At 43.3% G+C, this 121,896-nt stretch overlaps 1 long non-coding RNA gene and 1 other non-coding gene across 2 annotated transcripts; one reads left to right on the forward strand and one right to left on the reverse strand.

The window, feature by feature from the left end:
- Window positions 1-33,701: 33,701 nt before the first annotated feature.
- On the reverse strand, window positions 33,702-121,361 carry LOC103170782. The gene is made up of 4 exons (XR_486396.4): window positions 121,182-121,361; window positions 41,052-41,119; window positions 34,617-34,691; window positions 33,702-33,971 (listed from the first exon to the last, which is right to left on the reverse strand). It is a non-coding gene; the product is annotated as an uncharacterized LOC103170782 (long non-coding RNA).
- LOC114816762 lies at window positions 42,099-42,236 on the forward strand. Its single transcript, XR_003764570.1, has one exon. It is a non-coding gene; the product is annotated as a small nucleolar RNA SNORA7 (small nucleolar RNA).
- Window positions 121,362-121,896: the final 535 nt, after the last annotated feature.

Raw genomic sequence — 121,896 nt, forward strand, 5'->3', positions numbered from 1 at the left:
ACTCAATAAATACAATTAACTGACTGACTGCCAAGGCACACATCTCGGGCAGTCCTATGCCATAGATACACATCTTCTGCCCTTACTTCCTGTCCTTGAATATGAGCGTGGTCACAGCTGGCTCCCTAACACACCATCCCCAGAGCCCCAGGGACCCTTATTCTGCCCCTCCCCCAATCAGGGGGCAGCCAGTTCTGGGAGAGTCCGGTGATGTGTTTGGCATTTTTGTTCTTAAATCTAAAGGGAATGCTTGGGGATTCCCCTAGAAAAGAAGAACCATCCCCAGTGGGAAAATCCCTAAACACTAACTTTAAATATAGTAAAGAATTAGGAAGCTGTGGCTTTTACCGTTCTCTCCCTTTATTCGTCCTTCCAGCCAGTTCCCAGCCCCGAAGTTTTTCGCTGTCACTGGTGGAGAGGAGGGTGGATAGGTCATTGCTCCTCGAGCAACAACCCTGCGAACCCAATCACCATCAGCGTAATGGAGTTACCACCACCACCATCATCATCATCACCAGCTGATGGCTGAAGAATCCACAATATTCCAGGTCCCATTGTATACTCATAGACCTCATCACTCCCGCTACCAGAGGGAAGGGGTAGAGTCCCAGGCTGTAGGCTGCAGCGTGGAGTGTGGCCTAGTACATACACAACACAGGCCTGGGAGTCGGAAGGAGCTGGGTTCTAATCCCGGCTCCGCCACTTCTCTGCTGTATAACCTTGGGCAAGTCATTTAACTTCTCTGTGCCTCGGTTACCTCATCTGTAAAATGGGAATGAAGACTGTGAGCCCCACGTGGGACAAGCTGATTACCTTGTATCTACCCCAGTGCTTAGAACAGTGGTTGACGCATAGAAAGTGCTTAACAAATACCATCATCGTCATCATTATTATTATTATTATAATCCCCATTTTACTGATGAGGGAATTGAGGCACAGAGATGTTAAGTTTTTGCCCCATGTCATACAGTAGACAAGAGGTAGAGCTTGGATTAGAACCCAGGTCCCTGGCTCCCAACCCCACGTTCTTTCCACCGGACCATGCAGTTTCTTGATAGATTGGGCAGTCCGAGGGATGGTGTCTGTTTATCATAATGTTGTACTCTCCCAAGTGCTCAGTACAGTACTCTGCACACAGGAAGTGCTCAATAAATATGATTGAATGAATGGAGCCAGAGGCGGGAGCTGCTGCTTCGGGCAGGACCCGCCAACTCAGTCACAGGCGTCGCTTACTCTGCAGTCTGAGAGGGGACTGTGGACGGGACGCTCTGCTGCCCAGGGCAGGAGTCAGGTAGGGGTGGAAAAGCCAACTGAGTCAGAAAATCACTGCTTCATCATGAGGCGGAAGAGACAGGGACTGTGTCCAACCTCATAACCTTGTATCTTCCCCAGTGCTTACCACAAAGTAAGCATTTAAAAAGTGCCATAAAAAAAGACTTTGGATCACTCTTTAATAGCTGTTTTAGCTGTCAGTCAGGAGACAATTCCCATATAACTGTTCTACCATCACCAAACGAGCCCCCAGAATAGTTATCTTAACAGGATTTGAGGTCTCCTTTGAGGTTATCTAAATAATGGACACAGATTGGTCTGAGCAAAACTTTCCAAGGCAGTTCGGGATTCTCACACATGACTTCGTTCTTGGTCGGAATGCTCTGTTATGGCGGAGGAAGGAATTACTTCTACTTAATGGACCGCGCTTGAACCTTTCTTTCAAATCGCTCCAATTCATAAAGAAATGACTTTTGGTACACCACAGCTTAGATTGGATTATCTTGGTCCTACTCATTCACTGAGAGAATAAAAAAAGAAAAGAAACCTGGGAAAATGAAATCAATTCCTATTTTACTCACATGCTGCCACATATCAGAGAGACGGATAGTTTATCTGTTGACTCCTTTATCTCCTACCCTATCCACATAGGGATTCTCAGTCCTTAAAATAAAACGGGACACATGTTTTACTTTCTTTGTCACCAGGACTTACGTCTCCTAAATTTGGAACAAAGATTAGGAATATCCTGGAATAGTCTCATGTTCTAGAAAATGTATCTGTTTCCAAAATAAGGTAGGCCTTGCTTTTGACAGTCTTGATGATGGGAAATGGGATGTGGAACGAGATCTAAAATTTTAAAGGAACTTAAAGGAGCTTGATTTGGTTGGACTCATTGGTCACCTAATGTAATTTTGCAGAAACTCAGAATGTCTCTATTGTTTTAATAGAAAATGACACTTGGAATCAAGTTTAGGGAAATGCCAGGGTGTAGTTAAAAGTTCAGAGAACGCAAAGCCTAACAAACACTTTCAGTTACAGAATGCAGGAAATACCCTGCTGAACAAAAAATAAATTTTACCCACTTCTCCACCTTTCTCACCGTGCTTTGCTTGGAAATGAGATATCGGAAGTGTCACCTCTAGCTCGTGCACCTTCATCCTCCTCTCAGTGGCTAAAGATGGGGCAGGGGAGAAAAGCAGGGGCCCAAGTTCTAATTCTGGGGAATGTGAACTAAAAAGTCCCAGAATTTGAGCCCAGATGTGAAGCCATTAGAGTCAGTATAAGGCAGGCCGTTCATTTAAGTCAGAGCAGACTAATAATAATGATGGCATTTGTTAAGCGCTTACTGTGTGCAAAGCACTGTTCTAAGCGCTGGAGAGGATACAAGGTGATCAGGTTGTCCCACATGGGGATCACAGTCTTAATCCCCCATTTTAAAGATGAGGTAACTGAGGCCCAGAGAAGTCAAGTGATTTGCGTAAAGTCACACAGCTGACAGGCAGAGGAGCCTGGATTTGAACCCATGACCTCTGACTCCCAAGCCCGGGCTCTTTCCACTGAGCCTCGCTGCTTTTAATTGTCCAAGGCGGTCTGCAGAAAGTCAAGATCATCCCAGCTAACCTGAGATGCGTGGTCAGACAACTTACATAGCAGGTGCAACAAAGCATACTCATTTCCCTCTACTGCACCAAAACAATAAGAACAGCCGTTCTGACATACTGTCTGTATTTCATCTGTGGATACAGACCACTTTACTGTCTGTTATCAGTTTGTATTTCTTTACCCCTCTTTCACGGCTAGATCTGTCCTTCCTTGGCATTCCTTAACTGCCGGCACAGAGTCTCAGTGAAGGAAGGCAGTAGACTTCTATTCAGAATTACTGAATGGCATTACAGACTAATAAATTCTGCAGATTTTAAAATGATAGTTCACAATTCCGGGCACCAGCCTTTCTCCACTTAGAACTATCAACTGCTGGAAGCGGAGAATAAAGCTCATTTTGCGTCTATCCTATTTTGAAAGAGAAGCAACATGGCTTAGTGGAAATAGTACTGGCCTGAGAGTCAGAGGACCTGCGTTCTAACCCCAGCTCTGCCAGTTGCCTGCTGTGTGATCTTGGGCAAGTCACTCAAAGTCTCTCCGCCTCAGTTTTCTCATCCGTAAAATGGGGATTCAATGCCCATTCCCCCCCGTATTTAGACTGTGAGCCCGATACGGAACAGAGATTATGTCCAACCTGATGAACTTGAATCTACTTCAGCATTTAGAAAGGTACTGGGCACATAGTAAGCATTAAATACATTATTATTAATAATAAAGTAATAGAATATTTAAAGCACTGACCCTTAAAAGAGAAACTCTGACTCTTTCTTCGGGTTCTTTTAGCCTTTTGCAATAGTTAACCTTGGGCTATGATATACTTTACTGGTCTTCCCTCTACTTGCTAGTGCACTCTAGTCCAGCTAACTAACTTTACACACCTTGGTTGGCTTCCTCTTCTCGCCCCTTTTTTTCAAATGTCCAGTCATATCCCATCTCTTCACTTCACAACAACTTCCCCGTTCTTTAAAGCCCATGTGAAAGTTTCATCCCTCAGCAACAATTGCTACCCAAAAAGAGGTCACAGCCAGACCCAAGATGATGGGTGTTCCTCCCCTACTGCCATGCAGAAGGAGAATTTTTCTCTCATCTGAAAGAGATGATAAATGTTTAAATCTATTCTCGAGCTACCAGCCCTCACTCTGTAGCTAACCAGTCCTGTGTAGTGGTCTTGAGCTGGTCTAGCTATCACCCCGCATAGAAGAGTAAGAACAACAAAAATAATTACTGGAATTTGTATGACACATTTTTCCCAAGTGTCTTATCTCACACACTGTCCTTCCAACAGCCATGCAAAGTGAGAGGGATCATGGTTATCGTCACTAATTTTGAGCTGAGGAAACTGAGAGAGAAAGGTTAAGTGACATGCTCACACAACAAACCAGGGCCGAGCCAGGAGGTGAATGAGCGCAAACAATTTTTTAAAGTCTCTTCTAACTATGGGATCCTACACTGCACTAACCCTGGAAAGTGGTTGATGGTGGTTAAATTGCATTTTAATGTAACTGATCAACTATCCCAAACCTGTTGACACAACGCCATTATTGATTTTAAGTCACTTTTTTTTTTTTCCAGGAAAAGGGTTACTACCTACAACATCTTTGTTTAAAAGAGAAGCCAAATTCTTGATATTAGAGTCCAAAATCCCCATGGTCAGAGTGATTAGACATTCACCTCCAGCATTGCTAAAATGTTTACATTCTTTTCCCTACTGATTGCCTGCCAGACTTTTCTTCCTTATGCTGCAATTAAGTGACAACATTCCTCTGTTGGTAGTGTCCTATCTCCATATCTAGCTAGTCATGGCAGATATTGTTATTCTTTATTATCTGGAACCAGTTCTTCTAACCAAAAGTGATTTCAGAGAAATGCTTCGAGGGGGAACAGTTTCTAGATAATTTTACTCCTCTCATTCTTAAGTTTGATTAGACTGGTTTGCACTTAACACATTCCTGGGAATTTTCTATTGCATAAAAGCCCTCATTTCAGGCAAGGGAATTTCCCTTCCTCTTCTTCCTCTTTCGCTTCAAAAAAAGGACTTGGGTTACAAGGCAACCACAATGAGATGTTGTTGCATTTTGCATTGCCTAGATTCTTATTTTTCCCTATGATCCCTAAATTCAGTTCTGGTTATTCATCGTACATAAGAAAGGCCGTTCCCACATACGCTTCAGTTCCTAGATGTGTTCAAAAGTGTGAAATCTTCTTGTAGAATGTAGTCTTCCCACCCACGAAGGACCTCCTGCTCAGAATCAGGAGAAAGAAGAAAGAACAGGACTCTAGGAAATAAGAAGCAGTGGGCCCTAGTGGGGGACTCAAAAGATCTGGATTCTAATTCCACTTTACCCCTAACCTGCTGTGTGAGCTTGGGCAAGGCGCTTCACTTCTCTGGGCCTCAGTTTCCTCATCTGGAAAACGAGGGTTGAATACCTGTTTTCTCTCTTAGACTGTGAGTCTCATGGGGACAGTGTCCGACATTATCTGGCATCAACCCCAGTGTTTAGTATAATGCTTGGGGCATATAAAATGCTTAACAAATACTACAATTCTTAGAAATAGAATTCCTGTCTGAGCAGATATGGGATAGGACCATCAAACCCCAGAATAATTTTGCTGGGGAAGTTTACTGCCTGATATTAGGAACCCGTCTGAGCTCTCTGGCTACTTTTCTAAAAGACACTCAGAGCTGAAGTTATCTCCATTGCTCTATTGTTCAGGGAATCTCAAATTTAAAAAAACAATACCCATCCCACCTTGAAGAATTTGACAGAGGGTAATGGAAATTTATGCTTGAGCCAACTATATACTCCCGGATATCTTTCTACAGAAATATTCAGGGCATGTTATCCCCCTCCTCGAAAAATATCAAATGGTTGCCTATCAACCTCCGTATTAAACAAAAATTCCTCACTATTGGCTTCAAAGCTATTCATCACCTTGCCCCTTCTTACTTCACCTCCCTTCTCTCCTTCTACATCCCAGCCCACACACTCCACTCCCCTGGTGCTAACCTTCTCACTGTTCCTTGATCTCGCCTCTCCCGCCATTGACCCTAGCCCACATCCTACCTCTGGCCTGGAACCCCCTCCCTTCTTAAATCTGCCAATCAGTCTTCCCCCCCTACAAGGCCAACTAAAGGCTCATCTCCTCCAAGAGGCCTTCCCAGGCTAAGCCCCCTTTTACCTCGATTTCTTATTTATTTATATTGTTGCCTGTTTACTTGCTTTGATGTCCGTCTTTCCCCTTCTAGACTTAATCCGATATGGGCAGGGATTGGCTCTCTTTATTGCTTAATTGGGGGAGGGGGAGGAACAGGGGGCCTGAGGAGAGAATTAAAGGTCCGGAACAATTGGCGGGGGTGACAGGCATGGGTATCGATGAGGGAAGAAAAGAAGTTTTGCCTGGTGTACGAGAGGGTAGAGTTAAGGCAGGAAAGGATAAATTTCAAATGGATAAGCTCGACTTGGTGCTTGGACCTTCACCAGCAGCGCTCAGCGGCTCGAGCGTAGGAGGCGGACAGAGGCAGTGACCCAGGGCTGTGGGTTAGTGGAGCGAGAGCGGCGGAGGGAAAGGGGGGCGAGAGGGTTGAGATGAGTAGAGAGGGTGGAGTTGAAAGCGGTAACCTGATCATCGAGAGTGGGAAGAGAGGATGGGGGCAAGGTGGGGAGAGACGCTTTTGGAGAGATGGATGGGATAAGAGAGGAGAGGTCTCTGTGGGGGAGTAGTACAGATTTGCAGGGGAAGAGAGTGTGAGAGAGGAGGCAGGTGAGAAGGTAATGGTCTGAGAGAGAGATTTCAGAGTCGGTGAGGGAGGAGATAGTGCAGCGGCAGGAGATGATGAGATCGAGGGTGTGACCGAGTCGGTGAGTGGGCGAGGTATGGTGGAGCAGGAGGTCGGCAGAGTCGAGGAGCGATAGCAGGCGGGCGGCAGAGGAGTCGCCGGGTAGATCCATGTGGATTTTGAAGTTTCCGAGGATCAGAGTGGGGAGAGAGAAGGAGAGAAGGAAGGTGAGAAAGGGGTCAAGGTGGTTGAAGAAGTCAGTGGTGGGACCGGGAGGGCGGAAGATGACGGCTACAAGTATCCGGAGGGGATGGTAGAGGCGAATGATGTGGGTTTCAAAGGAGGGGAAGGAGAGATAAGGAAGAGGAGGGATAGTGCAGAAGCGGCATCGGGGTGAGAGGAGGAAGCCGACGCCTCCTCCCTTTCCATTGAGTCTGGGGGAGTGGGAGAAGGAGAGGTCTCCACTGGAGAGAGCAGCGGTGGAGACCGTGTCCTCGGGAGTGAGCCAGCTCTCCATAAGGGCGAGGAGGAGGAGAGAGCGAGAGAGGAAAAGGTCAAGGGTGAAAGGTAGTTTACCTGTAATGGAGCGGGGTTTCAGAGGCCACACTTGAAAGTAGCTGTGGGTGCAGGGTTGGGGGGGGAGAGCGGGAGGAAGGGAGCGTTTGGATGAGAATGAGGTGGCGGGGCCCTGGACGGGGAGAGGGGGAGGAGGAGTGGCGGTGGGACAGGAGGACTGGGATGGGGCGTGGGTGGGGAAGAGGGAAGGGGGGAGGGCGGGAGGAGGGGGTTTGGTGGCGGGGGAGCGTAGGGGGAGGGGGAAGAGGGGTGGCGCTGGTAAAGTGGGGTTCTAGAGCCGGGGAGAGGAGGTGGGGAGGAGGCAGAGGAGAGAGCTGGAAAGAGCTGGGCAAGAGATGGGAAGGGAAAGGAGAGGACTGGGAGGGGCAGTTGGGAGGAGGGGGTGGTGGAAGGACATGATGAGGCCAGAGAAGTAGGTGGCCGCACTGACAATTAACGATAACATGCGAAAGCGGTAATATAGTAACATGATACAATGAAATATTATTAATAAGCAGGTGATGACCAGGGTCGGGTGTTGACTTGACTAAGGGTCGACCTGACCGAAATCAAAGTCAAAAGGCCAGCGGCAAGGAGAGTCCCACGGCTCACGTCCAAATGTCTCTGAGGCGGCGGCGGGAGCCCTGAGGGTGTCCGGGGTAGGTTGCGGGCGTGGGTGGCGGCTGAGGTGAGGTAACACAGTGAGAACAAGGACATCACTGCCCGGGGCGGGGGAGATCGATCACCTCACGGGGGAAGAGGGAATGAGGGCTTCCCAAAATGACCGCCTCCGGGCAGAGTGGAGGGAGGGCGTTGGGGAGCACAATGTCCCCAGGCCCGAGCAGGGAAGCACAATGTCCCCAGGCCCGAGCGGGGGAGCACAATGTCCCCGGGCCCGAGCGGGGGAGCACAGTGTCCCCGGGCCGGAGCGGGGGAGCACAGTGTCCCCAAGGTCGAGCGGGGGAGCAGAATGGGAGCTGGTGGCTGGGGGGCTGCGGGGGCTGGGGGGAAAGGGAGGGAGATCTTCAGAGTCGGAGTCCTTGAGCAGGGGTGCAGAGGTCCGGGTTGCTGAGCTGACTCTAAGGGCAGGGGCAGGTCATGGAGGACTGAGAGCGCGGCTCCAAGGCAGCGGAGGGCTCCAGTCGACGTGGCGGCAGCGACTGTGTCCGTCCGTCCGTCCGCTTTAGGCTCGGGGTCAGGCCGGCGGCAGAGCGGTGCTGCGGGCGGGCTCGGCACGGCCCGGCCCTGCCCGGCTCGGCACAGTACGGCACGGCTAGGTACAGCACAGTCTCAATCCCCATTTTACAGATGAGGGAACTGAGGCACAGTGAATTTAAGTGACTTGTCCAAGGTCACCCAGCAGACAAGTGGCAGAGTCAGAATTAAAACCCAAGTCCTTCAGACTCTCCGGCCTGTGCCCTACCCAATAAACCATGCTGCTTCTTATTAGGTAAGTGAATTTCCCAAGAACAGACAGCCAACAGTGGAAGAGTCAGGACTGGATCCTTATCTTCTGACTTCTAGCCTGTGCTCTTTCCACTAAGCCACACTGCCGGGAAGGACAGATTTTTTAATTGTCACAAAATAAAAGGACTCTTCTTGGGTGAATTTGATCCACGCCAAATGAACAAATGTGACCATGTATTTTGGGAGTGGCCGTATGACTGAAAGTGAGCTGCCGAGAAGTGCTGCAGTAAACGCAAAACTATCCCATTGTGTAGAACAGAGATGAGATATAGAACTCCGGGCATAAATCTTCACATTTGCTTTTAATAGTCAGTTGGAGCCATTATGATAGGAGGAAAAAAAATCTACCGACTCAATCTTATTTTGGTATTGTGAAAAGGTTGCATCTCATACAGTAATTTGGTTTATAATCCCACTGGACAAGGACTGCATAGAAGAATGGTATTCAGTTCAGTAATGTTTTTCACATCAGTGTTGATAATGATCACCAACATCGCTAGCCAGAGAGGAAGTTTCATCTCAGCAACATACTATATCTTATAAACACCCATCCAAAAAGGACATCATCTAGGCCAAAAAGGAAGTTGAGGGATCTCTTTCTAAAATCTCCAGGGAAGACAAATCCATAACTTCACTTGGTAATACAGTTCAGTGACTCACATCCCACATGGTCAGAAATTTCTTTTTTTTATGGTATTTGTTAAGCACTTACTATGTGTCAAACGCCATCCTGAGGACTGGTATAGACACAAGTTAATCAGGGTGGATAGAGTTCCTATCCCACATGGGCCTCACAGACTAAGAGAGAGAACAGGTAATGAATCCCCATTTTCAGTGAAGCAGAGACGTGAAGTGACCTGCCCAAGGTCACACATCATGCAGGTGGCATTGCTGGGTTTAGAATCCAGGTCCTCTGGCCCCCAGGTCCATGCTTTATCCACTAGGCCACCCTGCTTCGCTAATAACCCACTGAAACTCGCTTGCTTCGAAGTTTGCGAGTTCTCCAGTGTGATAATTGTGGAAAAGGACTGTTCACTGTCACTATTCTAGAGCCCTTTTAATTTGCACAAAAATATAAAACCAAAATTCCCCACTTCCTCGATTCATAATAAAAATGTCATACCAACAGTAGAAGTTTTTTGAGAATAATATAGGTCACCTACCCAACCGCGACCTGCACCTCTGTTAAGTGGCAAAATTAGACAGTTCTCATTTGACACTTTCTCCATCACTAATCCAGTGGAGAAGAGATACTCTGTAGCAGGCTGAGTTTAATTCAATCTATTCTATGCAGACATGTTTGAAGACACGACAAGGAATCAATAAATCTAGACTCAGAATATGCTTCTACTCAATAGGCTGGGAATACTGATTCAACCAGTAGCTCCTCTACACTGCTGGCTGTGCTCTGGAAACACAAAATTTATGACCTGCTTCTTTCTCGGGAAGCAGCATTTATCCCATCGTATTTATTGAACGCTTACTGTGTGCAGAGCATTGTACTGAGCTCTCGGAGATTACGATTCAGCGATAGAGAGAGAAAAACCCTGCCCACACCGGGCTTGGCACAGTTGAATAAAGCACGGGCCTGGGAGTCAGAAGATCAAGGATTCTAATCCCCGCTCTGCCACTTGTCTGCTGTGTGGGCTTGGGCAAGTCACTTCACTTCTCTGTGCCTCAGTTACCTCATCTGTAAAATGGGGATTAAGACTGTGAGGCCTATGCGGAACAGGGACTATGTCCAATTCGACTTGCCTGGATCCACCCCAGTACTTAGCACGGTGCCTGGTACACATTAAGTGCTTAGCAAATGCAATAATTATTATTATCATTATTTCTCAGAGTCAGGCAAGTGCTGTGGAGCGACCAGTAGTCTGAAGAAGGCTGAGGTTATGTTTCAGCCTTCACCTGTCAGTCAGTCAGTCAATCGCATTTATTGAGCACTTACTCTGTGCTGAGCACTGTACTGAGCACTTGGGAGAGTACGATATAATGATAAAACAGACTCCCAGTTAAAGTGCCCCACTGAAAATACCAACCTGAATGAAGACTTTCACCAAACTTTGCCACTTAGGTATCATCCAAGGATGGACAAAGGACTTAACAAAATTCATGTGGCATTACGATTCAAACCAAACTGAAGGTCTTTTGAGCAAATGCGCTTGTGAGATTTGGACCTCCCATAGATGGAAATTTTAAGCAGTTCCTCAGAGGCCAATTATGGCCATATACAACACCAAATGGTAAATCAGGATGAGAAACAATCAAGTCCTGGATGGCAATAAGAGGACCAACCTAGAAGAAATGTTCATTAATGATAATAATAACGTTGGTATTTGTTAAGTGCTTACTATGTGCCGAGCACTGTTCTACATTGCACTTCCAATGAGCAGATTGTTTGAGGAGCATGGATGACATCAGATACCCAAACAATTGTCTTATGGTAACCTGAACAGGGGAACTGTAGAACAGGGAGGATAGAAGAAACACTTTAAAAACACAAGGAAGTAAAATTTCCCATGTATTATAGCTGTGGACAGGTGGAAGACAGCAATGGTAGAGACATCAGCCTAATAGACCATAATTTAAAATAAAATAACTATCATAAATCAAAGAGTCTGTAAAGGTCATGACATCAAGAAGGAGGAATAAAATAGTACCAGGCACATAGGGTAACAAATTCAGTGCTGCAGCAAGGATCACTTTTTTCCATACATTGCAAAAGGAGTATATGTTTATTTTATTAGCCCACCGCCCCTCCCCCCACTCCCACACACCCACACATACACAAAGATAAAAGTTTCCCTGTCAGTAGAATCAATTCCAAAATCAAAATGATTGAATATATTTTAATGAATAGGTATATGTCCTCTCATAACAGAATATAACATGAGAAAGTAGGCAAGGCAAACATTAGACATGATAACACAACAAAGAACAGACATTAGTGTGCACAATGTAGCTGGGATTATGGGTCTCACACTGGACTTTTTGACACACCCACACACGCACACCCTTAGGTGAATTTCATTTTCAATGTGTCTTTAAAAATGAAGGATTGCTCTCTCTCTCTCTTGCTCTCTCTCTCTCATATGTATGTAGATACACGTACATAACGGTACATGTGTATAGCATAATATAAATTGATATATATTGGGGGAAGGTATTATTATTACTATATGGGGCTCAAGGTCGGGGCAGGGGATGTTGAACCTGTATCTTATCCCCGTTTTTATAGATGAGGAAACTGAGGCCCAGAGAAATTAAGTGACTTGCCCAAGGTCACATAACATGCCAGTGGCAGAGCTGAGATTAGAACCCAGGTCTGTAATCTTTCCACTGCTCCACTGTGTTCCTCAATCTACTGGGGCAGGTAGGCACTAAAAGAATTTACAGATAAGAGGATGTAAGAAAATAAGATACATACAAAATTGCTACCGGATTTCTCCTATCTATATTCTGATTTCTGTTTTTGCAAAACAGGTCACTGTTGCTTATCTGAGTAATGAAGGGAGGAAGTACGCCCCAGTGATGAGAACAATGAACCCAGAATCCCATGTTCTATTTTAGCCCTCACAGTTGACTTACTATAGAGCCTGAGGCATGTCAGCATCTGAATTATATTTTTAAGTTCCTTCAAGCGCATGGTACAATGATAGGTCCTACAAAGAAAGAAAACTAGACAAATATAAGAGCTGAACCATTTATTCTTTGCAATTTTCTTTTCTGGCTGTGGTGCCACCTGATTAATCTTTAAAGTGGAATACAGACACCGTACTGACACGTGACCCCTCTTTGTGGAAAATCGATCCATCATTGGTATTTACTGAGCACTTACTATGTGCAGAGCAGTATTCTAAGTGCTTGGGGGGTGGGGGTGTACAAGGCAACAGAGTTAGCAGAAACATGCCCTGCCCACAATGAGTTTACAGTCTAGAGGACCACCCAGTTTCTATATATTTATCTAGTTTCTATTATAAAACAAACACCTCTCTATTTCCTTTCCACAGAATCTTGTATTTATATAGTGAATTTCATCCTTAAATCTTGAAAGATTTTATAAAGACTCTTTCATTTATCTTTGTGAAGATCGATTCCCTTCCTAATATCTAAATAACTATAAATTGATGCATTGTACTCTCCCAAGTGCTTAGTACAGTGTTCTGCGCATGGTAAGTGCTCAATAAATACAAATGGCTGTCTGAATAATAGCGTAGCGGCAGCAGAGAGGAAGAAGAGACATTCGGAAATTATCTGTGCAGTCTCTTCCCCAGCAGAGGGTAGTAACCGAAACTTTGCCTCGCCCCAAGCAGCTACTTCCTGCTGATATCCTGGAGGATTCTGGGGCCATCACTGAGACTCGGTTGTTCCGCGCTGGAAACCATCAAAACATATCCAGTCTCTGCAGAAGGACCATTTGCATGATCTAGTCATGGCACAATAGCCGTAGCGCGTAAGCTCGCTTTGGGCAGGGAGCGAGTCTACCACCTCTGTTGTAATGTATTTTCCCAGACGCTTAGTCCGGAGCTCTGCACACAGTAAGCGCTCAGTAAATATGACTGATTGATGACAGAGTAGCAGGATTCTCAACTGTGAGGGCAACAGAGACGTAAAGTGAGCAATAACTGTATCTGTGGGTGTGCATACCTTCACATATGTGTCCATGTGCCACAGCATGTAGGTTTCTCTATCACTCCTGTCATCCTCTGTTCCCTACCACAGTGCTTAGTACATAGTGTTTAACAAATACTACAATTATTATTATTGTCTGCTCATTCCATTTTGTCTGTACTCATTCTCTTTCTCTTACCTTTCGCTTCACACTATCTCCTAGCCTCCTTTTTCTACCTCCTGATCTCTCTTCGGTCTTATCTTAAATTCTTACCCTAGTCTTCCCCCGTCCCTTACTGCCCCCTGTTTTTTCTGTCTTTTCCATCCTTTCAGACTCACTCCCTGCAATCTGTCCTCCGTCCCATCTTGAACGCCCCAAAATATGATCACTTTAGTGCTGGATAAAGGTATTAATATTAGGAAGCTAGTTTTCAAGGAGGCAGTGCCTAAAATGTAAGTCTTGGAGAAGCAGCATGGCCTAGTGGAGAGAGCACGATCCTGGATCCACCCCTTGGCTGCTGTGTGACCTCTGACAAGTCACTTAACTTCTATGGGCCTCAGTTACCTTAACTGTAAAATGGGGATAAATACCACGAACCCAATGTAGGACAGGGACTGTGTCCGACCGGATAAGGTTGTACCTTCCTCAGCGCTTAGTACAGTGCCTGGCACAAACACCATAAAAAAAGTCCATTTCTAGGAGAAAATTTCCCAGTGGGTGAAGTTTTTCCTTCCACAGTTTTGTTGGAACAAAATGACCCAATCCCTGCAGACACCCAGGAAAAAAGGTGACTGTTATTACTGTTACAGCTGCTCTACCTTCCTAGCAGGATCCACTGTTCTGCAAACACTCAGTAAAAACATGAAGGAAGTGAAGAATATGTGTGCTATAACAGAGGGCAATAAATACATTTAAAAGTGGCTCTTCATCGAATTCAAAGTCAGGATTCTGCTCCCCTAAATAATCTGCCCCATTTTGATCTATGAACTTTCACGTGATGCCTTCTTCTGTAAAATTAGTGTCTTAGGATATTGATCGTACTTGCTGGCAGAAGATATCGAGGGACCGCAGATTCCTCATCTTGGGTCTCCAAGCAGAGCACTTCATAAGATAACACAGCATGACATTAATAATAGACAATAATTCTTCTGACTTGTAAGGAAGTCCATTAATTCTTAAAGCTCTCTTTTCTGACCAATAGCTTAGTACTAGACTTTCAGTAAACTTTTTTGGCTTACTTAAGAATCCCCTGAATTTTAATGTGTAACAGAATTTCTCCTTAGATCATATAGCACGCTGCACTTTTTATACCCACACTGAGTAAAATTGCTCTGAATTACCACCCACAAAATAACGTTCCAATCTCTCCGAAGCTGTAATTCTCTGTCAGCGTCTCTATTTGATTCCATAAATTGCTACACTTTTCAACTTTGCAGTGTGTTACATCTAGTATCAACTGTGGAACTACTTACTATTTTTTTTTAACTTACTGTGTGAGCAAGAAATACGACGTTACCAATTTTCTTAAACGTTTCACTTTAGTAATGGATCCAAACACTGAACTTTGATCAAAAAGAACAAAAGAGTAGTTTATGTCTTTGCAAAGATGGCGAGGTATTTTGATTCACTGTGGATGAAGGTTTTTAAGTGGGAACATAATGAAATTCCTTTACCTCTGTTAAGGTACTGAGTGGAAAGCATGCCGAAAGTGGTGCTTTGTATTAGGTAAACCGATAAAACAAAGTGTTCAATAAATGTTGTCTCACCGGGAGAGCCCAACTTAGGGTAAAGAAAGTTAAGTGGAGCCGAGAAGGTTTCTAAGGAACAGAATCGAGCCTGGGTAACCAATCTGAATGAAGTTTTGCTCTCAGGTGGCTGTACCCACTTTTGTAGGATGTCAATTTTTTTTTTTTAACAAACCAAACTACACATAGTTATGAACTGGATAGCTAGTGAGGCTGATAAGAACTATTCATATAATACTTTTTTCACTATAGACTTGTTTTTCCAAAAAGAAGTCCCCTACCCCTAATGTATTTTAAAGTCTACTTCCCCCTGTAGATTGTAATCTCCATGTGGGCAGGGATCACACCTAACAACACTGTGTTCATTTTGGTTTGGGATTTTTTTATGGTACTTGTTAAGCATTTACTATATGCCAGGCAGTGATACAAGCTAATCAGGTTGGACACAGTCCGTGTTCCACATGGGGCTTACTGTCCTAATCCCCACTTTTTCAGATAAGGTAACTGAGGCTCAGAAAATTTAAGAGACTTGCCCAAGATCACCCAGAAGATGAGTGGCGGAGTCAGGATTAGAAGCCAGGTCCTTCTGATGCCCAGGCCCGTGTTCTTTCCACTAGATCATGCTGCTTCTGTTCTACCGTACTTTCCCAATCACTTAATATGGTGTTCTGCACAGAGTAGGCATTCAATAAATACCACTGATTGATTAGAAGATAAATAAATTTTCAGTGTCCAGCCATTTGATGGGGCTAGAGAAGTGAGACTACACTGCGAGAAAGGAAGAATGGCTCTAAAAGCCCAAATCCTCCCCACTCACTCATCATTCTGCTTGCTATCTCACTTTTTCCAGAGACAAAAGACGCAGCTATCAATTCGTGGTCCCTGTTCCTACGAAGCAGGTTGGCCTGCCTTCTTCCAACTTTGACCATGTGAGAGGAGGAGAGAGCAAAGAGGAAGAGCAGACCATCCGAGTCAAATTTCATTGGTTTTGACAAACAGTTATAGCTCATTCCACTGAGGGAGTTGTCAGGATAGTTGGAAACATCCTGGTTGGATGGCCTGAGCAAAAGGCAATCGGGGGTGTTTTTGTCATGAGTCCAAAGATTACCCAGTATTGTTCATTTGAATCCAGAAATGCGTGGCTTCAGTCCATCAGTCGCATTTATTGAGTGCTTAGTGTGTACTGAGTGCTTGGGAGAGTAAAATATAATAGAGTTGGTAGACCTGGGACCTGCCCCCAGTGAGTTTAGAGTCTTGAGTTTATAGTCTATAGTAAATAAATTCTGGTTATGTAATAAATTATGGGTACATATCTAAGTGCTGTGGGGTTGAGGGAGGGGTGAATAAAGGGTGCACATCCAAGTTCAAGGGCTTGTAGTTTAACTGTAAACTGCAAATCTGAGACGTGTGGTAGTCTGTGGATTTCTGCTGGCCCACTCTGGGCTGGAAGAAACACGGCTAACCACACACTGTTTATTACCACTCTTTCTTATTTGAACGCCTTTTTTAAAAAATGGCATTTATTTAGAGCTTACTATGTGCCAGGCACTGTACTAAGCACTAGGGTAGATATAAGCTAATCAGGTTGGACGTAGTCCCTGTCTTAATAGGGATCACAGTCTCCGTCCTCATTTTACATATGCTGTGTATCCTTGGGTAAACAGTTAATTTTTCCGTGCCTCAGTTACCTCATCTGTAAAATGGGGCTGAAGAATGTGAGCCCCATGTGGGACATGAATTGTGTCCAACCTGATTAGCTTGTATCTACCCCAATGCAGAGTCTGGCATATAGTAAGTGCTGAACAAATACCATTAAAAAAAAACAGAAAAAAGCTGAGGCACAGAGAAGTTACATGACTTGTAAAAGTCACACAGCAGGCAAATGGCAGAACTGGGTTGAGAATCCCATACCTCTGAAATCCAGGCCCATGTTCTTTCCATTAAACCATGCTGTCTGCCTGTGTCTGCTACTTCCTGGCTCTCTTCTTTGAAACTTTCTTTACTTTAGATCGGAAATTCCCTATGGAAATGAATTCCCTACGGAAGCAGACCAGATGATTCTATTAGGAGAATAAAAATGATTTCCCACCACCTGACCGGTCAGAAGGCCTGGACTCCCCATGCCATTTTAGATTATGCAAAACTATTCAAATCCTGGGGGACAGAGCTCTATTCATTAGAGCAGCTGTTGGCTTCAGCATACATGGAGAATGGAGAGATGCAAGATAAGTCATGAAATTCTCCCGCAGCTCCATTCTCACACAGAAGGAAACATCTGTGATCTTTAGGTCCAGAAAGAGATTAAGAAAAACTTATAAATTATCAGCAGGCCTGGGCATAGAGTATTTGCCTGGTTTCTGTCTCTCTGTGGAGGCTATTTCTAGGCAACAGTGGCACTGGCTGAATCACAGTGAGGTAGCAACCTCTTTGAATTCCCCAATTGTCAATAGAACTCGGCAGAAAGTGTTTCTGGACAAATGTCCATCAAGATAAAACCCTCGGGTTCTCTGCGTTCGAGTGTCATTCGTCTCGTGACACGACATACTTTCTACCATTCAACTTGGGAGATAAAAATGTAGTGTTTCTCACTTCAAAGCACTTAAAAGTTTCAGTTTTTTGGAATGAAACATTTGTGCTAATTGGATTGATATGAAATTCAAGCGTCCTTTGCTTTTCTGTGAAGTGAATTTGGCTTTCCTTGTACTCTCTGACTCTGATGAAGCAGTGCTTTTGTCTGCCCTGCCCTTTATGTAGCTTTCTCTACTTTGACGGACAAAGGTTTCATTTACTCCTTCCCCTTCAATCATCAGTGCTCCTTGTCTACTGAAAGTTGTCTTTACTTGCACTGTGTGATTCCAGGTGGCAACCAAAAAAAAAAGGAAGTGATAGGTATTTACTCTTCTCTGGAAAAAAAAAAGATTATTTGATAGTGGTATTTCATGTCTTCCTCTTGAAATACTGCACTCACTGGTCAGCAGGAAAAGAAGCTTTGACATACGAGAATCAAGCTGATGGGCTGTGAATTTAATCATGTTCCTGAATATTTCATTCAATAAGTTTAGAGACGCAGCATGACCTAAGGGATAGAGCATGGGCCCGGGAGTCCGAAGGACCTGGGTTCTAATCCCTACTCTGCCTCTTGTCTGCTGTGGGACCCTGAGCAAGTCACTTCACTTCTCTGTGCTTCAGTTACCTTACCTGTAAAAGGCAGATTAAGATCTTGAGCCCCATGTAGGACGGGGTCCAACCAGATTATCTTGTATCTACCCTCAAAGTTTAGTACAAGGCCTGGCACCTGGTAATCGCTTAACAAATATCATCAGTAAATAAATACATAAATGACTATTATAAAGAGAATTTTCAGCTTTGGAGAGGTCTTTCTCCCACCCGCATTTAATCAGTTGTATCTTTACTGGATCCAAGCATGACTCCACATCACTAACTGTTATTCTGAATAGATTCTTTCTCAAGTGACCATACTCAGAAACTTAAGATGTTTTAAAACTTCTGACCTCCCTGCATTCCATAAATGACCGTATTCACAGATGGTGGTTATGCCCTTAACTCAGCCATTCACACTTTCATTAAGGATGGCCAAAATGGCTATTTAAAACTCTTAAATCTTCCAACTTTCCCACCGCCCAATCACACAAACACATACACACAAGCCCTTCCAGTCACACTGCTGTTCCTCACAGACTCATTTCTACTTTAAGAACTATTGATTGTATATGCTACAAAGCATCTGGAGGGAGGAAGTGATCAATGGATTGCTTCTAGAACCCGCTGACATTTAAAACCTTAATGGGACGGTTATTGGGTTGGAGGAAGAAATTAAAATATGAAGCGTACCCTTGAATATTTGTCTTGCTTTCTTTGTAAGAGGCCAGCTATTTTTGTAAATGAAAAAAGATCAGTGACTGTACTTTCTCCTTCTTTCCTTCCCCAGGCCCCGCCCACCACCCCCACTGATCTTCTATTGGCCCAGGGATGAGTAGGTACTGAACAAACATATGAATCACTCCTTTTCAGATGTCTAGGTCCTTAATTCAATTGATTTTCGTAAGCGAAGTGAGTTTAGCAGGTTAAGGTCATTCCCCGGGCTTTGCGGTATTGTTATCCAAAAAAGTCCGTAAAAAGAGAAAGCCAAGAACATTCTCCGTTCCAGTGTTCTTGCCAACAGAGTAAAAAAAAAATCTCTTTCATGGAAATGGGTCCTTAGCCAATTCATTTTCACAGCCCTAAGTGCCACTAGGTTACGGACCAACTGTTGGGTTTACAGGTATCACAGAAGGTAACCACTTTATCAATCTTCAATGATATTTACTGAGAGCATACAAGTGCACATACAGGAGGGCTTCTTCATATACAGAAGTGACATTACTGATGGCGAATGACTACTCATGAGTTTGAATGTGATTTATAGGTAGTATCACAGTTAACATTCTATTCTTCTGAGCCCCACAATGCTAAACTGCTCAAATAGCATCCTCTACAAGGCTTAGTGGAAATTGCCCAGGAATGGAAATCAGGAGACTCAATCAATCAATCACATTTATTGAGCACACACTGTGTGAAGAGCACTGGACTAAACAATTGGAAGGGTACAATATAACAGAGTTTCAGGTTCTAGTCCTGACTAACCCAATATCCCTACCGCATGATCTTGAGCAAAACACTTAATTTCTCTTTATGTCCTCAAAATCCTTCAATGGTTGATCATTCCTCTCCATATCAAGCGGAATCTTCTGACCACTGGGTTTAAGGCCGTCCATCAACTCTCTCCCGGCTACTCAGCTTCACCCCTCTCCCACTTCCTCCCAGCTCACCTGCTTCATTCCCTTCAAGCCAACCTACTCACTGTGCCTCGTTCTTGTCCTTGGCTGTTGACCTCTTGCACCTGCTTTGTCTCGGGGTATTTGTTAAGTGCTTACTTTGTGCCAGGCGCTGTACTAAATGTTGGGGTGGACACGGGCTAATCGTATTGGATACTGTCCATGTCCCACATAGAGATCAAAATCTTAATCCCCATTACACAGATGAAGTAAATAAGGCACAGAGAAGTTAAGTAACTTGTCCACAGTCACACAGCAGATAAGTGGTGGGACTCCCTCCTCTTTCACATCTGGCAAACTCCAAATCCCCCCATTATCAAAGCATTTCAGCAATTACATGTCCTCGAGGAGGTCTTTCTTGATTAACGTTTCATCTCCCCACCCTATTAGCTTCCCCTACACTGTCACTAACACTTCCATTTAAGCTAAGCACTTGGTTACTCAATGCCTTTCCAACCCTGGTAGCGCTTACGTTCAGAGTTTTAAACTCCGTTGCTTTCCCCTACCTGTAATTAATTTTAGTGTTTGCTTCCCCCTCCTTAAAAGCAGAGAAGTGACATGGTCTAGGAGATAGAGCATAAGTGAGGGAGTCAGAAGGAGCTGGGTTCTAATCCCAGTTCTGCCATTTGTCTGCTGTGTCACCTTGGGCAAGTTACTTCACTTCTCTGTGTCTCATTAGCATTATCTGTAAAATGGGGATTGAGACGGTGGGCCCCATGTGGGATATGAACTTTGCCCAACTTTGTATCTATCCCAGGGTCTATTAAAGTGCCTGGCACATAATAAGTGCTTAATACCATAAAAATAACAAAAATAATAATAACAATGTTGGTATATGCAAAGCACTTACTATGTTCTAAGTAAGTTCTAAGCGCTAGGGTAGATACAGGATAATCAGGTTGTCCCACGTGAGGCTCACAGTCTCGATCTCCATTTTACAGATGAGGTAACTGAGGCAAAGAGAAGGGAAGTGACTTGCCCACAGTCACACAGCTGACAACTGGCAGAGCCGGGATTTTGGTGACAGATTGAATATGTGGATTATGAGACAGGGAGGGTTGTGGTGCTAACTACAGTGATGGGAAAGTCGTAGGGAGGACTGGTGGGAAGATTAAGTGTTCTGTTTGGGACATGTCAAGTTTAAAATGTCCTGAAGGCAGGAGAAAAAGTGAGACTGCAGAGAAGGAGAGAGATATGGGCTGGAGATGAAGATTTGGGAATCACCCACATAGAGATGGTAGGTGAAGCCACGGGAGAGAATGAGTTCTCCAAGGGAGTGTATGTAGATGGAGAATAGAAGGGGACCCAGAACTGAGCCTTGAGGGACCCCCACATTTAGTGGGTGGAAGGCAAGGCAGGAGCCTGTGAAAGACGCTGGGAAGGAGCGGCCAGAGACATAGGAGGAGACCCAGGAGAGGACAGTGTCAGTGAATCCAAGGTTGGATGATATTTCCAGGAGAAGGGGGTGGTCGACCGTGTCAAAGACAGCTGCGAGGTCAAGGAGGATTTAGGACGGAGCAGAGGCCGTTGGGTCTGGCAAGAAAGAGATCACTGGTGACCTTTAAGTGGGTAGTTTCTGTGGAGTGAAGGGGTTAAAAGCCAAATTGAAGGTCAAGAAAATAACTGGAGGAAAGGAAGTGAAAAGAGTGGGTGTAGACAACTCGCTCAAGGAGTTCGGAGAGGAACAGTAGGAGGGAGATGGGCAATAACCAGAGGGAGCCGTGGGGTCAAGGGAGAGTTTTATAAAATAGGGGAGACATGAGGACATGGGTTTTCTGACTAGGAATATGCTCCAGAGACAGTGTAGATATGTCTGATGGTGTGGGGAGTGGGTGCTAGGAATGATAATAATATGTTTGTGTCATTAAGAAATGACCCCTACATTTTGTCCAACAGAAATGTTGGAAAAGGAAGCTACATTCAAACAAAATAACCAATGAGTCACAGTCCTATGGTACCTACACCTGTACGATATGAGGTTCAGTTTAGAACGCTGATAAGCAGTATGCCGGCTAGGACTTTCACGGTCTCCACGGGGTGACGGAGTGAAATGAAAGACGCCAGTGTAAGATGAGAAGAAAATAAGTGACTAGACGCAAAAGGCTATTCTTTCAAGCCAAATACGCCTCACTCAGGAGCGCTAGACAGGGCTGTACTAAAATAAAAACCCTGATTTCCATCTCCGGTTCTTTCTTCCTAATGCTTTCAAGAACCCTAATATATTTATCTTCTAGGATCAAGTTATTATTCTTCAAGCTCAATGTGCCTGCCAGCAGGGGGAGACCAGGCTTTCTTTAGTCTAGAGGACACCCATCCGGTACTGGAGGACAAAGCACAACATCCACTGGGAGATGCAGGGCACAGGAAAAGGCCATCTGCGGAAGCTCTGCCCGAGCCCTCTTCAGAGCACACACCTGTGACACCCGTGAGTCACACGATCTGGGTTCGGATCGTCATCTCTGCTGCTTGCCTGCTAGATTAATTTGGGCAAGTCACTTAACTTCGCTGCGCCTTAGTTCCCTCTTCGGTAAAATGGGAATAAAACAACCGTTCTCTCTCCTGCCTAAATAATAATAATAATAATGTTGGTATTTGTTAAGCGCTTACTATGTGCCCAGCACCGTTCTAAGCGCTGGGGTAGACACAGGGGGATCAGGTTGTCCCACGTGGGGCTCACAGTCTTAATCCCCATTTTACAGATGAGGGAACTGAGGCACAGAGAAGTTAAGTGACTTGCCCACAGTCACACAGCAGACAAGTGGCAGAGCTGGGATTCGAACTCATGAGCCCTGACTCCAAAGCCCGTGCTCTTTCCACTGGGCCACGCTGCTTCTCAACTGTAAGCCCCGTGTAGGACAGGCACTGGGTCTGACCTATCTTGTATCAATCCCACTACTTAGTAACAAGCCCGTCACTGGGCAGGGATGGTCTCTATCTGTTGCCGAACTATACATTCCAAGTGCTTCGTACAGTGCTCTGCACATAGTAAGCACTCAATAAATACTATTGAATGAACGATAATAATAATAACTGTGGTATTTGCGAAGCGCTATGTGCCAGTTACTGTATTAAGCACTGGGGTGCGTACAAGCAAATCAGGTAAGACACAGTCCCTGTCCCACTAGGGACTCACGCTCTCAATCCCCATTTTACAGTTGAGGTAACTGAGGCCCAGAGAAATAAAGTGACTTGCCCAAAGTCACGGAGGAGACGAGTGGCGGAGCCGGGATTAGAATCCATGAACTTCTGACTCCCGGGCCCGTGCTCTATCCTCTACACGGTGCTGTGTTTGGCACATAGTGTTTAACAAATATTATTATTATTATTACTGTGATCAATGACCTCATCTGTAAAATGGAGATACTGTTCTCCCTTCCCCTTCGGCTGTGATCCTCACGTGGAGTATAAACTGTGTCTAATTTACTTACGTGGTAACAACACCAGCACTTAACACAGTGTTTGGCACATAATAAGGGCTTAGCACATATCACAATTATAATAATAATTGTTTCTGCAGCTTTGCTCCCATTTCTTCTCCCCCAGACCTCAAAAATCAGGGCATTCATTAACAGGCCCTGACATCGGATCTTTCAGAACCATAATACCGATGACAGTGAAGAGAGGAAATTTATAATGAATTTTTAAATTATCGCTATGAGACTAGAAAGGCTCTATCACTGCGAATGGCACTAGAAGAGTAAGGAGGTCATTTTAAATTAATAGAGATCAGGAACGGAAAGAGAAGAGAATGTTATCTTCAGTTCATGCAACCTTCCAGTCCTCTTTTATTAGAAACATTTCAGCCTGTTGTAACTTGTAAAATATACTCCATAAACCCGCTCAAATTTCTAAACTAACCCTGATTTTCAGGGATGCTATTATTCTGCACTCCAAATCCACAATACATAGGTTGGAAGGATTTTTTTTTTCTTTTGGAAACCAAATTATGTCCACAAGTACAATATTTAATAATGTTGGTATTTGTTAAGCGCTTACTATGGGCAGAGTACTGTTCTAAGCGCTGGGGTAGATACAAGGTAATCAGGTTGTCCCACGTGAGGCTCACAGTTAATCCCCATTTTACAGATGAGGTAACGGAGGCACAGAGAAGTTAAGTGACTTGCCCAAAGTCACACAGCTGACAAGGGGCAGAGCCGGGAGTCGAACTCATGACCTCTGACTCCGAAGCCCAGGCTCTTTCCACTGAGCCACGCTGCTTCCAGTTGGTAATGGAAACTTTTCCGTACTCAAAAAAACCCACCAAATTTCCCCACAGTGGCCTAATTTAGAAGAGTCCAAAAGCAACTGTATTCAAGCTAATCTGAAGAAAAGAATAATGACACAAATGCTGGACATAGCCAGTTGTACTGTCAGGGAAGACAAAATCAGCTTTTTAAGGAATTTCTTTGCATCTCTTTCATACAGACCAACAGGATAAAGGTGTAATCCAAACTTTTTTTGAAATATCTCATGCCAAATTGGATTAAATGAAAAGCAGAATTGACTCTATCCAGTAGGATAGAGTGCAGGATGGGGAAGCAGAGGACCTGGATTCACATACCAGCTGTGCCACTTGCCCGCTGTGTGACCTTGGACATGTTGCTTAACTTCTCTGTGCCTCAGTTTCCTCATCTGTAAAATGGAGATTACTTGCCTGGATTCTCTCCTACTTAGACTTTGAGACTCATGTGGGGCAGGGACTGTGTCCAACCTATCTTGTATCTGCCTTAGTATAACGCTTGACCAACTGTAGGTGTAGCATTGTCATTATTACTATTATTATCACTAGTAATAGTAAATATTGGATGTAAACAGTGCCACTTTCTTAATTCCAATTACTGGATGCCATCCCTTGGAGATCTAAGATAAGATAAATACTCTCTGTTTTGAAAGCGAAGTGTTTCCTTATTTGGTTCCATGATAATAGAGCTGACTTGCATCTAGACCAAGAATCAGGGTCAGGCATCTATGGCTCTTGAGGTACATCTGGCTTCCTAAGATGTGAAATATATTAATAGTTATGGCTTTGTTAAGTCTTTGCTATGTGCCAGGCACTGTACTAAGCACTGGGTTGGATACAAGCAGATCGGGTTGGACACAGTCCCTGTCCCACGTGGGGCTCACGGTTTCAATCTCCATTTTACAGATGAGGTACCCGAGGCACAGAGAAGTGACTGGCTTTCCCAAGTGGCAGACAAGTGGCAGAGTCGGGATTAGAACCCAGGTCCTTCTGCCTCTCAGGCTCGTGCTTATCACTATGCCCCGCTCCTTAGCATAGACGCCCACTCTGTGAGTAGACTCAGCACCCATTTAATTCTTCCTCACAGCTTTCTGAGCTTGAGCTTGCCCACCCCACCCCTTTGTGTTGGAAAGGAGCCGAGGGGCACTCAAGGTGGCGGCCCCACTCTGTGGCATCTGTCGGCATCTGTCAGTCTCTGTCACCAACCCAGTGAACGGTGGCCTCCCGCCATCCTCACAGGCTTTCAGAGCTATCTGGGTCTGCTCCTGCCCTCCCTACCCCTCCTTGACATCCGTGCAAGCAGGAGTGTCATCAAGGTTGGCCAGGCAAGCCGATGAAGAAAGGGGGGCACTAAGCAACCCCCAAGGGACGGGGAGGGCTATGAAGCACCTGATAGATGGGAGGTCCAGGGTCCAGGGACAAGAGGAACCCCTGGGACAGGACCCTCGCCCCTTGCTTGGTGCGATGACCACTCTCCCACCACTTGGGCACCTGGGCAGACGGCAAAAAGAGGCCTGCAGTGGACTCCATGTCCCAAACCCTCTGTAGAAGAAAATTCACCCCACTTTGTGAACCAGGACCCGGGAAGAAGGAGAAAGGAAAGAAAGAAGAGGGACAAAGTTTTCCCATTTGGGTAATTCCCTGCCTACTTCCCAAATGAACCAGGAAAAAGTTTCTTTCCTCTGTCTTTCACTCTTCCTCTCTTCTTTCCTCCTCTCCTCTTTCCTGTCCCTTCTTTGTAAGTTTCGGGATTGGCTCTTTGTGCATCAACTTCTCAAAGGTTACATTCGATAAGACTTTTGCATGAAAAGGACCCCCAGTCTAAACCGTCACCACGGGCAGCTAATTTTCAGGTGTTGACTGACTCCCAGTCCATTTTCAAAGATGACTCATAGCTTTATCAAGGCCTCATGATAAGGGGAAGGAGGTGTAAGCAGCACACAGGGGCAAGGAGAAGCTGTCAATCCCCTGCCCTGTGTATATGCATGTGTGTGTGCGTGTGTGTGTTTGTTTATGAGTCTGACTGTGGGTTTAGCAGCAGCAGCAGCGGGGCCTGGGGCAAGTGGAGGGGCCAAAGTTTTGCCCCCCAAGGGTAAACTTGGGGCCAGGGCATGTGGTAAAGCCAAAGAATTGTAGCTAGGCAGCCAAGAGGCTCTCCCCCCCCCCCCCATCCGCCCCCTCGGGGTCCCACGGGGAAGGGAGGGGGGACCACCAGGACTCTGGGGTTCGCAGCTGTTACCTCCAGGGATCGGGGAGGGTTGGGAGAAGGCAAACCCTGCTCACATCCACTTAAATTGTGGTGTTTTTTTAAAAAAGGAAGTTTTCCAGATGCAAATCTAGTTTTGGAAGGCTCCCGACGCCCTTTCGTTTTAAAGGGAGCCCATCAATTAGGATGCACACGGGGGTGGTGAACTCTAAATTTGATGCAATCCCTTCCAAGTCGATCATTTCTCCCTTCCCAACCCGAGTCCACCATATGATTGAATCTAGTGTTCGATTAATAGATGGGCCCTTTGATCTAAGAAGAAGCATTTTTTGTCCTTTTCACTCCATAGCAAGATAGATACATTACTTTAATAACTAAAATGAATGAGGGTATTGAAGGTCGAGATTCAAAACTCCATACGAGAAACACTATCCATTCAGAGCTCTCCACACTGGTGTTTACAGTCAACTTTCAATGGGCAGCGCATTGATTTAGTTTCCATTTTTCGTCTTTCACGACCCTCTCTTGAGTGCTGTGCTATTGATTACATCATACGTCCCAAGATCAGAGCGGATCTAGTGCTCTTTCGCTCCTTAAGATGGTCCCATCCGATAATTAAGAGTCAGTGACCCTTCATACTGTAATTACTAAGTCCAGTTAAAGGGTCTATTGTGTGTCCCAGCGGGGCAGACAAGTCTAGTCCTGAGTCAGCACGTCTACTTCAAGTACAAGGACCTCCCACTGTCGTCTACCTCATTTTGTATTCATCAGACAAGGTCAAGGCAGGGCGGGGACAGGATAAAATTGGTCCCTGTGTTTGGATTCTGCTCCATTTGAGTACGAGTTCCTGTTCCTCCTAAGAAAATAAACATTCTTTCATTATCTGGGTGCAAAGTTTATTGAATTTGGACTTGCATATAGCACATGTAGCGATTCTTTGAGCTATTTGGGTCAAATATCAATTTGATTGGGGAATGGCTGAAGTGACTTGGTTGTAGGCTGTAATAATTTTGTCTCTAAATATTATTCCAAACATGGGGTTCCAGGTACCAGTTTATACTGCAGCTTTTATTTATTCTGTGGCTTTAACAGCCGAGCTCTAATGGTTTCAAGGGAGAAACATTATCCAATTAAAATTCTGTTTGACTTTTAAAGTAAGTTATGTGCTGTGATATAATATGTATATAGTCTTTGCGAGTATTTATCTGAGCTTTAAATAGACACTCGTGTGCCTAGGTAGTTGAATCTGAACTTAGTTGAGAGTCACAGGAGAGAAACACAAATCAAACTTCAATATTTTGGCATTTTCTGAACTAGTATGAAGGGAAGAACTACTGGAAAATGAATTACATATTCACAGACATTAGCAGTTAGCATCTATTCATAAAAAGGGTATCTTTATTACATGCAACATTTTTCCTTTGAAAATTAAGTTATAAAGATAAGAAAGCTGAATCAGGATTAATTTCCAGCTAAGTTGTTCATATATATATATGTACATATATATGTATAAGGAAAGCCATTCATATACATGGCTTTCCTTTCATGAGAGTTCTAGCGCTTTTAGTTTCAAAAGAGCAAAAGCAAAAATAGACCACATTTCGAGCCTGACGTTCACAAATGACTTCAGGCACCTCACCTAGAAGATAATTGAATGGAGAAGACTCTATTTCTCCATTCAAAAGCTCCCAAGCACCTAGTACAGTGCTCTGCACACAGTAAGCACTCAATAAATTCGGTGGAATGAAGTGAATGAACGATTGAATGGGCATCTCGGCCCTGCCCCCTTAACCCAGACAGCAGGAAATCAGCGTAGTCGGGCCTGACTGCGTGCTCTATCCCCAGACGCAACTTTATCCCTGGTTACCCCTTTATCCCCACTCCTGCTGCCTACTTGCTCTCCTTCGGGGAGAATACCCAGCTCCATCTCCATGGAGACCTGGCATGGCTCCAGCCTGAAGTAGTTGCGCCAGGGGAGGAGACGCTGAGAGGTTGGAATGGGGAGCAGGTGGAGGAACACACGGAGGTCAGAGTAGATGGACAGAGGGCTGCGAGAGGGGATGCAACTAGGCAAAACCAAGCTAGTGCCCTACCTGCTTGGGAGAACGATGCAGGACCCAGCCAGTACCCGATACCATGTTCCTGCCCCTCTCCTGATACCAGAGGTAGCACGAGGCTTGAGCAGGGCACGGGGACTCACTAGTTTAAAACACTACAGGGTGGCAGGGCCAGGGAGAGAAGGAGATGGGGTGGGGAAGCATTTGGGTCTGCAGTGGAGAAAAAAAAAACAGCCCAGAACGTGGGAGAGGGGGGAACAAAATGACAGAGAAAATGGAGATGAGGATCTGGTGGACATAACTTTGGAGTGCACCAGCAATTAGTGCACAACTTTTCTCCAGATTTTTCATATTAGTAGTAGTAATATTAGTATTAGTAATTTTTTTAAAATTTCAAGGGTTCACTGTGTGCAGAGCACCACGCTAAGTGCTGGGAAATAGTATACGAGAGGGAATTAGACATGGACTCATGTCCCTTGAGGGGCTCACAGTCTATGAAGGGGGTCACAGTGTTTGAGGGGCTCACAATATTGTGGGGGGTGAACGTAACCCGATACCCCTGACCTAGTAAATCAAATAGAGCAGCACTGAGACGTGAGGCAGAGTTGTCTAGTTTCAGAAGCAAAGGTAAAATAAATCCAGCTGGGGTCATCCGATTCACATTTCCATCATCTTTTTTTTTAACATTTGACATACTGCGTGTTTAGATTGTCTGAAGTCATGGCTTAGCCATGGTCCATCTCTCTCTCAATAGCCCATTCAGAGAAAGATAGATCTCAGCCTGGGCAATGATTGCACCGGCAGTGTGAATAAACAGAGGGTGAAGGGAGGGGAGATGGCTGGGGTGTGTCTATCCGAACTTTATGACGTTACAGCCATCACCAGTCTTTCACCTATATTTTCCAAACTGCTTCTAATAAATGGAAGAAAGAAAAGCTTCGTGGCTTCCCGCTGAGAGAATTACCTAGGCTTTCTTCTGAAAGCTACATCTCAAGCACGCTAGTACAGACTAACTGTGCATAATTGAGACTAAATGAAAAGGGAAGGCAATGACTATAATGACTGCTGTAATTCCTTGATTAGCTGAGAGGTCGCAGATCTTTATGAAATTACACCGATTAACACATCTACTCAGATCACTCTTACACTGTCAAACTATTTCTTTCTATATCAACCTATATGTCAATCTACATATTTCTAGAGTACCTAGCCTCATTCTACCCAAACCCCTTCAATCAGGCTGGCTTATAACAGAAGATTTTGGCCGCCTTCTAATACAGAACACTGGAGAAGGTAGAGGGAATTGATGGAAAATTCTTGGCCTGTGTTTTTGAAGAACCTTGGGTTCGGGAGAAATTGTGTTATAGAAACCAGTGATTTAAGGAGAATTTAATGGGTTATGGGGATAGATGGTTTGAAGATAACTCCATGACCGGAACTTTTCTATACAATTTCCCATTCTCAGTTCTGGGTGGTCTACATTTGTGAAAAAATGGAGAGGCCCTGAGGAGACCATCTTAATTATATAATTTTGGTAATTGTTAAGCACTTACTAATTGTCAAGCACTATAGTAAGTCCTGGGGAGGGTAGATGATAATTGGTTTGGCTATAGCCCCTATCCCACATGAGGCTCACATTCTAAGTAGGAGAGAGTAGGCCTCTTCAACATTTCTATAAAGCTTTCCTTAGCATTATCATTATTAACATTAATAATAATATTATACCTGCTAATCACTTACTATGTACCACGCACTGTACTAAGATACAATGGGGTAGATACAAGTTAAGCGGGTTTCACACAGTCCCTGTCACACCTGGGGATCACAGTCTAAGTAGGTGGTAGTATGATTTAATCCTCATTTTCCAGAAGAGAAAACTGGAGCACAGAGAAGTTAAGTGATTTGCCCAAGGTCACACAGCAGAAATACGACAGAGGTAGTATTAGCATCCAGATTCTCTGACTCCCGGGCCTGTGCTCTTTACACTAGGCTATGCTATTTCCTTTAGTCCTAGATTAATATTCATGGACCCCTATGAGCCTTTGCATCTCCATCTCCCTCTAGACTGTAAACTCTCTGTGGACAGGAAAAGTGTCTACCAACTCTGCTATATTTTACTCTCCCTAGTGCTCAGTCCAGTGCTCTGCACATAATGAGGACTCAATAAATACTGTTTATTGATGGATTGATCACCTCGTCGTCCAATCTATTGAGTCATTGAAGAAATGACCAGAGAAGAATCGATTTCCTTTCATCTCATAGCTCACTACTGAACACCTACTTATAAGAAATATAGATAAGACTACTGGAATGGCATGGTCAACTACCTTGAGTTTGCTGATTTTCTTCTCCTTTAACCTTAGGTTAGCTGTTTTTTCTCTGATCTTTCTACAGTTCACACACAAATATACTTCCCATATAGTAAGACATGTTCACACGTGCAAACATGCTCACATAAACTCTTAAATACACATTTCCCTGTGTTTCCTATATCTCTGCTCTTTCGATCAATCAATCGGTGGCATTTATTGAGTGCTTACTTTAAGTGCTTGAAAGTGAACAATACAGTAGTGTTGGTAGACATGATCCCTTCCCTCAGTGAGTTTAAAATCTAGTGAGATGGGAGCAGGTGAAAACATGGCCCCTTTTCTCTCAGAGGCTAGAGCAGCAGGTGTGGAAGAAAAATCAGGCTCTCACTGTGAGGGCCTATAAAAGTGCTTGTTCTAGAAACTCTGCTATGAGAGGGACCCTCAAAGCTTATTTAGAGTTTCCATATAAAGATATTATTTCTACAGAAGTAGGAGAGTTTGACTGAACCAGTGTCTTTAGGGGCACATTTAGGGATTAATTCCCCAGAATGAATAATGAGTCTTACAATGTCCTTTAAGATATTAAGGACAAATATATTTAAGAAAATTTTCATTCTCTCTATTAGAGATAACTACCATTAGTTTTGTTTTGTTTTTTATTACTATTATAGCTGTTAAGCATTTACTATGTACCCGAAACTGTACTAAGCACAGTGGAGATACAAGCCAATCCAGTTGGACTGTCCATGTCTAACATGGGGCTCACAGTTTTAATCCCTGTTTTACAGATGAGGTAACTAAGGCACAGAGAATTCAAGTGACCCGACCGAGGCCACATGACAGAGAAGTGGTGGAGCCAGGATTAGAATCAAGTCCTCCGATTCCTAGGTCTGCTCTCTTTCCACTAGGCAACGCTGCTTCTCTCCTTTAACATGGGAGTTACTTTCTTGACCATTCCCTAATTAAGGAAAACTCACATTATGATACCCATGCCTCCAGTGAGCCCATGCACATCCATCTCTTCCTACAGTTCAATCAAATTAATCAGTGCAAGTTGAAGCCATACTTCCAACCAAATGAGAAACAAAATTCCCGGCAATGAGGTGCATCACTGGAGCGATGTTTGTTCTAATGGCTAACTCTATAGCAGTATATCTGCAGAGAAGGGCTGAGACAAGATGCCTAAAACTTTGTTGGGAAAAGTGAAATGGGTTGACTGTAGTGGGAAATAGCAACAATAACCAAAAACACCATAGAATACAACCTCAAGCAATGTGATATGCTGAATATGGATGGCTGGGAAGCAGTGAACTGTCCCACCGGAAAGGCTGCTGTTAGGGAGAGGTTAACGCCTTCTTTTGAGTGAAGGCTTGCTGGAAACGGCAGTAGGAGCTTTAACTATCGTCCATCCATAGACAATTTTTCTTTGTGCACAGTGAACTTTTAGAGACAGATCATAATCACCCACAGCGATGCACTGAGGGAAAACCCAAGGCAACTTTGGAAGTCGGATTTGTGATCGACTGGGAATTGGCTGAGCTACAGAGATTTGTTTAACAGATTTTAGCAAGGGATTGGCGAGCGTCCATTCAATAATTTTATGCCTGCAAAGATACAGCTATTTGTTTTCGAAATGGAGGTCCAGAGAGAACTTTTTAAGGAGGCTCATTTGCAGCTTCTCTTTTGGAATGGCCTAATGGAAAGAGCAAAGGCCTGAGAATCAGAGGACCTGGGTTCTAATCCTGGGTCTGCCAACTGTTTGCCGTGTGACCTTGTCACTTCACTTCTCTGTGCCTCAGTTCCCTCAACTGTAAAATGGGGATTAAATACTTCTCCCTCCTACTTAGCCTGTGAGCCTCGTATGGGACAAGGACTGTGTCTGACCTAATTAACTCGCACCTATCCCCACATTTAGAACAATGTTTGACATATAGTAAGCACTAAACAAATTCTATAAAAATAGATAAATAAAACATTCATTTTTTTTCCACAAACAGTCTTTGTGGTGGTTTTACAATTTGTTCTCTTGCAAGGAGAGCTAGTATTAGGAGCCTTTTGTCCATCTCCTAAAGGGAAGAAGGATTTCCTTTTTTCTGCAGCTACTGCTTTCAACCAGTCTAGCAGCAGAAGACAAGGTCAAGGAGTACAGTGCCTGGCACCAAGTAAGCACTTAAATACCATAATTTTTATTTGATTCCTAACCCTTTGGGGACTGCTTTTTTTTTTCAAGTGGAGAGGTGCAAGCCAATAGAGTAACACAGATGAAGGCTCCGTTGACGATGGTCACGTGAGTTTACATGGCAGGGGCAGCCATTATCTTTAAAAGTAATTTAAATATTTCTTAAGCGCTTACTATGTGCTAGGCACTGTACTAAGCTCTGAGGTAGATACCGGCAAATCAGGTTGGATGCAACCCCTGCCCTATATGGGGCTCACTCACAGGCTTAATCCCCATTTTACAGATGAGGTAACTGAAACACAGAGAAGGAAAGTGATTTGCTCAAGGTCATACAGCAGACAAGTGGCAGAATGGGGATCAGAACCCAGGTCCTTCTGACTCCCAGGCCCATGCTGTAACCGGTAGGCCAGACGGTTTCTCTAATAAATGTACCTAGACTTTACCTTTACCTTTACTCAACTTAATCTGATGCTTCCTGACGAGAGTGGGTTTGGGGCTCAACTCGGCTAAAATAGGGCACATCTGGATCAGCTTGAAAAATAGAATAGCCACAGGTGCAATGAATTCTTACGAAATAAGAATAAGCTGTCCCATTCCATCGTTTTTCACTACACACTAGCGGCGCAGATTCCCCTTCGATCCTTCAAAAGATGGAATGTAGATACTGCACCTTAACCAAAGCACAAACAGTTCTCACACTGGCCTGTATGAGAGAGGGAAGAATTCTGACTGAACTCTGCCCACTTAGTTTCAGAGACGAGCCGGCCCATTGAGAAACTCTTGTAATCAAGCTAAATTGTCACCCAAGAATCACAGATAAAGACTTGAAAACACAAATGACTTCAGATTGAATGAAATTATTTCAGAGAGATTCCCCATCGACACTCCCTTTTCCACGTTGAGAAACATCCTGAAGGATGGGATTGTTGGGGTGGGGAGGAGAAAAGACCATCTTTTTCTGTCGTTCTCCCAGAACCTGTGTACTGAAACACAGCCTTTCTTGAGATGGAGCAGCGGCAGAAAGAGCAAACTGTGTCATGTGCTGCTTGTCAGATCCTTAAACAGCTATTGTTGTTCTGCAGCTGTTTTCTCTCTCTTCTCTCTGTGCTGCCTGAAAGCAGGAAGTACAGCAGAGTGTGAAATACAGGGAGGAAAGCTGCTAATCTTTTTGCACCTCAAAAGAAGTTGAATTTTGTTTTGAGATTTCTGGTTCTATTTTTTCTCTGGGAAACTGAAAGCAATTTTTCAGCAATCCGCCAGGGTAGGCCAAGCTGAGAGAAAGAGGGGTATTGTTCGTGCCATGGCGTTCCCGGCTTCGTTCTACAGTAAAAACATAGAGGGGAGAAAACAAGGTTGCCAAATGGAAAGGAGTAAATTGGTTGGGACTTTATGACTTAAGAAAGAGATGCAAAGGAAAATATGTTGAAAGAAAAGAAGCTAAGCCATCTGGGCTATTAAATTTTGCCCTTTTTATCCCCCAGAGAATTTCTTCTTCAGTCTAAAACAGTTCATTACCAGAAAAAAAAAGAAAATGAACATCCTGTGTAACTATCCAGTGCTCTTCCTAGAATTTCTTGCTAAATGCAGTCTTTGCTGGATTTTGCAGGACGCTGGGGATTAAAATGGACTTTAGACATTTCACCTCTGGGTCACTGACTGACCGGGGCTCTTTGTAAGCAAAGGTTGGTCCTCTCTGAAGGCTCTTTTGTGACTCAGGAGCCTGAGCTTGCGATCGTTATTTCCCCAAGGATCTTACCATGTTCCGCCTCTGCCAAAGTTTAAAATCCAGAATCTCATCTTGTGTCAAATCCTTCAGGACTTCCCCAGGTCTCTGTAAAAAAAAAAATAATAATAAAGGTTTCATCATGTGGTTGGCTGCCTTCTTACCTAAGTTGTTTGATGATCATTACCCTTTTGACCAATCGGAGGCCTGGGTGTAGGAGATTTTGATGCTGGCTCTGAGACAGAGTATAAATAGAATGCTTTCAACAGGCCACTAAGGAGCAATGTCTGCCAAAGCAAAGTTGCTCTTTGAGCTTCTGCCAGGGAGAAGCCATTGGAAAGTTTCCCGCTCAGCCAGTTAAACCTTCCCTCTGTATGTCAAACCTCCAGACAAAGGCCTGCTGTTGGTTCCACTGCAGGGATGATACGATCAACTTTCCTGAATTCAGAGGGGTTTTTTCCCCCATCGGACAGTTAATTATCACGCTGAAAAATTTCCGTCCCATCGGAAAATTCTTCACCGGGGACTTGGACCCAAGTCGGAAGAGGCATCGCTGTTTATTAATTATTATTAATGTTGGTATTTGTTAAGCGCTTACTATGTGCAGAGCACTGTTCTAAGCGCTGGGGTAGATACAGGATAATCAGGTTGTCCCAAATGAGCCTCTCAGTCTTATTCCCCATTTTACAGATGAGGGAACTGAGGCCCAGAGAAGTGAAATGTCTTGCCCAAGGTCACACAGCTGACAAGTGGCAGAGCCAGGATTCGAACCCATGACCTCTGACTCCCAAGCCCGGGCTCTTTCCACCGAGCCACGCTGCTTCTCTATGAGCGGTGCATTCCGGGAGCTGGGGGAGAGGTTGTCCAGCTCTGTGAGATCCACATTCCTTTGGTTATTCCAGACTTTAGGGTCGTCAGTCCCAATAGAGAAAGCAATGAAGAGACTTAAAAGACTGAATTAGTCTTTCATCTCAATAGGGGAGTTAGTCAATCTAGGGCAAGGTCTAAGCTCCCTCTTGGCATAGGTGGTTTACTAATCCTTCTTTCCATGCTAGACCCGATTTGAGATTAGCGTGGAAGACTGAAGAGGTAGATCGGCTTTTGCTCACAATCCCCCCATTCTCGGTTTTGCTATCCTTGAGAGGGAGTAATGCCTAGGAAAGGAGGTATAAGAATAAGTAATGCCCACATTCTCCTTTCGATACTATTTCTCCTTTCAGTGAATGAGACATTTACTTTCTCAGGACTTCTGTTTCCCCAGATAAAATTTGGATATGATTATATTCAAGCTCCTGGATGTTACGTGAGGCTCAAATCTTCAAAAGTCAACAAGATTGTAATTGCAGGAAAGGCTAGAAGAGGCTTCAGAAGCGGTATGGCCTAGCGGATAAACGATGGGCCTGGCAGACAGAAGGATCTGGGTTCTAATCCAGATTCACCTCTTGTCTGCTGTGTGACCTTGGGAAAGTCACTTACCTTCTCTATGCCAAAGTTACTTCATCTATAAAATAGAGATTAAGACTGGGAGCCCACATGGGACAGAGGCTGTGTCCAACCTGATTACTTCTATCTACCCCAGTGCCTAGTAAAGTCAATCAATCGAATTTATTGAGTACTTACTTTGTGCATAGCACTGTATCAAGCACTTGGGAGAGTGAAATATAACAATATAGCGACACGTTCCCAGACCTCAATGATGTGCTTAGCACATAGTAAGTGCTTAACAAATGTGATTTTTAAAAATCAGGACAAATTTGTGGGCAGGAAATATGTCTGTTATATTGTTGTGTTGCACTCTTCCTAGTGCCTAGAACAGTGTTCTGCACAAAGTAAGTGCTCAGCAAATACAACTGACTGACTGCCAAAGGTACCTGGATGTCCTTTCTCTTGGAGAAAAGTAATAATAATAATAATAATAATGTTGGTATTTGTTAAGCGCTTATTATGTGCAGACCACTGTTCTAAGCTCTGGGGTAGATACAGGGTAATCAGGTTGTCCCACAGGAGGCTCACAGACAATCCCCATTTTACAGATGAGGTAACTGGGGCCGAGAGAAGTGAAGTGACTTGCCCACAGTCACACAGCTGACAAGTGGCAGAGCTGGGATTCAAACCCATGACCTGCTTCTGAAAGGTCACACTGGGGCAAACTCTGGCCTGCACTGTAATGGCCCTCCTTAATAACAATAATAATAATAATGATGGTATTTGTTAAGTGCTTACTATGTACCAAGCCCTTTTCTAAGTGCTGGGGTAGATACAAGGTAATCAGGTTGTCTCATATGGGGCTCACAGTCTTATTCCCCATTTTACAGACGAGGTAACTGAGGCCCAGAGATGTTAGGTGACTTGCCCAAAGTCACACAACTGACAAGTGGCAGAGCTGGGATTAGAACCCACCACCTCTGACTCCCAAGCCTGTGCTCTTTCCACTAAGCCACGCCGCTTCTCATTGGTTTAAATTAGCTTGGGGCGGGGGAGGTGGAAAAGTCCAGAGGCTTTGACAAAATAATAGTAATTATGGTACTCGTTAAGCACTTACTATGTGCCAGGCACTCTACTAAGCTCTGGGGTAACAGAAGGTAGGATTTACCAACTCCGTTGGATGATACTCTCCCAAGAGCTTAGCCTGGTTGCAGCATTTGGTCATCTGCCCTTCCTTAAATTGATATATGGCTACCTCGGGAAAGAAGAACCAGTAGATAGCTGAGTCCCAGAATGTGATCAATCAATCAATCAATGGCATTTAGTGAGCACTTTTTTAAGGGTATTTGTTAAGTTCTTACTATATGTCCAGCACTGTTCTAAGCACTTAGAAGAGTATAGTACAACACAGTTGGTAGACACTTTCCCTGCCCACAACAAGCTTACAGCAAAATGTTGACTGATAGGTGAGCTGAAATATTTGACTTCAGCCTTGGACATGAAATGAAACAGCGATGTCGGTTGATTTTGTTTTCTCTTATTAAACTGAAATGTACTCGGCTTTCTCCTGGTGAGTGAATACAGACAGATACAACATTCACTGAAGCCTGAAGATCCCGTCTCCAGAACGGTAAAAGCCCTTCCTCATGTGCTTTTCCTCCCAATGTGTGGGTCCGGATTTAACGATCTCCTCCGACAAGCTCCTTTGACTGTCATCACCCGCATAATTCTAAGGGAGCCCCGCAGTCACCTCCAGCGTGTATGTGTGCATGCACTTATTTATTTTCATCTTCAGAACTTGTGTGTATGTGTATTTTTGACGTTTCTATTCCTGTCTCCCCCCTTAGAGTGAAAACTTCCTGTGGGCCAGATGCATGTTTTGTGCCTCTGGTATAGCTCTCAAGTAAGCCTCCTTCTAGGCAGGGAATGTGTTTATCGATCCTGCTTTGTTTGGGGAGGGTTTTTTCATGATATTTGCTAAAGACCTTACTGTGTGCCAGGACCTGAACTAAGCACTGGGCTAGATACAAGCTAATCAGGTAAGACACAGTCCGAGTCCCACGTGGGGCTCACAGTCTTAATCCCCATTTTACAGCTGAGGTAACTGAGGCACAGAGAAGTGAAGTGACTTGCCCAAGGTGACACAGCAGATGATTGGCAGAGCAGGGATTAGAACCCCGATCTCAGGCTCGTGCTGCATCCACTAGACGATGCCGTTGTTATATTGTGCTCTCCTAAGCACTTAGTACAGTGCTCTGTACAAAGTGAGCTCTCAGTAAATGCAGTTGATGGATCGAGTGCTTAGAATAGTGCAATACACTCAAATAAATAAGTGCTCAATAAATATCATCACTACCACTAATAGGGGGTTGAAAGCGTTCAGATTCATCCAAGTCAAAACAAAATTCTCCAAAGGTGGAAATTTCACACATCACTGAGTACCAATCACTTGGACTAAACAACCCTCCTCCATAAGCATGCTGACTTTGAGAAAACGTAATTAAAAGGGATTGTATAAGAAAACAGGATGGTTAACATGTTCGTTTAATTACCACTGAGGCTTGTATTTTCCTTGTAGCATCTAATTGACTAATTCCAGGAACTAACGTCCACATGACATATATGTGCAATATTTAGTCCCAGCCCTGGGGCGGTTCCTGTGACATTCACACATGGGAAGTGAGGTCATTTGTTTTATGCATGTGCCTATGCGATTGAGTCAGAGAGGATTTTCTGGACTTCGGACAAGTTCAGAAATCCATAACTGGCCTAGTTGGCTGGAACATTCCCTCAGAATATTTTCTTTTCCAAGCCATCGTTTGAGGGAGTGCTTCTGATTTACTTTACCCCACGGCTTCACAAGGATACAATGATTCCCTTTTTAATAAAAATATCATCTCACTCAGCAGATTAACACTGAAACCTGTTCCAACCTGCTAGCCACAGGCTTACTCGTCATGGCCTAGTCTATGCCGTGATTCGGCGATGTTAGGTCCACACTGATTATAATCACGGTGATCTCCAGAAAAATTCAAAGCAGATCAGGTTCCATCCATCCAGATGAAAGCTGACGTAATTTGCCAAGGTACATCGATGGGTTAAAACATCAAAAGGATAGGACCGTTGCAAAATGCTTGGCTCCAAATATACTACACTTCGTAAATTAAGCAATCCTTGAAGTATATAATGATGATAACTCCTGGGTTCGTCAACCAAAAAATGTCCAGGCCGGTTGTTTAAATTGCATCATAGTGAAAATAATGAGTGTATGTGGGCTGAGAAAGGTCATGATTGCAGTTCAAACCTTTTGAGGGGGAGACAGCAGGCTGAATTGCTGAGTTGGCTCTTTACTGGAGTGACAAATGTCAACAGAGACCAAGAAAAGGGTTATCCAAGAAATTCTGCAGCTGAAACTTGTAAGATGAGTTCAGAGTCCTGGTTTCTCCTCAGAATAACAATTTCAGAATCCAGAGGGTGGGAGGGAAGGGGTGAGATGTTAATTTTCACCAGGCCACCACTCTCCCCACCTTTAAAGCATTATTAAAGTCACCTCTCCTCCAAGAGGCTTTCCCCACTTAGGCCTTCTATTCCCTGGTCCAGTCTCCCTACCACATTATCTATGTACTCGGATCTGTGACCTTTGACCGTTTGATATTCACCCCACTCAAACTCCACAGTACTTATGTACATATTTATACATTATGTTATGATTTGTTCATATTTGTCTGCCTCCCTGACCAGACTGTAAGTTCTCTGTGGGCAAGGAACGTGTTAACCAACTTCCGTTGCATTGTACCATCCAAGCACTTAGCATAGTGCTCTGCACACATTAAGTGCCTGAGATAACGTCTAATAGTTTCAGTTTTCTCAATAAAGTAGATACTCAGGTCATTAGGGGCAAGAGATGGGGGAGGCTGGAGGACAGGGGGTTTGAGGAAAGAGTTAAATGTCCGGAACAATTGGAGAGGGCAATGGGCATGGGTGTCAATAAGGATGGAGAAATAATTTTACAGGGCAGAGGACAGGGCAGAGTTTAAGATTTATCCAAAAAGCTTTTGTATTTGGAAATGCAATACGTATGAATATAAATGTTGTTCTATTTTTTCTTGATCTAATTTGGTGAATAGAATTATTGGGATAGACTATATGACTCTGTCATCCCTGAAAACAAGCTATCTTTTTCAAGACCCAGGAGAGAATTATGTAATCATAATCCTAGCGAATGAAAGGAGGGCTCGGAAGGTTATTTTACGCTTACAGTGGTGCATGTCTCTGCTCAAGGCAGAGTTCTCTCTAAGCATAAAGGGAAGGATGGCCATCTGGAAGAATCTCGTTTGTGGAAATGCAGAGGAAATGGACATGAAATTCGGGTTTTTATAAATCTAGCAGGATGTGTTGCATACACATTTATCTTCCCTGTGTACTGTGGTTTATTTCTTGCCTGTGTAAATTCTTCTAACCCTCCTAGCCTTTGCAATTTCCCACACTGTCAGATCTGCATTGTAGTACTAGCCTTATAGTTCGATAATTATCCACAATATGCATTTGAGTTTATACACACATAATCTGTTGCCGATTTGTACATTCCAAGCGATTTGTACATTACAGTGCTCTGCACTTAGTAAGCACTCAATAAATACTACTGAATGAACAATCCCTCCCTTTTGTCACTGAAGTTGAGGAAGTGATTTGAGGTGACTGCACACCCACTGAAGAAATTTTTCATGAGGGGGTCTATTGGTTCTCTAGACATAATATCATTACTAGGATTCATTGTGAGACATTTGAGCTATAGAAACATCAGATAATGAGCGTCTTAGACTTCTCTTCCTCTGGCTCCTGTAATGTAGCTACTGAGAAGGGTTCCTTGTTAAATAGCACCTAATCCACTCAACTATTTCAAAACTGATGGGAACACTCAACAGAGTTTCCCAACAACTTCCATCCTTTATTCACCCCACCCTCAGCCCCACAGCACTTAAGCACAAATAGCTCAGAAATCCAGATAGTCTTTTTACTGGGCCTCATTTGGAATCACTTTACCTGGACTGAACAGGATCCCGGAAACATACAGCAGAAGTAAGACACAGTCCCAATCCTTGAGGAAGTTACTGTCAGGAGAAACAAGCAGAGGTAAACTGCCAAACGTTAAAAAGGGAAAAGTGTAGGAGTAGAGATACAAATGAGACGATCAGAAGTTAGTGATTAACTGAAGAATAAACAGATAGAGAGACTTGCAAGTGCAAAGATGGCTGATTGCTGCCAAAAGGTGAGGGCTTAGTTTGGGGAGTGTTTTTTAAGGTATTTGTTAAGCACTTACTCTGTGCCAGACAATATGCTAAGCTGCTGGGGCAGGTACAAGTTAATCAGGTTGGACACGGTCCATGTCCCATATAGGCTCACAGTCCTAAGTGGCGAGTGTTTCTTGGAGGAGGTGAAGTTCTGGAGGGATATGGTTCGGTCGACTCGAAGGGAGAAATTCTAATCTGGGAAAAAGGGTTAAGCAATAAATCAGAGACGGGAGAGTCAAAGGTGAGGTGTGGTTATAATTTTACCTGGGGAGGAGTGAAGCGTGTAAGCAAATGTGTTACACTATTGTGTTATACTCTCCCAAGCATTTAGTACAGTGCCCTGCACATAGAGAACGCTCAATAAATCCCATCGATTGAAACATAATTGATGTGTATCAAGGACTGTGATCCGATTATTTTGTACCTACCCCAGCGATTAGTACAGTGCTTGGTACATACTAAGCATTAAAACAAATGTCAAAATTATTATCATTAGTGAACGAGCTGGTAGAGAATTGAGGCAAACGATTAAAAGTTTATGTGAGAAGAAATGGGCAACCATTGAAGGTTTATGAGGAAAAGAGTGATGTGCTCCTAAGGCATTGTAAGAAGCTCTTCCTAGGATGGACTGAAGAAGGGAAAGGGTTGAGGCCAGGAATCAAGTAAAGGGGTTGTTAAAGTAATGGAATTGGGAGATTATGAGGCCTCGATCACCCTGGTGATCCTAAGGATAGCGAGAAAGGTGAAAATCTGTGAAATAAAACGCAGGAAGAATTAATAGGCTTTAGAGTTTGAATGTCCCCTCTCAGGCTCGCACCTGGAGAGTTTCCAGTACTCTACCAGTCTTGGCTATGGGAGGGAAAATCAAGCAGAGGCATATCCATGCCATTCCTAACTTGGCCAGTGGCTAGTTAGTGGAAGGCCATCTGCTACAACTCATAACTCACCCATGCTGGGCAGCAGCAGCATGGGAGAGAGTCGAGGGCAGAGACTAAAGTTGATTGCGAGGAAGGAGGCAGTGGTAATCCACTTCCATATTTTTACCAAGAAAGCTCTATGGATACACTACCAGAATGATCACAGATGGAGAGCAGGGCGTTCTGGGAGAGATGTGTCAATGGCGTCGCTATGGGTCGGAAATGACTCGACGGCATAAGACAAGACAGGGGTTCGAATGAGTGGGGTAAGCAGCTTGATTTAGTGGAAAGGGCACATAGAGAGTGGGCGTCACGATTCCTGGGTTTTGATACTGGCTCTACCACCTAGCTATTGCGTGTCTTTGGGCAAGTCGCTTGACTTCTCTATGACTCATTTTCCTTATCTGTAAAAATGGGGAATGAATACCAGCTCCCCTTCCCCATTAGTCTGTGCCCTCCATGAAGGACAGGAACTATATCTGATCTGATTGTACTGTATCTATCCCAGTGCTTAGCACAGTGCTTAGTACATAGTAAGCACCTAAATACCATTTCAAAAATGTTGGAGGTAAAAAACGAAAAGGAGTTAGAGAGTAAATGAATTAAAGATGATGCCAAAGTTGTTAGCTTTCGGGGTATTTTCGGCAGGGATGAGAAAGTTAGCAGGAGGAGAAGGCTTAAGAGGGAAAATGTGGAATTCCATTTTTTGGTATGTGGAACTTCAAGCAGTCATATGGGTTGAACCCTTAGTATGTGCAGAGCACTGTACTAAGCGTTTGGGGGAGTTCAATATAACAGAGTTGGTAGATGTTCCCAGACAGGTAGATGAGACAGGTTGAGAGGACAGGGTCGATGAAGCAGAGGCAACTAAGAGCACGAAGTCATGAGGGCAGGTGAGCTTCCTTAAGGAATGAGTGAGGAGCGAGAAGAGCGAGTGGCTGGTTCAGAACAATCTGTGGGACAACCACAGGTAAGTGGTGGGAAGAAGACAAAAGAGTTAGGGTGATTATAAGGTATAAGGCCGAGCGAGGTACCGACTACTTGGGCAAAGACAAGATAATAAGGCAACCGAGAAGGAAGAGAACAGGGAAGAGTCTGGATAGAGCACGGGCCTGAAAGTCAGAAGGACCTAAATTCTAATCCCGGCTCCGCCACTTGTCTGCTGTGGGACCTTGGACAAGTCATTCCATTTCTCTGGGCCTCAGTGACCTCATCTGTAAAATGGGGATTAGGACTGTGAGGTCCATGTGGGACAAGGACTGTTTCCAACCCAGTTTGCTCGTATCCATCCCAGGACTTAGTACAGTACCTGACACAGAGTAAGTGATTAACAAACACCATGGTTATTATCATTATTATTATTATAAAAGCCAAAGCCTTTCTCCTTTGTAGAAGGAAGGAATAATCAGCAATATCAAAAGCAGCTGAAGGGGTAAGAAGGCACTGAGCCCGTTAGGCTTAGCCAGAAAGAAGTCACTGGACAACTCGGTGAGTGTGGATTCTATAGAGCAGAGAGCCTTAAAGTTGACGTTAACCAACAAATCCCAAGGAAAAATCACTGGCCTCACCCCGGTAAGCTACTTTAAGGAAAGGGGTCAGGGACTGAGTTGCCTGCTTTCGGTTTGGAGATCGTGGGATACCAACTTCAGCCTGACTCCACTCACCCACTCCTCCAAAGGAGAGGTGGGACCTGAGCCATTGAAATATTGGACAATTAGGTATCCCCTCCCAAAAGCCCTTCCTAAGAAAATGGACCGGGCAATAACAATAAAGGATAATCCCGGGTATCTAGGACACCTGGCCTCCCTAACCAGAGGCAATTCTGGAAGAAGGGAAGAATTGTTGCAGTTGCCCTCCAGAAACACAGTCACAAGTAATTAAAAGGGTGAGACGGAACTGAGGAAAGGGTCGGATCATATGCCAACCACCAGAGCCTCTCTTCTGTGCTAAACAGAGAAACGGCATGATTTTTATTTGGGTCTGAGTACTAAGATGGATGACAGACTTGGGGATACCAAGCGGTGCGAGCTGCACTTGAGTCAGCATTTGGGAGGTAAGAAGAATGCCCGGAGCAGTGAGTTCTCACAATGGAAATCAGCCCCCGAAACCCTTTCCAAGCAGCCACCAGCAACCGAAGTGTCTATTTGGGGAGCTGAGGTTTCGGTTTGGAGGCTTCTTCCCCGCGTAAATGAAAGAGCAACGTTTTCCCTCCAGCGCGCCCTGTGGTTTTCCTCAAACTGTCTCCCTGGCTGAACCCTGCATCGGAGTTCAAATATTTTTAGTCTGTGCCACCTACAACCCAGCACAGGGAAACAAAGAGCTAGCGGGTCCCCCGGCAGCGGTGCAGCTCAGACTCTCCGAGCCAATCAGCTGCCCATGGTGCGGTTTGAACTGAGCCGGGAGAAAACCCTAAGCATTTTAGAGGGGCTCCGAATCCCTTTCTTCCACTGGCTCTTACCTAGAAAAAGTTCAAAAGATTGAAGTCTCCTTCTGGCAGGCTCGTGCCCTAAACCCACATGGAAGTGTAAATCACATTTGACATTAGCAACTTCTCCGTGAAATCACTTTTAATAACTCTGAAAACGTCCAGTGGGATTATTTTGAAGAATATAATTGCAGTTATTGAGAAAGAGACTCATTGTAATTAAGATTAAATTAGGATAAAATTGTTTTCAGTGGATTGATAATTGTACCCTGGGATTTACAGCTAACCGTGATTATATCTGCAACCTCACCCCTACTGTGGGTGCATGATGGTATTTCTGTGAAAGGGATATCTTGCTCCCTAGTGAGTCTCAGAGGAAGAATTAGTCGATTTTTAAAAATTCTATCGTAAAATTGAATTTGCCTGAAATGCCATGTAGATTGTGAATTTCAGCAATTAGCTTTCCCTTTACTAGTTCATGCTGATCAGGTGAATAAAGTAGGTCCCAGATCAAATTAAATGGCGATCCTATCAGCACAGGCTCTATCTACTTCTCCCTTTCTCCTCACCATCTGCCCGTCGGTCTCTCAGTTATCCTCCTTTATTTTTTTTGAACTGCCTTCATTAAATTGTCCCTCAGACTCCCCTTTTCCTTTCCTTCTTTATTACCACACCCCTTTCTCCAAGCACCCATCGTCATTTTTCACAGTTCTGACTGTGGTATTGAAAAGAATGGCATGTCTGTTCATTATCATAGTCGCCATGCTTTGTGGAGTCTATTATTTTCAGTAGCAGATGTGTTCAAGACAATGGAGAAGCAGCTTGGCTTAGTGGAAAGACCACGGGTCCGGGTAATCGGAGGACCAGGGTCCTAATCCCTGCTCTTCCAATTTTTTGCTGTGTGACCTTGGGTAAGTCACTTTATTTCTCTGTGCTTCAGTTCCCCAAGCTGTAAATGGGGATTAAATACCTGTTTTTCTTGTGTACCTGAACTAATGAACTTCTACCCACCCCAGAGTTTAGAACAGAGTTTGACACATAGTAAGTGCTAAATAAATGTAATAAAAAAATCGAATGTAGCCATATTTGCAGGAATCGCTACTTATTTGTGATGGGAAGGGGGCCATCTTCACTCTTCAATAGAATAATGCTGTGTTGACTGAATTTAGTGCATTGCATCCAAGGGACACTCAATAAATACCGTTATTATTAGTACTACCTCTGAAGTCCTTCAGGAATAAAATGCCTTGCATCCTCTGCTCCAAGAGGCCTTCCCCAGCTAAGCCCTTGTTTTCCTCTTCTACATCACCCTTGCACTCGGGTTTTCACGCTTCTTTCATCCCTCCCTCAGCCTCATAGCACTTATGTTCATTTCTGTAACATTTATATTAATGTCTGTCTCCCCCTCTAGACTGTGAGTGCATTTTGGGCAGTGATTATGTCTACCAACTCTGTTGTATTATATTCTCCCAATGGCTTAATACACTGTTTTGCACAAAGTGCTCAATAAATATGATTGGTTGGATCCAGAGATCCATTTCTTATGTAGAGGGAAGGATCCAAACCTATTGCATTTTGGATCCTTTCGGAAATCTGAAAAATGGAGGAATGAAGGCAGGAAGAGTGGTTATGGGCAGGGACTGTGTCTTTCAGCGCTGTTATACTATACAACGCTTTGTACAGTGCTTCGCACACAGTAAGCACTTAGTAAATACGAGTGGTCCCCCGCCCAGTAGAATATCAGAAATATCATTATTGGATCATATCTATGGTCCTTCCAGCCCAGTATTCTCTCTGGGAATGGCAGGTTAATGCTTGGAGGAATCTGACGATGACTTCCTTCCGGGAAACATCCTAATATTATGGGAAGTTGGCTACTTGGAGGAAGAAACCTCCTATCTAAAAGGTTACCAGCAGTATGCACTCTACTGGTAAATCGCAAGCAGAAGTAATCACATGGAGAAATTCAAATCCCTTGGTACCCTTTTTTTTAATATGGTATTTTTTAAGTGCTTACTCTATGTCAAAAACCGTTCTAAGCGCTGGGGTAGGTACAAGTTAATTACTTTGGTCAAAGCCCCTGTCTTGCATGGGGCTCACAGTCTAAGTAAGAGGGAGAACAGGTATTTCACTCTCATTTTAGAGTTGAGGAAACAGACACAGAGAAGTTAAGTGACTTGCCCAAGTTCATAGAGCAAGCGAGCTAGCAGAGTCAGGATTAATAATAATAATAATAATAATGTTGGTATTTGTTAAGTGCTTACTACGTGGAGAGCACTGTTCTAAGCGCTGGGGTAGATACAGAGTAATCAGGTTGTCCCACATAAGGCTCACAGTTAATCCCCATTTTACAGATGAGGTCACTGAGGTACAGAAAAGTTAAGTGACTTGCCCAAGTTCATAGAGCATGCGAGCTAGCAGAGTCAGGATTAATAATAATAATGCTGGTATTTGTTAAGTGCTTACTACGTGCAGAGCACTGTTCTAAGAGCTGGGGTAGATACAGGGTAATCAGGTTGTCCCACATGAGGCTCACAGTTAATCCCCATTTTACAGATGAGGTCACTGAGGCACAGAGAAGTGAAGTGACTTGCCCACAGTCACACAGCTGACAGGTGGCGGGGCCGGAATTCGAACCCATGACCTCTGATTCCCAAGCCCGGGCTCTTGCCACTGAGCCACGCCGATTAGAACCCAGGTCCTCTGACTCCAAGGCCCACACTCTTTCTACCAGACCATGCCACTTCTCTAAGAATCCTTTCAAGCTCTAGGATTCTGTCTAGTCCCTGCCTTCAACTCAGCTGGCCCCAAACCAGTAAAAATAATAATATTAGTGATGGTTATATTTGCTAAGCACTTTCAGCTAAACGCTGTACGAAGCACTGCGACAGACACAAAATAATCAAGTTGGACACAGTGCCTGTTCCACATTTCAAGATAGAGGAATAGAAATCTTCCTAATCCTAAAGATGTCTAAGAACCAAGATGACATAAATTCCTACAGTAACTTCTTTCAGGTTGAAACACTAATATAGAGCTGCTCTTCTTTATTTCTAACGCAGTTTCCTTGTTGTAATTTAAACATGTGTCCCTCTGTGAGGTCCTGCTTGGGAATGGAAAAGGCCCAGTCAAACTCCCTTTGTAATGAGAGCTCTTTATTCCCTGGAAGCCAGTTAGCAGGTTTACCCACACAGCCTTTCCTCAGATGGTCTAATTTTTCCCAGGAACAAATATTTTAAAGACGTGGAAGAGCACAATCTCAAACAATGTGACACAGTAGCTACAGACTTGGAAACAAAAACATTAATGGGACAAACTCATTAATACAGCAAAGCTTTCCACGTAAGCTCCTTGTGGGTAGGATCCTGTCTACCACCTCTACTGTTGTCCACTTACCTGCCGTGTGATAGAGCACTGACCTTAGGACTCAGAATGACCTAGGTTCTAATCTCGCCTCCGCCACGTGTCTGTTGTGTGACCTTGGGCAAGTCAGTTAACTTCTCTGGACCTCATCTGTAACATAGGGATTAAGGGTGTGAGCCCCATGTGGGACTTGGACTATGTCCAACTCGATTAAGTTGTATTTACACCTGCATTTAGAACAGTGCTTGGGCCATAGTAAGTGCTTAATAAGGACCATAATTATTATTATTGGGTGAGTCGTTTCACTTCTATAGGCCTCAGATCCCTCATCTGTAAAATGGGGATTAAGATGGTGAGCCCTGTGTGGGACAGGGACTGTGTTCAACCAGATTACCTCATATCTACCCCAGCACTTAGAACAGTGTCTGGCACATAATAACTGCTTAAAAGATACTATATATGATGACGATAATTATTATTATTACTCTCCCAAGCACTTAGTGCAGAGCTCTACACAAAGCAAGCATTGATTGATTGATACTATTCAAATAATGTGGGAGGGAATGCCGGCCGTAAACCCGTCTTTTCTCTGATACAAACAGGGATCTCATCACCTGTAGTGTCATTGCAAAAAGGAAAGTTGTATATGTATATATAAATGTAATTCTTTCGCCATACCGGCCTCCCTATCCTGGCCCCTCTCCAGTTTCCCTATGCCTTGTTTTAGCCTTAACCTCCCCAAACTGGCTGCAGTGCTCCAAGAAAGGTCAAATGTCAAAGGAATATTAGACAATTTTCCATGTCCATTTCTCCTGACTTCTCCAATAGCTGACTCTACATGACTGATTCTCATTCGGCTAGGATCTATTTTGATCCCTGAAGGGTACCGGCTCTCTGAAGAATGGACCTCAAAAATATTTATGTTTTTTATTATTATTATTATTATCGATAATAATGCGGTATTTGTTAAGCACTCAACTATGTGCCAAGCACTGTACTAACCACTTGGTAGATAACTAAGCACTGGGTAGATAGACGATAATCAAGTTGGACACCGTCCCTGTCCCACATAGGGTTCATAATCAAAATCCCCATTTTGTAGAGGAGGAAACTGAGGCCCAGAGAAGTTAAATGACTTGCTTAAAGTCACACAGCGGACAAGTGGCAGAGCCAGAATTAGAACCCAGGTCCTTCTGACTGCCAGGCCCGTGTTCTATCCACTAGGTTATGTGAGGACAGGGATCGTATCTTCCAATTCTTTTGTACTGTACTCCCCCCCCAAGGGGTTAGTACAGTGCTCTGCACACAGTAAGCACTCAATAAGTACCATTTATTGATGGATTGAAGGGATTGCTTCGATAGCTATCATTTTCTGATTTGAAAACATGGCCTCATTAGAAACAAGCTGGCAATAACCCTCCTATTTTTAAAGAACATTCTGCAATAGGAAGAAATAAAAAATAATAATAATGATGGTATTCGCTAGGCGCTTACTACGTGTCAAGCACTGTTCTAAGAACTAGGGTAAATACAAGGTTATCAGCTTGTCCCAGGTGGAGCTCACGGTCTTAATCCCCATTTTCCAGATGAGGTAACTGAGGCACAGAGAAGTTAAGTGACTTGCCCAAAGTCACACAGCTGAGAAGTGGTGGAGATGGGGTTAGAATCCACATCCTCTGACTCCGGAGCCTGTGCTCTGAAAATCCTTTGAGGAAAGGAATAAAAGAAATTACCATTCACATTGTTCACATTCCTAAGTGATGTCAAGAGACCAGCACGGGATAGGATTGGAGATGACTTCCTGAAGGAACACCATAGCCTACTGATTGAGCACGGGCCTGGGAGGCAGAAGGATCTGGCTTCTCACCCTGACTTCGCCACTCATCTGCTGTGAGACTTTGGGAAAGTGATTTAACTTCTCTGTGCCTCAGTTACCTCATCTGGAAAATGGGGATTAAGACCGTGAGCCCCATGTTTGCCACGGACTGTGTCCAACCTGATTACCTTGTATCCACCCCAGTGCTTAATGCAGTGCCTGGCGCATAGAAAACAACAAATACCATAAAAACCTACACAAAATACCTCATAGTCAACCCAGTTAGGTTGAATTGTAAAGCATCGTTATTGAAAAGGTATTAGTTTCTGAGCTCAGCAGACATTCAGAAAGTGGAAAGACATTGATCTCATGCTCAGAGAGAGTACAAACTCAAGTCCGTTGAAACAGAATCCATTCTCCCATCCCCAGGAAACGCTTAGGTTCATGGAATTGCTCCAATTTTATTTTTATGTTCCGGTGGATTTTCATGCTAACAGAGAACAATATACAGGGCTGAGAATAGCTCAGAGCCAACCCAGCCTCCGATGGTTTTCTGACACTACCCTGAGCCTGCTTTTCCACGACACCAATCCACCAAGCTCAAAGGGTTCTCAGAGCAAGCCAACAATCAAGCCCAATCTGTTACCCTCTGGGAGATTTTACGTGTAGATAAACATCCACAAGTGGCTAGCTCACACCACTTAATTTCAGTTAGGACCTAATCCAGACAGGAACCTCAATCACCCCAGATGAAAGGATATTGCACTAATCCACTGGCCCGCTTGTCCCAACCACAAACAGACAACAAGGTGCTGATGGCCTCACTTTCAGGGCAGACATCAGTAGCAACTCCCCTCAGTAAGGCAATCCCCAATTTCAAAATCAATAAGGAACCCACGAAGTTTGGGAACATCTGAAAACTGAAGAATACACACAGAGAGAAAAATAAAGGGAAGGCGGGGGGAAGGAAGCATTAAAAAATGCAGACCCAACTTACTTTGAAGTAGTGTTTTAGGCAGAGTAGCTACACCAAAGATAATAGTTATGAGCACTGCTAGGTTCAGCACGCTGTACCCAGAGTACATTCAGTACCCTGGAATCCTTGAGTACCGACCAGTAAACGTGACGGCCAGTAGACGTGGCCGCTATTTTTTAAACACATCCTGTCGGCGAATGAGAACTGAGCCGAGTCAATTCACCTCTCTGTACATTATTTCTTTACCTGTACACTGGGCTCAAGTACCATTACCATATCAGAGAAGTCAGACAAATGATCAGGCTGTGATCTGAGACCCTCAGAGAAAGTCTTACCTCTAATAAAAAGCGCTATTATCATTTCTAGACACCAGATCTTTCGGCAGTTCAATCAATCCATCCTAAATCGGTCGTACCGCTCTGCGTTGAGGTCCCTGAAATTCTAATACTTTCCACCACCACCACTGCTTTGTCCTAAAGTAGGACTCTTGCCTGTCCATCCGACCGGGAGTAGGACTGAAGGGGAAATGTGCCATTGTCCTGCCGAGGATGGAGCAGATGGTCACTTTGCTCAGTTCGCATTTATAAAAGTCTATTTACTCAGCTGCCTGGGTGGCCTTTATTACTGGTCTAAGCCTGGTAACTTTCGAAGAGTTCTGTAACACGCAGTCTGGTTTCTGATGCTTGTGGCTGAGCCAACTGCCTTGAAGTTTTTCCCCAAAGTGAGTGTTCAAGGGTACGGGAGGGAATGATGTGACTAAGAAAAATGGATGTTAATGGGCTATAAATGTTTTTTTAACCTTGGATTTTGATTAAATTTTAAACTAAACTTCAAAAGGATAAATCGACCGATTACCCATGGTGCTGCACTTTCCCAAGTGCTCAGTCAGGGCTCTGCACACAGTAAGCACTCAATAAATCAACCAGTGGTATTTATTGAGGCTTACTGTGTGGGGGGCACTGTACAAAGAATCTGGGAAAGTGCGACACAACAGAGTTGGTAAATATGATAGCAATAATAATATTGGTATTTGTTAAGTGCTGACGATGTATCAAATGCTGTTCTAGGCCCTGAGGTAGATACAAATTAATCAGGTTGGCACAATCCCTGTCCCATGTGGGGCTCACAGTCTTAATCCCTATTTTTCAGATGAGGTGACTGAGGTGCAGAAAAACAAAGTGATTTTCCCAAGGTCACGCAGCAGACAAGTGGTGGAGCTGGGGTCAGAACCCAGGTACTGACTCCCAGGCCTGTGCTCTATCCACCAGACCATGCTGATTCCTCAGGTTCCCTGTCCACAAGAGGTTTACGGTGTAGGGGAAGAAACAGCCATTTAAATAAACTACAGAACGACAAAACGGCAGAGGGAAAGGATGCTTACGTAAGTGCTGTGGGTCTGAAGGTGGGGCGGATAACAAGTGCTGAGGAATACAGATCCAAGTTCATAGGCAGCGAAGAAGCAGAGAAGTTAGAGAAGCAGCGTGGCTCAGTGGCAAGAGCCCGGGCTCGGGAGTCAGAGGTCGTGGGTTCTAATCCCGCCTCCGCCACTTGTCAGCTGGGTACTTTTGGGCAAGTCACTTCATTTATCTGGGCCTCAGTTCCATCATCTATAATGGTGACATCACAGACTGATGAAGACTGTGAGCCCCACGTGGGACAACCTGATCACCTTGTATCCCCCCCAATGCACCTTGTATCCCCCCAGCACTTAGAACAGTGCTTTGCACATAGTAAGTGCTTAACAAATGCCATTATTATTATAGGCAATGCAACAGGTAGCAGAAATGAGGGATTAGCCAGGGATGGTGTCTTGGAGGAAACGTGATTTTTAGGAGGGTTTTGAAGGTGGGGAGAGTGGTGGACTGTTGGATATGAAGTGGGAGGGAGTTGGGGACCAGAGGAAGGATGGGGGCAAGTAGTCGGTGGTGAGATTGATGAGATTGAGCTATAGTGATGGAGGGGTTGGTGTTAGAGGAGCGAAATGATAGTTTATCTCGCCTTTGTGTCTCCCATCTTTCCCAGCAGTATCTCGAGGGGAGCTCCCACCTCCTCTCAAAATCTACTCCCTCCACCTGCACCTCTAATCCCATCCCTTAGCATCTTATCAAAACACTTGCCCCAACCTTTCTTCTCTCCCTGAGCACCATCTTCAACCATTCACTTTTCAATGGCTCCTTCCCCCAGCGCTCTCAAACATGCCCTTATCTCCCCATCCGAAAAAACCCTCTCTTGACCCCTCGGCTCCCTCCAGTTATTGTCCCCTTTCTCTCCTACCATTCTGCTCCAAAACCTTTGCGAGAGTTGTCTACACCGACTGCTACCACTCCCAATCCTCTCATCCAATGCTCTCCTTGATCGTCTACTATCTGACTTCAGAAATGGCCCTCACGAACCGATGACCTCCTGCTTGCCAGCTGGCCTATCGGAAAGAGCACGGGACTGGGAGTCAGAGGACCTGAGTTCTAATCCCAGCTCTAGCATTTGCCCTGCTGGGTGAGCCATCTGTAAAATGAGGTTTCAATCCCTTCTACTTAGACTGTGCGTCCCCTGTGGGACAGAGATAGTGTCTGACCAAATTAACTTGTAACTACCCTCGTGCTTAACACATAGCATTTAACAAATATAATAATAATAATAATACAGAAATAGTAGTAATAATAATGAGATTGAGTGAATGGATAGTAATAATAATAAATCCAACAGTTTCTATTTCATGCTTATCCTCCAAGGCCTCTCAGCTGGCTTTGATGATATAGATCACCCCCTTCTCCTGGAAACCCCGTCTATCCTTGGCTACAGTGACAATGTCCTCTTCTTTTCTTCCTCCTATCTCTCCGCTGACTCCTCTTCAGCCTCTTTTACAGGATCCTCTTCTGCCCCCCACCCACTAACAGTGGGGGGGCTCAAGGCTCAGTTTGGAGTCACCTTCTATGACCCATTTTCACCCTCTCTCGTGGAGAATTCATTTATTCCTGCGGCTTCAACCATGATCTTTATGTGGATGATTACCAAATTTCTCTCTCCAGACCTGACCTCTTGCCTTCCGTGTAGTGTTGCATTTCCTCCTGCCTTCAGGACATCTAATTACTTGGATGTCCTGCCCACACCTCACACTTAACAAGTCCAAAACAGGGATCCTCATCTTCCCAACCAAATCCAATCTTTCTCTTGTCTTTTCCAACTCTGTAGACAACACCACTATCTTCCTTGTCTCACAAGCCCAATACCATGGCATTATCCTCAACTTGCCTCTGTCATTCAACGCACATATTCAATCTGTCACCAAATCCTGTCATTTCTACCTTCACAATATCTCTAGAATCCACTTTTTCCTCTCCATCCAAGCTGCTACCTCTCTGATCCAAAAACTTATTCCCACCTTGACTACTGCATCAGCCTCTCTCTGATCTCCCTGCCTCCTAACCTTCCCCACTCCAGTCTTTACAGTTGAGATAAGGTAAGGCATTTTTGAAAAGCATCACTAGCTTTGTTTTCCAGAGAGTCTAGAAGGGGCCAAGATTAATTAGAAGAATCAAAATTACTTTTTCTTCTTCATCTAGGATCCTTTACTTCAAGTCTCAGGAAACAACATAATATCCATCTGTTTCAGCAGGCCTTTCACAGAAAAGAGCACCCAAGGAAGATGCAGTGGGTTAATTTTTCTCATTAAGTATTTTGTAAGCATGGTTTTTATGTTGAAATGTGTTGCTGTTCAGAGGTCTTAGTGATTGGTAAGTAAAATGAATAACTAAAAATGAGTCACACAGCCCTTACTAATTCATAAAATGAATGCACTTCATACAGCATCTTATAAATTAGATATCATTAACAAGGAGAGACAGGATGAATAATTCAATGTTATTTCTCTCATGTATTCCCCCATTCTCCTTTCATCAGGCTTGTTTACTATAGTAATCGACAAATTTGGTTTAGACATCTGTATTATATTACATTTTGTCATGCATATCCATTCTGTTTGTACACATTTTCTCCAATATACTTATTTACAATTTCAGCAAATTGGCCAGAGAGTCAGAAGGGACAGAGAGACTAAGCAGAGAAAATGAAAGAGTAGAATGCACATTGTGTAAATTAAATTATCCATAGTCATTCCTTTATGGCATCCTCACTGAAGATGTCATTTTCAAAAGGGTTTGCTAATTCATCTTTGGAGATGAGTTAGATTAGAAATTTCTAAAACTTAATCTGGGCCAGCTTTGGGGTTTTTTATGATATTCGTTAAGCATTTACTCTGTGTCAAATACTTTTCTAAGCGCTGTAGTAGGTATAAGTTAATTAGATCGGACACAATCCCTTTCCCATGTGGGGCTCACAGTTTAAGTGGGTGGGAGAACAGGCAACCCTATTTTATATTTGTGGAAACTGAGGCATAGAACCCAGGCCCTCTTTCCACTTAGTCTTTCCACTAAGCAGTGTTGCCTCTCTTAGAAGCAGATATATCTTGATAATAACGATGGTATTTGTTAAGTGCTTACTATGTGCCAGGCACTGTATTAAGCGCTGGGGTGGATACAAGCAAATCGAGTTGGACACCGTCCCTGTCCCACATGGGGCTCACAGTCCCAATCCACAGTTTCGAGTCAACTGAGGCAATGAGTTAACTGAGGCATAGAGAAATGAAGTGATTTTCCCAAGGTCGCACAACAGACAAGTGGCAGAGCCGGAAATAGAACCCATGACCTTCTGCCTCCCAGGCCCGGGCTCTCTTTGCTGCGCCATGCTGCTTCTTGATAGCCAGCCATTGGTCCCAAACAGCTTCCCACATATCCTCCAACAGTCACAGATAAAGCAGGACCTAAAGAGCACTACATAGTCACTAAAACAGATGTGTTTTGCCTTCCTGGAAAACTCATGCTATGGGAAAAAGACCAAAGAGTTTCTAGATAAACATTTCCCGCCCTGAAAAATGCTGGTTCAAATACTCTTCACAAAAATAAATAAATAAACCTTGCTCGTCACTTGAGTCAAATTCTAATTTTAAAATATGTTTCTGGTGGGTGAAGCTGCAGCAAAGTAGATGGATGTTCTCTATTAGTCATTCAGTCAATTGGATTTATTGAGCGCTTACTGCGTGCAGAGCACTGTACGCAGTAAGCGCTTGTGAGAGCAATAATGATAATGTCGGTTTTGTTAAGCGCTCACTATGTGCAGACCACCGTTCTAAGCGCTGGGGTAGATACAGGGTAATCAGGTTGTCCCACGTGAGGCTCACAGTCGTCATCCCCATATTGCAGATGAGGTCACTGAGGCACCGAGAAGTTAAGTGACTTGCCCACAGTCACACAGCTGACACGTGGCAGAGCCGGGATTCGAACCCATGACCTCTGACTCCCAAGCCTGGCCTCTTTCCACTGAGCCATGCTGCTTCTCTACAATACCACAATAAACCGATGCATTACCTCTCCCCCAGGAGCTTACAGTCTAGAGGGGGGACAGTCATGCTCTTGGTTCTGTATGGCCTCCCACAGCAAGATCCATTAAATTCTGCTTTTAGCCAGTGGGATGGGAGTTGACCAGAAAGCCATAATGACAGGACAGTAGAGGAGTGGAGGAGAAACTGCCAACTGCTTCCTCCTACTTATTCTTCTAAGAATAATGATGACATTTGTTAAGCATTTATTATGTGCCGAGGTCTTTACCAAGCACTGAGGTAGATACAATTTTGTCAAGTTGGACAGAGTCCCTGTCCCACATGGAACTTATAGTCTAAATAGGAGGGAGAACAGATATTGAAATGCATTTTTCAGATGAGAAAAGATTTTGCAGGAGTTTCAGTGACCGTCCCAAGATCACACAGCAGGTAAATTATTAGATGAGAAGAGTGCTGATTTTCCAGGAGTTTCAGTGACCGTCCCAAGATCACACAACAGGTAAATGGCAGACCCGGGATTAGTACCCAGGTCCTCTGACTCGCAGGCCTGTGCCCTCTCCATTAGGCCACATTGTTTCTCCTCTTCAGGAATAGCAGCAGCAGCAGCAGCAGCCACTGGCTGCCCCTTTCTAGAGGATTTTAGTGCAACCATTTTGCTGCATCTCAAGAAATCTCTTGGAAACAACCCAGGCTGCTGTCACGGGAAACGTCCCAGCCATTGCGGCTCAGGACTTGGATATCTAGGACACTTCGGATCAAGGAGCCGCGGAGGTGCCAGCTGCCCCAGCCCGGGCAGCCGGAATTGCAGGGGGCAGTGAAGTCCAGTGGTGGAGACAGCGGCATCGGCAATTTTTTGATCTCCCTGTCTATTCCCAGCTCTCGGTTCTCCCCCTCTCTTTCCCTACCCTTTCTGAGCCCCACCGTCATTCAATATCTCATTTTTATCTTATCCCCCAGACCTCTGACGGTCTGTGGGCAGGGAACGTGTCTACCATTCATTCATTCATTCAATCATATTTATTGAGCCCTGACTGTGTGCCGAGCACTGTACTAAGCTCTTGGAAAGTACAGTTCGGCAACAGATAGAGACAATCCCTACCCAACAACGGGCTCACAGTCTACCAACTCTGTCATAGTGTACTCTCCCAAGGGTTTAGCACGGCATTCTGCACACACAGTAAGAGCTCAGTAAATACGACTGATTGATCAGAAAATGACAGCCAACTTGCCCCAGATGGTCCTCGGGATGTATTTAGGAAAGAAACGGCAAACACAGAATGGGCCTCTGTGCCTTCTATCCACCCCTGTTCTCTGAGAGTGTTCATTTTGCTGAATGGGAAGTAGCTTAGCTATTGGAAAGAGCCCAGGCCCGGGAATCAGAGGGTCTGGGATCTAATCTTGGCTCAGCCACTTGTCTGCTGTGTGACCTTGGGCGAGTCACTTCACTTTATGGTGCCTCAGTTACCTCCTCTGTAAAATGAGAAGCAAAGTCTCCCCCCTTCTACCTAGACTGTGAGCCGCATTCGGGACAGGGACTGTGTCCATCCTGATTATCTTGTATCTACTCCAGTGCTTAATACAGTGGCAAAGCAGATAGTAAGTGTTTAACAAGTATCATAAAAAAATCATTTAAAATCTGCCAAGTGAATAAAGCGGCAGGAGGCCCTTTAAAGACGACGGAAGCCCATAGCCTTTTCACCCCTTTTCCCTTCTATAGCCTCTAGCTTCAAATGCTTTGTCCCCTTTCTTGTACATTTGTACAGTGGGGAAAGAAGAGAATAACCGCATTTTTAAACTTACGTCACTGTAAATTGGATTTGTGCAACACCTAAAAATCCTTTCTTTGAAATTTGAGTATGTTTCTCTACTTAACTAAAAAATGCATTAAATTCTTTGAGTGACAGAGATACAGTTCCCAAGAAGCCCTGGACTAGAGTGACAAATGTCACAGCACAGGTGACATCAATTTTTCAGACAGAAAAAAATAGCAAAAACTTTATATTAATAATACAAAATGCCTCCCTAGATTTTCCCAATTAAAAGCTTTACTCTATCAGATACACAAACACAGGGCAACAAAGTAAATGATAGGCAAAAATTCTTTGTGTGACGACCAGAAGTCTCACGAGCAGCAAGAGGGAAGGAATCGAAAGCTTGAGAAAATCTCAATATAAAAAATGAGCAAAAAAAGGGGTGATAAAGAAAGATGTGTTAGGATGGAATTCCTCTAGACTGTAAGCTCACTGTGGACAGGGAATGTGTGTTGTGTTGTACTCTCCCAAACGCTTAGTACAATGTTCTGCACATAATGAAAATCTCAATAAATACCATTCATTCATTCATGATGATGCGTAATTATCAACAATTTCCAAACATCCATTCCTTTGCTGAAAAGATAGTGAGGCTTTGTATAAAATTGAGAAACCTTTTTCATAACAAACTACCTAATATCTAAAATTGTATAATTGATCAACAAAAGCATGATATAAACTTTGTACCTAAAGGTGGCGATACGAGATCAGCCCTTTATCAGAAGCAAACACCTTGTTTACTTCATGCACACTTCTGGGCTAGTATTATCTTTTATGTATCCCCAATCCTGCTTCAACTTTGAACACCATTACCGAACATGAGTCATGTTCACTCTGCTTCTCCCACACAGTCTATATTTTTAACACTCCGGCATTTCCTCAAATACAGCTTTCCAGAGATGGTTCTAGCAGGAATCACATCAGGGCTGAACCTCGCTGGAGAGAAACAGATATTTAGAGACACAGGGGTCCTTGGGTCATTTCTTGTCTCCTAATGCCAGGGCGGGCTAAGAGCAGGCTAGCCATAATCACGTTAAAAGAACAATCTGTTCTTGGGGAAGAACAGCTCACTCCGAGCTTTTCTGAAACCATTTATAAAAGAATACTCCCACAGCGGTAGTTTGAGTTCAACTTTCCCAATGATATTGGCTTCAATATGTGAAGATGTCATTATTTGCCCTAATAACAGCCTCATTGATTTCCAGCACCTTCGCTTTGCTTTTATTCACGGTATCTTGATCTCGTCTATCTCGCCACCGACCCCTCACCCCCGTCCTGCCTCTGGCCTGGAATGTCCTCTCCTTTCATTTACAACAGAAGATCATTCTCCCCACCTTCCCAAGTCTTATTAAAATCATATCTCCTCCACGAGGCCTCCCCTACTAAGCCTACATTTTCCCTACTTCTCCCTTCTGCATCACCCTTACACTCGGATTTGTAGGTTTTTTTCGCTCCAACCTCAGCCACACGGCACTTATGGACATATCCATAGATTATTTTAATGTCTGTCTCCCTGTCTAATCTGTAAGCTCCTTGTGGGCAGGGTACATGTCTACAACTCTGTTAAACTGTACTCTCCCAAGTGCTTAGTACAATGCTCTGCACACACTAAGCACTCAGTAAATACAACTGATTTTTTTGATTCATTGAACAGCTTCTCCTTGTGTTCCCTTTCATCCTGAACCCATTAAAGACTGCCCTTTGTGGTACTAATGCCACCTGCCAGAACTCCAGTTTTTGCATTCCCTGATCCTCCCTTAGTCTCCGCTCATGAGGAAAAACCAGTCTTCTGATCACCATTTGCCAGAAGAGTCTGTCTGCTCCAGTCATCACCCAGTAATGTATTTTTTGAAAGATCAATGCTTTTTCCAACATGCTTAAATTCACCATCCAGGGTGTAAGCTTTGGCCCTGGGAAAACTGGACTCAGGTAAAACAGGCAACAAAAATCACATTAAATACATAAAATCTTGAGATGGCATTAATGGTGTTTGGATGTTCTATATAAAACTACAAGTGGAAGCGTCACGTCTACGTCAAGCAGATCTTGGGGCACAATCAATCTGCTAAGCCCCTGGAAATGGTATTTATTCTGGTCATCAGGGGGAGAATTGATATTCCCAGAAAACCCAACTAAAGTAGGGCAAATAAATACACTTTAGGCAAAAGAATTGCTTCAAGGAGCACTGAAGCCCAAGAAGAATTCCGCATTGCAGTTAAAACCTGAAAAGCACCAATAGTCAGAAGTCAGTTTGGAACTGTCAGCAGTAGGGTGACGGTTTGAACACAGTCATGCTGTCCACAGAGCAAGAACGCGGAGTTATAAACAACTTCAGACTATGTGTATATATATCCTTCCAGCGTTGCTTTTAGGAAAAACTGCAAAGGAAAAAAAGCTACTCATTAATGGTGTTTCTTGATTGTCCAGTTGACTTTGACACATGCCAATTAAAGGGACAGCTTAAACTGGCAAGTAGTGAGGAGCAATGCATGGATCTTTCCATCTGTCCAGTCACAACTATAATCATAAGGTAACACTACCAGAAGCCTCACCTCTGACTTCTGAGAGCCAGTTCTTCGCAGAGCCATTGAACAACCCACTCTTAGTTAGCGTGACCCTATGATACAATGGACTACAAATAATATAACCCGAGTAATATACCTGGACTAAAACTTCTCAAGTCAGTTCTAGGCAAAATTCAATCTCTAATAATCCCTTAAACCACCAATCTTCTGGTACTTCGCTAACATTTATTAATACATTTTATAAATAAATAACATTTAAATAACATTGATTGCCACCTAGATTTTGATATCAGTAACATAGCTTTTAAGCAGTATTTGAAACAAGCAGCAGCCACAGATGCGAGGAAAGTGGTTAGTTGAAAAGGAAGGCGACAAGAACTTCCACTTTACGTCTTTCTTACTTTCATGGCTTTCCCACGTGGGGCTCGCATTCCTAGTAGGAGGGAGTAGGATTTCATCCCCATTTTACAGAGGAGGTAATTGAGGCACAGAGAAGTTAAGTGATCTGCACAGGGTCATATAGTACAAACGTGGCAGACCTCATGAGCAACTGTTTTGCTTTTAGAGAGAAAGGTGTACTTTTCAACCAGGGAGCTACCAGCTGGCTCCTCCTACCATTTCAAAACTGGTAAATCATAATGGTAATTGTAGTATTTGTTAAGCGCTTACTATGTGCCAGGGACTGTACTAAACGCTGGGGTGGATACACACAAATCAGGTTGGCTACAGTCCCCGTCCCCCTTGGGGCTCACAGTCTTAATCCCCATTTTACAGATGAGGTGACCGAGGCACAGAGAAGTGAAGTGACTTGCCCAAGTTCACACAGCAGACAAATAGCAGAGCCGGGATTAGAACCCAGTTCCTTTGGATTCCCAGGCCCAAGCTCTGTCCATTAGGCCACGCTGCTTCTCCAGTGGTCCGAAGGGTATGGAGAGAGATCGTATAGTGCTTTAAAAGAGTGGACTTGTTTAATCCATGGTAAAACTGGCAAAGGGGATGTTGGCAAGGCGTGAGACAATTCAAGTCACAAGGCACTGTTGTCTCCTCTGTTTCTGGATGGCCTATTTACTAAGTTAAATCGCTGAACGGGCTCTGCAGGTTTTTCCTGTCTGTTTGCTGAGACCGATGTTGGCAGGCATCATCATCCGGGCTTCACCCAGCTGTAAACAGTACCACCCAAGGACAACTCAGAGAGGATCCTGCCTGCAGAAAACAGGAAAGCACACTTGGAAGAGATTACGGTATCTCTCCTAATCGCATAATGTATGAAAACTACCAGTCTTCCAGAACAGAGCTGAAAATGGAGAGCCCAGGACACCCGGGGTGGAATGTTCAAACTTGATATCTACTGCCTATTTTTTTGGCTAAGCATGAAAGTTGATCTTTAAAGCAGTGAGACATCTGGCTCTTACTTTATTCCAGTGCCACAACCCCCAAATCTGATCTGGAGTCCTGTAAGCATTCTTTGAAGTCAGCATGCATACAAACAGAAACTTTAAAACATCAGCACAGCAATTTACATTTTTTAAATGGTAATTAAGTGCATAGCAAAACCAGCTAGTCCCAGCTTGTCTTATTGCTCAGGTCCAACTGCTGAGGAGAGAATCTCTGGGAGTTTCAAAAATCAGGCCTTTTGGAGTCCCCATCAACTTTTAAACTGCATCTTTTTTTTTTTTTGGAGTCCTTGAGTTGGGTCATTGAAACCAATGCATTCCCCACTTTAACATCGAGAAATGTTCAGGAGAGTCCTTGAGAGATCCAAGTCCCATAGGTTTCACTTCATCATAGGACACCCACTTCTCTTAGAACATCTGGTTTGTGAATCCCAGCCATGTATTTCTTTCCCATTGTTTAGTACAGAGTTCTGCACACAGGAGGCCCTTACTAAATACTATTATTATTCCTAGTATTCACTGGGTCCAATGCTATGAGCATGTAGCATCAGTGCTTAGAACGGTGCTTGGCATATTGTAAGAGCTTAACAAATACCGTAATTATTAATGATTAGCATTATATACACAAACATTTCCTTTCGACTCGGGTATTCAAATGGACTTTCACCATCACGTGGATGTTCTCTATTTCCGTAGCAAGGTCCTGAAAAAAACGAGCAGGGGAAACACATGTTACGGTAGAAGCGAGAGTATAACCCAATTCAGAACTCGCTGAGCTCATCGCTACCACTGAGGATTTACTCTTTTGGACTCCAACAGTGATTCTTCGCTCATTCTCCTTTCAGGAAGAGATTGGAATGGTTTATTGTGCCCAGATCCATTCTTAATGGAACATGTCATTGAACCCACTTCCGGTGGCCAATGTCCTCCATAAGCCTACCTCCCTTAGTCAGCTTTGTCTTCATAAACTTTCAAAGACAAGACAGGATTGGGCAAAGTGCATATTTGCAGTCTGCACTACATAGAAGGGAACAATCGGTAAACACACTATCTTATTATAAAGTCCTGAATGTGCAAAATACATTGAGCCAAATGTGGTGATTAGATAAGCACTTGAGAGGCCCATTAACATCAAAGAAAAATGGGAACGAGTTACTGGCCCATATTGTAACTGTCCATACACTTAAGTCAGATGATCCCCATTTTCACATTAAGGTAATTTCTAAATGACCCACAGGTAGTTGTTTCAGAATCTTAATGATTATCTTGGGGTAGCTTCCCTCTGCTGCACTGGGAAATACCCCCTGATTCAGTTGAGCTTTGGCTACACCCAGAAAATCTCCCTCTGAACAGATGTCATTTGGAAGAGCAGAGAGTTCATCTCTCCTTCAATTAATCAATGGTATTTATTGAGTATTCCGTTCGGAGCACCGCACTAAGCGGCTGGAAAAGTACAACAGACACATTCCCAGCCCACAACGAGCTTAAAGTCTAAGAGGACAAGCTTAAGCTCGAGTCTTGACTCTTCAAACGGTCAAGTGTTTCCTGACTTTTCCCTGACTGTGGCCCTCCCTCAACCATCCCAGAGCATAAGTTGAGGTTTGTCCTGAGTGTCATGGGGGAAATTGAAATGATTTCCTCAGGTAGCCGCTGCCCAAAATCTACATGAACATCTTCAACACCAAAGGAGGCCACAGGGAATGAAAGAAGGGCAGGCAAGAATGAGAGATTTTCAGGAGACATTTGATTTACTGGCTAAACTGTTTGGCAAATGACCCTCTGTCTCATTCCTGCCATATCACAGATGAATTAAGGACATTAACTAGTGACAACAGGAATTCTTTCTCAAAATAGCAACAAGAAGAAAATGTGAGAAATCCTAAAGTGATGAAGTCGAGGGGAATGGCTAACCAATAGAAGAAACCATCATGTTTCTTAGAAGCCAATACTAATTCAACAGGTAATGGTTTGATGTTGACTTTGGGGGAACCAATTGTGACCTGCGGGCATGAGTCCCCATATTATCAAGGTGGAATGATTCATTCTAAAAGAGTGATTAACTTAGAGAATCATTACAAATTATAGACCAAAAAGACACAAAAATCTGAATTCACCTAGCTTGTAACAATAGTAGTAATAAGAGTCTTTCTTAAGATCTTAATGCATGCTAAACACTGTACTAAGCCCTGGGATAGATACAGAATAACCAGGTCAGTCACAGTCCCTGTTCCACATGGTACTCCCAGCCTAACCTCATAAAGCTATTAGCTTCTCCTCCCTGATTCTAACAAGTAGGGTAGGTTTAATCTTGAAAGAGAATTTTGGGATTTTCAGGGGGTGACTGGCTATTTGAATGTGAGGGCAGTGAGAAAGAGAGAGACCAACCCTGGCCAACAGTGCCCTCATTAGTCCCCAACAGCAGATGTGAAAAGAAGTCCGCTCCATCTTTGTCTCTATCTCTGCACTATACCTCACTATACCTTTTTTTTTTTTTTAGTGGTATTTGTTAAGCACATACTATGTGCCAGGCACTGTTCTAAGTGCTGGGGTAAATACAAATGAATCAGGTTGGATACAGTCCCTTTCCCACAGAGAGCTCTTAGTCTTAATCCCCATTTTACAGATGAGGTAATTGAGGCATAGGGAAATGAAGTGATTTCCCCAAGGTCACCCAGCAGACAAGTGGCGGAGCCAGGATATGAACCTAGATCCTTCTGATTCCCAAGCCCATGCTCTATCCACTAGGCCATGCTGCTTCTATTCACTGAGCATTTATTATGTGCAGAACACTGTACTAAGTGTTTGGGAGAGTTTTATTTGGCAGATACATTCAGTGCCCACAATGAGCTTCATGTGAAGCTCTGGGGGATGGTTTGGTTGGTGAGATATACATTTTCGCTAGTATGCAGATTTCAGTCCTATCATGAATTTTCAAGAAGTAATATTTTCCCCCTCCTTTGCTGTGTAAAGGAGTTAAATATACATACTTTTGAGTTTACTTTCTATCATGGTAAATTTCTGTTCCTTTCTTTGCTTTCTGATAGGGATCAGCTGGTGGTAGAGCAAAATTAAAATCTCATATCTTTCTCAAACCCAACTCTGATGCCTGTTGTTTTGGGGGACCAGAAATAAAGGGATCACTTTGGGATGCTTTGCTGACTCTTTCTGCCCCAAGAAGGAATTAAATTACTTTTTTTTCTTATGGCTACATATTGATTTATTGGACTTGAATTTCTGATCCAGATATTGTATTTGGGACTCTAGCACACACACACACACACACACACACACACACAAATAGCAAACTGAGTAAGGAGAGAAAACCTCCCATTCCCACTGGCAACATTCCTAGACTAGCAAAGCACAAATTGAATAAATTACCTCAATGGCCTAAAAGAGTTAATGTGTCTCCAAAAAATGAGTGCTTTACTCCAATTTCTTTTTCTTTGATGTTGCAGATGAATGTACAGTGTATGAACCCGCTGCAGGAAGAATTTTGATCAACATTTGTTCATCGACACAACGCAAAAATTGTTCATTTCAGGGGCACTGCAGATAGGCCCATGTACTCGGCTCTTCCGCACTTTGGTATTTACTGTGTGTTATATGTGTAAAGGCAATATTCAGGGCGGAAAGGGAAGTCCAGTAAGTCCACATCTCAAATATCAAGGAAAAAGTAAACAGTATAGAAATCTAAAATATTTCTCCAGGTTTGAGAGGCTGGGGATGGAGTTGGCCATAGGAAGCATCTCTCCTCTGGGCCGACACCTTTAATTTCTTCCCTCCTTAGAATTTCTCCCTCCCTCTATCTTCCATGGTGGAGATTTTGCAAGGCAAAGATAATATCCCCGAGAGCAAAAAGTAAAAAGGCTATGTTCAAGGAAACCCTCTGAAAATATTTGAAGGTTAATAATAATAATTGTGGCGTTTGTTAAGTGCTTACTACATGCTAGGCACTGTACTAAGCATGGGGTAAATACAAGGTAATGAGTTGAACCCAGTCCCTGTCCCATAGAGGGCTCACAGTCTCAATCCCCATTTTGCAGATGACATTACTGAGGCACAAAGAAATGAAGTGACTTACTCAAGGTCAAACAGCAGACAAGGGGCAGAGATTAGACTCCCAGGCCCATGCTCTAGCTATTAAACTACGATGCTTCTGTAACTGTTATCCTTTAACTTTCTATTCACCTTTTTCATACACATGCTCATCTATGAAATCACGCTAGATGGCCAGAACAGTGAACAGGAAGTTGAGCCCCGTTTCCAGCTAACAACCATAAACTGGAGCCGCTCTCAGCCTCTGGTCGAGTTTTCCTGTGTTTGGGGCCAGGCTACATTTTATTGCAGAAGTCGAGATTGTAAACTCTTTGAGGGCAGGGATCGCCTCTACCAACTCTATCCCTTTATACTCTCCCTAGCCCTCAAAACAGTGCTCTGCATACAGTAGTCAATCAATGGTATCGCTCAATAAATATCACTGATGGATTGATTGAAGTCCATATCCGTGATATAGGAGGCTTCCGAAAGGATGAGGAGAGTGAGAAAGGACAGCTCCAGTCACAGAAACTGCAACCAAAAAGACTAAATAGTTTGAGATTATGCATTTTCCTGTTTTCGCTTAATTTTTAAGCCGAAGGCAAAATTCCTGGGATCCCACCTTTGCCTCAGGAACAGAAGGGTTTAATGGCTTAGGGAAGCACTGGCCTAGCAATAGGCCAATAGGCAGTAGACCTAGGCTTAAATGTGGCCTAGCAGAAAGAGCATAGGCTTGGGAGTCCACCTCAGCATCAAACAGAAACTCCCTACTGCCGGTTCTGAAGCACTCAATCACATCGCCTCCTCCTACCTTACCTCCCTGACTTCCTGCTACGATCCAGCCCGTACACTTTGCTCCTCTAACGCCAAACCACTCACTGTCCCCCCATCTCGTCTATCTCACCGCTGACCTCTCGCCCATGTTCTGCCTCTGGCCTGGAATGCCCTCCCTTTTCATAACTGACGGACAATCACTCTTCCCATCTTTAATGCCTTCATTTCCGCCAGGAGACCTTCCCCAGCTCGGCCCTCATTTCCTCTTCTTGTACTCCTTTATGCATCATCCTTCCACTTGGATTTGCACCTTTTATTCACCCCTCCCTCAGCTTCACAGTACTTAGGTACATACCCATAATTATTTATAAAACTGCCTGTCCCCAACTAGACTGTAAGCTTGTTACGGGCAGTGAAGTCTTCTATCAACTCTGTTACATTGTACTCTACCCAGCACCTAGTTCAGTGCTCTGCTCACAGTAAGGACTTAATACATACGATTGATTGCTTGAGTCATAGGACCTGGGTTTTAGTTCCACCATCTCCGTGTGACCTTGGGCAAATCACTTAACTTCTCGGTGCCTGTTTCCGCCTCCTCCGTAAAATTGGGATTAACTCCTACTCCTTGATTATTTTATATCTACCCCAGTGCTTAGTTCAGTGCATGGCACATAGTAAGTATTTAATAAGTACCATGACAATGATGATGGTTATCTGCAAAGGGCAAACAGTAAGCACTTAACGAATCCCATAATTTATTATTCTCTCTCTCTCCCTCCTCCACACCCATCCCCCTCTCTTTTCAGCCCCCATCCTACTGGGAGGGATCAAAAATCCGGTCATCTTACTTTCTCTTCCCACTCCAGAAAGATATAGGCTCCCAAGGGGTCAGACTGCCAATGCTAGAAAAATATTTCTTTAGTTCTGTGGGGGAGGCTTCTAGAGGCAGTATCTGAGCCGGTGCAAGATACAGGAGGGAAAAAGCAGAAAAAGGAGAGGAAGAGAGAGACTAGACAAACAGCTATTCTTTCAATAATAGCCCTAGAAAATGTTTCATAGAGGACTCCGTGTGTGTGTGTATGCCAGGATTTAAACATGATGCTCTCAACAGTGAAATATTACACCTGTTTATGTGACGGAAAAGGTGAGTGTCTTCTTCCATATTTCATTTCTTCTGTACACACATAGAGAAAACCCTTTGCCGTGAGGATTTATTTGCCTTGTGAATCTGACTCTTGGTTTTGGCAGACACAGAATCAAAGGGGTAGAAGGAAGGGAGTTGGAAAGGTCACTAATGAGTAAAATCCAAATTAAATATTTGTCCCCAAGTTCCTGCCTACGCTGCAATTCTCAACCCTGCTATCCTACAATCAGGAGAAAGCAAATTAATGGTGAATAAATTGCTTAGACATTAAACAATTGCACAACAGTTCACCTGTGGACTCAGAGATGGGAGAGATATAGATAGTCAGAAATCAGGCAAAAAGCTGATAAGCCAGTGGAATCAGAGGTGCCCTTAACCAATTACCTTAGCTTCCATGTCCCTGGTTTCTGGACAGTTAGACCTTCCCAAAGAAATACTAAAACATAACTTTGCTCGCTTTCATTCCTTCATTCATTTAATCTGATTTCTTGAGCGCTTACTGTGTGCAGACTACTGCACCAAGTGCTTGGGAAAGTACAATACAACAATAAAGAGTTACAATCCCTGCCCACAAGGAGCTCACACAAGGAGCTAGAGGGGTGTATAACTACTAGTTCTCAAATCGTTCTCACTAGTTCTCACCATCTTCACACTACATCTGTGATTAGTTATCTGAATTGCAAACATTCTGTGGCAAAGTAGTGTTTGGAAAGCAGCCTCCTGAAAGTCCCTTTTTTTTAAAACGGTAATTGTTAAGCACTTAGTGCCAAGAACTGTACTAAGCACTGAGGTAAACACAAGAAAATCATGTTGGGCACAGTCCCTGTCCTATACGAAGCATGCAGTCCAAGTAGAAGGGAGTATGATTTCATCCCCATTTTCCAGATGAGGAAAGTGAGGTACAGAAAAGTTAAATGATTTGCCCCAGGTCATCAAGCAGACAAGAGGAAGAGCTGGGTTGAGAAGCCAGGTCCTCTGACTCCCAGTCCTGTGCTCTTTTTTTTAAGGTATTTGTTAAGCGCTTAATATGTACCAGGCACTGTACTAAACACTGGGGTAGATACAAGGTTGTCAGTTTGGACACAGTCTCTGTCCCACATGGGGCACACAGTCTGAATCCCCATTTTACAGATAACTGAAGCACAGAGAAGTGAGGTGACTTGTCCAAGATCACACAGGAGACCAGAGGCAGAGCTGGGATCAGAACCCACGCCCTTCTTTGTGGGTTCCACTAGGCCATGCTGTTTCCCTTGTCCTTGGGGGTAGCAAAGTCTAGAGGTGGGGTTGTAACTTTCCACAGTTTTATCCTAATTTAGTTTCTTCCCGTGTTTTTGCCTGGGATAGGATGGCGGAGGAGAAGGGGGAGGACTTTAGGAACAATGGCATGGCATTCTCCATACATCCTGCAAATGACACGGATGCTGCCATGTGAGAACTGCCTAGAAAACAACTCATTGTTCTGACTCAGTTTGGCATTTGTTTTGCTCTCATTCACCCTGTAAATTCCTTTCTTTGCCTTGGGCTATAACCTTGTCAACAACCAATTTCCTTCCCTGCTGGCTGACCTATGGGTTGATTGGAGTTGGTCTAGGGATATGTCCAGGCTGCTTTTACAGTTCAAAACGTTATAGATCGAGTCCAGTGTTATGTATTCTGGCCTCGATTTTTTCAAATGTGAGCTGACAATGAATCTTCTCTAGCAATGCTTTTTTTATTATTATTATTTAGTGTAGGAAACACTTAAAGGTTTATGATAGACAAGTGAAGGGATGCACGGTCTGGAAAACCCAAATCATTGAAGAATGCTGATAATCTCCCAGAGGATTCTTGATGTTATTCTCTTGATCAAAAATTCTCCAAAAAAAAACAGAAACCGCAATTGCATTTCCTTCTAATCCCCAAAGGCATTAACCATTAGGCTTGATAGAATCCGCAGCTATCTTTTCTTGAAATTCAGAGTCTGATAGGGAGATTGATTGATAAATACCACTGATTGATCCTCTTTATCCAAAGATTATCTTCTTTGTTATCCCGACCTCTTCAGGTTCTCCAGAATACCCCTCTTATTACAGTCCTATAGCCCTTAAAACATTTGCTTTTAACACGCCAAAGCAAATCTCCCTGGGCCTTCGTCAGAATTTGTGGCGGCTTAGCTACAACGCAGTCTCCCTCGAAAGACGGTTCCTTTTCTTACAATGGTAAAGGATTGCTTCCCACAGTTCAGTGAATTAACTACCTGAATGAACTCCTAGCATTTGATTACCTTTCTTTTCCTTGTCTTGCACAAGTAATCCACTCTCAGAAGAATGCCTGCCTTGATGAAAATTGATTAGCATTTCTATTCAACTGTCCTGATATTAGCCATGATCAGGTGTAAGATCTGAACAAGCAGCACTTTGTACTTGAGTCATCCTTATAACTACACAGAAATTCAGTGCTTGAGAACTAATAGTTATCAATCCTTTTTTTTTTTTTACTTCCCAAATATTCTAGCTTGAGGCTTGTATTTATTTTTTTCATAAACACAATTATCTGGTCATCGGGGCATTCTCGTACAATTTCTAAAATGCCTAAACCCTCACAGAGTTTTCAAGAGACTGAAAAATCCCACAGCTAGCTTACTGAGGCCTAGCCACCAAGAATGTGTTCCTCTTTTACTTTACTTTCACTTCCACGGCGCTAATTAAAGCCAACATTTTGACCATTGTTTCCTCACCTGCACTATTTGGCAAAGGACAGAATGATCTGAAGGCTCAACTAGCCACCCATCTGTTAAACCTCTCCTTAAATGGGCAAGCAATCTTGACTGGCTTATAGACTTGGGCCCAATCAATGGGACTTATTGAGCGCTAACTGTGTGCAGAGCACTGTACTAAGCTCTTGGAAGAGTACAATATAACATAGTTTGTAGACTATAGTTTCTCTGCCCACAGTGTAGAAAGATTTCAGTAATAATGTTTAGCAGTTACTGAGTGCTTACTGAATTCAAGCACTGTACTCAGTGCTGGGAGAGAATATACAGGTGGGAAACAGTAAAGTAGATGTGTTTTTAGAGGAATCGCAAGAATTCTAGGATCGCAAGAATTCTAGGCATTGCTTGCAGTGAAGTCAGAGGGATTTTAGGCCTTCCTATCTTTCAGCACCCCAGGGACTGTTTAGTTGTTTATTTTTATGGCATTTTATTAGGTGCTTACTATGTGGCAAGCACTGTTCTAAGAACTGGGGTTGGATACCAGTTAATCAGGTCGGACACAGTCCCTGTTCCACATGGAGCTCGCAGTCTAAGTAGGAGGGAGAACAGGTATTGAATTCCATTTTACAGTTGAGGAAACAGCAGCCCAGAGCAGTCTGTAAGCTCACTTTCTGTCTGTTTATTATTATATTGTGCTCTCCCATGTGCTTAGTACAGTGCTCTGCTCACAGTAAGCATTTAATAAATACAACTGAATGAAAGTTAAATGACTTGCCCCAAGGCCTCACTGCAGGCAAATGGCTCCACCACTGACTTCCTGACTTGGTGTTTCCCCACGTTCACATACTAATGTCCTGCGCAGTTCTGGAACAGGTCTGGAGCCTCCAGGACTAATGGGTCCTGACTTGAATAGATCATCCCACCTCCCTAGGGTAACTGCTCCTTGAATACTCCCAGTCTGGAGAATTCTTTGACTGGTGAGTCTTTGGGAGAGGCCCTCAGGATCACTGTACATGGGAATTTCCAGGAGAAAGAGAGTCTCAACCTAGCCCACTTACCTCATTGACCAACCCAGTGCACATCAGAAATTACCATCGCATCAAGACCTCCTCCAGACCACTGAATCCTAACTGAGTACGTGCTATCTAAATCCCCGCTCCCTGTCCCCCGCCACCCAGAGAAGTACTTGAGGATATGCCATGGGTTGGCAGGGCTTATTGGCATGAATGTCACTGCCAACAGGAAACCCTTGACTTGAGAACTGCCAGCAAGTTTCAACACCTTTGAAACAAGGCCAACATCCTCTAGTGGGGCCCTGGATTGCTATATAGCCCATCAATCCCCCATAATAGTTGATAAAGGGACAATCTGGAAAAAGACAAATGAAAATGCAGCAAGAAAAATCCATATTCGACCAAAGGGGCTCAATACTGAATGGGAAATACAAATGGTAAACTCTGAAGACAACCCATTGACTCTTCAAAAAAAAAATAGGTTTCATAACTGCCTTTTTTTTTTGACTTCTTAAAAACAAACCCCAAAGGAAATGAAACCACAAGTACCAAGGTGCTGTAATAGGAGGGTTTGAGCTAGATCTCGGGTGTTCAGCTATGTGTTGCTTCCGACCTTATAAAATCACCAACCGTTCCAGGAAATGCATCTCACCAGTGGAAGCCCAGGTGGTAGTTTTTGGGTATTTATGAAGAATTCTAGGCAGAGTAGGAATCCATTTCATGGAAGCTATTGGCATTAGAAAAAGTGTTAAAGGCCTAGATGAAAATGGCACCTTCAGACCCCACTGGTATCTGCTTTTGTTCAACACAACTCACCAGAAGAAGAAAAAAAAAAGAAAATGGAGACTGAGAAAGATAGAGGATAGCTTCTTGAGGAGAAGAAAATGCAGCATAATTATTTAGTAGTGGACAAAGAGCAGATTTCAGCTGGATAAAAATAGCACGTAACAACGGGAAAAAAGCACCTGTATGCAAAACACAGTGCAGAAAGGGGAATGAATTGAAAAGTCTTCATCTGCAATACTTTGCCATCTAAGAAAGACATATCCAATAGATCTATTCCAAGTGCTTAGTACAGTGCTCCGCACATAGTGAGTGCTCAATAAATACTATTGAATGAATGAATACTTCAAAATCTCTCAAACTGCACCATGGGCAATTGTATAAATCCTTTCCCATTTTCCATTGCCTTACTGTCAACTTAATCAATCATCAATGGTACTTATTGAGTGCTAATTATAGGCAGAGCATAGTACTCAGTACTTGGGAGAATACAACCAAAGAAAACGAGAGGATTCTTTGCATTAAAGTGAGAACGCAGGCCTCATGAAACCCAGCTTGTTGAGCCTTATTCAAATCAGAGGCCACAAGCTCTCCAAGAAGGAAGAGTGGCATTTTGAACTAGGATCGGTTAATCAGGTGTATTAGCCAGTCATAAATATATCCCTTCTACTGGTGGAGGACCATCAGATAAGGGTACCAAGAACACCCCTAACTGAGTTTAGGCAAATAGCCCTATCACATCACCACCACAAGTAGAGGAAATGGAGGCTCTGCCCATTTAGAATAAGGGAATTTCTCATAACTCTGAGGCTTTACATGTTACAAACTAGCCCAAAAACATCTTCCTTATTTTAACCAACATGCCAACACTTACCATGGAATTAATAAATCAAAAATCAGGGTGGCCTAGGGGAAAGATCATGGGCCTGGAAGTCAGAGGACCTGAGTTCAAATCCCAGCCCTGACAATTGCTTGCTGTGTGACCTTAGGCAAGTCACTTAACTTCTCTGTGCCTCTGTTTCTTCAGCTGTAAAATGGGGATTCCTGTTCTCCCTCTTACTTAGACTGTGAGCCTCATAATAATAATAATGTTGGTATTTAAGTGTTTACTACGTGCTGAGCACTGTCCTAAGCCATAATGTGTCTGACATAATTAAATTGAACCTACCCCAGTGCTGAGAACAGTGTTTGACACACAGTGAGTGCCTAACAAAATGTCATAAGAAATAATAATAATAATAAGGATGGTATTTATTAAACACTATGTGCCAAGCACTTTTCTAAGCACTGGGGGAGACACAAGGTAATGGGGTTGTGCCACGGGGCGCTCACAGTCTTAATCCCCATTTTACAGATAAGGTAACCGAGGCACAGAGAAGTTAAGCGACTAAGTCACACAGCTGACCAGTGGCGGACTCGGTATTAGAACCCATGACCTGTGACTCTCAAGCCCGTGCTCTTTCCACTGAGCCACGCTGCTTCTCTTATGATCACTTCTAATGATCACCTCCTCCTTAATGGCCGTGAGCCAGGCAATCATTCCCTCCATGGGATTTTCCTCAGAGTAATGTACAGTGAAAACTCACCTCACACTGACAGCACCACAGATATGTAGCTCAAAAATGACTAATGGTGTTCTCTCAAAGTCTGAGTTTTAAGCAGACAGAGCCCAACATTCACAGCTCTTTAGAATCCCTTCCTTTCTCCACTCTGGCAACACCTGAAACTTCCACCATTTCAAGGAATTAAAAATGATTTGTCCCGGCACAAACAACTTCTGCTTTTAGCACCTAGGTTAGCTCTTTTCTATCGCCATGAGCAATAGGGTGGCCCTCACAGATATTAAGTAAGCACTCAATAAATACCACTGATTTATTAATCCATCAACTGACCAAGTAGGCCCCCCTTAGCATCACATATGTAGGTAGTGTAACCTAATGACCACCATTCACCCCACTTTGTACAATTACACCCAAATCTGGAGCATTTCTCGGAGGGATGACCGACACTTCCTCATCGACCATTATTTCCTGCAGGGCCTTTGCTCTACCTTCCCAGATCGTTGAGAATAAGGGTGCCACTCGCGAGTTACCAAACTCAGGGCAAGAGCTGAGATGGAGGGATACTGAGCCCTGAAAATGAAAATAACAAACAGAGGCATCTTACACCATAGTGATCAATCAGTGGTATTTACAGAGTGCTTATTTGGATGCACAGTAACGTACGGAGGTCTTGGGAGAATTCAATACAACAGAGCTGGCAGACCCGTTATCTGTACTGGAGAATAAATGGACCAGCAAGTACTGAAGGTTCCAGTACTAAACTGGATGACCAACAATTATAATGAGTAACAGCTGAACAATTATGACCATTCTCCAATATACTACAGTGCATGGCTGGAGAGAATTCCTAGATAGGGAACTAGCTTACAATATAATACTTCAATAGCATGGAGAGTAACCAGGGTTCTGCACACGGTAAGCGCTCAATAAATGCGATTGAATGAATGATCATTGAAATTTCTCTAAGAAATAAAGTATTCATATGAGAAGCAGCACGGCCTAGTGGAAAGAGCTCGGGCCTGCGAGTCAGAGGACTTGCGTTCTAATCCTGATTCCTCCACTTACCGGCTGCGTGACCTTTGGAAAGACCCTTACCTTCTCTGTGTCTCAGTTCCCTCATCTGCAAAAATAGGGATTCAATGCCTGTTCTACCTCGAAACTATGAAACCCATGTGGGATCTGATTATCTTGTATCTACCCCAGAGCTTAGTACAGAGTTTGGCAAATAGTAAACGTTTAATAAAAACTACAATTATTACTATTTTTCTAAACTGTTAAAAATATATTCAATAATTACCTTAAACTTTCTTTTCTTGATCTAGTTAATGCTCAGTGTGTTCTAAGCATGGGACAATGCTTATTTTACTTTTGGTAATATAAATGATTTTTGTCTGTTTTCCCCACTATATTGTAAGGTCCTCGAGGGGAGGGATTGAGCCTGGTTACTTTTTTTCATGGTACTTGTTAAGTATTTACTCTGTGGCAGCCGGGCACATACCGTAGTCTATGATACTTGCGGTATCAAAGTGCTGGGATAGAATACACGATAATGGGCCGAATCTATGTCCCACATGGGGGTCAAAGTCTTAATCCCCATTTTACAGAGGACGTAACTCAGGCACAAAAAAGTTAAGTGACTTAGCCAAGGTCACCAAGCAGGCATTTGGAGGATCCGGGATTAGAACTCAGGTCCCCTGACTCCCGTGGTCTTTCCACTAGGCCATGCTGCTCCTCTAGATACGCTGTAAACTAAGTGGACACTGCCCTTGTCCAGCATGGGCTCAGAATCACAAGGGAGGGAGAACAGTTATCTTATCCCTACTTTTAGAGATGAGGCAACTGAGACACAGAGATATTGAGCAACTTGCCCAAGGTCAAAGAACTGTCAAGGGCTGGGATTAGAACCCAAGTCCTCTGACTCCCAGTTCATTTCATTGTATCATTTACCAACATTCATTCATTCAATCATATTTACTGAGCGCTTACTGTGTGCAGAGCACCGTACTCTAACCAGCTCACGAACATTCAGAAATAAACCCGAGAGCAAGACGATCTAGCCACGTCCTTCTGCGTACAGACCACTCAGGGCGAAAAGTTCCCACCTACGGGACTTGCTCTCAAATGATATTCATTCATTCAATCATGTTTATTGAACACTTACTATGTGCAAAGCACTGAACTAAGCGCTTGGGAGAGCACAATATAGCAACAGCAGCGAGCTCACAGTCTAGAAGGGGGAAGAGACATTAATATGAAGAGGTTACACATATATACAGAACGATGGCTTATAAAATCTGTAGTTGTACAAGAGAAACGAAACGTGTAATAAAAGGATGAAAAACTAGGTTCCAGAAGCGCACTTTTGACCTGGTCACTCTCCTAGAATATGGCCAACTGCCATTATTTGTGTATTGTACCTCCTGCGATGCAAAAGTGACAGTTGAAGGATTGAGAATGTATGCTCAAAGACTGCCCTCTCCTGACCACCTCTTAGAGCGACTCCCAACAAAGTCTTCCCTAGGCCTGATTCCTAATAGCTCTTCTGGCAAATTGAAAAACTATTCCGGGGAGAAAGGAAAAATGGAGGTAGACTCCCAACAAAATCTTCCCTAGGCCTGATTCCTAATAGCTCCTCTGGCAAATTGAAAAACTATTCCGGGGAGAAAGGAAAAATGGAGGTAACTAAGGGAAGGCTAAAATGGATCACGTCCCCAGTCGGAGATTGTCCGCTCATCGTCTGGAGAGAAGAAGAAACTTTTAACGTGTTTAATTCAGCAAAGAAACAAATTAGGTGAAAAGGATGTTAGTCTCCCTTACTCATGTATCCATAGACCTATGGATAATATCTGTATTTAGTGTTAGGAAAATCGTATTCTTCCGAGGTCCCCGTAATCTAGCTGCTTAAACTTTCTTATCCCACCTTTCACTTGGGTCCTCTAGACCGCAAACTCACTGCGGGCAGGGAACGTACCTAACAGTTCCGCTATATCGTACTCTACCGAGAGCTAAGTACAGTGCTCTGCACACAGTAAGCACTCAGTAAATACCATCCATTGATTGGTGACCTTAAGTAAGTCACCGAATTGTTTTATGTATGAATTACTCCACGTGTTCTTGAGGACAGTAGCGATTTTACTTACTCTTTTCTAAGAGTTACTTCCTTGGGAGTCAGAAGGACCTGGTGTCTAATCCCAGCTTCGCTACTTGTCCGTTATGTGACCTTGGGCAAGTCATTTAATTTCTCTATACTTCAGTTACTTCATTATTATTATAGTGGGGACTAATAATAATTATGGTATTTGTAAAGTGCTTACTATATGCCAAGCACTGTTCTAAGCGCTGGGGGGGGAGATACAAGGCAATCAGGATATCTCATGTGGGACTCACAGTCTTAATCCCCATTTTACAGATGAGGTAACTGAGGCCCAGAGAAATTAAGTGGCTTGCCCAAGGTCACAGCAGACAAGTGGCAGAGTCAGGATTAGAACCCACGACCTCTGACTCCCAAGCCCATGCTCTTTCCACTAAGCCACGCCGCTTCTCTGAGACTAAGACTGTGGGACATGAACTGTGTCCAATCTGATTAGCTCGTATCCACGCCAGTGCTCAGTACAGTACTTGGCACATAGTAAGCGCTTAAAAAAACCATATAAAAAAAGCATACTAGTCGTAAAATATAGGAAACAAAATCTCTTACAAAAACAGAGCAGCACAGTACATATGGATAACCAGATCAACAATGAATATACCATAATTTCGTCCTCTGTACAAGCCCGCTCAAAGGAATGGGAAAGTTTAGTGCCTCCTGAAGGATCGGCAGTGGTAATGGGTATCCTAAAGCTTCTAGAAAAAGGATTTTTATTAGCAAATACCAAATCGCCTTCCTACCCCAAACAAAATCCATTTGCTGCTACCCCTGGAATTAAAGGATTATTTAATGTTCATTGTCTGTGGTTCTTTACGCTGTCTTTCCCTATGTCTCTGTTTCGGCCAATACTTCCTGTTCTTTTCCCTTCTCCTATTTTCTCTGCTCTTCCCTTACCCACAAAAAGTCCCCCGACCTTAGTCCGCTCATGAATAATTTTGAACACCAACAATGTATTAGTCCATTATGGAAACCCATACAATCCTTGTGGGCTGACAGTTTGTTGGACTTCACAAACAGCTAGTTGAGTGCCACCAGGCACTCAATAAATGCCATTTCTGCTACAGCCAACCTAAAGTGTTCTGGAGGTTTCTAAACACTGAATAGTTAAGTTCCATAGAACTTCCAAGTTTTTAAGATTTTTTGGATCCTGATTCCAACCCACAGGACTGCAGTTAATATCCCTGTGGCACTTAGATAAAGTTGATCTATCAGAGTTGTTAGGGGAAGAACCTGAGAAAAGTTCTTGGCACCTTCAAATATTTCCCAAACTCTCACAGCTTAAACCGGATTTAGCTTAATGCGCAGGGGGGGAATAAAGGGAAAGCTAAATCATATCCAATATCTTCAATAAAATATTATAAATAGACCAGGAAACCTCCTGAGATATACAAAATTATGAACATGTATATTCAAAAGTCAGCAAGGTTTATTTGAGTTTGTTCTATCCGGCAGGAAGAGAGAGCGGATTTCCTCTCCTGCATTAAAAATGCTTTCTCTGGCTTGTAACTGACCTCCCAGTCCCAGGTGATTCTGGGTAATGTAGACTTTAGGCTTCTAGGAAATCTAGATAATAATAATAATAATGTTGGTATTTGTTAAGCGCTTCCTATGTGCAGAGCACTGTTCTAAGCGCTGGGGTAGATACAGGGTCATCAGGTTGTCCCACGTGAGGCTCACATTTAATCCCCATTTTACAGATGAGGTAACTGAGGCACAGAGAAGTGAAGTGACTTCTTCACAGTCACACAGCTGACAAGTGGCAGAGCCGGAATTCGAACCCATGACCTCTGACTTCCAAGCCCGGCTCTTTCCACTGAGCCATGCTCCTTCTCAAGCAGCAGGTACTGCAAGAATAAGCGTCTTACCTCTTCCAGCTCTGCCTCCAACAGGGGCCTGAACGTTAGATTTTGCTGACCGTTTCCAACCTCTTTCAGTCAATACCCCAGGAAACACTCACCGACAGCCGGGATCACTTGCATAAGAAAAAGCTGATTGGGTGAGACAGGCTTTTCAGGATCCGGTTGAAAGAAATGTCGACACTTGACGAGTCTATTCCTCCCAAAAAGAAGCCATGGGGAGGCAAATAGCAGAGTCAAAACCCAACTACAAGTTCTGTAGACTCTTTCCCCGAGCCTAGGACTGGGGCAGGCACCTGAACACAGTTTCTGGTTTCTAAGAGCTACTTGACTGCCTCCTCACTCCAGGCCAAAAAGCCATTCTTCCATTGGTTATGTAATTCCCCGTTGGTTAATGTAGGTTGTTTTTGTTTTTTTGTCGGGTGGGGAGGTGTTTCAGGCATTTGTTAAGCACTTACTATGTGCCAGGCACTATACTATTCCTTCCTTCATTCAGTCGATCGTATTTATTGAGCACTTGCCTTATACAGAGCACTGTACTAAGCACTTGGGAGAGTACAATATATAACAATGAACAAACACATTCCCTGCTCACAATGAGTTTACAGTTCTAGAGGACTAACTAAGCCCTGTGGTGGATTCAAGATAATCAGGATGGAAACGGGTCATGTTCCATATGGGCTCACAGTCTTAATCCCCATTTTACAGATGATGTAACTGAGGCCCAGAGAAGATGAGTGACTTGACCAAGGTCACACAGCAGACAAGTGGCAGAGTGGGACTAGATCTCAGGTCCTCTGATTCTCAAGTCTCTCTTTCCAGTAGGCCACACTGCCTCCCAAATTCCTCAACGCACTTTCACCTCACCTCCTCACCCAGCTAGTAACCACTCCACCTCAAGCAACCTGGTTCCTCCCTAAAGAAAGAGACGTGGAAAACAACCTGGTTCCACCCCAAAGAAACAGAGGTGGAAAATGGGACCTTTCACATCTTGGAGCTCTGAGCCCCAAATTTGAACCAGGACCCATCGACCACAGCCACCTGTAAAACTGAGTCCACAAATAGCCCTGGTCCAAGGGCTGGTAGTTTTAAAGTTCTTATGGTCTATCAAGGCTTAGTTCAGTGCTCTGCACACAGTAATAAATACAAATACTACCACTGTAAGTAAGGAACAATGTTATAGGATTCAATAGGTATAGTATGTGTTATCAAAAAGGGCATTTATTCAGCGTTTTACTTCAAATTTTATGTGCCTCATGCAATGCGCAACTGAGGAGAAGCATGATTTAATGATCCCAAATTTGAGGGTTTATGAAAAGAATGTTTTCAGTTTTCACAGTTTTTACTGGATGTCACATACTGTATACGGGTTGAATGCCAAACAGTGTAAGTATTGTTATTTGTCCTAATACTACATTTTACATGGATTTTTCTCATGTTTCCATGGAAATTGGCTCTTGATTAAATGCCCTACTACATACCCAATTCTTACAAGAAGCTGTGCAATCTAGTATTTTTCATTGGCTGGCAGAAAAGAAGTTTCTTTTGAGGCCGAGGGAAGGAGTGTAGCCTTAATCATCCTTCAGAGCTAGATTTCTCACCTAGAAAAGGAGCTTAAAGCAGGATTTGGCATTGATTTTACTGTTCTGTCTCTGGAAACGATCCATGTAAACAAAAAAGAATACTTGAGTTGGGATTAGTGTTCGAGTTTAGAGGAAAAGCTGATCAGAGTCATAATGAAAAGGAAATGTGTGACCAATTATTGTTCTATCAACCAACCAGTGGTACTTATTGAGCACTTACTGTATGAGGAGTACTGTACTAAGCACTTAGGAAAGTGCAAAACAAGAGAATTGTTAGATGTGATCCCCGCCCAATAGAGCTTACAGTCTACAGTAGCATTATTGTAATTTGTCCAGTGAGACAAGTTTAATCTGGAAACCACGTTGGGAAGGAGGAGAGTGAAAGAAAGAATGAGAGTGTCGGAGTGGAGGCAGCACAGCTTATTGGGAAGTCCGTAAGAGACTGGGTTTTTATTCTTAGCTCTATCGCTAGCTTGCTGTTTCACCTTGGTAGACTGACCTACCTCCTTTGTAAAATAGAAATGTAATAAGATTGTAAATGCCTCAAGGGCAGCGATGATGGCTTTTTCTTCTTCTGAATATTCCCCAAGCAACTAGGCCATCTCTCTGAACGCAGAAGGTACTTAATGAAAGCTGTTGATAATGATGCTAATAATACATGCCTCATATTTCAGATACATTTTGCAAATCTTCATAATAATTGCTAGAAAAATAACCTGAAAATCTTGGAGAGCTACTAAATGAATAATAAGTAAGATTTAAAGGATCCTGAAGTATTCAAGCAGTTTATCTCAAAATTCTTGGGAAAGCAAGTGGGATGGAATAGAAATAATGAAAGAAAAGGCTTCTTATCCACAGCTTCATCTCACCACTGGAATAGCTTCCCAAGGAGAAGTGGACTAGTGGAAAGAGCGTGGGCCTGGGCTTCAGGAGGCCTGGTTTTTAGTACTAGTTCTGTCATTTATCTGCTGCATGACCTTTGGTAAATCACAACTTCTCTGAGCCTCAGTTACATCATCTGTAAATTGGAGATTAAGACTGTGAGCCACATGTGTGCCAAGAACTTCCAGCCTAATTATCTACCCCAGAACTTAGTACATTGCCTAGCACATAGTAAGCACTTAACAAATGTCATTTTAAAAAAAAGCAAGATGCGGGGGAGAGACTTTCAAAGTAGAGCAGAGTCCTACAGAACAGAACCATGATTACAAGGGGCTGTAAAATATCTCCCTCCCCTCAACCCCTTCCTTCTTCTGTCCCCCTTTCTCCTTTATATGTTTGCATAGACATACCCATTACAAATGCATGAATTTTAGGACTACACATAGAAGAAAACATAAGACTATATATAGTACTATATCATGCTATTATATACATACATATATGTTGTATAGTTTCAAACTTTAGATAAAAACACCAGTGTAAGCAGAAACTTTTCAAAAAATAATAATAATTGTGGGATTTAAGTGCTTACTATATACCAAGCACTATACTAAGTGTGTGGTAGATATAAGATAATCTGGTCAGACACTCTCCCCGTTCCAAAGAAAAATAACACAAAAAACACCTCTTTTTTGTGCAACAATCTCATTTTATTCTCTTCACAACTTTCTGCCCCTCCTTTTAGTCCTGGAGAGGAGATTAAAATAATAAGCACTCTATAAGATTGATTGATTGACTGACTGATTAAAATACACAGCTACGTGATCAGTAATGGCCTGAAATATGAATGGGGGCTTGTCTAGGAATTTTTTGCATGGATGAAAAAGACCCTGATTCTGAGTCCTTCCTCCTGCTTCTCCTTGAGCATCCTGTGTATGCAGAGTAATAATAATAATTGTGATATTTATTAAGTACTTACTTATGAGCCAGACATATCATGCTGGACACAATCCCTGTCCCATATAGGGCTCACAGTCTTAATCCCCATTGAGGCACACAGAAGTGAAGTGACTTGCCCAAGGTCACTCGGCAGGCAAGTGGCAGAGCCGGGACTAGGACTCAGATTCCACTAGGCCACGCTGTAGCCTACTAGATACCCGGAAACCCCGACTAGAAGTGAAAGACGCAATCCTTTTGCTCCTTGTTCCTGGATAAGCCCTGGAGACCCCAGCTCCCAAAGCCCCCAGATATATTGTCAAATTGAAGCCAAGAGGCTTTCTCCTTTCCCCAGGTGTTAGCACAGCTGGATAACACCAGCATCTCTTTCCCACCAATCATCCGCATCTCCTTCTTGCCTCAAAAGTCCACCCCCAACCCCATTTCATAGCAGGCAGAAAGGGGACCGCCCCCTCTTTTGCAGATATCCCCGAGGGCACAGTCCACTTCGTAAATACATCAGGAGCAGTAATCTCCCGATGACTAGATATAAGCAAATGAAACTGACTCAAGAAAGGGGTAATTCATTTCAGACCTAATGAATAACAGCAGACTTAAGCCAGAGAAGAATATCAACTTTGCTCAGATATGACAGAATAAGATCCGGGCGCCCCAAAAGACTGAAAAATAAATATGGGTTAGCAGTTAAGGCAGGAGCTAAATAAGCCTGTGTAACATTTGTATGCATCAACATGAAAAAAGCATGTGTCTACTGTATGGTAATCCCCTTTCTCTAGTCAGCATTCATCACTGTATTTAGCGTTTGGCTCCATAGTTGAAGCATAATATGAAGAATTTGGAGAAGATCCAGTGGAAGACAACAAAATGATTAAAGAGTATAGAAAGAGCTTCTTCGAAGAAAGGCTAAAGGAATTGGGTTTATTCCAAGAGAAGAGAATGCAGAAGGAAAACTTGATAACAAACCAAAGGATATGAAAAGGTATTGTATGAGGAACTGGGAGCAGTTCTTTTCAGTTTTCTTTTAGGAGAGAATGAGAGCAGATAGGCTTAATTTTTTTTTTTATCAGGAGGAGATTAGGGTGGGAATTTAGGGCCATCCTGCTGATTGAAACAAATCTCAAACAGTTGAAACAGTTATTAAGAGAATCTGTGGAGTCTTCTTCTCTGGAGTTGGTTTGGTTTTGTGTATTTTGGGGTGTGTTGTTTTTTTAAGAAAAATCAATGAATCGATCAATTGTATTTATTGAGCGCTTACTATGTGTAAAAAGCATATACAGCCATCTCTCTGGACTGATTAACTTAGGGGTCTTATCACATTCAGGGTTTAATATATTAAATTAAGAGCAATGCAAATGGTTTTATGCTCCTGAATCCAAGTTCATTCCTCATTGTTTTATTGACAAAAACTGTTTCCACTGAGAATCTTTAGCAAAGTAGAAGTGTAAAGTTTCTACAAGTTATCTAATAGCATGATAAAACCTTCACTGACAAAATACATGGCTTTGGAAATTTCAAAATCCAGCCAACCCACCAGAATGTATCCAGCAGAAGAATGAGGGAAGACAAAATGAAAATGCAGACCCTCTCAGACAGAATCTTAGAGTAACAAAATACTGATTAAATTTCCCTTCTAGACTGTAAGGTTGTTGTAGGCAGGGTACACAGCTACCAATTCTAATATATTGTACTCTCCCAAACGCTTAGGTCAGTGCTCTGCACACAGTAAGCACTCAATAAATATGATTAATGATTAATTAAATTTCACTCAAAAAATCTAATAATAATAATAATAATGATGGTATTCGTTTATCACTTATTCTGTGCCATTCACTGTTCTAAGCGCTAGGGTAGATATAAGGTAGTCAGGTTGTCCCAACTGGGGCTCACAGTCTTAATCCCCATTTTACAGATGAGGTAACTGAGGCACAGAGAAGTTAAATGACTTGCCCAAAGTCACACAGCTAAGTGGCTAAGTCAGAATTAGAACCCGCAACTTGATTCTCATCTGATTCTCACCAGAACCAACTAGATGGTAATTTCTTCCTCTGAGCTTGCCTGGGCACCTGAACATGTTCAGTAAAGCAACATCAATATACTGGGCTTTCTGGAACAGACCTGCCTTTCTGACACGAAAATTCACATCCCAAGCAAGGTCCTCATTTCTTTGAAGGGTGCTACTCGAGCACTTCAGATTTTAAAACGTAATGTGAGTATTCAGGCTAGAGACAATAAGCAGAGAAGGAGAAACCATGGCTTTATTCTTAATCATCTGAACCTCATTTCATTATGGACAGCGCAGTTGCAGAAGATCATGTGGCAGATGACATGTGCTACATGGTAGCCTCTTGAACTGATCAACAATAGTTTATCCACAAAGGACTTGGGATTCAGCTAGTGTGTCAAAGCTGTCTTTGTCAAAGGACGCATGAATGACACTGCAGATATAAGAGAAATATCTTACAGGGGGCAGGGAGAAGTCTCACGGAGGGTCTTTCTATTGTGGTATTTGAAGGATTGATTTAATTGGTGAATGGCATAAAAATGGATGAAGTGGTAAACTAAAGAGGAATACCAAAAGCCTCCTTTTCGATTCATAATACCTTCAGAGGACAATGTGTGCAATCTGTTTACGTGTGAGATTGCGAAGTTACCAAAGAGCTTTCTAAATGAGATGTAAGAGCATAAAAAATGTTAAATTGCTTTGGTCCTGAGGTCTGCTCAGTTTGGAATTCTGTCATTGCCAGTGGCAAGGAAGGATGCTTGAAGGAATAGGGCAATGGTTTCTCCGCTTAACCAAATCAAAGGTATTTATTGAGCACTTACTGTGTGCAGAGCACGGTACTACACACTTGGGAAAGTATAATTTAATAGAGTTGGTAAACACATTCTCATCCCTCAAGGAACTTAGAGTCAAAAGGATCCAGCCTTAAAGCTAGGGATGGTTCCACTGGAGATCCCTAACCTTTCATTCTAACGATCCCAACTTTGACTTGGCCTTTTGTCCACTGTCAAGGGAATGTTACTGAGCAAGATATCATTCCAATCCTGAAAACCCAACTGAACCTTTATTTTGTCAGATTTTAAGGACAGATAAATCCAGCGGAATCTATAAAGGGGACAGCAAGTGGACAACCAGAAACAGCATGGCCTAGTAGAGCACGGGCCTGGGAATCAAAGGACCTGGATTCTAATCTTGGCTCTGCCACCTGTTACGTGACCTTGGGAAAGTCACAACTCCCCTGTGCCTCAGTTATCTCTAAAACGGGGATTAAGATGGTGATTGATCCCCAACTGGGACATGGACCATGTCCAACCTGATATCTTGTACCTACCAACCCACCCCAATATTCAGTTTAATGCCTGAAATATAACTAAACATTTAGCAAATGTCATAAAAAAGGACATACCATGCCTCAGTTCAGCCTACTGATAAACATTCATATCTTTAAAAAGACACTGACTTTCATAAATGTCCAAGAGCGAAGTTAATGGATTTTTCTTTTCATTGTATTTGTTAGGTTGTGTAGGTTTCCCTTCAGGGCCCTGTTTCAATCAGTCAATCAATCAAGGGTATTTCAATCGTATTTATTGAGCATTTACTGTGTGTAGAGCACCGTACTAAGTGCTTGGGAGAGTACAGTATAGCCATAAACAGATCATATCCTGCCCACAACGACCTTTCTGTCTAGAGGGAAAGACAGACGTTAATATTTATCGAGTACTTACTACATACAGAACACCATACTAAGTGCTTGGGAGAGCACGATACGAAGGAACTGGCAGACACGTTTCCCGCCCATAGTGAAGTGAGGCTGAAGCAACAATCCCGCCAAGCTTGTTCGATAAAGCGCAGCAGAACTTATCATTCCCTGAAGGCTTGATCAACAATTTACGGGCTACGTCAGGGGAAACTCTGGGTAAAAGGATGACAGTAACCCTTTCTTTACTGCAAATCCAGCAGGGGAAGGCAGAGCTCACTCCCAGAGTCGCTACAGAAAATATGCAGCTTAGTGAATGTTAGCATGGCCGGGGGAGACACACAGAACTAGTGTTGTTTCAAGGAAGCAAAGTTTCTGGGCCAACAGCAGATGTGGTCGTTGGCATCAAATGAAGCACATAACATGAGCAACGGTGGGGATGGCTCTATTTTACCAAAGATCAAGCACACGCACAAAGCAGTAGCTCTCAACCCTGGTAAATAGGTTCATCTATTGTCTCCGGCAGACAGTGCCAGAGATAAAATATCCCAGAGACACAATGTAAGGCAAGCTGAAAATTCATGTGCCAAGCTAAAATGAAAGCAAGACAGCACAATAGTAGCTGCAGGAGGAACAGCTGGTCCTACTGGCACCAGACTGTGTCTTTCAAACCATGTTATCAACACTTGCACATATAGTAAACATTTTCTGAAGCAGGGCTTGTCAGTTTCCATTTATTTATAAATAGGTGAATGAATAGGGGCCAAGTTTCATGCTTTTCATGGTCCTTTGTAATTCCAAAAGAAAATAAGGAAGAATAAAGAATAGCTAAGCGATAACATAAATAGAATTCCACTTTGCCCTGTAATCACAGTCGACTACTGACAGATGATAAATCCTGAGACAATCCAATGAGTTTTTGAGGCCAAAGCAGGCTACTGTTGGAACAAAAAGATGGCAAGTTTTGTTCGGGATTTCTGTGGTGACCGTCATAACTCACGAAAAAAAAAAAAATGTATCTACAAATGAAGTCTTCAAAAGAGGGCTCAGTACATCCTGGAAGCTGTTAATGTAGCATATGTTTCGTTCTGGGATCAGGGATCTCTGCGCTTCTGAGCTGACTAAGGAAACCCTTTAAATGCAAATGATCCCACTCTCTTGCCCTGGATCAACTTCTCTTTGGGGCAAAATTGAAGTACAGAGAAAGTAGAGAAAACCATCAATCATTTCTTACCTCCCTTCTATCCTGAGAGAATTCAAGCGAGTATCCACTGTGGCCACTGTGAAGGTTACATTTTGTTTTATCTGCTGTAGTGGAGTCTCCCAAGCCCTTAGTATAGTGCTCTGCACATAGTAAATACTCAATAAATAGCATTGATTGATTGATCCAGCTTTAAATTCCCTCCTATTCCACCCATTTCAGACTGTTCTATATTTATATTTCCCTCAGTCCAGGAACAGAGTTAAGAGTTGGTGGTTATTGTAATTGTTTGGCAAGACTTAAGGCTTAAGATTATATGCATCGCCCAGGTACCAGAAGTTCCCACTAAAGCCTCTGGATTTTGGTGTCTTATCCACCACTGCAGCTAATGCTCTAGGACTATTCACTGAAGCCTAAATAATAAATAAAAATTCTATACAGCACTTTCATCTCTAGTCCTTAAGGAAATACAATTCACTGAAGGTTTTTTTTTAATTTTAATCAATCATAAGCCATACTTATCAAGTGTTTACTGTGTGCAGAGGATTGTACTAAGCGCTTGGGAAAGTACAATATAAGAGAGTTGGTAGACACATTCCCTGCCCAAAACAAGCTTACAGTTAACAACTCTAAAATCCAAAGACCTTTATCTTCTCTTTACAAAGATCATGGCCCATAAATGGCATTGTAGATTTACTGTTTGCTATTTCTGGATTTATAAGCTTATTAGAGCTTGCAAGCAAGTGACCGTAAGACTTTGTGGGAAGGAGCGATGTCTACCAATTCTATTGGATAAAGTAGCAGCATGGTATAATGGAAAGAGCCCAGACCTGGGAGTTAGATTGCCTGAGTTTTAATTCTGTCTTCCACTTGCCTGCTGGTTGACCTTGGGCAAGTCACCTAACTTCTCTGGGCTACAGTTTTCTCTCATCTATAAAACAGATTAATACCTGTTCTCCCTCCCACTTAGACTGTGAGCCCCATGTGAAACAAGGACTCTGTCCAACCTGATTCTCTTGTATCTATCCCAGCATTTAGTACAGTGCTTGCCCATAGTAAGCACTTAACAAATACCATTATTATTATTATTATTGTTGTTATTACTCTCCCAAGCACTTATTACAGTACTCTGCCCATACGAAGTGCTTAATAAATACCATTGATTGATTATAATGAATAAAATGCCTCATTCTGGGAGTCAGAGATCTTTTTAATGATATCTGTCCGTTGGGTTTAATGATGATGTTGCTAATGGTATTTTATTGAGGGATGGAAATGTGGGTGAGAAAAAAATGCAATAGGTCAATCAATCAATGGTATTTACTGAGCGCTTAGTATGGGCAGAGCACTGTAATAAATGCAAACCCAAAAATCACTCCCATATCATGAGCACATAAAAGTTGCCCTTTGTTGCATTGTGCAGGCCACAGAATTTGGTTATTCTCATTATTCATTCTTCTGTTCTCAATCTTTTCTAACCATCCATTCAAAAACAGTCACCCTTTTCCTAGCTGTTGAATGCCAGGCTGACCTATATTCTGCTGTTGTCTCCGTACTGGCTATACTCTGTCATAACATTGAAGTTTTGCTCTAAAATGTTCTGTCCACCCTATTTACAGTTTTCCTTTCAGACTATGGAAGACTTTTTCCAAACAATATAGTACTTAGTCTTTAGAAAACCACCACCAAGCTGTCTGTTTAACCCACCTTCCCCCCATGTGGATGTTAAATGTATCTGTTTTCCCATCTGTAAAATAATATTCCTTGTGGTTTGTAGTTATATGCTAATTTTCAGCACCAGGCTTTTTTTTTTCCTGAGTTATTAAATCCTGAAAAGTCTCATCCATAATACTGAAAAATCCAGTTCCTTCCTAAACCCATGCTTATTGCTTGCTACTTGTCTGAAAAGAGGAATTTGAAAGAATCCTTCAAAGACCAGATACAGAAGAGAAAAATAATCGGCCTTTTGAAATTTGATAGCTTAACAATTGAAGGAAATTGGGACATTTTCAGCTCTGCCCTTTTGCAAAACATGCCCATAATTTAAGAGCTCAAATTAGGTTGGGGGTGGGAACTTCAGGGGTGGTGCTTGAAAAGGCGGGAAAGACAGAAAATTAGAGAACCAGAGAGGGACAGGGACAAAGAGAAAGAAAAAGGAAGAAGACAAACAAAGAAGGGGGAACAAAGAACAGTGGGGACAAAAAGAGATGCCGGTGGAGATAAACAACAGGATAAAAAGCTGCCTTCCCTAAACCAGTCACAGAAATGACTGTAACTTTGACTAAAATCTGCCCTTTCCTCTCCTTCCACGTTGTTACAACATTAACCCAAGCACTTCCTTGTCTGAACTGTAAACTCAGTGTGGGCAGGGAATGTGTCTACCAACTCTGTTATAAAGTTATTGTGGACTGTCCCAAGTGCTCAGTACAGTTCTCTGCACACAGTATGTGCTCAATAAATGAAATTGATTGATTAGTTATCATATCCCACCTTGATTACTGCATCAGCCTCCTTGCTGAGCTCCCTGCCTCCTGTCTCTCCCCACTCCAATTTCATCTTCCAGTCAGGAAAGGAGAAACACTTTGCTGAGGCAGAGCTCTTATCTTCAGAATACACAAGAAGGATAGAACCCTCTTACTTATCTCAAGTTCCAAACTATCCTCAATGATCAAGAAACACCAATGGCCTTCAAAGAACACTTGTTCAGGTGAAAGATCTCAGGCTTTTTTACAGGCTAAGAATACCTCAAAGAGAGCTTTACAAGGTTAAATTTTTCAGTGGTTAAGAGATGACACAAACAGAATACCAGATGAGCCCTACAGAGACAGCAGGATTAAAAACAGGCAATGAGCAAGGAAGGGAAAATAAAGATGAAGTGCTGATTGTTAGAGATCAGCCAGCTTAAATCTGGAAGGTAGCGAGGGAGGAAATCTCCCAGAATCTGAGATGAGCATCTCTTTCAGAAGGTGGCGAGAGAAGGAGTGAGGAAATGCAGCTTCTGTTCATCCTGCACTAAGGAGACTAGAGCCTTGTCCTCCTATTCTAAATACCCAGCGGATGCACACACATGAAAAGTCTCTCCTGCTCTGTGACTTTCACACTTCCCCTCAGGAGCAAAGTTTTGGTGAATTTGGAAAAAGATCACTGAAAGCAAAAAAAAAAAAAAGGCATATTTAATTGGTAAAGACTATTAAGACTATTAGTTCACAGCTCATTCTCTGAAGCTCATTCTCTGAAGGCCCTTGCTTAATCACAGACCGATGGGCAAAAAGCCTTATAAAGTAGGCTTTATTTGATAAGGACTTCTAGCCTCCTTTATAGTGTTAATATTTAGCTTGTTCATACCTCATTGCTAGGGAACTACTCTTGTTTCTGACCATCTCCCCACATTGCCTTCTTCATCATCATCATCATCACCCCATTATTATTACTATTTATTGAGCATGGGCAGAAGTTCTTTGGGAATGGTCACCAGAACCACCAATCACCTACATCTTTCTGTCGTCACCATCGATCAATCATATTTATCGATTGCTTACTGTGTGCAGAACACTGTACTAAGCGCTTGGGAGAATACAATATAACAGAGTCGGTAGAAACGTCCCTGTCCACAAGGTGCAGTGTGACCTAGTGGACAGAGCCCGGGCCTGGAAGTCCGAAGGATCTGGGTTCTAATCCTGGCTCTGCCACTTGTCTGCTGTGTGACCTTGAGTAAGTCATTTGACTTTCTGTACCTCAGTTACCTCATCTATAAGCTGCATCGCTCATTGGAAAGAGCCCAGGCTTGGGAGTCAGAAGTCATGGGTTCTAATTCCAGCTCCGCCACTTGTCAGCTTTGTGACTTTGGGCAAGTCACTTCGCTTCTCTGGGCCTCAGTTCCCTCATTTGTAAAATGGGGATTAAGACTGTGAGACCCACATGGGACAATCTCATTACCCTCTATCCCCCCAGAGCTTAAAGCAGTGCTTGGCAGATAGTAAGTGCTTAACAAATACCGTCATTATTATTATTATTATTATTAAGATGAATTTTTAGACTGTGAGTGTGAGTGTGACTGTGGATAGTGACCAGCCTGATTAGTTTGTATCTATCTCAATCTCAGTGCTTAATACAATGCCCGGCACATGTAAGCACTTAACAAATACCAGAAGAAAAAACAAAAGAAAAAGGAACTTACAGTCTCAGAATAGATACATCCTACTCCCATTATTTGGAAATGATTTTATTTTTCCTGCCTTCCTCTTAATATTATAAGCTCCTTGAGGGCAGGAAACATGCATCTTGCTTCTGTTACACACTCCGAAGCCGTTAGTAAAGTGTTTTGCACTCAGTAGGTGCTTAATAACTACTATTTATTTATCGATTGGTTAAATCTTGGCCATGTCCCCAGAGCACCCCATAAAAATGGTCTCACCTTTGAAAAATAAAAATCAGCTATCAGTTTCCTGAATAATGATGCTTTCATCTAGACTGACTCTCGTCCTAAAATTCTGTAGGTAGATCAAAGCACCTAGATGTTAGCTAGAGGTGAATGGGCCCTATTACCAGTGTTTCCTCTAATCGAGTGAATTGAGCAAAGCAGTATTCAAAATCATTTAAAGTTAATTAAAGATATTGGACGTATTTTCCACTCCCTGTCAATCTTGACCAAGTTGCACGGGAAACATTTAACTTGTCCTGAAAGGAGATCTTTGGTAACTTGGAAGTGTGTTGACTAGTTTAAAGCCCTCTATGTCCTCTGACACGTAATCGGGGGGGTGTTAGCGGACTCCACGTTTCTGCCCTGTTCTATTGGTACCTGCCTTTGAGGAGCCTTTAATCTAACTGTCCAATCCATGGCCTGTTCCCATAAATAAAGGCTTGAAGAGTAACTTCTCCTGAACTAATTTTGAAAATAATTTCCTTATCAGCAAGTGTTCAGAGAAACAGGAATTGAATCTGTTGCAGCAGCCTAAGCAGCAATAAATGAAAATAGCCAAAACCTTTAACTACATTTTTGTAAAGAGTAAATAGTTCCACCAAGACCGGTTCCTTGTAATCACCCCTTTCAATTTTTTTTTAATGGTGTTACATCCTTGCTAGGTGCCAGGCACTATACTAAGCTCTGGGGTAGATACAGCTAATCAGATTGGACACAGTCCCTGTCCCACATGGGGCTCACAGTCTTAATCCCCATTTTGCAGATGAGGCAACTGAGGCCCAGAGAAGTGAAGTGATTTGCCCAAGGTCACATAGCAGACAAATGGCAGAGCCGGGATTCGAACTCAGATCCTTCGGACTCCCAGACCCGTACTCAATCCATTAGGCCACGCTGCTTCTCACTCTGGGTTAAATCAGTACACAGCAGACTGAGAATAAAGTTTCAGATTGGTAAATTGCCTTTCTTGGTGCTGTTATAATTTACACCATTATAATTTTTTTTTAAAGTACACATAAGAAGGACTTCTCAGAGATCATTTGACATGTGTATTTAGTTAGAGCATTTATTCAAATATCAGGGAACTTTGGTTATTATCTTAGCTGGAAAGATTTCAGTTTCTTCAGAGTATCATTTTCAACTTTCATTTGAACACGCTTTGTACTGACAAATAGCAGCAGCAGTTGCCAAAATGGAGTAAAAACATTTTTCAAACACATCTTCCAAAGGCATCTGAGTAAAAACCACAAGATTTGAGAGTTAAAAAAACTCCCCAACACACTCCAGCCAATATTAAATATACATAACATTTTCATCAAAAGCCCATTAAAATGTCATATTCTAAAGCAAAACCAACTTGCAGCAAACAAGAGACCAGGGAAAATCTTTGAAAAGTGGAATTTTACTCGGGATGGAGAGAACTCCAGGTATCTTGGTTTCATGAATTGAGGATGGCCAACGACAAGGTTTGGCTAACCTTTGTCACTATATAATTAAGAAGGTGGTTTCCAGGTCAAGTAGGCATTTTTAGATCCAGTACTTTCCTTTGATGAAGGTAAAGACAAGGGCCCAGACATTAATCTTTGGCTTGAGAGGTAGTGATGGTATTTAAGTGCTTATTATGTGGCAGGCACTGTACTAAGCACGGGGGTGGATACAAGCGAATTGGGTTGGACACAGTCCCTGTGGGGACTCACAATCTTCATCTCCATTTTACAGATGAAGGAACTGAGGCCCAGAGAAGTGAAGTGATTTGCCCAAGGTCACGTAGCAGGCAAGTGGTGGAGCTGGGATGAGAACCCAGGTCCTTCTGACTCCCAGGCCCGTGCTCTATCCACAAGGCCAGGCTGCTTCTCTTGAGAGGTTTGGTCCCACTCTCAGATTGCAATACTTTTATGCATAACCAACTCCATTAAGCAAGTTATGGTACAGGTCATTTTAGACTATAATGAACGTTTCTAAATTTATACTCTGTTGCAGCTTCACTAGTTTGTTGCGGTAATTCCAGGCAGTAGCCATGGGGACAGGACTAAACAGAGGAGTCATGGGAAAACGGGGAAATGTTTTTAAAGCTGCAGTTTTGGGGGAAAGATGATGAATGTTTAAGGAAAGAGGGGACCAGAGCAAGTGGGTTCAGGGGTCGGAATCAAAGGGAGGTCACCTGGTAAGCGGGTTGACACTTCCATTTTGCTTCTGATAGAATCCAAGCAGGCAGTTCTATAAGGAAACTTCTGTGCCTCGATATGAATACATGAATTAGGCTCTATTGCTCATCTTAATTTGACTGAGTATACAATTCTAGGCCATTTTGGTAAAAAATGGTTATTTGACATTGGCTCAATATTTTGGTTATGATACTGTTCCTAGGAGAGAACGAGTTCTAATGACAGCATTTTAGTTTAAGATATAATTTTCAGGAACTCGTTGATCATAATTCTGAGGACTGTTGGCGGTCAGGGTTCTGGAAGAGGCATCACTTGAGGGGAACTTAAAACTTCCTGAACCTGTAAGGTCTGAGACTCATATAGTATACATAGCCTTCCACTTTTCTGAGTTATTTCTCTGTGTGAAATTTGAGCAGGGCCTACCTTTGTGTAGTTGACCATCCTTCTCAACATCAAACATAAAATCCTCACCCTCGACTTTACGGGACTCAATCAGCTCTCTCTTCCTTATTTGTCTCTTTCTCTCCCCTTATCTCACTCCATTCCCACTACAGCCCAGCCCGCACTCCTCACTCCCCAAAATACCAACCTATTTATTGTTCCTCAAACTGTCCTAAGCGTACAGGAGAGAACAAGCCCTGCGTCAAGGATTTTATAATCTAGCAGGGGATCCCCGCCCCAAGGATTTTATAATATAGCAAGGGACATAGACGTCAAAATAAATTAAAGATGGAGAGGCAACAGAGATAAGTACCTAACTGCTGTGGGACTCGGGGTGGGAGTGAATACCTAAGTGCTCAGAGGAGAGGGCTAAATGCATAGGTGATGCAACAGGGAGGGTGAATAGACAGGGAGATGAGGGATTAATTGAAGAAAGTTTCCTGGAGGAGAGGTGATTTTAGTAGGGCCCTGAAGATAGGAAGAGGGTGGTCTGCCCGTGAGGAAGGGGGAGGAAGTTCCAGGAAGGAGGGAGGAAGGGAAGGAGCAGTGGAGTATGTTTCTCTGAAACAACCTGCAATTCTGGGACCACAAGACATTCTTCTGTTGATTATCCAGGAGACTGGCTAAATTCTTGCCAACAATGGAAGACAGTGAAATTCAAAGAAATTTTATAATGGTTTCCAAAGAATCAATTTTCTCGCTTTTCTTTTTGAAGACGGCGAGAAAGTTGGCATCTCCTGCTACAGACTGTAAGCTCCACGTGGGCAGGGAACATGTCTCCCAACTCTGTTACACCATACACTCCCAAGCACTTGATTCAGTGCTCTGCACACAGTAAGATCTCAATAAATGAGGATTGACTGAAATCCTAAGCACTTAGTACGGTGTTCTGCAGACAGTAAGTGCTCAATAAATATGATTAACTGACTGACTATGGCATTCTCTGTGTAGGCCTGTCACAAACGCCCCTATCTGTGAATCCTTTGTCTGACTGGCACCTGGAGCTTTACACTGCTTCCTGGCTCTGTGTTGGAGCCTTCATTCTACACATTATGGAGGTCCTTTCTTCACAAGTTGGTTAAATAGCTGTACTTCAAAAGGCAACACCTCAGTGGCGAAAGCTATGTCAAAGTTATTAAAGTGTGGTAGCTCTCTAAGACGCTTGTCTTTGATTCTGTTAGACTCATCAACCTCACCCAACCCCACTGTTAGAATGTTTCCATCAGTAATTCCATTACTGAACTCTGACAGACAGTTCTATAGACGTGATGAACTGAAAACTACAAAATCCTTTAAAAATGTACTGGGACTGGGAATGTGTTGTCTTGTGCTTTTGAGTTGTCTCTGACCCGTAGTGATGCCATGGACACATCTCCCCCAGAACACCCCACCTCCATCTGCAATTGTTCCATAATGTATCTTCACCTTGTTTCATTGAATAGCTGGTCTTACAAGTCATTCACACTAAATTTATTCACACTAAATTTAGGCCGAGCCTGTAATCTTCACCTTGTTAAAATGTAGTCATTGCAATAGATTCTTGGTAACATGGGCAAAACATTACCAGCAAAATATAAAACTGGGAAGTGTATTCCACAAGCAGAGTCCAAAGTTGCTAACAGCACTTGAAATTAAATGAAATTTAAATTGCATAATGGGAACATAATCAACCGAAGATTGGAGTGACAAGAATTTTCAGAGATTGAATTAGATGCTCAATAATTCTAGGGAAGTTCAAGTACTGCATAACAATTGGATCCTTAGTGTATCTGAACTTCAATAGTAACACGCTAAAGGGGGGATGGTAGAGCAACATCTATGAAGATGCACAATATATTTAGTAGTGGTAGAATGGGGTATAACTAAGAAAATAATTTCTATGGAATAGCTTCTCACTATCAACATAGACAATAAACTATTGTTGGAACCTTAGTAAATAAGCTATGCTAATTAATTAAACAGTTCCAGGCTTTACTGTGAACCATGAATGATGATATTTTCATACTCAAAAATCAGAGATGCTAGTAAAAACCAAATCATTGCTGTACTTCCATCACTTGATTTGTTTTGACTGCTAATAACTCTGTTCGGGATTAGCATGTGAGCCCTGTTTATTAATATGTATATATGTATATATCACATAATGAACATTCTCCCAGGATTGCTGCATCTTTACATCTGCACCAGTGTGAACAATGCCTATGTCAGCACAGACAGTCTTCTGTCGCAGGCATGGAAGGGAGTCAAAGTAAGAAAGCTAGAGAGAGACAGAGAGGTGGAGAGAACAAAGACAAGAGGAGACACAGATTACTGGAGAAGAGGGACCAAGAGTGGGAGATGGACAGAATGGAGGGAAGGCTGAGTGGCAATTATAAAATGAGAATTGAAAAGGGATTCAGGGAGGGACAGAGGGTTACAGGGAAGACAAAGAAAACAATTGTTTTACAGGCAAAAAGAAGGAGAAGGGAAAGTAAGAAGGATGTGGAGGGGCCAGTTGTGCAGAGGAGAAGAAAAAGAAGGGACAGGGAGAAAAATGTAAAGGTGCATTAAAGGAGAGACAGAACAGAAGCATCAGAAAGTAGAGGTGTAGAAGAAGAGAGAAAATTTTGCAAAGATAGGAAAGGGAAAAAGAGAGGAGGAAACTCTCTAAACCAGAGGAAGCCTGAATATGTCTGTTAGTTTACAATAAATGCAAATTTTAGAATTATTATCTTGTCCAGGCACTTGATAAGGAGTGGAAGGGGCTAAATACAATAAAAAAGAAGGGTAATAGAGCATGGGAGGGGAGAGGGTTCTGCTTAACTCTGAGTTTAGAGCTCAAAAATATCAGAAACGCCATCATATTTTATTGTCTAAGAAATTATCAATGAGGTTCAATTGTGGTTGACAATGAGAGTTTAGAATCTGAGATGGTTTTTATTTCCACTATTGTTAGCAGACCCGAAAATATGATTTTTCGACATGCCTTTTTCTTTTAAAGCAAGTACGGGCTTTGGTTGAATGGCAAAAAAATGGATTTTTTTTTGTATGTGTGTATGTGTGCGTGTTTAATGCTCTTTAGCTAAACATTTCTCTAGTCTTTGAGAATAGAAAAAACAAAACCCTCCAAATCCCTAACTTCAAAGAAACCGATCCTTCTCACCAGGGAAGTGCACCTGCTGAAGTGATGTGTGTGGTATTTAATGTTAGATGAATATTCTTCCATCTCTTCTTAAATTTTGCAGTTTGCTCATTAAGAGATGAGATACCATTCTTCTTTCATAACATTCCTCAAATCCTCACTCCATCTATTTCTGTGATTAGGACAGCACTATGATATATTTTAAGTTCCAACCCCACACCTACACACACACACACACACAAAAAAAAATGCCCTCACTAAAAATGATTACAGGCTGCCTATCATTTCTAATAGCAGTGTTTCATGGTCCCATTAAAATGTTTCAGGGTCTTTCTGTGCCACAGAGTCAACTTCTTTGCTTCCAGCTGGAAAGGGATGAAGAAGCAATTGACATTTTCCTCTCTCCCCCACCCAACCCTCACAGAACATGAAATCAAACTGCAATCCTTTCATTGCACTCGAAAGAAAGCCAGAACTGCAGAAGGGCCTTTAGTGAGAGAAACTTGCTTTGTTGTCATTTTGTCTCTAAGCTCCAAAGTCAACAGAATCTGAGGACGGCATCACTTCATCTTATTCTGGAATACATTCCTCTTGCCAAACAAGACCCCTCACCAATTGGAATATTTTTTCTACATCAGTACTTCTCAAAGAAAAAAAATGTTGCGACTGCAAATGCAGCCTCTACTACATTTTGCTAGGGCTGCACCATTAAACAATTAGGTGAATAATAAAACACTAGCAGAAGTCATGAAACATTCATCAGTCAGGGATATTTATTGAGTACCTACTGCATGCAGAGCACTGGCTCAGGACAGAGTGGAGATGCCAGTGGTGTCCCTGGAGAAATATTCAGGTCCGGGGGTTCAAACAGGCTTCAGCCTGATGTCTTTAGGTCTTGCATGCAATTTAATATAAGTTCAGTGCAATATATATTTCAGTGTAATATAATTGCAGAACAGGAAGGGACTCTTTCCTTGCCTCCGGGCCCAGTGACTGAAATCAACCTGAAGTCATCTGTTGCCGAATTGTACTTTCCAAGTACTTAGTACAATGCTCTGTACACAGCAAGCGCCCAATAAGTATGATTGAATGATGAATGGAGGAAGGAGCTCTGTCAGAAAAGAATCTGTGGAGGAATGTAAGGAAAGTAGGGAGCTAAACTAAGGGAGTCTGGCTCAGCCTTGATGTTGCATTTAGGAGAAAGAAATGCGGCAAAGATACAGAAGTCTGACTGCTGCTGAAACAATGCTCAAGAATAATAATCATCATAATTATTGTACTTAAGCCCTTACTATGTGCCAAGCACTGTTCTAAGCACGAGGGTAGATACAAGTTAATTAGATTGGACACAGTCCCTGTCCCACTTGGGGCTCATACTCTTAATCCCCATCTTACAGATGAGGGAACTGAGGCCCAGAGAAGTTAAGTGAATTGCCAAGGTCACACAGCAGACACGTGGCAGAGCCGGGATTAGAACCCAGGTCCTTCTGGCTCCCAGGCCCATGCTCTATCCATTAAGCCATGCTCCAGGCAAGAGAAAGGACGAGAGCAAGGAACGGGAGGTGGGAGAGGTGAGAGCAGGGGATAGTGAGAAGGTTCACTTGGGAGAAGCATAAAGCATGATACTGATCAAATCCATTCCTCGCCATTCACGCCATGTTATTTTATGGAATGTAATTATTTTGGATGGATAACCTTAGCTTTAAAAAGTTGTGGAAGGAGCTGGTGAAGAGGGTAGATGTGGATGAAGGAAAGAGCCGGTGACTAGCCCTGAAGCCGATCCTCAGGAGCTCGATGTGGATGAAAATGGAGCAGAGGTTGGAATCACTGGAGGTTTATGAGGAGGTTTCACTGAGCAGCAATTTAAAAGAAGAGGATCTGAACCACAGGGTCAGCTCTAGACTGAAGCGGGGAGGACTGGCCACTGAGCAGTAGTGTGCCCACCCTCACAGTTATTCAGATGTCAAGCGTTCAACAGACACCAGAAAGGGTCTATCCTTGGCCTTTCTGTAATTCGGTATATTATAGTCACATCGACTCATTACGGTAGTTACTGTGGGTTCCCGCTTAGCCCTTGGAGAAGTACCCTAAAGTTCAAAGATGCAGTCCCTGCCTGCGAAAAGGTTACAATTCTAATAGAAATCTAAAATACTATTTCTACGCAACGTTTCATCGTGCAGACCTGTATACTAGAACCATTTGTGATCCTGAAGGAATAGCTTGCTAAATGTTAACCTGGTAAGCAGTAACAATAACACATCCTTTGGAATTGCCTAACTCAAAACCTGCGTATAGCTTAGCCATAGAAACAAGAGGAGTCATTAGGCGGTTGAAGGAAACTATCACAACACCCAAACTAGATGGCAGTCATGTTTATAGGTTTCTTGGTTTGGCTCAAGAGGGATGGAAGAGAAAGGGAGATCAATTCCGCCTTGAAGTAGATAGATGGAGATACTGATCAAATCCATTCCTCGCCATTCACGCCATGTTATTTTATGGAATGTAATTATTTTGGATGGATAACCTTAGCTTTAAAAACCATATTTTAGGGCCATTTGTGTATCTGTAGCCAGCTGACACTTAATAGATACTAATAACCTTTTGCTATTTTATGAGGCAGTAATCTGATTCCTGAGTGGATAAAATGCAATGAAAAGGAAAAGCAGTTTATTCTACCAGAAAAACTGGCTTGTTATTGAGAGAAAGAACCACCAAGATCCATTCAAACATTGATTCTTGGAGTCGTTTTATTTCATTTTTAAAAAGAGGCTGTTGTTTCCAAGTCAGAGACATTCCAGCCTGATGGGAACCAGCTGTTCTAATTTCCAGCCTCTTCTCGCACCCAGCCCCCCCATCCTAGGTTGAATGACCATGTTGTATTTGGAGTTGGGGTGTGATTATTTTGGTGCATCCCAACCTCCATTAGGAAATCAGAGCTCTTATAGGTAATTTACCAAAGTAAGATGAATTTACATAGAGGAAAATAAAACATCCAGCTTCGAAAGACAAGGCTGCGGGATGGGACTCAAGACCGGACAAACGGTTTGTTCCTAGAAAAAGGAGATGGAGATAGGAAGATGACTGCAGCTAAATCATTTGGCTTTGAAAGTTATTGGCTGCCAAAGCGCATATATTCAATGCCCCAGCCTCACCTGCCTTCGGTGGGTAGAAGATATCTATCTCCTGCTTTCTTTTGCATCAGATCCAAGACAAGTTCTGTCTCAGACTGTTCCAGGTCTGATGGAAATGAACTGATTTCCATCAGACCGTGGATGAAATCCAACTTGTGTAAATGCACTCCAGACAAGCCTGAAAGAGTTATTCTCTTTGTCCCTTCAGCACCTGGCACTCTCAGGTCAGGTAAAATGCTGAGCTGCCTTGAGCAAACCCGCTTTCAGATCCTCAAACTCCCCACTGAACACATAGGAGAAACAGCATAGCCAGAAGAAGCAGTGTTGCCTAGTTGACAGAGCACGGACCTGGGAGTCCAAGGAGCTGAGCCCTGCCACTCGTCTGCTGTGTGACCTTGGGCAAACCACTTTTCTGAGCCTCAGTTCCCTCATCTGTAAGATGGGGATTGAGACTGTGAGCCCCATTAGGGACAGGGATTGGGTCCAACCTGATTAGCTTGTAGATACCCCAGGGCTTGGAACAGTGCTTGAGTAAGTGCTTAAGAAACACCATAATTATTATTATTATTACACACGAGGTCCCTTCCCAACCTTATGACCAGGATGAATGAATTATTTTTCTGGGAAACAGTATGCCCCGGATCGTCTCCTGAGTTTACGCTTCCTCACTTCTTGTGGGTGACCCTGAGGTTGGGATGGAGTATTTGGGATATTAGCCCAGCACTCTGAGTTGTTCTTACAAAAGGACTGGGCAGGGAAAAGGAAATCCAAGCATTTGAATAAAGGAAGCAGAGAACAGGAAGGTGGCCAGTGCCAGGTAGGTTGAACATTTTAACTGGGAGAGAACCAATTTCTAGGTTATACCAAGTAGAGACAGGGATTGTCCCGGCTACACCAGGAGGCATGGAGGTATGGGCTACCTCTGACATATTGTCTATCTGGGTTTGGCCTAGTTGCACATGTGATCACATTTGGGAAACAGCATTCCTAGTGGTTAGAGCACAGGCCTTGGAGTGAGAGGGACCTGGGTTCTAATCCCAGCTCTACCACTTGTCTGCTGCTTGACCTCAAGTAAGTCACTTCACTTCTCTGTGCTTCAGTTACCTCACCTGTAAAATGGAGAATAAGACTGTGAGCCCTGTTTGGGACATGCATTGTAATCAACCTGGTTATCTTGTATCTACCCCAGAGGTTAGAACAGTGCCTGACACATAGTTAGTGCTAAACAAATACCATAAAAAAAAACCAGAATGAAGAGAGGAAGACTGAGACTTATGCGTCACTTTTTTCCCATACAGCAGTAGAGTATTATCAGTATTAGCAGTAGAGAAGCAGCGTGGCTCAGTGGAAAGAGCCCGGGCTTGGGAGTCAGAGATCATGGGTTCGAATCCCGGCTCTGCCGCTTGTCAGCTGTGTGACTGTGGGCAAGTCACTTCACTTCTCTGTGCCTCAGTTACCTCATCTGTAAAATTAACTGTGAGCCTCACGTGGGACAACCTGATTACCCTGTATCTGCCCCAGCGCTTAGAACAGTGCTCTGCACCTAGTAAGCGCTTAACAAATACCAATATTATTATTATCATCATTAGCAGCAACACAATTAAACCAAGCGGACGGCTAGATATAGCATTAAAAAATATACAAAAGATCAGTGACTCCAGAATGAGACATTTTATTCATTATAATTAATCAATCAGTTGAGCACTTACTGAGTGCAGAACTCTATACTAAGCCATTGGGAGAGTACAGAGCAAGAGTTGGAAGACATGTTCCCTGCCCACATGAAGCTTACAGTCTAGAGAGGGAGACAGACAATATAAATAAATAAGCTCCATTCTTTTCCTGGGTTACTTCTTTTCCTTCCACCCTTCTCCATCTTATGTTCGGACAGTATTGTGGAAGTGAGCAGACCCTGAAAAGAAGGAGAGAGACCAAGAAGTCTTTCTTTCCAAGGAAGTTGGAAAGAATAGAGAGGAAAGTAACTTTCAATGTGGAAAGAGGGCAGAAGTTGACACTGTAAAGAACGAACAAAAAACAAACGATAAAGAAGCAAAAAGAAGACAGTGAGAAGGAAATGTGAATTTCTACAAATTTACAGGGAATTTATATCTCAGTATTATGTTCAGTTTGTGAAATTGTTTTTTTCTCATATTACAAAGTTTGTCTTCATCAACACATGCTTTGGGAAAAAGAAATCTTTCCCTGTCTTTTCAAACGTTTTCTCGTGAAATGGTTCAGGCTTTAAAAAAGGTGACAATAATATTTAGCACTCACAGCGTTTTTTAAGGCGTATACATAATTAGATGGTTTATGAATTTTAATTTTGCCACCTTAGTTCTCTTTGCAGCTTCTTGGTAACCCAGCTGATAGAGATTTGCAACAGCAAATCCAAATTTCGCTTCTTCCTCACGCATTGTGTAAATCGGCACATGAGATTTTGAAAGCTGCTGTGCAACATAAATCTTGCAAAAATCACAGTATGCTAAGCCTTGGGAAAAGAAATTCTGCTTTCAAATAATTATTCCCAAACACTTGCAAATGATGTCAAAACAGGCTACTGGTAAATGTCAAAAAGAGAAGTGAACCTGGAAAAATCCAATTTGATCACCCCAAGATCTAGGAAAAAACGTCTCTGATGTGAACTAAGTAAGCTAAGCAACAGAAATTTTCCCTCAGATATTAAAATTATATTAAAAGCCACATTTGACAGTGAATGCTCAGCATATGCATATATGAAAGCAAAACAACAGAGCATAAAGGAAGCTGAGGGGAGAGATAAATGAAACTAACACAGCGGGAGAAGAGGAAGTGAAGGAAACTGAGTGAGATGGGCTCCGTTGGAACAAGCGTGGGAGAGAAAGCAAAGCAAGGGGGTCAAAAGGAGAAGAGAGAGAGCAGATTGAGGGAAGAGATGGCTCACTAAGCTCAGAAAATGGAGAAGACCCTCCCAGATGAATAAAACTTTCCTAAATTTAGAGGGTGATAATTGCGGTACTGTCGAACTGTACAAAACTCTGGGGTAGATACAAGATAACCAGCCCATATGGGGCTCACAGTCTAAGTAGAAGGGAGAACAGATATTGAATCCCCATTTTGCAAACAAGGGAACTAGGGCACAGTGAAGTGATTTGCCCAAGGTCACACACAGACAAGAGGCGGAGCTGGGATTAGAATCCAGGTCCTCTGGCTCCCAGGCCCGTACTTTGGCACGGTAGAGTAGGAGTTGAGTGAAAGCAGTAGTGGATAACAGATACCCAGATGCAAATTATTATTGCTATCAATATTATTATTATTACTATACTCATTAGGCACTTGTGCACTATATTTGTTAAGCATTAAGGAGAGGGAGGAGGGAGAACGGGTATTGAATCCCCCTTTTACAGTTGAGGAAACAAGGCACAGAGGAAGTAAAGTGAATTCTCCAAGTCAGCCAGCAAGCAAATGGCAGAGTCAGGATTCGAATCCAGGTTTTCTGACTCCCAGACCCGTACTCTTTCCATTAGGCCACGCTGCTTCTCTATTGGTTTGTGATCTGCCTCCTTTGTGGAGTCCCTGCCCCACCCTGCGATGAATCGGGACAGTAGGCTCTGATTAAGTGACAGATGGTTTGCTTCCTAAGGAGTTTCCGCTCCCTCACCTTGCCCTCTATGTAACTGGTCCCCAACGATAACTCCCCCACTGATTGATCTGCCGCAGTCGTGGGAGAGTCTTAGGGTGCTCAGGGTGGGGAGGAGGAGGAAGAGGGAAGAGCAAAGTCCAAAAGCCAGGCAGTGTGGGGAGGGGAAGGCAGAGGGAGGACTGTGTGTCTGGATGTCCTCTGTATCTACCTGCACCCTACACACTCCCACTGCATACTCCACACCTAACGAAACCACTCACAATCGCTGTCCAAACAGAAATGGCAAAGAGAGATTATAGAGCCAAGGGGAGGGAAAATAAGACAGGAAAACACCAGCGAGAGATACATCATTGAACGCTTAGCAAGAAGACTATTGTATTGTTTTTAAACTTCCAGTTTCCTCTCTAAGTGCAAAATGCTTTAGAATTTTTTTTTTCATCAGGCTTCAGGGGCCAATCCTAATCAAAAAGTTTGGCCCATGGATTTTTAATTTTTTTTTTTTTAAATGAAGAGCTAGAGTCACTCAAAAGTGAGTTTGTCCCAAGGCACTGAACAACAACAGCATCAAAAAATCCTGGCACATAACTAGGGCAGGACGGCAGAGAAAGCACTTTCCAAATGGCGTCAGTGCCATAACGAAATCACCAGAACTGAACCCACAGCAGAACCTATATAGAGAGCAATTCCTACCACCAAATGTATGCCAGTAAATATAACCATCCCCAGAATATCCACGCTCACCCTCACTGAAACATAATTGGTGAAGAAAATTGAGGGACTGAATTTCGAAGTTCCAGGTAGGGGGCAGATAGCTAGGAAGGCAAGGGCTTTCACCACTGGTTTTGTTTTTTTGCATTTTAAATGGTATTTAGGTGCTTACTACGTGCCGGCTATGGGGTAGGTACAAGCTAGTCAAGTTGGACAACTCCATATCTCACATGGGGCTCATGGTCTTAATCCTCGTTTTACAGATGAGGGAACTGAAGCTCAGAGAAGTTAAGTGACTTGTCCAAGACCACACACAGCACGCAAGCAGACAAGTCCTCTAGACTGTAAGCTCACTATGGGCAGGGAATGTGTCTGTTACACCGTACTCACCCAAGCACTTAGAATAGTGGTCTAAACACAGTAACCGTTCAACAATTATGATTGATTGACAGTTGACTGGCAAAGCGGCCAAGCTGGAATTAGAACCCAGGTCCTTCTGACTCCCACTGCTGCTTCTCACTTTTCACCCTCATCACGGCCTCCCGGATATCGGAAGCGGTGAACCATTGCATTGAAAAGATGTTTTGCTATTCATCGAGGATCGCTTTCCTCTGTGAAAACTTCCAGCCGCCCAGCACTAAGGTTGCTTGAGAGTAGTGGCGTCCCTCGTCCTCCTTCTCGATCCTGGGGGCATTTAGCAAACATCTGGAGTGGGATGCAATGTTAGTGGAAAGAGAACACGGGCCTGGGAGTCAGAAGGCCTGGGCTCTACTCCCAGTTCCACTACTTACATATTGAGTGGCCTTGGGCAAGTCACTCTACTTGGCCACCATTTCCACTTCTTTAAAATGAGGACGAAGTATCTGTTCTCCCTTCTTCTTGAACTGTAAATTTCCAGATGGAACAGGGATGGTGTCCAATCTGAAAGTTTCCAGATGGAACAGGAACAGGGTCCGATCTGAGTATCTTATTCAAACTCCAGCACTTAGCACAGGACTTGTTAACAAAGTAAGAACTTGATATCAAGAAATCAATCCATCAGAGGTATTTATTGAGAACTTATTGTCTGCAAAGCACAGTACTAAATGCTGGGGAGAATACAAAGATAAGAGAATTGGTAGACATATTCTCTGCCCACAAGGTGCTCACAGCTTAGAATACAAATGTAATGAAGGGGTATTATTTCAGTCTTTTGCATAAAGTATAGTATAAAATATAAAGTTCCTGGGAAATCATTATCAAGGCAGATGTGTCACCTCAGGACTAATTAATCAATCATTCAATCAATGGTGCTTATTGAGTGCTGACTATGTGCAGAACCCTGTACAAAGGACTAGGGAGAGTACGATACAACAGAGTCGGCAACCCAGGTCAACTCCAGCTAGAGAACAGCTGTCTTTGATCAAATAGCAAGAAAAGGCTCTGAGCTGCTTAAACTAGTCACCCATGTTCTGATCTTAAAGTAGAAAATATTTCTGCCCTAGCTTCAACTTCTCATTCCACTGATAGGTTACTTTGCAGCTCCATGTAGAATTCTGATTAAACCCATTGTCAAACAAGGGAGCTAATCTGGATCTGATTTGTCATCATTTCATCTGCTTCTGGTCATTTAGACCTGAGCAGGTTAATATTTCATATTGAAGCCCAAATGTTAAATTAGATACAAAGTCAAATAAATTCAAATACGATGATTTTATTTCCACATCCATTTCCATTTATGTGGGTCATTTCCTGTAATGTCTGCATTTTTCTGGCAGTTAGGGAATTTCAAATGAATGCTCTGGTAAAACCCTTCACCGAGTTTCAAGCAGAAATAAGATTTTGATAGAAATGGTCAAAAAGAATGGATTTTTGAGTAATGTACTTGCCTAGTGCATTAAAATGAAGTCTCTGGCCAAACTGGAATGCAAACATAGCACAGCTCTTTACCTAACACATTTTAAGGGGAAAATAAAGTATATCACCGGGGAGAGTGTCAAATGTAGTTAGCAGAAGGCATTGCCTATGGGGAAATTTCATGAAGGGCCCTGGGCAATGCAGAGTGTTAGAGATGGTAGGGGAAACGAATAGTCAGAGACTTGTGCCTCAGTTTCCTTTTTGGGTTAGAGAGAGAACACACACTAAACGTGCCTGCTTCTCTGACTGAAAAAACAGATGTACACAAATGGTGTGCATAAAAATAGCCACGGCAATAATGTTTATTAAATGCGTACAACATGTGAAGCACTGGACTGAGAAATGGGGAGAGAACATAGCTGTCACACTGCCCCAGGCACTTGTCATATTCCTGCTTGAGGACTTCAACAGCATCAGACCCAACCCCCATAGCACAGGAGCAAAGACTTCATCTCTTGCACAAAGGCTGCTGCAGAGGCCAATCAATAATAATAATAATAATGTTGGTATTTATTAAGCACTTACTATGTGCAGAGCATTGTTATAAGCGCTGGGAAGATACAGGGTAATCAGGTTGTCCCACGTGAGGCTCCCAGTCTTCATTTTACAGATGAGGGAACTGAGGTACAGAGAAGTGAAGTGACTTGCCCACAGTCACACAGCTGACAAGTGGCAGAGCCGGGATTCAAACCCATGACCTCTGACTCCCAAGCCCGGGCTCTTTCCGCCGAGCCACTTTGCTTCTCCCTTGTTTGTACCACGCGGACAATAATAACTGTTATGGTATTTGTTAACTTCTTACGTGCCAAGCACTGTACTAAGTACTGGGGGTAGATACAGGTGAATCAAGTTGGACTCAGTCTGTGTCCCACACGAGGCTGGCAGTCTTAATCCCCGTTTTAGAGATGAGGTAACTGAGGCACACAGAAGTTAAACGGCTGCCCAAGGTCACACAGCACACACGTAATGGAATGGGATTACATCGAAGGTCCCTTCTGACTCCCAGACGTGTGCTCTATCCACTAGGCCACGATGCCTCTCCTAGCCGGCTCCCACTCATGCCGAAGAGACCCCAACCCCCTACTGCACCCGTGAGGACTCCAGCCCCACTTAGCAAAGAGGTGGAGCCACCATTTTGACTCCTCTGATTCTTTTCTAAATCTAAAGATGGGGCGGGTTTGGTTATGCTACGCTTCCTTCCAAAAAAAAAAAAAAAACCTGAGAGGGCAAGTCAGTGGATCGCCCCCACAATGTCAAGCCCATCAATCAATCATATTTATCGAGTACTCGTTGTGTGCAGAACACCGTACTAAGCACTTGGAAGAGTACGATTAAAAAAAGAGTTGGTAGTCATGTTCCCTACGCACAAGGAGGCAATTATCTGTGCCGCAGTTACCTCCTCTGTAAAATGAAGATTACGACTGAGCCCAACGTGGGACAGAGACTGTGCCCCACCTGCTTATCTTGTAACTACCACAGACCATAGTACAGTGCCTATTCCTCAGTAAGCACTTAAATACCATTAAAAAAACGGAGCTTAGATTCTAGAGTCCATAATAATAATGGTATTTGTTAAGCCCTTACTATGTGCCTGGCACTGTACTAAACGCTGGGGTGGATACAAGCAAATCGGGTTCGACACAGTCCCTGTCCCATGTGGGGCTCACAGTCTCGATCCCCATTTTACAGAAGAGGTAACTGAAGCACAGAGAAGTGAAGTGACTTGCCCAGGCCACACAGCAGACAGGTGGTAGAGCTGGAATAGGACCCATGACCTTCTGACTCCTAGGCCTGTGCTCTATCCACTATGCCAGGCTGTCTGTTTAATTAGAATCCATGTATGGGCCAACAACATAATTAAATCACTTGTCCCTCATTCTCAGGACTTGTAATTTTATATGTCTCCCTTCACTTCAAGAACATTACCCACCCGGAAAGCAAAATAAATCATCCTAGTTACTTTCCTTTCACTTCCTTCTTTCCCACATGATGAGGCTGTTGGAAAAATGCATTCAGATCTGAAATGTGGTTATCATTTATATATTTTGCCTATATATATATATATATAAGCAAAATCTGAATGTAACCATGAGTTCTAATTTAGGATTTTCTATCAATGCTATTCAATTTAAATAGCATTTACCTAGCCCCTACTGTGTGTGCAGAGCAGATAGAGAGGTGAACAGGAGAGTATTAATAGAGATAAAAGACAAGGTCCCTGCCTTCCAGGAGCTTACAATATAGTGGTTGACTCAATTGCTTGAACAATAGTCATTCATCTTCTCTGTTCCTCATCTTATTGGAATAAAAGTCAGCTCTATACAGCAATGACTAACATGCCAGCTTGTTAAAAAATAAGCAACATAAAAAAATATCTGCCCTGGGGATTCAAAGTTGGCATTTCTAGCCACGAGACGTGTTATCCCAGAAAGCCAGCTTCGCGCCAATCTCTTCCACATGATGCAAACATAAAGAGCCTCGTTTTTTGTTATTTTCTACCTGCCGTGCCTGAAGCTGTATTTGATTTGCCTCTCTGTTCCACAATCTCCACAAATCCCCTCATGAAGCTGGTGAAGTTTTCAAGCTGTGGTAACAAATGCCATATGCTAACCCCCACTGGAGAGATGAGCGTTTCCTTTTGTCTGTCGTAAACCTTCCACCTCCACGCTTCAGTGGGGACCCAACTTATTCTGTTGTGGAAGGCTTTAGCGAGAGACAAACACGTCCAACCCGCCTCCTTTCTGTCTTTATCTGTCTAGACTGGAGTCCTAATGTTTTTCCCAGTCCTTCCTCCTTCAGAAACTTCCACGACCTCCAATCGTCTTGGATATGCTCCTTTGAGCGTTCTCTTCACTGTGATAACTAGAGTCCCTTTAGATTGTTGTCCCTCTATTTATTGAGTCTTTCTAGACTGTAGGCTTGGTGTGGACAGGGAAGGTGTTTACCAGCCCTGTTATATTGTACTCTCCCAAGCGCTTAGTAGAGTGCCCTGGAAACACTAAGCTCTCAATAAATACGGCTGATTGAGCGCTTACTGTGTGCGTGAACTCCCTAAAATGTAGTGGCCAGAACTGTGCTCAGTTTGAAACCCACATTTATCATCATGAAAACATTCGAAGCAATCCTGAGCAGTGATACCCAGAGCATTCAGGTTGGCTCCCTCACTTTTCTTCTTGAAGGAGCTAATAATAATGACTCCAAGATCTATTCCTTCAGTTATTAAAGTAGCTCAGAAGTCTCTGCCAGGGTGTTGTAGGGTGGACCAAGCTGTCGAACTCTGATATCAGAAACCAGCACCATCATCCCCCTCCTCATCCTCAGCTCTCCTGTTGCCGCGCCTTCCCGGAGCTTGGCGGGCAAAGACTGAAGCGGCAGCAGCAGGTTACCACAAAATATAGAATGCTGGTAAGACTGTGGCTTCTGTGAATAATAGACTCCTAGGCTGTAAGCTTCTTGTGGGCAGGGAGCGTGGCTCCAAACTCTGTTACATCTTGCTCTCCATAGTGCTTAGTACAGTGCTCTACATACAGTAAGCACTCAATAAATACCAGTGATCAATTAAAAATGGTTACTCAACTACGTCGTATTGGTGCAGTTAATCACATCCATTTCTGTTCTTGTATTCTTAGGTTTTTGTGTCAGCGTGGTCTGGTGGAAAGAGCGTGCGTCTGGGGGTCGGAGAACTTAGGTTCTAATCTCAGCTCCACCACTTGCCTGAAATGTGTCTTTGGGCAATTCACTTAAATGGGAAATTTCACTTAATTTGAACAATTCCTCTGTACCTCAGTTTCCTCATCTGCAAAATGGGGATCCTATACCTGTTCTCTTTCCTACTTAGACCATGAAGTCTCCCTCTGCTTGAAAACTTTCTTTTATTTACAATGCCGCCTCTTGACTGATTTGGTCCCCTTGATCCCTCCCTTATGCCGACCTACTGGGGCATTCGGCAGCCCCACGGGTCTGCTTTAAAGGTTCCGGAAGCGGGTGCCAAGAGACGCTCTCCTAACTGCATCATTCGTCATTTGTAATAGCTGCTCGGGAGAGAGACAGAGACGAGTTGCTGGAAACAGAGCTCCTCTGTGAGTCAAAAGCATCATAGGGAGTTTGGAGTCCCAGTTTATCCCACCCTCAAAGATACTTCTTTTCAGAAATATTTCTAAAGTTGATAGTCCTGTCTTACTCAACCTGAGGATTGCCGGGAGTAGGAGAGGGCTTTGAAGACAATGGAAGTCGTGATCAAGCCGCAAAAATAATCACTATTTGGTTAACGCAGTAGGCCGTAAGCTCGTCACGGCCAGGGAACGTGTCTCTTTATTGTTATATCATATGTATTGAGAAGCAGCGTGTCTTAGTGGAAAGAGCACGGGATTGGGAGTCAGAGGTCATGGGTTCGAATCCTGCCTCTCCCACTTGTCAGCTGTGTGACTTTGAGCAAGTCACTTAACTTCTCTGTGACTCACTGACCTCATCTCTAAAATGGGGATGAAGACTGTGAGCCCCACGTGGGACAACCTGATTACCTTGTATCTCCCCCAGCGCTTAGAACAGTGCTTGGCACATAGTAGGCGCTTAACAAACACCAACATTATTGATTAGACTGTGAGCCCGTCAAAGGGCAGGGACTGTCTCTGTTACCGATTCGTCCATTCCAGGCTCTTAGTACAGTGCTCTGCACATAGTAAGCGCTCAATAAATACTATTGAATAAATACTATTGAATGAATACTCAACCAGGCATTTAGTACAGTGCTCTGCACACAGAAAGTGCTCAGTCAATACTATTGAATGAATGCAGAGCCTCTTTGTGGGCGGGGATCATGTCCACCTAACTACTGTATTGTACTCTCCCAAGCGATTAGTACAGGGCTCTGCATGCAGGAAGTGTTCAATAAATCCCACCGATCGACTGAGTGATTGATGGCTGGAGCAAGCGTTCAACACCATCCTAGTGGTTACAGCGGGGTGATAAGACTAGATAGAATAGATATAAGAATCAAGTCGGACACAGTCTTTTTTCTTTTTACATGGCATTTAAGTGGCTATTATAATAATAATAATGTTGGTATTTGTTAAGCGCTTACTATGTGCCGAGCACTGTTCTAAGCGCTGGGGTAGACATAGGGGAATCAGGTTGTCCCACGTGGGGCTCACAGTCTTAATCCCCATTTTACAGATGAGGGAACTGAGGCACAGAGAAGTTAAGTGACTTGCCCACAGTCACACAGCCGACAAGTGGCAGAGCTGGGATTCGAACTCATGAGCCCTGACTCCAAAGCCCGTGCTCTTTCCACTGAGCCACGCTGCTTCTCCAATGTGCTAGGCACTGTAATAATAATGATAATGTTGGTATTTGTTAAGCGCTTACTATGTGCAGAGCACTGTTCTAAGCGCTGGGGTAGACATAGGGGAATCAGGTTGTCCCACGTGAGGCTCACAGCTAATCCCCATTTTACAGATGAGGTAACTGAGGCCCAGAGAAGTGAAGTGACTTGCCCACAGTCACACAGCTGACAAGTGGCAGAGTCGGGATTCAAACCCGTCACCTCTGTCTCCCAAGCCCATGCTCGTTCCACTGAGCCACGCTGCTTCCCCATACGGCCCTCATCATCGACGGCCAGCATTTAAGGAGCACCTACTGGATGGCCAGCACTGTAATAGGTGTTTTCACTTATGAAATGGCGGGGGGAAGGGGGCGGAAGGGGGCAGGGTTTTTTCTCCCAAAGTGAGCCTGCAGCAGAAGTAAGTATTTCTTCTGGGGTTGGCTTGGAACACATCTGTGAGGCACACAAGTGACGGTCGGGGAAATTGTACTTAAAGAATATTTGATTTCCCATAATAAAGAGAAAAATGATGATTTTGATGCTCCATTCATTACTTCTGCCGGGTAAAATAAAACCTAAAGAATCTAAGATTTTGAAGTATTAGCAAATTACCTACGGAGCCTTAGGATAAGAAATACACATATGAATATTAATAGCGTAATATGCTCTGCTTGTAAAAATCCATCTTGCCCAGTAAGCTTTAATTGAACATATTATTTTTACCTAATGCTAACCGGAGGAGGAAAACAGAAAATTTGCGTGCAGATGAAGATTAAATATTTTCTTATTCTCACGGCTGCACATTTTGAATTACAAAGTGTGACTCTTTTGGATTTCACTATGTACTTCAAAGCTCCCGACAACAAAGATAAAATCAACTTTGAAAGAGGAAAAACGCTCAGTCTTGCTATTTCTCCAAATTATCATTATCCAAAAACATTTCAAAATTGAAGTTTAAGCTCAATAAACATGTATGTTTGGGTCAGGCAGCTTCAGGGACTAATCATTCCAACAGTTGCCTATTTCCATCCATCAGTCAATGGCATTTTCATTCATTCATTCAATCACGCTTATTGAGCGCTTATTAGGTGCCTGGAAGGATGGGCCAGGGAGTCCAAAGGACCTGGGTTCTAATCCCAGCCCTGCCACGTCTTCTGTGTCACCTTGGACAAGTCACTTGACTTCTCTCCGCCTCAATTACCTCATCTGTACTAAGCACTGGGGTGGATACAAGAAAATTGGGTTGGACGCAGTCCCCGTCCCATGTGGAGCTCACAGTCTCAATCCCCATTTTAGAGATGAGGTAACCGAGGCACAGAGAAGTTAAGTGACTTACCCAAGGCCATACAGCAGACAGATGGCAGAGCTGGAATTAGAACCCCTGACCTTCTGACTCCCAGGCCCTTGCTCTAACCACTACATCATGCTGCTAACAGATACTATCATTATTACTATTACCATTAATATCTATCTGTTCATACCTAAACTGTAGAGAAGCAGCGTGGCTCAGTGGAAAGAGCACAGCCTTGGGAGGCAGAGGTCATGGGTTCGAATCCCGGCTCTGTCACTTGTCAGCTGTGTGACTGTGGGCGAGTCACTTCACTTCACTGTGCCTCAGTTACCTCATCTGCAAAATGGGGATGAAGACCGTGAGCCTCACCTGGGACAACCTGATTACCCGGTATCTACCCCAGCGCTTAGAACAGTGCTCTGCACGTACTAAGCACCTAACAAATACCAATGTTGTTATTATCATTAGTATGCTAAGAGTCTTCGAGGAAGAACAGTTTTCTGACAGTTCAAGCTTCCAAACAGTAAAGTTCAGGCAGCTGTTTCTGGGATTTAAATTGGGCAGGGTGACAGAGAGAAGATCTTATAGGACACAGACCTGATCCCCTTTGGGGCTGAGGTGAAGCAGGTCAACAGTGGCAGGCAGAAAAAAACGTTTTCTTCATTTCTTTCTTTGAACCATTAGCTCCTAGGCGTACACCAGTGAAAGGCACTTGTCAACCTTCATACCTTATACATTAAATGCTATGTTTCTAGGCATGAACACCCCATACAGCTCAAAGCCCTCAGCAAGAGACCAAGAGATTTCAATCAAAATTAATTAAAGAATTCCCAGTGCAGAATCCCCACATTTTCAGAGTCTTCTTTCACTGAAGCACATTTGAATATCCTGGCCTCCTTTTATTCCATCCACCTTTTGTCACTAGTATAAGCCACAGAGAGCTCCGGTTACTGATATTTTTTCCAGAATATTTAGCATTTTAAAGAGTTGGTTTGGGTTCTATCTGGTGAAGTCTGAAGTCTGAGTTCCTATTTCTAAAAATAAATAAGTTCTAAAGTTGTGTTTAAAAAAAGAGTTAAGACTTCTTAGGCATCAAAAGGCTCTTATGAAAGCAGCATGAAAAAGCAATGTAAATTATTCACATTGAAATAACACTTGGGTTAAGAAGTTGCATGGGTTTAAAATTTCAAAGGGAAGGTATATAGGAAGGCTGTGTGGGATTTTGAACAGTCTCCAGGTTGAAAGTTGGCCTGAATGCAAGAGATCACTTTCTTAAAAATAACGGTAAGCAAAATGTAAGAGCCAAAAAATACCAAACAAATAAGTTTCCAATAGATCTCGGTCAACTGGAGCGCGGACAGAGAAAAGGGAACTTCGTATCACCGATTACTCCACAAAGAACCCCCCGATCGTGTTATTTTTAAATTCAACCAATTTCACAAATCACATGTCCTTTTAAATCTGCTTTCTCTCTAAATCCCACGAACCCTAGCTTTTTCCGGGGAGGGGGAGAGGGGGAAACATTGTAACCCTTTCCAATTCTCCCTCCCACCAAGATTGTTGGATGCCATGACAACCAGTCAATGACATGAAATTCTACTTTCGTAGCGGCCATCAACTTGCAGGATGAGAAAACAGAATTTTCTTAAAAACCAAATGACCTCTTACTCTCCTCACATTTCCTGTTTATGGAAAGCTTCAGACCGTCAGAGTTCTGAAAAAAATGGGGGTCTTAATCCTACAAAATTGGAAAAAGGATGAGCTTCCAACACCTTAACTTTTACACATCCAATCTGCTGTCTATACATCGAGCGATGCTTTTTCTAAATTGCTAATTTTGTCAAACCATCTGAACTCAGACACTCCACCTTTCCACTGGGCTCTGTTATGCAGCTGCAGTTATTCGTGTCCAAGTAACTCCTTAGAAATAACGAGGAACACTGCCCAGCATAAGTTAATAATTAATTAGGGGGTCTTTCTGCTATGAGCCATTGGCTATTTGTTCTGAGGAGTAACTTGTACTTGAATAGAAGCTGAAGAATACAGCCACATCCTTGAGGAAAATACTCTCCAATTAGATTAGACTGTACAAACATTCTCCAATTATAATTTAGCTGACAACTCTGTTGAGAGCGGATGAAGAGGAACAGTGCTATTCAGACCTTCTAGGCGCCGTGGATTCTGCGGGGAGTAAACTTTTTTATGGGTAAAATATGCAGGAGAAACAACACACGGGGAGAAAGAAGACTAAGGAAACTCTCTTATCACTGTTCTCTTTACAGACTTTTTCTGTCAAACCAATGTACAAAAAAGTTGTTGAACCAAGTGCTCTGCGCTCAATATCTACAACCTATTGATTGATCGATTCACATTTTATCAGGCCGATGCCGAGCATCTGGACAGAACCTATTTTTTGCCATTGTCTGTTGCTACGTCTTAGCACTCATATTCCATTTTTATACTTCAAAGCAGTCTCTGTTCACTTTTATTCTTGTATCCTCGAGGCAACCCCGTGCAAAGTTAGCAAGGAAAATCCCCAGATCCAAGATAGGGTAAGTCTAGTCCCCTTAGCGACGAAAAGAGTGACAGAGAGAGTTCAGAAAGCAGAAAGGCAGATTTAGAGATACCAAGAGACGGGCACATGCTCTACCTTATATTTAAAGATAACCGCACTGATCAGTGATGGTAAAATATAACGGTGAGCCTGAGTTGTCTGAAAAGGTCTTATGCTGTTGCAGAATAATAATAATAATATTTTTATGCGCTTACTCTGTGCCAGGCACTGTACTAAGCGCTGGGGTGGATACAAGCAAATCAAGTTGGACACAGTCCCTTTCCCACGTGAGGCTCACAGTCTAAATCCCCATTTTAAAGACGAGGTAACTGAGGCACAGAGAAGTGAAGTGACTTGTCCAGGGTCACACAACAAAGTGGCAGAGCCCAAACTGGAACCCATGACCTTTTGACTCTCAGGCGCCTGATCTATCCACTACTCCACGCTGCATTAAGAATCTCTACTGCAGCTTGCCCACATATAAACTGTCATCTGTACTGACTGAAGTAATTACAGTTCGCAGGACCGGGATTCAGACTTCCACAATCTTCTTAGAGCAATCTGCATGAGAAGCTGCATGGTCTAGTGGAAAGAGCACAGCTCTGGGAGTCAGAGGACCTGGGTTCTAATTCCAGCTCCCCAACTTGCCTGCTATATGATCTTGGGTAACTCACATCTACTCAACTGTAAAATAGTAATGAAAGACCTGTTCTCTGCTTATTGTAATATCGTTCTCTGCCAAGCACTTGGTACAGTGTTCTGCACATAGTAAGCACTTGATACCTATGATTGACTGACTCCTACTTAGACCGTGAACCTCATTTGGGACAGGGACCGTGTCCAACCTAATAAACTCGTCTCTACCCCAGAGCTTAGAACAGTGTTTCATATTTAGTGAGCGCTTAACAAATATCATGATCCTCATCGTCGTCAGGAAGATCCACTCCTTTCTCAATTGTGCTGCGTCCCGCTTGTCTGTGGCCATCGTTATTATTATTTATTTATGGAGTTTCTTTAGCACTTACAATGTCAAACACTGTTCTGGGGTAGGTACAAGCAGCATGGCTTAGTGGGAAGAGCATGGGCTCGGGAGTCAGAGTTTGTGGGTTCTAATCCCAGCTCCGCCAGTTGCCAGCTGACTATGGGTAAGTCACTTAATTTCTCTATGCCTCAGTTACCTCATCTGTAAAACGGGGATGAAGACTGTGAGCCCCACATGGGACAACCTGATTACCTTGTATCTACCGGAGCGCTTAGAACTGTGCTTGTCTCATAGTAAGCACTTAACAAATATCATAAATTATTATTATTATCATCACTACAAGTCAATTAGGTCAGACACAGTCCCTGTGCCACAGGGGGTTTATTGTCTAAGAAGACGGGAGAACAGATATCTCCATTTTACAGATGAGGGAACGGAGGCCCAGAAAAGTTAAGTGACTTGCCGAAGGTCACGGAGCAAGCGATCGGCAGAGCCAGTGTGAGAAGCCACGTCCTTCTGCCTCCGGGGTCTGTGCTTTCTCCGCTAGGCCGTGCTGCTTCCAGCAGGCTAGTTTTTGCTATATACTTAGAGCATCCCCTCTGACTCCTGGCTTTTGGTCACCCTATTTCAGGACATCACTTGAGAAGCAAGCATGGTCTAGTGGAAAGAGCATGGGCCCGGGAGTCAGAGGACCTGGATTCTAATGCCGGTTCTGCCACTTGCCTGCTCTGTGACCTCGGGCAAGTCGCTTCACTTCTCTATGCCTCAGTCACTTCATCTGTAAGATGGAGATCCAATATTTGTTCTCCCTCCCCCCTAGACCGTGTGATCCATGGAGGCCAGTGACTATGTCAGACCTGATTTCCTCGTAGGTACCCCTGAGCTGAGTAACAGTAACACACAGTTACTAAGAACTTAAATACGACAATTATAATTCTTACTAATTGGAATGAGTGCTATGACTTTACATGGCAGCAGTTTCTCTGGATTGGAAGGTCTTGCCTTCAGAAGTGGAATGAGTATTGAAGAGAATATTGGAGCGTTGTGCCTTCTCTGAGGATTCTCTCCATTATAATGAGAGTAGATCATCTTCGCTCTTAAGAAGAACTATGATAATCGTTGCCGTTTATATGCCTTCAATAACATTAACCAATAGCCATCATATTGATGAAATACTCGCCCCGTGTCAAGACACCGCTAAATTCTAGGATTGATATAATCCTATTGGATATAGTTCCTTGCTCCTCCCTGAGCTCGCAATCAATCAGTGGCATTTATTAAGCACGTAATGTGTAGCGAGCACTGTACTAATCATTTGGGAGAGAACGATGCAGTAGAGTTAGGAGACAGGTTTTCTCTTCCCAATGAACTTGAGGTCTAGAGCGGGAGAGAGGTGATCTAAGAAAGAGGAAGAGCAGGTATTTATCACAATTTTACGGCTGAAAAAACTGAGGCAAAGAGAAGTGACCTGCCCAAGGTTATCCAGCAAACCAGATCTTGGACTAGAAGCCGGGTCACCTGATTCCCCTACCCATATACATTCTATGAGGCTTTGAACTGATGAAGTTCCATCTATCAGTCAATCATTGAGTATTTACTGAGCACTTACTGTGTGTCGCTACTGTTGTAGTTCACTTTCCCAAGCGCTTAGTACAGTGCTCTACACACAGTAAGTGCTTAATAAATACAATTGAATGAATGAATGAATGAATGCAAAGCTCTGTACGAAATGCTTAGGAGAGTTCAATACAACAGAGTTGGTAGACATTTCCTGACCACAAAGAATTCCTCTCCATTCTTCATAATTGCTGATCACCTTAAAGAACAAATACTGACTGATTTTATTTTTATTTTTGCAGGGGGGCAGATTTGTTAAGCGCTACTACGTGCCAAGCACTCTACTCAGCGCTGAGTAGAGACAAGATAATCAGGTTAGACCCAGTCCATGTCCCACCGTCTTAAAGCCCATTTTACAGATGAGGAAATTGAGGCACAGCGAAGTTAAATGACCTGCCCAAGGTCACACAGCAGACAAGTGACAGACAGAAAGCAATAATGTTAGTGAGGAAAGATTGAGAAGGCAGGAAACAAAATCAGGCTTAGCTAGAACAGGGTTTTGATTTTTAAACCAAAGAGTAGATCGCTCTGCTTCTTTATAGAAGAAGAGACTGTTGATGGAGAAGTCAAAAGGATAGGCTACACTGAACACCACACAACTGGCCCCATGGCGGACTTGAACTTCCAAAAGACCGTCTTCCGAGACTATCAGAGCATTGGAAATCTCTCTTTTTTCCAGAAAATGATATTGGAGAGAAAGTGCCCTATTTCTGGTGCCACTCTTGGGAGGACATTCACAGCTGCTAAAGCAGGTTGCTTGCATGAATTTTCTTTCAGTGGAAAGCATAGAGCTTTTTCTTTCTGCTCTCTCCTATACAACGGGGTCCCTAAGTACATGTCCTACAAAAGCAAGACTATTGCCTCTCAGTCGGTAACAGTGTCTTCTAATAGTATGGGGATGTAGCGCAAAATAATTCCCAGCTCAGATAATGACAACCCTCAATCCTTTATAAAAATTCCCACTCCCCAAGAGATCCTTATCATTCCACTTGACAAAGAATTTCATTCCAGGAACTCCAAATACTCCATCGGTGCAATACTCTAAGAAATGACCAAGCCTAACCTAATAACCTAATTCACATAACCAGTGATTTTCAAAAGGTGTTAGGCCTGGAGAAATATCTGGTCCGCAATGGGAATCAGTTCGCCTCACAATTTAACAGAGCTCCCCTGTGCCCAGCTTTCTACTGCTCCTCAAATCACTAAAGAAGCAGTGTTGCCTAATGGAAGGAACACACACCTAGGAGTCCGAGGACTTGGGTTCTAATTCTGCTCTGCCACTGGCCTCCTGTGTGACCCCGGTCAAGTCGCTTAACTTCTCTGCGTCCCACTTTCCTCATCCGTTCAATGGAGATTCAACACCTGTACTCCCTCGCGCTTAGACTGCGAACCCTGGTTGGGACGGAGACCGCGTCCGACCTGAATGCCTTTTAACTACCCCAGCCTTAGTGCAATGCTTGGCAGATAGCGAGTACTTAATACTATTTTTATCATTATACTGAGAGAAGCAACATCTCTCTGTCCTAAATACTTCCACACTGACCTTGCACACACACCCTCACAAACGCCAAACAAAAAGAGAACCGAAAGGGGAGCCGGAATCCTCGTTATTCTTTAAAGGGGACGCAATGTTGTTCTACCTCTTTGGGTTCTTGAGCTCCTGTTCATTTTCAATTCTATGCAACGCTTTGCACACACGAAGGGCTCAATAAATACCATTGAATGAATTCGGTATTAGGGAGTTGAGTCTTCTGACTCCATTAATTGGGCTCATATTTTAACAGGGAAAGATTACGCCAGGTCACAGTCATTTTTTGAGAAAGAAAGGCCGAGTTCTGTTGCCGAGTTCATTAGCTGGGTGCAGTTATTAAGGAAACACAGCAGCAGATGGCTTCAGGCTGCATCTTATCGATGTTAGGCTGCCACCCTGTGGCTCGCCACCCCAATCTGCTCTGCTCAATATTTGTAGGCCCAAAATGGTCACCTGGCCTTTAGGACGGAGGAACAGGCAGTGTGAGGGGAAGCCAAGATAATGCTCACTTCATTCACTTCCAGGGTGAGAAGCAGCGTGGCTCGGTGCAAAGAGCCCGCGCTTGGGAGTCAGAGGTCATGGGTTCGAATCCCCGCACCGCCGCTTGTCAGCTGACCGTGGGCAAGTCACTTCACTTCTCTGGGCCTCAGTGACCTCATCTGGAAAATGGGGATGAAGACTGGGAGCCTCACATGGGACAACCTGATGACCCTGGATCTCCCCCAGCGCTTAGAACAGTGCTCGGCACATAGTAAGCGCTTAACAAATACCAACTTTTTTTTTTTTGTAGAAAAACTTGCCAACAGGGCAGATCAAGGGGAATGAAATTATCAGTTGTAGTCATTGAGTACTTCTGTGTGTGGAACACAGTACGAAGAGCTTGGGACCTTACAATAGGGTCGGTAGACACAATTCCTGCCCTCAAGGAGCAGGTTATCACTTTCAAGGCAATAAATTGTCTCCTAATCCACCTCTTCAGATAAGAGATGATTTTCCTCTCCATAAGAGGAGAAGAAAAAACAGATTGGTACTCCTTATGTGTGGTTCCTCTTCCCTCGGGCTGCTTAGAGGAATCAGGGAAATCTAACAAATTGAGCCCACCCAGGACCCATGGTTGAGACCCACGTTGAGCTTGGTACCTTTCTCGCTTCTCCATCTCTAAGAGCCTCCTCAGAAAGGGATTCAGTAACTGCAGACAGATTACTGTGATCATCAACGGCTGCTCTGCGGCTACCACTTCTTTAGATGTCAATCCTGTTTCTTCTTAGAATACGCATCGCCTTCATCACCCTCACGATGCAGGACCCAAAGGCACAGGGGGAGGAGCTGAACGCCTCAAACTCTCTGACCTTGGAAAGAGTACTGAGCAGCTTTTGCAAAGTCAGCGGCATATCCAGCTGGGATCATTACCTTGGTTACTAATGAATGGGTACTTGTTGCATAATTGAAAACAAGCCTGACATCCTCCATTCATTATTGTCAGCAGAAGTGTGGGGGGGGGGGGGGGGAAGAGAGAGGGAGAGTAAACTGGATGCCAGCATTTTACAAGTCACTCTGGTCAATTTGCCCGTAGAAAATTTGGCCAATCATCAACAGCTGCCCTGCCTCTCCGAGCTGCTTCTCTAATCAACCCGTCGGCGCTGGAGAGAAAATGGTCATTCTTCCAGCTTCATTCAGAAGGTCAATGCAGTCCCAGGGTACAGCTAATTGGGAAGCGGGGAGAAGGGAGGGAATTCACATCACTCCTGCTAAGCAGGTGGTTTAAGCCTCAGTGTGTAGCTGGTGACAGCTAACAAAGACCTGATATTCTTTCCTTATTTTTCCGTGGAAAAATCCAAGTTTTTTGGTCAGCAT

The sequence above is a fragment of the Ornithorhynchus anatinus genome, chromosome 14 (genome assembly GCF_004115215.2).
Source record: "Ornithorhynchus anatinus isolate Pmale09 chromosome 14, mOrnAna1.pri.v4, whole genome shotgun sequence".
Classification (NCBI taxonomy): domain Eukaryota; kingdom Metazoa; phylum Chordata; class Mammalia; order Monotremata; family Ornithorhynchidae; genus Ornithorhynchus; species Ornithorhynchus anatinus.